Source organism: Ascaphus truei, chromosome 1 (genome assembly GCF_040206685.1).
Source record: "Ascaphus truei isolate aAscTru1 chromosome 1, aAscTru1.hap1, whole genome shotgun sequence".
NCBI lineage: Eukaryota > Metazoa > Chordata > Amphibia > Anura > Ascaphidae > Ascaphus > Ascaphus truei.
The window spans coordinates 547726907-547871085 of record NC_134483.1 but is presented as its reverse complement, the minus strand read 5'-3'; the positions used below and the strand labels follow the sequence as shown (position 1 = coordinate 547871085).

The 144179-nt window shown below is 43.2% G+C and overlaps 1 protein-coding gene across 1 annotated transcript; it reads left to right on the top strand.

Moving 5' to 3' along the window:
- Positions 1 to 24787: 24787 nt before the first annotated feature.
- Positions 24788 to 142413, top strand: LOC142465673 (vomeronasal type-2 receptor 26-like). The gene is made up of 6 exons (XM_075569889.1): positions 24788 to 25164; positions 34320 to 34611; positions 83396 to 84217; positions 112917 to 113144; positions 123851 to 123977; positions 141506 to 142413. Exons 1-6 carry the CDS (start codon positions 24788 to 24790, stop codon positions 142411 to 142413), a joined length of 2754 nt encoding a protein of 917 aa, XP_075426004.1.
- The last annotated feature ends 1766 nt before the right edge of the window (positions 142414 to 144179 follow it).

The following is a 144179-nucleotide window of genomic DNA, read 5'->3' as shown; positions in this document are numbered from 1 at the left end:
ATCCAGTGATATCAACTAGGTGATATCATGTGATATGGATGTCAAAAAATATGATGTGATCAATATGGAATCCATATATCAGAAGAAGCACTTACTTAGTGCAAATAGGCAGAGATAAAGGATGTGCCCAGACACCAGGTAGAGGCAGCTGTATTTATATGTGTAGAGATCATAGAGACACTTGCCACTTGAATGACACCATAATAAGCTATGTCCACAGATGGAAGTGGACACTTGAATCATACATATGAACTTAGGTAAGTACTTACATTAAAGGAATACATCCCTATTGTGTTGAAATTATTTTCTTAATGTATTCTTAATTAGGAATATGCATCGAAAGGGTAATTAGATTCACGAAAGCGGAGTCCACAGGTGGAAGAGGACACTTAACTCATACGGATGGACTAAAGTAGGTAGTCACGAAAAGGGGGTAACGATCGTATCTTGGGAGGTATATACCTATGTGATATAAGTAATGAATCTATATATATATAAGAGCATGTGTACTGTGATTGTAGAATCTGTGAGGTGTAAATAATGATGTGATGGGGAAGTGTAATCTAAATCTATGAGGTATTGTTTAAACACTACGTGACGTGTAGTGATAAAATGAAAAAATAAAATAATGTAAAGATGTGTAGGATTGTGCTATACTGTTGGTACCACACAAAAGGGTCAAAACAGAACCTCTAAATATTAAAGTTAACAATCTACCTTGATCCCGCTAACTCCCGACAGGAAATGTGTTAGTGTGAAATGTGAGATATAATGCTAAACAAGTGTGTGAGGGTGTAGGATTGTGCAAATCTAATTGGGAACACCCATAAGGTCAATACGGTACCTTTATAAGTGAATAGTGAATATCTTAATATAGATAAAAATAAATATACCTAAATCGACATATACCCTCTCTAGATATACCGATATAGTGTAGTGCAGTGAAGTAATGAGGGAATATATAAATAGGATGAAAAAAGGAACCCCTCATTCATCCCGTGGGGAGATTGAGTATTAAGCATATGAATCCACTGGCACTCACTTTGAAGGAGTTTCTGATCCCAGTCCCCTTTGTGTGGTCCCCATGGTATATGTTCAATACCTGTGAAGTTCAGGACTGAGGACCTACTTGATGAAGGCCTATAACCTGTCGAGCTACCGGTGTATCTGCTTCATTATGTATGGACCCTAGATGTTCCAAAACTCGAACTTTCAGTTGTCTATGAGTTTCTCCCACATATTGTTTACCGCATTTACATGAGATAAGATATATAACTCCAGTGGTTAAGCAATTAATGAAGCTTTTGATCATATAGTTCTTGATATTTTTGGAATCTGAGAAAGTTTTTGTTACTCGCATAGATGTGCAGGTTTTGCAGCGTCCACACATATAGCAGCCACATGGCTTTGGACCAAGCCATGTCTTGGTAAGTTTGGCTTGATAATGGCTATGTACCAGGCGATCTCTAAGATTTCTATGTCTCCAGCATACCATATTAGGTGTACAGTAAAGGTGATGTGGTGCTCAAGCATGAAATCCCATCAGGTTATAATGTGAGAGGAACACTTCTGGGACATAATACTATTCAAACCTAGAAAAGGGCTCCAGTTGCCCTGAAGGCAGGGGTAGATGCACAAAAACACCCCCCCTAACCTCATTGGGCTGGCCCCAGGTAAGTACTCAGTATTTTGTACTTGAGTATTTTGATCTGCGCATGCGCGAAAAAACGTGGCTTGCTTGAGGCGCATCTCGCGAGATTTGGTCCTCCATTGCCCTGCGGTGCGTGTCACTGAGCAGGTGTGTTTGGAGGCGGCTTTCTCGCAGTGTTAACAGGTATTTAGCCGCCCTTATGATGCTTACACAGCTATATATCATATGTTTAATTAGCATGAGGTTACCAATTAGTGATTTTGGCGCCAAATCGGCAGACTGTCCCAATATATAGTGTGTTGTATACCATGTTAATACACTTCTTGATAAAGTGCAATTTGTCTGCACGAAATGCGTAGAAGGTTGCAGCCTTCTGTTTTTATGTCCCTACTATAAAGAAATATTTTTGCCAGACCTGCCATCACCTTTTTTGCTGTGCGTTTCACCAACCTACATTGCATACCATATTAGGTGATTGTTTAAGGATCTGTGAAAAATCTAGATCTTGCATCAGTATATGCCAGTGTTTTTGTAGACTATGTCTAATGGCACCCCATTGGTCATTATAAGTACTAACGAACCTAATAGTACTGTCTGTAGAAGTCTGTGCTCGCAGGCCATGTGTCAGGAGTGTTGTTTTTAGTGCCTTATCATATGCTCTATTAATCACAGTTTTGTTATAGCCATGTTCATTGAATCTATTAGTCATATCCCCAGCCATATCCCTTATATATATATTCAGGTCAAGAAAATTGATTTTATCTTTATGTGCCTCATATGTCAATTTCAAATTATGGTGATTTTGATTTAGTTTCTGAATGAATTGATGTAATAATTCAGGGGTCCCATTCCATAGTAACAAAATATCATCTATGTATCTGGACCACATGTCATTGTCGTCCATGAACACCATGGCTTCCTCCTACCATCCTACTGTAAATACAGATTAGCATAGGTGGGAGCGCACGTGGTGCCCATGGCTGTTCCTTGGATTTGATGATAAACTTTTTGGTCAAAAAGAAAAAAATTCTTAGTGAGGACTAGTTCAAGAAGATGGAGAATGAATCGGTTATGTATATGGCAATTCTCATCACGTGCCCTTAGAAAATGTGCCACTGCCTTAATACCTGCCTGGTGTGGAATACTGGTATATACAGTAAGCTTTCGACGTCAATGCCTACTAGCAGAGTATCAGTATCAACTATAACGTCTTCAATTCTCAAAAGCACATCCTTCGTGTCTTTAAGATGCGAGGGAAAAGTGCAAACAAAGGGTCTTAGGAACCGATCCAGGTACAGTATTTATCCTCCTGTGGCCGCCACCGCGGGATTTTTAAAAACACGGCGCGCGGCTGTTTTTCGTCATTTTTCCCGCGTCACTGGCGCTTTCAATGATAAGCGCCATTAGCGCTTGTCTGATGATGTGGCCGCCGCGCAGGAAACTCCAAGAAAAACTGAGAAAATCCCCGCATTTTTCCGGGTAAGTAGGAGGATAGGATGGGCCGCAGCAGTAGACACGTGCGTTTGAGGTGATGTTATTAATACCTGAAACGATCGGTCTACCTGGCGGAGGAATCTTGTCCTTATGAATTTTCGGTAAATGGGCACTGAAGAAACTGCAGCCCTATTTGTATGGCAGGTCATTCACAATGATAACAGATCCCAATCCCCTCAGGTGGTTGCAGAGAATGTTTGGGGAGAATGGCAAGTTACTTTGCTGGAGCCTTGCTCTGCAGGAGTTTGACTTTACCATCCAGCACAAAAGGGTAGTGAGCATGGTAATGCCGATGGACTCTCCCGACAGGACACCCCCAGTGACTCCAAAGCCTCAAGGACATCCAGGCTTGCGGAGCCACCTGATGTGGTGACTGCCACAGAGCCCTCATCTTGAGGGGGGATGTGTGATGTTAGGGGGTAACCAGGCACTCAAATAAAGGTTAAGCCAGTTTTGGTTACCCCGTGTATAAGTGTTCAAGAGAGTTTGCTCTTGAGCAAAGTAACATTGTATGTTTCAACTGTACTTTGCGTAGTGAAAGTTTTTTTTGTGTTTTTCCCTTTCCCGGCATGCAATCAAGCATGGATTGCTGGGGTATGCGTTCAAGGGGGGTTTTGTGGGGGAACCATTAACAGAATGTGACTAGGAGGTTGGGGTCCGGAGTTGTTGGATCCCCCATAAATGTACCCAGGAATATTGCCTGTTTCTCGGATTCATGTAGGCACAATGTCCCGGCAATAGCTCCCCTTGAAAACGCAAGCACGACTCACCACTAGGGTACCCTGCTTCAGTATAGCTCATAAAGGTGAATGAGGCACAGGGTTAAAACATGTATTTCTGTAGCTGAGGGAATTCCTAGGTTAAGGGGGGTACCCCAGCTGGTGCCCAGGTATCCCAGAGCCAGTGTAGGGTTTGTGTGTGCCCCAACCGTATATAAGGTTGAGGTGGGACTCTGAGTGTCCAGTCTGACTCTAAGAGTCCACACTGAGTGTCACGGTGGACCAGTACTTCTGAACAATTTATATATTTTTATGATTCTCGATTGAGCACAACAAGGAGGGCAAAATAAATTGTCATTTATTTCCTTGATAGACAAACACACAACAACCTCAGAATACACTTGATAAAACACTTACTGGGTAAAGGGAACGAAATAAAATGTCCATAGAACGAAAGTTGAAGAGATAAAGTCTCTAGATCACATTCTGTTTGGCTAGGGTGCAGCTTGCCGACCCTACATGTCCGCCAAAAGAGAGAATTTAATGCTGGTTCGTTTGGATTCATTCTGGAATCTCCAGCGCTATCAAAATCCTGAAGCAGGGGAAGTTTCTTTGTTACGATGGTTTTAACCCCTTGTTTTCTGGAACCGCTGCCGCTGTACTTGGACAAAAGTCAGTTGTTTCTTTGGATAAGTCATGAATCACTTAGATGAAACTTAACATCTGATGGAACTTAAAATCTTGGATGAATCACCCAGGGATGAGGGTTACAGTCACCTTTATAGTTAGGTGCCCTTACAGGTTAAAATTAGCCTCATCCTATTGGCAAGGAATTATCTTCCTCCTATCAGATCCTGCAGGTAACGTGGGAGAGAGGTATCAGACCTCCCCTGGCAGCTTTAGACATGCACAGTGCACATTGGAATAGCATAGCTTAGAAAACAGAGGCCAGAATATCTGGAGCCAGTGAGTCTGGGTGGGGTAACATTTAGACCGGTAGGGCTTTGTCTAAAGGTGTGACTTCTGACAAGCCACATGGTTATCACATCTTTACTATCCCCGGCTTGCATACTAAGCAGGGTGAGTTAGATCCCTTGCTGGTCATATCTCTCCAGCCACTCTGTCACCTTCCCACAGGGGTCTCTGGAAATGCAGGGCTTCACAAAGCCAATAATTACCTCCTTTAAAATGCATTAGCATAGCACACGGACACACAAGCCAGGAGGGCTTACAGCTAGAAATTATATGAAAAACATAACATTGTATTGTATTGTATGTATTTATTTATATAGTGCCATTAATGTACATAGCGCTTCACAGTAGTAATACATGTGGTAATAAAATAAATAACAGATAATATAAATAACAGATCATGGGAATAAGTGCTTTAGACATAAAAGTAACATTAAGGAAGAGGAGTCCCTGCCCCCAGGAGCTTACAGTCTAATTGGTAGGTAGGGAGAACGTACAGAGACAGGAGGAGGGAGTTCTGGTAAGTGCGTCTTCAGGGGGCCAAGCTTTATGTATCATGTGTTCAGAATATCCACAGTGCTATTCATATGCTTCTTTAAGCAAGTGTGTCTTAAGGTGGGTCTTAAAGGTGGATAGAGAGGGTGCAAGTCGGGTATTGAGGAGAAGGGCATTCCAGAGGTGTGGGACAGTCAGTGAAAAAGGTTTAAGGCGGGAGAGGGCTTTAGATACAATGGGGGTAGAAAGAAGACATCCTTGAGAAGAACGCAAGAGTCTGGATGGTGCATAACGAGAATTAGGGCTGAGATGTAAGGAGGGGCAGAAGAGTGTAAAGCTTTAAAAGTGAGGAGAAGAATGGAGTGTGAGATGCGGGATTTGATCGGAAGCCAGGAGAGGGATTTCAGGAGGGGAGATTCTGAGACAGATCTAGGAAAGGGTAGAGTGATTCTGGCAGCAGCGTTTAGGATAGATTGTAGGGAGACAGGTAAGAGGCAGGAAGGCCGGACAGCAGGAGGTTATAGTAATCAAGACGGGAGAGAATAAGGGCCTGAGTCAAAGTTTTAGCAGTCGAGCAACAAAGGAAAGGGCGTATCTTTGTTATATTGCGGAGGGAAAAGCGTCAGGTTTTAGAAATGTTTTGAATGTGAGGGGTGAATGTGAGAGAGGAGTCGAGTTGACCCCTAGGCAGTGTGCTTCGGCTACTGGGTGAATGATCTTAGTTGCAACAGTAATGTGGAAGGAGATAGGATGAGATCCAGGATAGTGCTTTGTTCCGAATACCAAAAGTATGGAGAATGTGAAGGAGAAGAGGGTGGTCCACGGTGTCAAATGCTGCAGAGAGGTCGAGTAATATGAGCAGAGTGTAATGACCTTTGTCTTTGGCAGCATGGAGGTCGTCAGTTATTTTAGTGAGGGCTGTTTCCGTGGAGTGAGCAGTGCGGAAGCCAGATTGTAGAGGGTCTAGGAGAGAATAGGTGTTGAGAAAATGGAGGAAGCGAGAGAATACAAGACGTTCAAGGAGTTTAGAGGCAAAAGGCAGGAGGGAGACAGGTCGATAGTTAGATAGACAGGTAGGGTCAAGCTTGCTGTTTTTGAGTAATGGCATGACTGTTGCATGTTTGAAGGAGGATGGAAAGGTTCCAGAGCAGAGGGAGGAGTTAAAAATGTGTGTGAGCGTAGGGATTATAGTAGGAGCAAGAGGTTTTAGGAGATGGGAGTGAATGAGGTCAAGAGGGCAAGTGGTAGAGGGAGAAGAGGCGATCAACAGCGACACATCCTCCTCTGAGACAGTGGAAAAAGAGTCAAGGAAGGCAGGAGGAGAGTTAGGAAGAGGTATAGGATGGGAGGAAGAAACAGAGGGGATATAATGACGTAAGGATTCCACCTTTTCCTTAAAATAGTCAGCAAAGTCCTGAGCGGAGATGGAGGAAGGAAAGGCAGCTGAGGGTGGTTTGAGTAGAGTATAAAAGACAGAGAACAGTCGGCGTGGGTTAGACTTGTGCATGTTGATTAGTGAAGAAAAGTAGGCTTGTTTAGCTTGCGAAAGGGCAGAGTTGAGACAGGATAGCATAAATTTGTAGTTAAGGAAGTCTGCAAGAGTATGGGATTTCATCCAGAGGCATTCAGAGGAACGAGTGGAGGAACGCAGCATGCACGTGTGGCAATTTAGCCAGGGTCTAGGGTTAGAAGGGCGAGTGCGGCAGAAAGAAAGCGGGGCATGTAGATCAAGAGAGGAGGACAAGGCAGAGTTGTAGTTCCTGACCAGGTTGTCAGGGTCTGTTGCTGAGCTGAGAGAGGAGAATGAGGAGCGTAAAGTGGACTCAAAGTCAGGTAAGTGAATAGAGCGCAGGTTTCTGCAGAACCGGGGGGTAGATGGAGGTGGAGAAGGGGAGAAGCGAGATAGAGAGAATGAGATGAGGTGATGGTCAGAGAGAGGAAAAGGGGAAATTGAGAAATCGGAGAGAGAGAAGTTTTTAGTGAAAACCAAGTCTAAGTAGTGGCCATCCTTGTGGGTGCTGGCTGCAGTCCACTGTTGAAGGCCAAATGAAGAGGTTAGAGAAAGAAAGCGGGAAGCCCAAGGGAGAGAGGGGTCATCAATGTGGCAATTGAAGTCCCCAAAGAGAAGAATAGGGGAGTCTGAGGAGAGGAAGGAAGGGAGCCAGGATTCAAAGTGAGAGAGAAAGGCAGAAGGGGGATGAGTAGAGGTAGGTGGGTGATAGATGACCGCCACATGGACACGGAGAGGAGAGAAGATGTGGACAGTGTGAACCTCAAAGGAGGGAAAAGCAAGAGAGGGGGGAATAGGAAAGTTTCAGTAACGGCAGAGAGAGGAGAGCAGGAGCCCCATGCCTCCACCCCTGCCATCAGGGCGCGGATTGTGGGAGAAGGAAAGACCACCATAAGAGAGGGCAGCTTCCAGAGCAGAGTCAGACTGAGTGAACCAGGTCTCAGTTATAGCAAAGAGAAGTAGGGAGTGAGAGAGAAAGAAGTCATGCACAGAGAGGAACTTGTTAGAGAGGGGGCGAGTATTCCAAAGGGCACAGGAGAAAGGGAGTGAGGAGGGAGGGTGGCAGGGGATGGGTATGAGGTTGGAGCGGTTAACACCAGAAGGAGTAGAAGTTGCGTGTGGGAGGCGAGGACGAGAGCAAGTAGAAATAAGACAGGGACAAGGATTGGGAGAGATATCCCCAGAAGCAAGGAGGAGAATCATGGAAAGAAAGAGAATGTGTGTAGATGATTTGTAGGGGTGTGTTTTAGTGCAGGGTGTAAAGCTGTGTGGTGTCAGAGGATGCAGGTAAGAAAGGAGTTCATGTGAACTGAGAAGTGGGGAAGAAAGGAGAGCTGGAGATATATGAATAGAGTTACAGACATAAGGAGACTGGTGGAAGGAAGTGCATAATTTGAAAATAAGTGAGGTTACAGCAAATATAAAAAATAAAGGTGGCATCACAGCAATAGTTAAGTGTTGAGATGTGCAGTCTGGGATAGATGATATCCTCCTTTCCAATGTAGATCAAATGCAGGAATCAGAAGCAGTAGAGGTTGTCCACTTTTCCACTTCTTTTTGAACCTCCTTTTTAAACTTCATAACAACTACTTGAAACATTTCTACTTAGGAGCATGGCTGCAGGCAGCTAAGGCTGCTATTAGTTTACTTATATACTTTCACAAAGTCACCTAGCTGGCCTAACAAACTTAATTAGCACATGTGAGGGACGTTAAAGCAAATGGTTTTTCTAATGCACAAGTGTGAAAGCTGAATTAAATTAAGACAGCAGGGGAGGATATCAGGATAGACAGACAATTTGAAATATGGTTTTACCTAAAAAGATCTAAATACACAGCAGGGGAGGATATCAGGATAGACAGACAATTTGAAATATGGTTTTACCTAAATAGATCTAAATACACAGCAGGGGAGGATATCAGGATAGACAGACAATTTGAAATATGGTTTACCTGAGGAAAAAGAAGAGATGAGAAGAGATGAGATGAGTGATTCAATAGTCCCAACTTCCTTCCTTTTTAAACTTCATAACTACTACTTGAAACATTTCTACTTAAAAGTATTTCTGCTTAGGAGCATGGCTGAAGGCTGGAACATTAATTTCTAGTTGCCTAAATAGCATGCAAACATCGGGACATGCTTTTCCACGTGCATAAATAGCATACAAACATCGGGACAGGCTTTTCCACATGCACACTGGTTACGTTCCAAAAATTAGCCTGATCGGTTGTTCACACGCTAAGATACAGTTTCTGCCTTATAACTCATCTCTAATCCCTCACACACTTTGCCAGGTTTGTGAAAGCTGGCACCTATGGCTTCAGAAAAGTGAGAGGGCATTTGTGCACAAAATGCCATCTTGCCCACTTACTATTCAAAGACCCCTGCAGGCTCAGTGCCTCCAAGTCTAGGAAGGTGACAACTGGCCAGGCTGGTCAGCTAACCGTCTAGGATGCGGGTACTTTATTTAGTCATTTCGCCTGAATAGCTTTCACATCTCTGGCAGCTAGTGTCACTTTGATCCAAGGACCTGGGATTAGACTCACTGGCACCAAAACCCAGGTGGCCAGGAGCCCCCTCCCCTCTGTCCCTAGGATGAAAGACCCTGTCTGATTTAATGAATAAAGTGAAACATATTTTAAAACACTGCTACTTAATAAAATAGACTTTTATACATTCTGCTGCTAAAATGTGTTAGTTACAGTCCTTTGGTGTATGAAATAGAGTGTAAAACTAAACTGTTCCCCTTACACCAACCTTTATTTCTTACACACAGCAAACTAGACTTTTAAACATTTTAACTTTACTTTTAAAACGCTCACAGCTTTTTCTCTGAAAAGATTAACCCCCAAACCTTTATACTAGGTTTAGGGGGTCTGGGCAAACACTGGGCACCCCCCCTTATACTAGGGACCCTGTACCCATCTGCATGTTGCAGGGATGCATTAACCCCTTCACGCCCCGTTTTACCCTCTGGTCTGTGATGAAGCAGACAGATTAGCGGTAAGCCGCAACAACGCTTTTATGGTAGGGTTTTGACCGGAGCACTGCACTTTAATGTAGCCAGGTATCTAACCTGAATCCCGGGTACATTTTGGGCTCTCCAGTAACTTTGGAACCGCGCTAAATAGACGCAGTCTGAAAGACGTTTCTCCGTCAAACCTACCCTGAAACTCACAGCCTGGTCATCTCCACTTGCTAGCACTCCTGGAAAGGGTAAAACATAAAAAATTGCAATTGTTGCATATTTTATTACATAGTACAGTAATGCATGCACAATACACAGGCCCAAGAGCTGACTCTCTAGGACCCCAAAACACAGTTCAAGGGCAACCAAGCGGCTTAACCTTTATTATAAAGCCTTGTTACCCCCTCGCCGTCACAACTGTAATGTATTGTGTTTGTATATTCGGAACCAATGTCCACACAGGCTGCTTAGCTAACCCTTAGGTGCTGGTAAGTCTGCTGGTCATCAGAGTTCAAAGAACCAGAGGATGCCCAGAGGTGTGAAAAGCATTTGGTTAGCAGGGAAGGGCTGAGTACCCAGGTCTGGAGAACATTGACAGTCATCTAGGATGCCACTTGTTCTTCCAGACCTGGAGGAGCCTGTCCCAGCGGGTGGCATTGAGATTGCCAGGGAGTGAGGTGCCAGACTTGTGCATGTCTCTTGGCTATTTTGAATTTCCCGCTGACCCGGCTTTCCTCACCAGCCTGGCTCGGAATGGTTGCTGGGAATTTTCCCATGCAATGATTGGCTGCTGAGTTTGTTGAATGAAACTCAGAATACTTTAATGAACCTGTGAGCCATTCAGATTCATGTCTTCCAGATGTAAGAGAGCGGGCGGGATTTTCAAAGTTGCTCTTGCGCGAATAGTAGACTAACCGGCTTCGATTTGAAGCCAGAAAAACCTACCTGCCTGAGACTAAGTCCCAACTTTTGCACCCAAGTTCTGAAAATCTAACATAGCAGACGTGGCTGGGTTCTGGTGCCGATTCAGTTCCAGATGATAGGCAGTAACTCGCGCTCAAGAAAGTCCAAGTTCTCAGATGAGTGAGTCTTTTCATCTGTATTTTGTGTTTGTGTGTAAGCGAATTTGTGCGAATGAACTGCAATGTATTTCATTACCTTGTTTTGCTCATTGGATGATCCCAGTAAAAATGTGTACAATAACCTGGTCTCCCGTGACACATACATTTATTTTAAGGCTCTATGTAACTTGCCCGGGCTACCAGTTAAGATGCCAGCAAGTCTATATAGGGTCCGTAGTTCAAAGGGGAGAGGGTGGCCCGAGGTGTGAAAACGCTTGTTGAGTGAGAAAAGGCGAATGGCCAGGTCCAGACTACAAAGGGACACCCTTTTGTCAGTGCCAGACCTGGGGGAGCCGGCCACGCAGGTGGCAATGTGTTAGCCAGAGATGATGCAGCCATATAGTCTGATCACCTGAGCTAAAATCATATATCCAGCTCACCCGGCTTTTTGAGTCTCTGTGGCATGCCTACTCCCCTGACACTAGCCAAGAGTCGAGTCCCTCTTTCTATTGGCTGATGGGAGGGGATTCCCGTTCTCTGATTGGCTGCTCCTTCGCCCCTCCATTCTGGGGATAGCGCAGCAGAGTGTATGTAAGGTGCTGATCAGGCGAGGGAGCCAGTCCATCCAAGCCAACAAAGCCAGCTACGGCGGGCTTTTCAAAGATGCTCTGCTCAAAATAACAGAGCGACTGGCTTCGTTTGGAAGCCTGAAAAGTTAGCCTCGCAGAGACTAAGGGCCTCATGCAGTAAGCGTTGATAAGGTATTTTTCGGCATTTTATAGCCAAAATTGGGTTTGAGATTCAGTAAGTGCCGATAAGTGCTTGATTTCGGCAGGTTTCGGAGCCGATAATTTGGTTATGGCCAGTCGGCTGCCGATAAGCCTGTTTTCGCCACTGATCGCCACTTTTTTAAATCGGCTGGATTCAAGAAAAAAAATCAGCTTATCGGGGCTGATCGGCACTACGAAATTGAGATGTTATGGCCAATTTCTCCCGCCAACTAAAGTTGGCAGTTTGGAGGGGAGAACGATCGCTAAGGCTGCCGGAACGGCACTTAGAAAAAAAAAATCTTCTGTACATCAATGGAGCCTATGGAGCGGGGACGTATAACAGTATAGTACTGTTTACGTTTCATTGCTCACAATACAAACGTCATTTGCATTACAGTGTGGGGGGCATTCCCTGCATTGTGTCACAGCTGACGTGTATTATTTGCATAACATTGTACTTTTACATGTTTTCAGCATTTGCGGGTCACATTACTCATCATGTGATGATGTGTCAAGGGAAAATACTATACTCAACTCTTAAAGGAGAACCTCACATCATATCACACATTTTACTGAACTGAGCGACAATTATTTACATGATGTTACACATGTCACACATGTCACACATACACCGTATATTCATGTTCCTTTACATTACACAATGCTTGTAATGTGTCACGCATCTTTAAACGTTCATGTACATCTTTATTCTCATGTTTACATCTAGTTTTGGGTCCTCCCTATTTTCATGACGTCACTTATTGGACGCTCAATCACATTGCATGTTTACATTGTAACCGTAGCATTACAAGCACTTCAACCTAACTTATACACACATGTACAGTAATTCATCATTGGGACACCTTGTAAACTCATTCTATAGCAACTATCCTCATTACAGAAATGCATGCATATGCACACGACTATTCATTGTTGTCAACATGTGACAATAACATGGCTAATTACACATGTTACAGCAAACTTGTCCCACGTCAATCTCAGCCTTTTTGTCTAATTACATGACTGACTGTTGCGTTCACAAGTGTTACATGCATTGCACATTACACTATTTATTTTCAACCAATCTTTGTACAAAGCTTCACGTGACATCATTGGCAAATATCATCATTCCCTGCAGAATACACACAACAAATACTTCTAAGAACAACTGCACACAGCTTGCCACAGAAGTACTTTATTATGTTAATGTAACACCTTGCATTTTACTATGTCACCTGACATCATCACATACCTATTTAAAGGACGCCCATTACCTGCTCATTCACAGCTACTCATTTCAAAATGTTGCGATTGTTTAGGAGACGGAGGAACATTCTTTTCTATGACATGCTTGCTGATCAAGAGAATGATATAGGGCAAGGGAGGGACAGACCGAGGGACAGTGACAGGGACAGTCACGCGGATACGACAGGGACAGGGAGAGGGACAGGCCGAGGGACAGGAGATCAGAGGAGAAGACAGAGGAGACAAGTTGTGCCTCGTCCGCGTGTGTACAGGGAGAGAACCCTGTTAGATGGGATGAGTGAGGAGGAGATTGTAAGTCGCTATCGTTTGAGTTCAGCAGCAATCTTATCTCTTTATGAGGAGATAAGGGGAGATTTAGATTTTTTCACAGCCAGAGGTCGTGCAGTCCCTGGGCTTGTTAAAATGCTGTGCTCATTACATTATCTTGCTTCCGCGTCATACCAGACAACTGTGGGCATAGTGGGCGGGGTCTCGCAATCTACATTCTCACAGGCCTTTACCCAGTTTCTCTATGCACTCAATAGACGCGCTAGGAATTATATTCATTTTCCTACAGAGGCAACAGAGTGGCTGGAAGTCAGGACTGGCTTTTATAATATAGCAGGGATACCATGTGTGCTGGGTGCAATCGATTGCACACATGTTGCTTTGATTGCACCTAGTCAGAGTGAGCATGTGTACCGCAATCGTAAGCACTACCATTCACTCAATGTACAGGTGGTATGTGATGCCACGATGAGGATAATGCATGTGGTACCCAAATTCCCTGGTTCCAGTCACGATTCCTCTATCCTGAGGAACTCTTCAGTCTTCCATGCGTTCGAAGAGGGACATTTTGAACATGGTTGGCTGCTGGGTGAGTACAGATTTACATGTTCTAACACAAAACACATTTTTATTTAGGAATGTTGGCATTGTACAATTTGATCACTAATGTCAGCTTATGTGTGCTCCATTCATTATAGGTGACTCAGGATACGGAATTAGGCCGTGGCTCTTGACTCCGGTGCTAACCCTCAAACTGAAGCAGAGGAGAGGTACAATGCAGCCCATATATCTACAAGATCTGTTATAGAGAGGACATTTGGCCTACTCAAGACCAGATTTAGGTGTCTGTACAGAACTGGTGGGGCTCTTCTATACAAGCCTCAAAAAGTGTCTGATATTATCCTTGCCTGTTGCATTTTGCACAATGTTGCACTCAGGCACAATGTACAATCAGACCTAGCTGAGCCTTTGGTAGACGAGCATCCCACCCATGTAGCTGCTGAAAATGAACAAACAGCCAGTGGTGGCTAGACACGCCAGAATCTCATCAATTCATTTTTTTCTTGTAAGTAAAAACAGATATGTTCCAAGTTCTACTTTTATAGTTAAATTATGTTATCTTAACAATAATGTTTTTTTATATAACCTTCTGTTAGGACACAGATGAATATGGGTTGCACACCTTTCTTTTCTCTGCTGTGTGCACAAAGGGATGTGGCACCGGTATGTTATTGTTGCACAGGTTATATAATCCCTCTTCAATTGTACTTTAGTTGTGTGTATGTGAATACAACTGGGGTAACAAAGCACTAATATTTTAGCATTGTGTTGTTCCTTATGCTAAGACAATACACATATTATGCCCATACTCATTCATGCTTCTAGTATGCTTACATACAATGTTATTGGTGCAGTGTAACATGTACATCCATATGATGTGTACACCAGGCTGATTTACATTTTGAATGTGATTAAATATACATGGTGTTGCACATTTAACACCAAATACACACTTTGCTGTGTTGTTTACGGTACTGAAGATGGCATGTCAATGTTTGCAATTTATATATTGTTCCTTTGCATTATAGGTATATCTCCAGTATGACTGATCATGGTATGTATATTTGCTGACATCTCTCATAAGATGTGCCTACCTCAATCTTCCTATAATTATTTGAAGTAAAAACACAACATATTGGTTTAAACACAAATGTAACATACATGTACTTTCTGTATCATGTATATGCATTTAGCTACTCTTGAGGTTTCATGTGCATTGTATTAGAAAATGATTACTCACATTTCATCACATTTTATGTATGTTTCCTTATAAATTCCATTAATGTAATATAGAGGTGTTTGGAGAAAAGGGGATAACTGTACTTATTTGTCTACTTACGGGAGCTCATTCATCACGGATGAAATTGACTGATCATAACACTCCATGCATGAATGCCTGTAATCACAACAATGCGTACTACATCTTATATTTAGCAATGTAGGTGTTTATTAATGCTAGGAATTAATAGTCAACATTCATTTAAATTTGTGACATGTGTATGTATAAGTCACACGTGTGTGTATGTGTCCTACATGTACCAAGTGTAAAACTGTTAACAGAAAACACAATTTTGTCGCAAATGTTACTGTCATTTAGCATTTCTAATTTCCCAATATGACAATGTTGGTAATATTTTTGGAATGTCAATCACGTCACTTCATCATTATCATGATGATAATTATCAAGTATTCTCACAATTGTAACGTCAATCACGTGCACATTAGCATAGACACACTTTTTAAGACAACTGTTTGTGTCTGTATCAATTTGTGTAGGATCCATGTATAACACCGACAAATGATAACACCAGCTTTATTATGGTAGCTTATATGATCATATTGACTATACTATTTATTTTTAGAACGTTTAATAAACATAGTAAACTATAGTTAGTTAGGTTAATGAAATATACACAGAAACGTACTTCATTACATGATGTTGATGTAATATTCAGAACATCATGCATTGTAGGGGACCACAACATCTGGGCAATAACATTATTTGCTACAGTCCCAAACCATTTTATCAACATACCCATGTAACAAGAGATTTTTAACAATAAATGGCTAGTTGGTTGTAAGTGTCCTTTACATTGGGAGAAGGAGTGGCTCAGTGAGTAAAGACACACACTGGCACTGAGAGTTTGAAGCAGGGGAGTCTGGTTCAATTCCCGGTGTCGGCTCCTTGTGACCTTGGGCAAGTCACTTTATCTCCCTGTGCCTCAGGCGGCCAAAAATAAATTGTAAGTTCCACGGGCCAGGGACCTCAGCCTGAAAAATGTGTCTGTAAAGCGCTGCGTACAGCTAGCAGCGCTATACATGAACATGCTCATATTATAATTATTATTATTATTGTTACATAGTTTCGACAGTCATACGTTCCATTACACAATAGAATACACAAATGTGTTAGCAGAGTGGGAATGGTTGTTATATATAAAACACACCATGCCATAAAATGCTAGTAGTAATTAAAGAACACTCAATAAAAATTCATGAGGCACTCTTTTGCAACATCATTATGTTAATTAAGTGCTTATGCAATATAGGCATAAAGGTATCACATTTTTAATTGTTTGTTAATAAGCGCTGCAAGCAATATAAAATTAGTTCCATATGTAGTATAGTAGTCGGTGGCTCCTCCTCACAATCATCTCATATAAAGTTAGACTCTTCTGAAATCATACATTGATCCGATTGTATCTTCCCCGACATCTCTGAAATACAGCAAACACATGATGGTCAAAGATGGCACCTTACTATATATGTATCCGTGACAACGCGTTACACAGCTCTATATGATTGTGTACATACACACGTCACTCACTTATATGTTAGAAGTACAAGTGTACATCAGTGTGTAATGTTTCTTTAAATTTGTAGCAGGCATAACAATGTATATGAAGTGAACGTTGGCTGAATACTAAAATGTGCGCGCACATCTTAGTGTGCGCACGCACTTCACGCTTGGGTCGACTAACTGTTAGCGCATGCGCAAAACAATGCGTACGTTGTGCGTTCAATACATGTTGAAAATACCAGTAAACATAAAATCTTTATTTCAACTACAATGAAGACGAAACTACATTCGTTATGAACGAGTACATCTGTATTCTTTTTAAACAGACGTGTTTCCACAGAAAGCACGGCCGATAACAAAATGCGCAAATGCAATACGTGTGACGTCATGTTAAGCCAGCGTGAAACGCACGCTAACACTCCTACCACTCAATTAACATTCGGCTAACGCCCAGTGTATGCCCCCACTGTATGACACACTGCAGTTACCGTTACTATAACAAAACAAGACAGCCAATAGGCTTTGAGGTGCGCACGTCGCTTGGGGGCGGGACTTACATCCGTAATCCTTTTTAAGGACGCCTTGGCCCATGACAAGGGTCCCACGTCATACGTGGTGGACCCGGTTTTTTATTTTGTAGATGTTGTATGATAACCAAACAGGTATGTGTTAGAGTTATGGTAAAATGTTGCTAATATGTTTAAAGGGATAGGAAAGTACGTATATTTATTCCGTCAGCAATGTGTACTACTCTTTCAGGTTCTACTATATTGTATTAGGAAACAATTTGTTTGTGATCGCTACATGTTATGCTGTGTGCAATGTTACGCTGTATCCACGCATTGAAAGTGAAAATGGTGGTTACAAAAAAAAAAAAAATGTAAACGCAGAGTCAACGCATAACGATTGTTATATTTACCATTCTTCTAGAATTAACTCTTCGTCTGCCTGCAACTGTTCGCTCCAGAAATGCAAGGCATTTTCATCCACGCTTGACCCAAACGCTAAATCCAGTATGACACACATCTCCTCCATGAAGCGCTCATAGGAATCGCCACTGCTTTCTTCAAACAATTGGTCCGGAGGTAGGTTCATTTCTTCGGGTACCCATTCCAATGCATTTTCAGCTGAAAGGCTTGGTACATAATCATAGTAGTTATGTTGTTGTACAATGTGGGTTTCAGGAATGGAGGGTGCAGATATTGCAGCAGGTATCGATTCACACGGAACAGTAGTAGCGGATCCATTGCTATTGGCATTAGGAATAAATATGCCATTAAGCACAATATGTGTGCCCTCTTTCACGGTGAAATGTTTATCCTTGGCAATCTTCCAGAAACCATACCTGTCTTCTAGCTTATCCTGCACACGTTAAAAACAGTCATTAGTTGATAAAGTGAATCTTACTGAGGAATTAAAATTGCGCACATGCCCACGTTCTTGGTAATAAGGATATTTGGCTCTAATCAAATCATAGATTTGACGTGTGTTAGCTTTGTGTCCGCAAGTGGACAAAATCGCTTCTGCTATCATGAATTTATACCCTTTTTGCGGATTCATAGTCGTTACGAATTCTTCATCCATTGCAGATTAACAGGACAAATGTGTGCAGGTCTCTGTTCTTTGCTCTTAAGAATGAAAGTGGTCAATGCATAACAATTTGCTGTGTTTCGTTTTCAAGGTCATAAAAAGTATCAACTCTTACTCCTTTTTTTGAAGCTCCAATTGGATATGTTGAATTAATTGGTTGAACGTTTGTGGTTTCTGATAGCCGTTTGTCTGACAAACATGTATCTTTTTTATCTCGTTTCTCATAACATTCCGAGACTTTTAATTAAGTAACATTGTGGTTTCTTGAAAAAAAAAATAGAGCACTGTGTGAAAATAGTGCTTACAAAGCCATATCATGAAATACACAGACACCTGCAAAAGGAAATGTTTTTTTTCCACATACATTTCTGTGTGTATTTGAAAGTCTGGTTAACTCCCTGTCTGCATCAGTAGAAGTACGTCTGTATATATATCTATAAATATATCTCTCTCATAAATATAAATATATATATATATATATATATATATATATATATATATATATATATATATATATATATATATATATATATATATATATGCAGGAGTACACACAACATATTGATGGCAGTAAGTAGGCCTTGTATGCAACCTTTTCAAATGGTGTTAAACATGAGTGAATTAAGTAATAAACATTTGTTTTAGGCCAATACTGTTATAGGCTCACAGTTAGTATAGTTCTCAAACATTAGGCCTGTATTCTTAAAATAGTGTGTTTTCACAAGGAAGCATGAAGTGTATGTTTTTGGTAAATACATATATACCAGTTTAGATAGTACTATATATACATACACACACACACACACACACACACACACACACACACACACACACACACACACACACACAGTGTGTGTGTGTGTGTGTGTGTGTGCATATATCCATACATACTACATATATATTAGTATAAATTCAGAGATGTTCTTGAAACAAGAACACATAAAGGATTAAAGGACAACATTACAATGGCCATCAAAGGTAAGTAATATTTAACACAAAATCCTACTGTACACGTACAATAAAGATGTTTGCAGTTAAATAGGTGTTTTTAAAATTGCATGTGAATAATATGCACATGCAATGATTACATCAAGTAACACACCCAAATGCAATGTTTTGCTGCAAAGTCAATGGCAGCTTCTCTAAACTTAGCAACTGGCTCCTGGTGGACCATTACTGAATACACGATTCATACATCAATATTAATAACACTATTAATTAATTAGGACTGGTAAAATTTCCAGAAGTTCACGTGTACAAGAACATACTTGAAAGTTTGGAAACAACACAGTCTTCAGCATACATACAATATTAATTAGATAATCTGAAGTCAACAAAACAAGGCCAAAGACATATTTAGTGAATTAGAACATTTATTTTTTTTGTTCCTTTTGAGAGCGTGTAACAGGCCTGCTTGTTGTCTCTTGTATTTTCCTTTTTCGTTTTGAAACAACTTTAGCCACAACAGAGCCACTTTGAGTGGCCTCTGGCACTTCACGGGCAGGGCTTGTGGCCAGTGACTCACCTACAAGGCTTTTGGGCAGTGACTGTTCACCTACAGGGCTTTTGGGCAGTGACTGTTCACCTACAGGGCTTTTGGGCAGTGACTGTTCACCTACAGGGCTTTTGGGCAGTGACTGTTCACCTACAGGGCTTTTGGGCAGTGACTGTTCACCTACAGGGCTTTTGGGCAGTGACTGTTCACCTACAGGGCTTTTGGGCAGTGACTGTTCACAGACAGGGCTTGTGCCCACTGACACATGTGAGCAAGTTGGTAGACACTGCACAAGTGATGGTTGGTCTGTTTCATGTGTGTCTTTTTTTGTTTGTGTCCAAAAACTGGTCAGTAGTAACTGCTTGTGCTGTTTTGTTTTTGTCGCCTCCTTTGTAGGTGTCAGCTGCTGATTTTGTACAGATGGCAGCGGAAGGATGTCGTCAGGAACCTGCACAGCAATGTCTGCTACTTGACTGGTAACATTCGGACCTGGGGAATGAAGATCAGATGCATGTGGTGAAAACTGACCAGCATGTAAAGATCCTGCCTGTGAGGTGTTGAAGTTGAATTGTGGTACATTAGTCATTCTCAAGTAATTTGCTTGGGTTTGCTGAACAACTAATGCTTCGAATGAGGTGTTGATTTTTTGCAACTGTTTAGGCACTTCAATGAAGACTCTGTGGAGATGTGCCAATTGTGATACTGTTTCTTCCTGCAGTGCAATCATCCTTTCCAGCACTGTCATCAGGTCAGAATGGTGACGATTTTCTGCTTCCACAATTTTTCCCTCAGATGCTACAATTGCATCGTATGTGGTAGTTGCTGGACGATTTGGCGGTAAAACAGTTTCAATTGGAGCCTCTTCATGGTCACTTGCTTGTATTTCTGTGTCTATGGCGGCATCATCATCATCATCATCATAATCCTCATCATCATGTTCTACAAATAAATGTACACATTATTAAATGGCATGTTAATCTCTGCTGTGTTACTATGTAATTCTACTGTGTCATAAGTAACACCTAACATGTTTCCATATGTTTTATAACCTCACATTAAAAACTACCTTGACTTACGAATAATGTTTGGACTCAGTATGAAATATGAATGAATGAAAACTTGCTCTAAACTCAGAACTCCTACATGATAGTTCACATCACTAACACAATACATGTTGCCTTACACTTCATTTTCACTGACACTAAGTAATCCTATTTAAAGAAGATGTGCAAAACAAATAATGAACATGACAACATAACATATAGAAGTGCACATATTATATGGCCACCAACTGATACACTCACCTTCTAGGTGTGTTGAGCTGCATGACCCAGGTGAAGACACTTGTTCCATCTCAGGTGACACATGTCCTCCAGGGGCAACTATATATAACAATAACATTAGTTTTACATTTACATGTGTAAATATTGAACAAACACTTATTGTATGTTCTGTATTTATGATTACCTAACAGCATCAGTTCCTTAACCGAAAATGTGTGTGAAAGTGAACATAAATAGTTGTAATAACAATGTACATGCCTGTGTACTTAGAACTTTTGAGTTCCCTAACATACAACATACTATGTTTCTGCAGTAATGCGTGAGGATAAATAGATTAAATTTGTACATAAAAATCATATGTTGTGTAGTCATATCAGTATCATAATGTACATAACTATCATGAGATGACCATTCACAATGGTTATCATGAAGGTGGTCATATTGCAAAAAGTTTTGTTTTTGGTACAGGATATGTGTGGTACATTAATAGAAGATGTGGCACACCTGAATGTGGCTGTCACTCAACAAGACAACACATGCAGTGTGTGATAATGTGTCGTTGATAGTAGTTCAACTATAGATATGAGTGAACTAATGTGTGACGTACGGTTTGATAACTAATGAGTTGTTGGGGCATTTAGTAGCTAGAGTTAAGCTTTCAAATGAGTGTGATTAACTTCAGTTGTGCTAGTCATGTTGTAAGAACGGTATTCCCTTCCCCAAAAAGCCTAATCAGCCACACCTTTCAATTACTTCAAACAGGTGAAAATGGTGTGAACTAAGTTGACCCTAAAATGAGCCTGTAATTTGTGTGTGTGCTGAACCCCACCCCCTCTGTTGAAGTGTATGCTGTGATGAGATATTAATTGCAGCTGCTTTAACACAATGGTAGAGGAGCTAAATAGTCGTCTGCAGTGTTTAAGTTATGAACACAATGACATAACATATGCTACGTGTGCCTCATTATGCTGTCTGTATATGACATAAAGCAAAAATGGACCTTTTCATAAACAACTATAGATGTGTTAGTGCAAGTGATGTTTGTAGGCCGTTGCATGCAATATATTTGATGCATGTTTAAAATAGGCAGTAATGTCGTGTTTGTAGGAGTAAAATAAATAAAATACACAATAATATTATACATATTTATGTTCTGTACCTGTAGCTACTAATAATTTCTCATTATCATGTGTTACACATGTGTGCTACCCTGTTGTTCCCCATCTTCGCCCACCATAAATTGCTTCCAATGCAGCAAAGCATTGTGGGAATTCACATGCAAATGATCATGCAATGCAACGTGGTATATTAGTTACTGCTTTTAGTAGGACTACAACAGATATGTCTAATTTGACACACACACACACACATATATATATATATATGTGTGTGTGTGTATATATATATATATGAGACAGAGAGAAACAGACATATACATATATAGAGGTAGGTATGTTTATATTGGGAAGACACTATAAAAAGCTGCGTAAATATGCAAAATAACTTTAAACAACGACACGCCTAGTACAGTAATATTTCTCACTTGGTGGAAATTGTGAGGGATAAATTCCAATATCACGGTCACTAGCCAATCCCTCCACGACGACGGGAAGTAATTTTCCCCGAAGCAGCTCCTCCAATGGAGTTAATATCAGACGTTGTGGTGTGGGCCCACCTCCAGTGCCAGTAGCATGCACGCGTTGGTCTTGTATTTTCCTTTTTAATTTTGACCTAATATCGTCAAATCTCTTGTGACAATTCCGCTTGTCCCTGATATGATTCCCACACGCATTGACACCAATGACTATTGTGTCCCACATTTCTTTTGTGCTTGATGCACTTGTCCGCCCTTGAAAAACATATAAAATATATGAGGTTAATTAATAATAATACAAGCACCAGTTTCCTACACTGCTAGCTGTTCCAAGAGATAGCAAACATGCTGTTTTAGGTGTAATATGTGAAGCACATGAGCATTCACTACTAAACCTATACATGTAAGCAAGCTTGCATTCATATTTTATGCAGTTATGGCAAATTGACCGCCTGTGTTTAGTTGTCCTTGTAACGCATGATAAAAAGCTGTGTTTCCACACTAATTAACATAGAAAGATATTCTGAACCCATATTTGCATATGAACAAAACTCAGATGACCTAGGATCACATGTATTTGAATAATAAATGTAAAGGTACACTTACCTAGTAAATGTCCATAGATACTGTCATAGTGCTCCAGAATCCCAGTGACAAGAGCTGTATTTTCCTGGTCATTGAAGCGAGTATTACGTGGCTTCTCCACACGTTTCTTCCGAGCAGGTTTAGGGTCAGAGCTTGGCTGGTGCTGACTGGACTCTCCTTCTTTCAATGGAAGAGCCTCCAAAAGCTGGCCACCAGCAAACACGCCACCACCAGACACCCCATCAGCAACTGCGCCACCAGCAGCACTCCCAGCACCAGCACTCCCACTCCTAGCACCAGCACTCCCACTCCTAGCACCAGCACTCCCACTCCTAGCACCAGCACTCACACTCCTAGCACCAGCACTCCCACTCCCAGCAACAGCACTCCCACTCCCAGCAACAGCACTCCCACTCCCAGCAACAGCACTCCCACTCCCAGCAACAGCACTTACACTCCCAGCAACACCAATCGCAGCACCAGCACTCCCACTCCCTGCAACACCACTCGCACTCTCAGCAACATCACTCCCCTGAACAGTACGTTCACTCCGACGCGTACTCGCACGAGTAGCACTCCCACTCCCACCAGCATCACTCTTCCCACGCTTTGCGGGCATACTTACAGCACTCACAAAAAACAGACAACAAATGTACAGCCAATCACACGAAACACTTCCACATATAAAACAAGACAAAGATGAAAACAAAACAACAAAGGACAAAGCTTTCCCAATACACAACAAGTCTCTCAGTAAATATGCAAATCTTCAATCACCAAGCTCTGTGCGTCTCTCTCTCTCTCACTCCCAACAACACAGAGAATGATTAGCAGTACACGTTGCCTTTAAATATGGCGCGCTATCCAATACATGCTTGTTTCGCCTGATTCAGCAAGATTTGTGATTGGGCAACCTAACAGCACCCCGCCACGCACGCCGATACACCTGTGTGTGATCGGCTAATCATCGTGAGAGTGGGCGGATTTGTTTTCGCCTTGATTTTGAATGTATTCGGCACTTACTGCATACGGAGAGGAAAAATCGCCAATAACATGACTAATCGGTAAGCTTGCCGATTTCACATAATCGTCGCTTACTGCATGAGGCCCTAAGTCCCGTCTTTTGCGCCCAAGTTCTCAAAATCGGATTGGTCACGATTAGGAATTGAAGCCCAAAAGAGGAGGGAGAACCGGGGGTATATCCCGGTCAGGGTAAGCTCCTCCAAGCGGGCGCCCTGCACCTAGGAAAGCCTAGATTCCCCCCCTCCCCCCAGACGCCCAGTAAGTGTATTTGTAACTGTTCATTGTGTATCTCTTCTTGTTGTGCGTGGGTTCACCAAAATAAACGCAATTTGTTTTTACTATCTTGTTCTGCCTAATGAATGATCCAGGTAATCTATAAATGGTTTAAAAAGTACCTGGTCTTCCGTGACAATGGTAACCTATAAAACAAGATTTTCTTAAGTTCAAATTATAGACAAGGTTAAATTCTGTAATTGTTTGGGTGCCTGATAGGACTGAAAATTAAAGCTTTTACTTCATGTACTCAGAACCAATGACTGTGTTTATCTGTTGGTTGGAGCTAATGATTGACACACTGTACATGTAACATATTTTAAGAGTAGGCGTCCCAAACCACAGATGGAAATAACTTCAGTAGGACGCTGTGAAACGTATTCCCCTGAGCTATATAAGAAGAGCATAAGATGATTCTGTTCCCTTACACTGTCATACAGATGCAGCAGGCTTCATTGTCATGTGTGCTGCTCTATGCCATTGAGTCCTATGCAGTTATATTCTGCATTATAATGGGATATGTTGTGTTATCTCGGAAAACAAAGCCACCCACTGTATCTCATTTGTTTCCAGTACTGTTCTGTGTGACAGTCCTGTTTGTGGCTCCTTGCAGATCTGTGATTCAGCGTTCCAAACCTGCACCTGATCTCCAAATGAGACAATTTGTGGAAGAATATAAATATGTTAAAGAAGGAGAAATCATCATCGGAGGAGTGTTCACGGTGAATTATGAGTTGTACGAGTTTACACCACACAATGGTCTTGTCCCCAGAATGATGTGTGTGGGGTAAGTCCCTTCTCTTACAAATACTAGAGATCAAAAGGAAAAAGATGGCTGTAACATTAGGAAGAAAATGATCACACTACAGTATGTCTGCCCTTGTTTATCCTCCAAATCCCTTCTCAGCAGGAGTGTGTGAGGAGTGTAGGTAGATGCATTATTAAAGGTTATCTCTCTTTACTTGCTAGCACAGGAATATCTATAGTTTAAGCTATTTGGCCCATATTACTTAGTGGTGCTATGCCATAAAACCCTTCTGGTGATACCTTATGGCCCATTCACGTGAATGAGATATACAGTGTCTTCTGCTGCAGGAAGGTGTCTAATGACAAGGTGTCACCTAATCAAAATGTATCTTGGAGAGGGTTTAGGGACTGGGGCAGGCTGGAGGAAACTGTGTGATGTGGCAGCTCTCTGATTTTCTGCCTTTAATGCACCTTAAATGATAGAGATTTTATTTTGTGTTTTTGTTGAAGCTGCAATCACACAGTATTATTGTAGGTACAGAGGCAGCAATCCTTACTGAATACATAATTCTCATGTTTATATATCGTATATGTGAAACCACTAATGGTGCAATATTATGAGATACTGAAGGAAGAATGCACATCTACAGGAAAACATGACTGATCTGTGAATATGTTGATATGCGATTCACTTCATTTTTTACATTGATAAAAATTTTGCCAATTTCACCAGATTTTACCCAGAATAGTGGTTTATTTTCAAAGCTTGTCATTTTTTGCTAAATTTTTAACAAAAATTCCCACCCAGCAAATGACACCTGATTCACAGACTTCAGCAACATATGTGCACATCTCTTGTAAAGATAATAGGTAATTAGTAAGAAATGACTTCACTGCCGCCCTGTGATTCACTTTACACATTTATCTTGGTCTCACTATGTTTGTGAAATACTATTTCTAGTTAAACTGATTCTGAATAACGTTTGTTTTATTCTTGGAAGAGTATGAGGAAATGGGAAAAATAGATAGTATATTCGATTTGAATTGTGAATATTTACCTTATTTTATTTCTGCCCTAAATATGACTGTAGAGGCTCTGGATGTACAAACTGTTGTTGGACCTCAGACAAAGGGAGCAGCCAGAAGTAATAAAACCTTCCCAAGTTTAAGCTCACTGTGTTTACAAAGTAACTTACACAAAATTATTCAGGTTTTTATTTATAAAAGGGAGGTGGGTGGATGGATGGACTGCCGCTCCAAAAAGGAAAAATGATGGAAACTCACCAGCGTTGAAAAAATAAAATCCATTTATTAAGCTACATAAAAAAGGACAAAACAGAACAAAACTCCTCCTCCTACGCGGTTTATCGTCCACTGCGGCGCTTTCTCAAGGAGTATGCAGTTGGGGAAGGAAGGTACAATGTTTACCTCCACCAAGAACATATAGACAACTGGTGTCAATTAGTAATCATGACATAAAAGAACAAACAAAAAAACGCACAATGTAAGAACAGTGACTCAAAAAACAAAACACAACAAAGCACAAAGACTAGACAGGAGATCAATAATAAGAATACATTAAACAGAAATTAACCAAAGAAAATACTGTACTGTATGTAGTGAAACAAAATATAAATAAAAAATACAAATATATATAATTCCTATATAAATAAGAAATGGGTTATGAAATTTGATTTTAAAAAGGCATCAATCAGTTGGATATAATATAACCCTAAACATGTCACTAACATTAATATATGTGATATTTCTGATATACTGTATGATACAAATTGATATATTTTTTTCACATACAAAACGTTTTTGTTATATACACTTTTATGAAATGAGATAATTAGTCGGTTTTTCATGGGTCATGCTTAATCTTTATTAATTATATATAGGTTCTCAGGTTACCTACCGTAAGGGAGATATCTACCCCGCTTACTGCCTTGTTACTCTTATATGTACTACAATCAATTATACTCTAGGTTGTATTTTAAACACCTCGTAAGATATATTTTAATTAGGGTTGTTACTGTATGTCTTTTTGGTGCGGTTTTTGTGTTTTCATATAATTTTTTATGTATAAGGAAATTGAATTTTTTAGAGGGCAATCTAGTTCAGGGGTATAGAGTATGTTTTTGGGGGTTTTCTGAGAAGTTACTTGGTGATATATATATATATATATATATATATATATATATATATATATATGTTCTTCAGTATTAGGTGATACCTTTTTTTTGGGCTAATAATTTATGTCATAGGACAAGTTTTCGAGAGTTATCCTCTCATCTTCAGGTCAGCAATACTGATATACAAAGGTTTCAATGGCAAAAACAGTGTAGAGAGAGGGGGAAAAAAACAGCAGATATTTACTGTAGATAAGGTAGGGTGTTAAATGTGTTTGAAGCCAGGGAACGGTGTCAAAGAAAGGTGGGGAGGGGTAGGGATACAGGGGGGAAACCTTTATATATCAGATTTGCTGACCTGAAGAAGAGAGGATAACTCTCGAAAGCTTGTCCTATGACATAAATTGTTAGTCCAATTTTAAAAGGTATCACCTAATACTGAAGAACTCATTTATTCTGCACTATCGCAACTGGACTAACACGGCTATTTTCTGCTTTATATATATATATATATATATATATATATATATATATATATATATATATATGTAGCGGTCATGTAAAATGGCTACAGTCATCTCTCCTGCTGACAGTAAGGCCTGGTAAGTTGTGGGCATGCCAGAAGTAATTATGGAGGTTTGCCCTCACACCCTGGTGAGGTGCCCTATGTATGGATGGGAGTGGTCACAGGCTCTGACTCCATGGTTAGTGATGTCAGGGGTGTGTCAGCCTCCAGAGTATACATAAGGCACAGCACTGAGCCAAAGTGTGTGTGTGTGTTACTGGAGGAGGAGTAAGAGTATGAGCAGTTAAGAGTTATGTTATAGTAGCTGAATAAGAAGACTGTGTCCAGGGACCTGGCACACAGTAAAGACATCCCGGCTGGGATAGGGAATCCCTATTTAAGGCGAACTATACCTTTTAAAGGGAAGTGCGGTGACAATGAAGGGCTAATACACCCCATTGTGGAGGGCAGCACGGCCCACCGTACAATAAAGATGCTCTTAATTACAAACCCTCTCGTGTACATGTGTGAAGTGATTGTACAGAGAGGAGCACCACAGAGGAGTTCCTCGCCAGGATCATCCCCAAGTGACCGAAGGGACCCTGATGAGGTGGAGGCGCTGCACTGGAAATAGTTAGGACTCAGCACACTACCTCAGCGGCCTGTCTGGACGGGTCCTCCCCATACACCATCACGCGGGAGACTCAGGAGTACTGTAGCCAACAGGTGCACCACCAGACACTACCACACTGTAATGGGGACTGGTTAGACCACAGGGGCCAATATGAGATTGGGGGGGTCAGACCGGTTCACAAAAACCGTTACATTTGGAGGCGAGCTGCTGAGATCAGATCTGTCAACAGGACAGGCTCTAGCTAGGCACACTGGGAAACAGGGAGAGTGTCTGCTGCCACTCTGTGCTGCGTTGGGACGGACCTAGGGGTGGTCAGGGGCTGACAGGGTATTGTCAGTTCGCAGGGACGACCTAGGGGCCTGAAAGGAGTGAGGGGTTTGGAGCCGGGCTATAGCTGACCGAGTCACCTTGAGGTAGTTCTAGTTGGTAGGATGCCAAAAGGGATAGCCTGTTAACGTGGTCAGGAATCCTGGAGAGGGTCTGCGCTAGGCTGACCAAGAGAGGTAGACGCCCAAAGTACTGCATGGCAGAGCCAGAGTACTCTAGCCCATTCCAGACACTTACCATAGGGAGCACAGACTGGGAGGAAGGAGTTACAGCAGACACTGAGAGAGTGAGCCTAGCCTGAGGTAGTGCAACATGAGTCCAGCCTAGATCAGGTGGTGCATCTGAGCAAATCTTTATTGTACTGGTGTGGTGGCTGCCCCGCAGAGCGGAGCCCCATATACGATAACTGGTACGAGAGCGTGACAACCCAAGGAATGGAGGATCCGCGTGGTGCGGAGAGCCCAAAATGGCGACCAGAGGCTGATGGGGAAGGCACCCGTGGCGTGAGCCCCACTGAAGAGCAAACTGTCGCTGAGCTGTCTCTAACTAATCTGCTCTGGAGTGGAGCGAAGGTGGTGGCTGCCCCATTTTTGTCCTGTCTGGGACACCGAGGTGCCCCCTTGAGGAGTGTGAGGACATTGTGATAAATGGGGTGGAGCACCGTGAGGATGGATGTCAGTGGACGTGCAACCAAATGAATGCTACCTTATCAAGAAAACAAACTGACATTTCGGACTCAAAAGCTATCCAAAATGGCGGCTCCCGCTTGCTAGGGAGACCGCGTGGGCCAGTCGCAGAGAACTTGGCTGATTCAGGACTTGCAAAAAGCTGGCCGGGAATGGCGCGAACAGCAGAGCCCCGCCCTGATGGGGGGCATGGCACGAAAGCTATGGCGGCGCCTTCATGGACAGTGACTCACTCGGCCCCTGTGCTGAGTCAACCGCTTAGTCTATGGGGCCCTCCCCTGATTTCCACCAGGGGGAGTGACTTTCAACTATGGCCTGTGGGAATGCACCCACTGGGCCCAGGGACTGATATCCAGACGGCGACACTACAAGAAGTAGTTCCGGCCGCGGAGATGCAGTGCAAAAAGGATGGCTACCTTGCACAAAGGGCAGCTGCCAGGAGAAGGCGGGAACTAGCCGCGGGAAAAGAACCTCACCCTGACGGGGAAACTGGCGCGAAAACGCAGACCGCGCCCACCAGGACTGAGAAAGGCGTGGCCTTAATTAAGGGGCATGCTATTCCCCTGTGGGACCCACCCATTATTGCAACCCCTGGGGGCAGGTTCCAGCTATGTCAGCGGAGGGAGGAGCCGAAGCAGGAAGTGGCTGGCCCAGCAACTTCTACCCGTCAGTTGCGAGGAACCACTGACCTGGAGAGACCCATACAGAAAGTGGACCCTATTAAAAGGATGGCCTGCTCCTCCACTGTGGGCACTATGGTCTCCACCCAGACCTACTCGGTACCCGGCGGGCTACTGGTAATCAGGGTGGCCAACACCGAGACGGTGGTCGGGCTCTGCCTTCAATGCGGGCTGCCCGGAGGCACTGTTAATACAGCGGCACGTTGCCCACACTGCGGGACATTATATTTGTGGCCGACGTTCATCCCGATCCAACCTGCTGACCCCCCGGGGGATACGGCTAGGCGCTCTGCCGAGTCCCCTGGTGCACTGTGGATCAGTCGTGCAAGTCCCGGAGAAAGGGGACTGGAGTCGATTAAATCGGCTTGGTCAGCAGCAACCGAGACGGTCGGGTCACCCCCCGACCGAACTGGAAAGAGACTATCGCCCCGATCGGTGACCCCTAAGTCGGGGAAGGGAGACTACTCGGATGAGGATCTCCGCGAGCTAGCGGAGGTGAAATCAAGGCCCAGGAAAGAACCGGGGAGGACGACACCCCGTGGCATGAGTAGCAGCCTGGAAAGCCGGGCGTCCCCTGCAGATCGGCGAGCCGAGAGACGGAGTCCCCCCGCCCCAGGATATGGCGGCGACGGGCGAGAGACGCCTACACCTCTGCGGAATGGTAAGAGAAGGCCACTTACTTACCTTGCTCCGGTAGACGGTGTAGCGGAAACAAGGCCGTGCCAGGCCCAAGACGCACGTGCGGAGAAGACACCACTTCCGGTGGAGACGACAGCGGAGCTTCCGGATGTCGTCATAGAGGAAGAGATCCCGCATGGGGGTCCAACTCAAGATGGCGGCACTTCCGGTTCCGGAGAGGACATCACTTCCGGTGGCGACGGCGGAACAGACGGGAAGGAAGCAGCGATGCTTCGGCGATCGGGTGAAGGTCCCGATCACCTAAAGGGCCCAAGAACTGGATGGGCGAACCGCAGACTGAGGAGGGTGAGCTATCCTCATTGGATCAATCCATGGACAGCCGGGAACGGGTCGTAGCCCCGTTGCGCCCCCTCGCTTGCCCTTACGCCCAACCCCACGCCCTAGGTAAAATCCCTGCCCCCATCACCTGTTCCCCGGGGTCCCCGCCTAGCCTAGAACTTGTGAACGTACCTTTGGGGGAGGAGGAGAGACGGACTGGGGAAAGACAGCGCAGTTGCGCTACAGAGGGCATTTCTCGGGGTGGGGGAGAATTGGGTAAGGCCGCGGTAGGCCGGTGGTTGCCTCCTGCGACCAACAAACCAGAGAAAAAGGCCCTGGGATCATCACGGTGGTCCGTACCACGGTCGGCACGGACATCGGGGGTATTCTCTGGGGGGGGTGCGGATGAAAGCGATTCAGGGGATTCGCACCGGTTTAAAGAACACCGTTGGTGGGCCCCACTCTTTGAAGGCTATGTAGCCTGGATGGACCGTACGCGGTTTCTCATCCGTAGGGAGGAGGTAGTAGATTTTTGGTGGGCCGAAGGAGAATTCACCCCTGAGCAACGAGATAGGGAATTGCAGGACCGGTGGATTAAGATAGAACACAGGGAGATAGAGCCCATGGGTCCTGACACACTATCAGACCCTGTGGATCCTGACAAACCCCTGTTATGGGTGCTACCTGGGAGGGCAGGTAGGGCTGATCTGACCAGGATCAGTAGAGCGGAACGGGCAATAATGGCTAGATATAAGTCTTCCCACGGGTTGGAGTACCCTTATGTCCCTGAACCCCTCATGGAGGAGATAGAAGAAAACAGAGAAAGGTGGCTTAGGGAAACCATTGAAATGTATCTGGTCAGTAAGGGGAGTGAAGTTACCGGAAGGAAGGCAGAGGACAGGATAGATCACCTGATGCGAGTGTGGAGTATAGGGAGGAACATACATAAACACAAGGTGACCTATAGGCCCGAGAGGGGACTGCCTAGACATTATCATGTCACGGTCCTGGACATGGGTGGTAGAGAGGTTAGAAAACCTGAACCGAGCCACTACTATTAGGGGGTACTGAGACATTACGCGGGCTCGTGGCTGCTGGTCGTGGCGGGCTTGGCGAGATGTCACTGTAGTCATTTTTTGTTGTATTGTGCAAATCTGTGTGATGTTAACAATTATGTTTTGTGTTACAGTGCTTCATGGAGGAAGGTATGCAAATTTAGGTCCCAGCGAGGACGATGGGATTCACCAGGGGGACAAAATGTAGCGGTCATGTAAAATGGCTACAGTCATCTCTCCTGCTGACAGTAAGGCCTGGTAAGTTGTGGGCATGCCAGCAGTAATTATGGAGGTTTGCCCTCACACCCTGGTGAGGTGCCCTATGTATGGATGGGAGTGGTCACAGGCTCTGACTCCATGGTTAGTGATGTCAGGGGTGTGTCAGCCTCCAGAGTATACATAAGGCACAGCACTGAGCCAAAGTGTGTGTGTGTGTTACTGGAGGAGGAGTAAGAGTAGGAGCAGTTAAGAGTTATGTTATAGTAGCTGAATAAGAAGACTGTGTCCAGGGACCTGGCACAGAGTAAAGACATCCCGGCTGGGATAGGGAATCCCTATTTAAGGCGAACTATACCTTTTAAAGGGAAGTGCAGTGACAATGAAGGGCTAATACACCCCATTGTGGAGGGCAGCACGGCCCACCGTACAATAAAGATGCTCTTAATTACAAACCCTCTCGTGTACATGTGTGAAGTGATTGTACAGAGAGGAGCACCACAGAGGAGTTCCTCGCCAGGATCATCCCCAAGTGACCGAAGGGACCCTGATGAGGTGGAGGCACTGCACTGGAAATAGGTAGGACTCAGCACACTACCTCAGCGGCCTGTCTGGACGGGTCCTCCCCATACACCATCATGCGGGAGACTCAGGAGTCCTGTAGCCAACAGGTGCACCACCAGACACTACCACACTGTAATGGGGACTGGTTAGACCATAGGGGCCAATATGAGATTGGGGGGGTCAGACCGGTTCACAAAAACCGTTACATATATATATATATATATATATATATATATATATATATATATATTTATAGAATCCAATGCACAGCCGGCACACCATATGCAAGTAAATAAGTTTGGTGCTTATCCCATAAAGCAATAACAGACCATACGATACCGGTTGCAACACAAAAACCGACGTTTCGGTCCCCCAGTGGCATCACCTTGAGAAAGGTCCCACTGGGGGACCGAAACGTCGGTTTTTGTGTCTTCTATCAAATATAAAAAATTCATGATTTACTTACCTGCGTGCTGTCCCTTGATGTCGTGTTGCAACCGGTATCGTATGGTCTATATATATATATAAATATAATGCCTGTATATAAAGGACTCTTAGTCTTATTGCCGGTATACACCTGAAAAAAGAGTGTTCTTCCTACGAAATATTGTGTATATTGTTTCTGCACTTATTTGTAAATAATACAAGCAAACTTTGCTTTTTTAAGTGACAAATACCCTGGTAGGGAAGTGGTTATTCTGTTACTATATGAATGGAGGGTCTGAGAGTAACATATAAAGTTAAATAAATTGCAGCAGATACTGTTCTGTATATCCTAAAGTTAGAGGAAAAGTTCTCAGTGCCAGATCCTGGAATCACAGCAACAGGGAGCAGAACTAAATAACAATGCCCCTATTCTATATATAGTCCTGTATAAGATAAATTCCACCTCTTTGAAACAATACACTTCTCTGGTTTACCTGTATTGTTGTGCCTTAAACAGAAGAAAGGAAAGCAGGACCCCCGGAACAGAAATCTGTTTTATTCAGAAAATTACAAATATTATATTAAAAATTATCTATACAATATTTATAAAAGCATCTTTAAAAAACCTAACCAATGTTAAAGAGATTATAGGAAACACCACTAAACCCCAATTGTAGAGAAATTGTTTAATATTTATAACATTTCTGTTTGCATGTGCTATATAAATATAAAACACTGAGAAATGACATTGGACTATTTAAAATTCTACAGGAAATTTAACAAAAGTATTTTATTATTATAATTACTTTTATTTTATTGGTTTACTTGTATTTATTTATAACATGTTTTTCTTCCTTAAGCATTTTAGTTAAACTCTTCATGCATTCTGTATGTTTCTATGTCTGGTAAATCCTTTGTTATTCTTTATATGATTATTACAAAATGAACAGGTTACACATCCAAGAACCAAGACGCTATTTTAACCAATCAATCCATTCATTTTTATCCCACAGGACTGTCCCCCAGCATTACAAACAATTTCAGGCGTTTATTTTTGCCATTGAGGAGATTAACAAGAATCCAGACCTTCTGCCCAATGTTACTCTGGGTTACCATGTATATGATTCATGTGCAAGTGACCTGAAAGCTGTGCAAAGTGTGATACAGATATTATCCGGACCCCGCAGGACAGTTCCCAATTACTCCTGCTTGGAACATGAAAGGCTGGCAGGTTTTATTGGAGATTTCACTTCAGTCACAACTGTGCCTATAGCACAAATGCTGGGAGTATATGGGTATACACAGGTGAGTGCTGGTAGTCATATTTATCCCTGAAATAGTAAAAAGTAAGATACATAGTGGTTTGTGATACCTTTAATGGACATATATATATATACAAACACACAAACACACATATAATAGTGGTTTATATATATAGCAACAGAAATATAGTATACTCCTGACGAAGTCTGTTGAGTAACTGATGAAACACATACAGTGCGTCATTGCGTTGGAAGCTGCGCTACTGGAGAACTCCTGAAATGTGATCAGCTGTTTCCTGCCTGTTCTTTTTTGGAACATTGCACCATTTGATTGAGATCAGAGGTTCCATTTTGCCGGTTCATTTCCTCCTTCAGTGCTCAAAGTATGGTGGCTCATAGCCACCGTCGTGATGGGAAATACACCCTCAGAACACCACGGAGGTGCTCTCTCTGACATATGCGGGCCTTGACGCCGGCCGGTAAGGTACTCCCTTTAGCATTTGCATATATCCTGGCTCTCACTGCTCACAGATTCGAGGCATCCAGCTGACAGGCGCGCTACAAGCGTTTTCAACTGATCAGCATTACATCTGGGCTTATCATCATGAGAGTGTGCCATCCATCTACTTACTGGAACTACTTTTACATTGCTTCTATTTGGAGTTTCAAGTTCTTCACCTATTTTACCGAAGGAGGATTTACATGGCATATTAATATACGGTACTCATTACAGACTGATCTTACCTCAGGATTAGCCCCTTACTTGCTGCTGCTGCAGCATCCTCCGGTATTCCTTATTATTCCTTTTGTATTTATTGTTTATTCATTTAGGATTGTCATTTCCACCTTCAGTTCTGTTTTATCATTTACTGATTCTTTATTAAATTGTTACTATATTATATATGTAGCCCTCTTTTAAAAAAAAAATATTTTGGGGGTGTGGGGATCAAAAGATTATGATGACCTGTTGAAAATATTTATTTGAACTACAGGTAATCCATCATACACCGCTTCCCCCCCCCCTGCACACACACAAGGCCAAAGGATTTCAAATTGTTATCGACACATCTCCCAAACCATTCATTTTCAAATGGTTGGCACTGTGGCTTTAATCTTCCTGAGCCTGTTCTCATATTTCTGCGCCTGCATGTAATTCTCTTTGGGACCTTGTTGACGATTAATGCGCATGCGTGTTTAACTTCCCATTAAATTAGAAGTTCAAGTCTGAAAAAATATATTTTTTTTTTTGTTTCTTGACATGGGCTTGCATAACAATTCTTGATCTTCTGAGAATTAATCAGTACTGTAGCTTTTTAATTCTACACTAGTCATGCACATACTTTTTGAGGTGGGTGGCATACTGTGATTTTTATTTGGGGGTGTGGGGATCAAAACATTATGATGACCTGTTGAAAATATTTATTTGAACTACAGGTAATCCATTTGACAGCGCTCTCTCCCTCCCCCTCGCACACACACAAGGCCAAAGGATTTCAACTTCTTTTCGACACCTCCCCCAAACCATTCATTTTGAGAATGACTCATCCATTAACTCATCCACTCATCCATGAATCACTCATCCTGTGATGCATGTGCACGTGTGATAATCCTTTCTTGAATTGAATATGTTAATCTGATTAGCCCTTATTGCAAATTGACTAGTGTTGGCAGAGCCTTTCATTAAGGGGATGAGTTTAACCGCTGGCCATAAGATTTCTCTGAACCACTAATCCCGCACACACTGCAACTGCAGCACCAACTGTAGCCCACCCCCAACCACTTCACACACAAAGCCAATGTGCCCAAAGCAATTAACCGGTGATAAGCCCTTCATGGAGAATACAGTACCCCACACATTAAAATTGAGTTTCAAGTTCAAAATAAAATAAACCCGTTTTTAAGGATTGATTTATGTTTTTGTTTTTTATACTGTAAGTTATATTGACAAATTTGATCCTTGGATCAAAGTAAGACCCTCCAAAAATGAACCTTTTCCTCTGTTTTGCACCATGATTTCAAATGAAATATTCTATGAATAAATAGGTGAGCAGAATTGAACACAAAATCGTTTCTAGTATACTGTAATTTACCAATATTTGCCATTCTTTCTTTTTCTGGGGTGTTTAAATGATTCTCAGAAAAATTACAGGTACATTTTTCTTATTTTATCAGGATAATGATTGAAAAATGAAACATGCAAAGAATCATGAATAATACAAAATGTAGTTTTTTTCTTCGTCGTTATGGCCGCATTGCATCTGTAGTTCATTGAGAGAGGGGGGGGGGAGTTGTGTAAATTATGACTGTTGATACACTATACACACAGTTCACTAATTTTACACATGATACCTCCCCTCCCCCCACCCTTTCTTTTTTAGTGCAGCTCTCTGAAAAGAAAAAATGAGTGCAGTTAAGTGCATATAATGGCATTGTGTACAGTGTCACTACTCCAGTACTATGCAGTTACTACTGTCAAACTACTATATACTGGAACTCTATACTACATTATAGTGTAACAACTGTATGACTACTGGACAGTACTTTGTACCAAGATTTGTAGTGTAGCTCTCTCTGAAAAGGAAAGAAAAAATGAGTGCAGTTAAGTGCATATACTGTAAAGAATCTGTGCCATACTTACCAGTATCATATTTGGTGTGTCTGTACTTACCATACAACAGAACTGTACTGTACCTTACTACCTTCCTGATGCATGCCTATTATGCTCTTTCACAATGGGCAACACAGTCGCAATATGATCGATATATTTATTACATATTTCAACGGTGAGTACATTATTCCAAAAAACTTAGTATGCCATTCGCCAACTCATCCTTTTTTGAGGGTTTCACCACCTTTTGGATATGATCCTTCATCTGATGCCATACCATTTCGATAGGATTGAAGTCTGGCGATCTGTCATTGGAGGGGGAAAAGAAGGAGAATTAGTTAAAGAGATACACAGTAAACAGATTAAAAAAATGAGACACGGTTACCGTACTTACTCCGCTGGCGACTTCATCCTGTTGATACCGCAGGCAAGAATATGCACACTAGACGCGGTGTGTTTGGGATCGTTGTCCTTGTAGAAACGGTGACTATCTGGGAATTCACGTGTGATGTATTCCACAATCTCAGGCACTATCTTCTCTTGATAAAAAACTTTATTCATGATTACTGTAACAAGCAAAGAAAAGTGCTCAAAATACTGCACACAACAGTAGTACAGTACAGTGCATAAAGCTACAGCATGTGACTTTGTGCATTATTTTACCATCAAAAATTACGATGCATCCTGGTCCACGCCTAGAGAAGGCACCCCACACATGCAGAAAAAAAGTGATCTGTGCGCAGCTAAAACATAGTCCCACATACAGTGCTGGACAGTAAACCCAATGAAGAGTGATATAATAACACAATAAGGATTGATTGGACCTTGTGAAGGAAGTCACTATATTGTGTCTGCAGCCTTTTTGAAGGGGTGGCTCGACACCCCAGCTACTAGAGAAACGACACAAAAACAAGGCGCACAACGGACATAGTGAAGTAAAGTAAAAAATTATGCATTTAGTTATATTAATAGCGTGTTTTTGTATAGCGCTGCTAGTTTTACGTAGCGCCTTACAGAGACATTTTGCAGGCACAGGTCCCTGCCCCGCAGAGCTTACAATCTATGTTTTTGGTGCCTGAGACACAGGGAGATAAAGTGACTTGCCCAAGGTCACAAGGACCCGACACCAGGAATTGAACCAGATTCCCCTGCTTCAAACTCTCAGTGCCAGTCAGTGTCTTTACTCACTGAGCCACTTCCTCGCCCTTAAAAGGTTAAAGGTTCTGCGTACATCAATAATGAATAAAACAGGCAATGGGTTAGTGGGGTTACCACACAGTGAGATGGCCAGAATGTCAGCTCTTCAGCGGAGGCTGTTCAAACCACAGGATTACAGCACTCATCAGCCAGGAAGGAAACCTCAGTGGAGTCTTGGGTCACGCTTCACTCGTCTCAGGGTAACCAGATGGTACAGACCGGTGAAATGTCCCATTGCGGAGTACCGGTACCTCCGTGAGTCCCACAGGTCAGGCTCGGAACACCGGCAGTTCCGTGGTGCACCTGCCGATGATGTCACAAGATTCCCCTCTGTTCCGGAGCATAAAGGAACGTCCAGGGCGGCGTCAAACACATACGGCAGTATGCAGTAGTGCGGGGGACAGGGAGGCAAAACCAAGTGTAAGCTTGGCTAAATAAAATACCAAGGTTTGCGTCAGGTAAAGGAGCAAAAGATCTTCCAACGCGTTTCATAACTGAAATTTACTTCTTCGGAGAATGCAGAAAACCCACACTTTTACCTCCTGTACTGTCCAGTACTAACCTTTCGCGTCCATATTTCCATCCAATTCTGCATCTCATCTTCTTAATGCAGCTCTCAGAAGCAGTTATATTGTTATTTTTCTGCAGAGCGTCTTTGACCCTTGTGGCACTCCCCTCATCATTCTCTTCACTTATTTGGTCAACCAGAAGAGTTGTCTCCCTACAATGTAAAGGAAAAACAACAATAAGTTACAGTAGGCCACAAGTATTGTACATCATTTATGCTCAGGCCTACAGTATGGCTAAATATATATAATACTGTATACTGTAGTTATATAAATAAACATATATATATATATATATATCACTGGCTGATACTGAAAACAAGGAGGATTTGTCACATCAACCAGTAGCAAGACATTACAAAGAGAAGAGGCATGGCTCGCCACCTTGCGTTGTATGCCAATTGCCCAGGCACGGACTTCAGGGAGAGGAGGGAATCGCAACAGGACACTACTACAGCTTGAAGCCAGACTCATCTACAGTTTGGGCACATTGAGCCCACGGGGTCTAAATGAGGACTTCAGATTAAGCTGTTTCCTGTAATCTCCGCACCTGGCCCATTGAGCTGCCTGCTGATACTAGGATTCATCTTTAACAGCAAAACCAGCGCATACTGCCTTGGGGTGTCAGCCAGTTAGCCGCATTTCCTCCATCATGTCAGGCACCTTAGGTCCCTTGCAGTCAAGATCCACCTGTGGCAATGTTTGCTGAAAGCGAGACACACACAATGTATCACTAGTTTCTCCATGTGACAGTGTCTGCATTATGTGTTTATGTTGGTATTTAAGGTGTCGCTCCCTGAAAGGATACATAGTCATCAATGCATCAATGCATTATCATTTCTTACAATACGCATATGCGTTCTATGGCTGAGTGCTTTCAGCATTTATATACTGTCTTTTTTGTTTGTGCAAATTATTATGCTTTGATGCACGATTTCACTTTTTATGTATGCTGGTGCATTACAGTGTGTCAGATACCTCAGGTCCCTTTTAGTCAAGAGCCACCTGTAGCAATGTTTGCTGAGAGTGTGACACAGCATGTATTCTAATTTATTACCAGTTTCTCTATTTGACATTGTCTGCATTATGTATTTGTGTTGGTTTTTAAGGTGTCGCTTCCTGACATGATGCATAGAGTCATCATTGCATTATCATTTCTTACACTATGCATTAGGCGTTATATGGCTGAGTGCTTTCAGCATTTATATATTGTCCTAGATTCCAGTCAGCCACGTCATCCACACGTGTGTATATATGTTTTAATCCCTCACATTTTTTTGCACATTTACGGTGAGCACATCAGATGTTTCACATGTTTCGCTTAACTTGCAGTTACAATGTGTATTTTGCACGTCCCTGAAATAGTTAATCCATCCAGGTATCAGCTCCAGATCAGTTTAGCCCATGCGCACTCTCTCCGGTTATCCAAGATATCGCTGGGTCTGGCAGACTTATGTAGTCTCTCAGCAGTAACATTATGCAATTCCTGAGCCTTTATGCGCATGCCTAAACACATATCAGGTAAACAAATATAGAGTTAATATATTCAAAATGGATGCTCTTTACCTGCTGATACTGTGGATGCATGTCACATAGGCAGGTGAGGCTAATTAACTGTGATTGGTTTTGTTGAATTGCACTGGGGTTTGGGGTATATATATGTATTGTGCACTGCATTCAATTGCACCACCTTGAGAAAGGTCCCACTGGGGGACCGAAACGTCGGTTTTTGTGTCTTCTATCAAATATAGAACATTTTTGATTTACTTACCTGCGTGCTGTCCCTTGATGTCGTGTTGCAACCGGTATCGTATGGTCTATATATATATATATATATATATATATATATATATATATAAATATATATTATTATTTATATCGCTGTATATTTATATAACTATATTACTGTATATATATATACAGTAATATAGTTATATAAATATTCAGCGATAACAATTATAATAGATAGCTGGATATATAATAAAGTTTAAAATATACAGCAATATAAATAATAATACATATATATTTGCAGTAATATTTGAACTATAGACAGCATTTGTAGTTGTGGTAATGCCTTGGGAGAGAAGTAGTAGTTTCCGTTGTACCGCTGTTTGAAACACATTGATCGTATGGCCAGTGAAAAACATAGGATGAAACACAGATTTGTTTCTAAGACCTGATGATTGGCTACCTAGAAAGGTTTGTGGATCATATCCTGTATCAGGTTGATCTTGTAATAACTCAATCAAGTCCTGTATGTGACAATTGTCACGAAACGTTAAATGTGTGCCGATGTCAAAGATTGGACTTAGTTGGCCATCATTAGATATTGTAGTATTCGCATTAGGTATCTTGGATGTTGTCTGAGACCCGTCAAGATTAGGCATGGACATTGAACTGTTCTTATGTTTTGAAGAATCTTTTGAGGGTTAATTTCCTGGTGAACCGGTAAAGGTCCACAGTAGTTGAAAATAAGTCAAAGTTACTATCGGGTGCAAATGTGAGTCCCAAATTTAGCACACTCATTTCAGATTGGGACAATGTGTATTTGGAAATATTAAGAATGTTAGTGTCTTCTAATTTCAGTACCTCATCTTTTTTGCAGGGGCCACCCACCAGCTTATGCCTGGATCTTCTTCGCCTCCGATGTCGTTTTTTGACTGTGGGTGTGAAGAAATATTCATGGCATACGTCTGTGCTCTTGCTGGTAGAAGAATTTCTTCATTGGATGATGCCCCAGAGTCAGTACCTGAAAAAAACACACTGGGAGGAACATGTTCAGAATCCGATGCATCGGACTCAGTGTTTTTCCCTGAATGTGTATCTGATTTAGAAATTTTCCTGAGTATGGATTTGGGTTTAGGATTTGTTTTCTTATTGCCATTGTAATTTGTATTCTGTGAATTTTTCTTAGAATTGGTTTTGTTATTGTATGGTTTCTGCCAGAGATAAATTTGCTTCTTCGGACAGTTTGTCCATATCTTTGAACCTATCAATATGTAAGAAGAAAAAAAACACTTTATTTGCTAGGCTTCAGAACTGAGAGGAACCTTTCCTCTGCCAAGAAAGCTGAAGGCCTTGTGACTGGATACACATCTGCACCGTTTACAGCAGACTTCCCGGGGAAGCTTTCACGAACTGCCACTTGTTATCTCTGATTTTTGATTAACTTACAGGCCCAGGAATACGAAAGAAATGAAATGTAACGCAAGCCAGGTTTCTGTGAGGACTCTGGGATCGCGGCACCCGCGCCCTGGTGCCTCCTCACCTTCATTAACCCCCGCTGCCGTGGCGCGCGCCCCTCGCTGGCGTCACTTACCTCCGGCGGCTCTGGGGGTTCCACGCCGTCCTCTGCGTTCTCGAGCGCTCCTGCGGGACCTTCCCTCTCTCATGCGGCTGCTACCGCTTACGAGCGCGCGCCCGTCTCTGTTACAGAGCACGCGCAGGACTCTTTTAATTTATTCACTGCTCCTGCAGTGAGGCTCCGCCCCCAACACATACACAAGGATCAATCAGGCATAAATACCACTCACCTGTATCCTCCTTTGGACAGCCTATCCAGGACAGCTCCATGCACTCCTCCAGGCCTGCCTCCTCTTCCTATTGGTCAGCCACGCTTTATATTGCCTGTCCTGTCATTCAGTCATTGCTCGACATAGTTTCCACTAGGATCACTATTCTGGCATTCTCTCTCATTCACTCAGGTTACGACTTGGCTTGGCGGACGTCTTTCTCTGGCTCCCGACCCCTTGCTTGGACAAACGACCTTCCGGAATTCTCCTATCCCTGACCTTTGCTAAAACGGCAACGACGACGGCACTTCTACACCGGTACCGGCAAGTATTGCTAGCTAAACGTCACCTGGCCTGGCAACGCCAAAATCACCACACTCCGGACACGCTCCTTTTGCTGCGGGTGCGTGTCCATATACGTTCCTCACCTCAGTAGAAGGGACGGGTCTGGTCTGCGGGCAGTACCGGCGTAACATTATGTCGAGCCCACAAGACGCAGACCAGACTGATGTGGACTCTATGATGACAGCCATGTACCAACAGATTCAGGCCTTAACGGATCAAGTGACTCTCCTCTCCCAACAGGTACAGGACCGTACTCTACAGGCACCACCTGCGGCTGCGCCGCCGGCGCAGTCTGACTTAACTTTCACTTCATCCTCAGTTCCGAAGATTCTGGTTCCGAGGCCTTACGCAGGGGACCCCCACGCCTGTCGTGGTTTTCTCAACCAGTGTGAGATCCAGTTCGAGATGGCTCCGCAGTTGTATACCACTGGCCGGAAAAAGGTAGCCTACGTATATAGTCTTCTCACAGGTAACGCATTGGCGTGGGCCTCCCCGATCTGGGAATTACGCCCTGATATTACCCGAGATTACGCGGCCTTCAGATGAGAATTCCGACAGGTCTTCGACACCCCTGCATGACAAGAGACTGCTTCTGATTCCCTGCTGGAGCTTACACAGGGACGTCGGCCTGTGTCTCAATACGCCTTGGAATTCAGAACCATAGCAGCTGAGACTCATTGGGGTCAGGAGGCTTTAGTCTCCGTCTTCTGGAGAGGTCTATCGGATTCCCTGAAGGATGAACTTGCTTCTCACCCCAGGCCAGGACTACTGTAGGACCTCATCTCCCTGGCCAATCGTATGGATCAGTGTCTCCAGGTACGCCGCGCTCAGCGTCAGCATTCCCGGTCTACGCCTCTCCGTGCTTCCTTTTCCAGGTTCTCTGCTACCCCGAGACCCGTGTTCTCTCCGCTGCCGGCGCTGGAGGCTCCAGAGCCGATGCAACTCGGGGTCCAGCAACCTCGGACACCATTACTTCAACTTCGCTCTACTGGAGAGTCGTGCCATCATTGCGGATCTTCTGAACAGCGTACACGTAACAATCCACCATTTCCGGGAAACGACTAAACCCAGTGAGTACGAAGGGGCGCTCGCTGGGTGCTAAATCTCCTTGTCCCCCTCTCGAAAGGGAACTTCCCAAAAGACTGACCATTCCCGTCTCCCTTTCAGGCCCGACTTTCCGCATCTCCACGGCAGCATTTATCGATTCCGGCGCAGGAGGAAACTTCATGGATCAGACCTTTTCTGAACAAAATCAGATTCCACTTTCCAAAAAGAACTCTCCCGTTGCCTTGGTTGGGATCGATAATCAGCCTCTCACTCCGGCTTATATCTCCTTGGAGACCGGACCTATCACCCTTTCTACTCATTCGCACAAAGAGACTCTGGGCTTTGACGTTATTCACGCCCCAGGAACACCGATTACGCTCGGCTTACCCTGGTTACAGAAGCATAATCCACTTATCGATTGGGTTTCTTCTAATCCTATTAACTGGAGGCCAAGGTCAGAGGAATCTTCCGTGTCTACCGAGCGATCATCATTCCTATTAGGTAACGCATCCAGTTCTCTGAGAGAGTTACCTTCTCCGTACGCAGAATTTTTGGACGTTTTTAGCAAGACACAGTCTGAGCTCCTACACCCTCATCGCTCCTACGATTGTCCAATTGACCTGGTACCTGGTTATACCTTGCCTAAGGCCAAATCTTACCCTCTCTCGTTGCCCGAGACGGAAGCTATGGACGAATATATTCGTGAGAATCTCAAACGGGGCTTTATACGTCATTCCAATTCTCCTGCGGGGGCCGGATTCTTCTTTGTCAAAAAGAAGGATGGTACTCACAGACCATGCATTGATTACCGGGGTCTGAACCATATTACGGTGAAGAATCGTTACCCACTCCCACTCATCTCCGAACTCTTTGACAGACTTCAGGGGGCCAACCTCTTCACTAAACTGGACCTTCGTGGGGCATACAACCTCATCCGCATCCGTGAGGGCGATGAATGGAAGACTGCCTTCAACACCCGTAGTGGACACTACGAATATCTTGTGATGCCCTTCGGATTGTGCAACGCACCAGCAGTTTTTCAGGACTTCATCAATGACATTTTTCGGGACGTCCTCAATCGCTTTGTCATTGTTTACCTGGATGATATCCTCATTTTTTCTCAAAACTTACAGGATCATATCATTCACACGAAGTTTGTACTTTCACGCCTCCGAGAGAACCGGTTGTTTGCTAAAATGGAGAAATGCAGTTTTCATCAGTCCACCACTGCCTTTCTCGGATACATCATCTCCAACAGAGGTTTGGCCATGGACCCAGAGAAACTGAAAGCCGTCGTGGATTGGCCGCAACCCAATTCCCTCAAATCTATTCAACGGTTTTTAGGTTTTTCTAACTATTACCGGAAGTTTATCCATAACTTTTCTACCATTGTCGCTCCTATCACAGCACTAACCCAAAAAGGTGCAGATCCTTCAGCTTGGTCTCCTGAGGCACTAACGGCATTCGAAACACTGAAACAAGCTTTTGTCTCTGCTCCCATCCTTCGACACCCAAACACTAATTTTCCATTCACCCTAGAGGTTGACGCTTCGGATTGTGGGGCTGGTGCGGTTCTGTCTCAGAAATTTTCTCCCCAGGATAAACTTCATCCTTGCGGGTTTTTCTCCAAAAGATTTTCATTGGCAGAGAGGAATTATGACGTGGGCAATAGGGAACTTTTGGCCGTCAAAATGGCTCTTCAAGAATGGAGACATCTTCTGGAGGGGTCAAAAGAGCCATTCACCATTCTTACGGACCATAAAAACTTATTGTACATTGAGAATGCCCGTCGCTTAGGTCCTCGCCAAGCTCGCTGGGCGTTATTTTTCTCTAGATTCAATTTTGTTCTCTCATACATTCCCGGCACTAAGAACGTCAAGGCGGATGCTCTCTCCCGGCAATACTCTTCTGAAGAGAGATCAGAGAAATCCACTGAGTCCATCCTCCCTAAACAAAGAATCTTAGCAGCCGTGGCATTCAAGAATCTTGAGAAGATCATCAAGTCTCAAGAGAACCTCCCGTCCGGTCTTGTGGTTCCTAAAGACTCTTTGTATGTGGAACCCAAATTTATTCCTGAAATACTGGACTGGGGACACGCCGTCCGTTCGGCAGGGCATCCTGGATTCAAGAAAACCTTGGATCTCATCCGTCGTACCTTTTGGTGGCCCAATATGGTTAAAACCATTCTGGAATTTACACGGGCCTGTCCGGTATGTGCGCGTAACAAGATTCCTCGTCAGAAACCTCAGGGTCTTCTCTTACCTTTACCTATTCCGGAGCGTCCCTGGTCCCACATTTCGATGGATTTTATTGTGGAGTTGCCTAGGTCGAATGGCATGAATACCATTCTTGTGGTAGTGGATCGATTTTCCAAGATGGCACACTTTATCCCTCTGAAAGGATTACCCTCCTCACCCGCCCTTGCGGATATTTTTTCCAAAGAGATTTTCCGGATCCATGGGATTCCCACATCCATAGTGTCCGATCGGGGTTCCCAGTTCGTCTCCAAGTTCTGGAGAAATTTCACCAAGAGACTAGGTATCTCGTCTTCCTTTTCTTCTGGATATCACCCTCAATCCAACGGACAGACCGAGAGGGTTAATCAATCCCTCGAGAAATACTTAAGGTGCTTCGTCTCTAATTCTCAGGATGACTGGGCAGAATTACTTACCTGGGCTGAGTACGCATTCAATTCTTCCAGGAATGAGTCCACTCACGAGACCCCCTTCTTTATCAACTACGGATTCTATCCGGCTCGCCTACCTATTACCAAAGAGTCCTCTGGGGTACCAGCCGTGGACGAACATATTGCTCTCCTACAAGACTCTTGGTCCAGAATACAATCTGCATTACAAAAAGCATCCTTGACATCTAAAAATCAGGCTGATCGTCACCGTCGTCCGGCACCCGAATACAAACCCGGGGACAAGGTTTGGCTTTCATCCAAGAACATCCGTCTCAAAACGCCTTCCCTCAAATTGGCTCCTACTGTAGGTTCCTGGGTCCCTTTTCCATTTTGGAGCAGGTTAATCCGGTTTCTTTTCGACTCCAACTTCCTCAAAGCATGAGAATCCCGAATGTCTTTCACACCTCACTTCTCAAACCTTTTATCTCCAGTAGCCTCTTTCCGGACCACACTTCTAAACCAGATCCTGTGATGGTACAGGGTAACGAAGAGTATGAAATACAGGCTCTACTGGATTCCCGTCTTTCAAGAGGTAAAGTCCACTTCTTGGTCCACTGGAGAGGTTTTGGACCCGAAGAGAGGTCATGGGTACCCCTGAAAGATATTCATGCTCCAGGACTCCTCAAACGCTTTCGAAAGAAGTTTCCATCAAAACCATGGAAGGATCGTCCTGAGGCCGATCCTGAGGGGGGGGGGGGGGTACTGTGAGGACTCTGGGATCGCGGCACCCGCGCCCTGGTGCCTCCTCACCTTCATTAACCCCCGCTGCCATGGCGCGCGCCCCTCGCTGGCGTCACTTACCTCCGGCGGCTCTGGGGGTTCCCCGCCGTCCTCTGCGTTCTCGAGCGCTCCTGCGGGACCTTCCCTCTCTCATGCGGCTGCTACCGCTTACGAGCGCGCGCCCGTCTCTGTTACAGAGCACGCGCAGGACTCTTTTAATTTATTCACTGCTCCTGCAGTGAGGCTCCGCCCCCAACACATACACAAGGATCAATCAGGCATAAATACCACTCACCTGTATCCTCCTTTGGACAGCCTATCCAGGACAGCTCCATGCACTCCTCCAGGCCTGCCTCCTCTTCCTATTGGTCAGCCACGCTTTATATTGCCTGTCCTGTCATTCAGTCATTGCTCGACATAGTTTCCACTAGGATCACTATTCTGGCATTCTCTCTCATTCACTCAGGTTACGACTTGGCTTGGCGGACGTCTTTCTCTGGCTCCCGACCCCTTGCTTGGACAAACGACCTTCCGGAATTCTCCTATCCCTGACCTTTGCTAAAACGGCAACGACGACGGCACTTCTACACCGGTACCGGCAAGTATTGCTAGCTAAACGTCACCTGGCCTGGCAACGCCAAAATCACCACACTCCGGACACGCTCCTTTTGCTGCGGGTGCGTGTCCATATACGTTCCTCACCTCAGTAGAAGGGACGGGTCTGGTCTGCGGGCAGTACCGGCGTAACAGTTTCAAATATTTTGTCTCAATTTATTACTCATAGGGTAATGACTTTTATACCAGAAAAAGAAGATACTGATTAGAGGCGTAACATAGGTGTAACATAGGCGTAACATAGGCGTAGCATAGACGTAACATAGGCGTAACATGGGTGTGTTTTGGGTGTAGCTTTGATTAGAGGCGTGATTTAGGGGCAGGACATATTAGTGGCCTTGAATCTCTAGCAACTAAGTTATACTATTTTGCCTCTTTCAGAGAACCAGTCTTTTGTATATTTGCTTAAAAGAGCAGGAAACTGACAATACAAAATGTATCTTAGAAATATCCTGAGCAGGGAGAAAGGAAATGTAATTTGGCAGAAACTCAGTGCATTAGGAGTTATATTTCAGCAAAAGACTGACTACAGAATCTTAACTAGTTATGAACAGACAACATGGATGCTTAACACAAGTGCAGATTCTGGCCTGTCCTACTGGTCCTAACAATTCCCTCCTTTTTGTTCTCTTTAAAGAACAAATACCCTTACTTGGTACTCCTCTCTATGACTTAGAGCCTTGTAGTGACCAATAAAGACATAAATATATATATAATAATAAATATTTCTATAGATTAGAAAAATGGCTTACGTCTCAATATGTCACATAATTTAAAGGTCAGCTATTTGTGAGAATTGATGGGGGCTAATTTCTGCTAAGAGCGACTGCACAAACATTCTTCTTGCACGCATCTTTTATTCTGCATTTACTCAGAATGGCAAAACGGACCAAGATGGCTGCTATGGTCAAAATGGCTGACTTGTGATCCTTTCCTTGTGGTTGAGTAACGGCCCTTGGTGACCTCCCACCTTCCTCATATCCAGTCTTCTCAGTCCCCCCATATTCTTAATAGACAGTCTATTTAAAGAACAGAACCGTTAACCATTTCATAGTCCTGCTGGTCCAAGATGTCCAGGTTCTGCATAACTTCATTCCTTTTCTTTCCGGCCATTATATCAGCCCAGTTGATTTCTTCTTTGGTCTCTTCCTCTGGGGGACTGGCGACATCATCACCGCAGAGAGGGATAGCGTCGGTGGGGGTTGCAACGCACTTCTGGATCAGAGTTTTGCAGTACTTAACACATAGAGAGCAATGAGTAGAACAGACACACATACAAAAACATTCGCTAGCTTCGCTCAAAGCAAATCAATCCAACTACCAAGTCCCAATGGTCCCTGAATCCTGGATAAATACACAACATTGCGCTTTAACTAGGGCGCATACATGCCCCTCCCTTTGAGGCTAAAATATAGTCTAGAGCTATTCTATTCTGCAGAGCCATTAATTTAAACTAAACCTATTCTTGGTTAAGTGAGTAAATGTCTGTGGTTGTATGATTGAGGATATCCCTGTAAACCTGTCATACAGTAATCCAACTCCTACATTTGGGAATAAATTCCCAGAAATTTATTCTTCCTATAGACTACTTTTCAGCACTTGTTTATTGGGTGTCTCTCTTCTGTTTCCATCTTTACCTGTGAGCAATTAACATAACTGTTTGTTTGACTGATAAAACATTCTCCCATCGGGATATCATTCTGCGGGGAGATTCTATTAACCTATAAATCCAAACAAAATAAACAGAGTTAAACAAATAATACCTTATACTATTTTGTCATCCTTATGGGACGCCACTTACACAAACATAATGGAGCATACATTGTAACTGAAAAATAATAAAAACCTGTAAAAATAAAAAGTTCAAAGTTCGTGTGTTGAGGCCTGGACTTTTTTGCCTATAACCTTTCTCCCATGATGATTAGTGGTCAGAGAGTATTGTGTCCACCAAAACACTAATTTGCAGGTGCTATGTCTTTGTCTTTATTAGCTGTTTGTGCCGAGGCTGGCACTATTTTGATGTGCGTGATGTGTATCCATGATGATAAGCAAATTTTTACTGCAATGCTGGTGATGAGTAGTATTTAAATGGCCTTTTCATCTGGGATGAAGAGCATGTTTGCGTAGAAAATGCTTGACCATTAACCCGTCTCACGTAGGTGCACTTTCAGCTTTAACCTGTGCCCAGAGAGACTCAAAAATATATATTAGTTGCATGCAATACTTATTAATTGTTTTATTACCAATAACATGGTCCTTAATTCGTTACTTTGAACTACTGATGGTCATAACTCATCCCATAAGTGTCTCATAGGGAGATAATTTATACCTAGAAATTAATTCTTGTATTAATATGGTTACTACTATTATTAGCATCCGCATATAAACAGAGATATCCCCTATTAACGCTCTTCAAATTTTAAACTAAGCAACCAATGTGGACTTGACTTTGCTTCAATCCAAGTTCCTAAAACTTGGTACCCCAGCCTGTGCCAAACCAATTGCTTCAATAATCAACTCTATCCTGTCTGCAGGCCATATCCCTAAGACCTGGAAAACTGCCAGAGTTGTCCCAATCATCAAAAATGGGGACAAAAACACTGTCTCAAACTACAGAACAATCTCTCTTGTCCCAATACACACTTACTCTCATTCATACCTAACTGCCATCTGCCATTTTCTCTGATTCAAATGGTGTCAACCTTTTAGTCATTTAATACAAACTAATCTTAAAATTCACCCCACAAATCAAGCATCCCAACAGCCTGCACTCATGGCTATTGTCCCACACCCACAGTCACTCCTGGCTTTTACCTCAAACACTCCACTGTAACTATTCTGCTAAAAATGTGAAGTGCCCTGTATATAATGTATACCCTGTTCACTTATGCAACTGCACTTGCAATTATATATCCCCTGTCTTTTAACTCTATGTCCAGGACATACCCAAAAACGAATAAATGGTTACAATATTATAAATTTAGCAGATATGATAAATCCCTCAACATAGGGACGGCTTGCTACCTGCTTTGCTGTGACATCTGCAAAGGTATTATTATTTTTTACCAGGGGTCTGTCAGCCCTGTTAGTATGGCAGCAACCTTTATTACTGCAAGAGCCCTTGGAGTTAACATTGCTTCAAATAAATTCTGAACTTGCTGTGCATTGTATTATTTACAACATATCAAGTTCTGGAGCCTCTATAGGGATCTCAGAGAGTCCTTCAATAACCTATGTATCTCCCCTCTTTTGTTCATATACTATCTATATAATTATGTGAACAAAAATACAAAAATAGTTATGAAAACAGGTTGCTTGATATATAGCAAAATTAAACTGGTAAATAGATTTGTATGTGTAGCGACTATAAAAATATTTACTGCTTGTGTTAAAAGAAAAATCCTGCAGTAGGTCTTTTAACAACTGTAGCATTAACAATAGGGAACCTGTAAATATAATAAAAATCCTGAAATCCTGAACAAGAGATTTCTTTTTTAAAATAGACAAATAATTTTGAACTCTTTGCAAAGTGCTGAGCACATGGCCTGCATTAACGTTTAGGGACACTCTGAATAAAAAAAATTATAATTTTGAAAGCGCTTTTTTTTTTCTTTCTGGGCAAAAAGCCAGTTGTTCCAGGCTTTTCGCCAGAAACCTCAAAGTATAGATAGCAGATAATGAGTTTCGCTGTTTTATTAATCCCTCGCGCAGGGGATTGGAACATTAGTTTAATGTTAAATATGAAGCTTTCCACGCTGTCCTAAAACTGCATTTTGTATGGCCTTTCAAAAATTAAATAACGGGAATATTTCAAATGACATATAAATACCAAATCTATGCCAACAAGAGTATGCAATATCCCCTGAATGCCTCATTCCCCTGAATGCCTTCTGAAAGAAATCTCATATTCCTGCAAACTTCCATCAATACAATTTTATGCTATCCTGTTTCAACTCTGCCCTCTCTTAAACTAAAACAAAATCTCTTCAAACATGTTATACCATGACTAAAAAAAAAACAGCAAGCTTGACCCTACCTGTCTTGTATGGCTTCTACTCTGCTTATTTAACGGACACAATTCTCACTAAAATAACTGATGACCTCCATGCTGCTAAAGACAGATATCATTACACTCTGCTCATATTACTCAACCTCTCTGCAGCATTTGCCATCACGAACACCCTCCTTTGAAGCGCTATGAACATTAATGGCGTTATATACATATATAATACAATATACTAATTCAAAAAGTGCTTGTGAGCTTTTACCAGCATTTTTAAACTAAAACATTCCCAAACATATCTTAATCCTGTAGAAATAAAATTGAAATGTGTTATCTTACTGGTTACACACAATACAGGACACACAACACAAAAACGTCTCTCATACACAGCCAGCCAACTTCACATAAAAAAACAGATGAGAAAACAGTTCTACATTACCTTGTTCTCATAAATAAAACTGCTTAAGCACAGAGCTAGTTAATTTTAATGTGAATGCTTCACATTCTTTAAACTCTAAGGCAGAGGCTGTGCCCCTCCTTTCGTTAAGATAGAAATACAGCAAACAAAAATAATTTGTCCGGTTTAAAAAGTATCCGCCTGGCCAGGACGAATAAACCTTTCAAACTATAACAGGGACAGAGCTAAATATACTCCCTTTTTGTTGTGAGGTATTTCTCTTCTATATTCGGTGTACACCTTTTTAAAACCTTTTAAAATTTAGATTTCATCATGAGCAACTAATATTCATATTTTTTTTTTTTTTGTAATTATCTGCAAATTCATGGATGGCGACCTATACACACATGATAATCAGCATGACCCACAGTATCTTTCACTCAAGAAATCATTTAGGAAAAAATTCATCAGGGTTACAAACAAACTCTATTACATAAGGTAGCGTGTTTTTTTTTTTTTTTTTTATACAGAGACTTGCACTCTGAGCCCCCACGGGCGAAACAGCACTTCCCTGCTTCTGACTGGTAGTGGCACACTCTCTGCCAATGACCAAAACCACCACAATTAAAACAGACACCATTATTCTGAGCTATTCTTCCTGATTGATTTCTGGGACCAGCATAAACCATTAGTAGCTTATAGAAAAACAGCTACATTATGACAAATAATTGCAGATAAATAATAATACAATACTTATACTGAGACAATATACAATTGTCATACAGCTAGATCAGAGATAACAGTTCAGTCGTGCACAAAATTTAATGGACTCTAACCAAAAATTTTGTCAAGGGACTCTAACCCAATCCACAGTCACAATTCAGAAATTATCTGGACTCTAACCAGCATAATTTAGGTACTGAATTCCCAGAGGGGGAGTGAAAAAATGTAAAAATCACATATACTCACTTGCCGCCTTAGTGAATTCCACTTCTGGAAGCCAAGGGTCTCATTCTGGATCGGGTGACACTGGTAATATAATACGAATAAAATGTATATCTTGTACCTATCCCAGTGAGACCCAATCCCACTTCTAGACACCAAAACTGAAGGAAAAACCTCATTCTTGGCTAGGCTTCAGATCTGAGAGGAACCTTTCCTCTGCCAAGAAAGCTGAAGGCCTTGTGACTGGATACACATCTGCACCGTTTGCAGCAGACTTCCCGGGGAAGCTTTCACGCACTGCCACTTGTTATCTCTGATTTTTGATGAACTTACAGGCCCGGGAATACAAAAGAAATGAAACAAAACACAAGCCAGGTTTCAAATCTTTTGTCTGAATTTATTACTCATAGGGTAATGACATTTATATCAGAAAAAGAAGATACGGATTAGAGGCATAATATAGGCGTAACATAGGCGTAACATAGGCGTAGCATAGTCGTAACCTGGGTGTGTCTTGGGTGTAGCTTTGATTAGAGACGTGATTTAGGGGCAGGACATATTAGTTGCATGATTTTGGGACGTGTTTCTCCCAATACAAGCAATGTCTGAATACGTAGCTTATTCATTGTCTGTTATCAAAAGAGAACTTGATTCTCTAGCAACTAAGTTATACTATTTTGCCTCTTTCAGAGAACCAGTCTTTTGCATATTTGACTAAAAGAGCAGGAAACTGACAATACAAAAAGTATCTTAGCAATATCCTGAGCAGGGAGAAAGGAAATGTAATTTGGCAGAAACTGAGTGCATTAGGAATTATATTTCAGCAAAAGGCTGACTATAGAATCTTAACTAGTTATGAACAGACAACATGGATGCTTAACACAAGTGCAGATTCTGGCCTGTACTACTGGTCCTAACAATGTACAAAGGCTTGCAGTTGGCATTGAAGATCTGTAACATTTTTGTGTGCGACAGTTTTCTCTCTGGATTTGTGCGGAATAATTAATTCTATTAATTTAAAGGAACATTGGTCCAAAATTTGGTTCCACTGTTTCTCAAATTCTTGCGTTTCAAATCCAAATGATGGGGCTTTTGTCATGCGGAGACCTCTGGGTATTCTTTTATTCATCTGATAATTCTCCAATGTAACAATGTCCCACCATAATCTTAAGTCAAGTGATATAAATTTTTCTAAACGAAAAAATTGCGCTTTGAGATCTTGTGTATCTTCACACAGAATATTACAGTCCTTGTCAAACAAAGATTCAGCCTTTTTAGTACTAGCTGCCAAATTAAAACAATTAAAGGCAAAATGAGAATTTAACTCTGGTAAAGGCACTGTAGGCATATCCATGTTGGCAAGACAAAAAAATTAAAAAAAAGTAGGTGAAAATGTATTGTAGAGTCCAGCAATCATAAGAGGAACAAAAAAGTCATATTGTATAAAATTTTCCTGTTCCTAATATGTACCTAGATAAATGGGATAAATATTATTGCTGCCCAGATGCTAGGATGTTTAAATGATTAACCTTTTGGAGGAGGGGTTAACATATGTTTGAGTGGGTATATAAAGACCCCTAGAGCAGGTCACAAACACTCCTGATGAAGACGTCATTCTAGTGCGTCGAAACGCGTTGAGTGTGACCCTGAGACTGAGTGAGAGAGAACACGGAGCCTGTGACGTCATCTCCAACCGGCCGGGATTCCGGAAGTGACGTGACGGCTGTTCGAGACACAGTCGGGTGGCGTGCAGCAGTGCAGCAGTAGCAGTGACCGGATGATCGGATGATTACCCACTCCCTATGCTGTTAATCCTTTTGGATTCTGTAAGCCTCCAATTCATTCATTTATGGATAAAAGTGTTTTGTTTATCCCTGTGTTTGTCTCTGCTTAAGGTCTTAACTCCTCTTGGTGTTTATACCATTCTTGGGTGGTTATATGTGTTATAGCCTTCCCAAATAGATTTCTAAGTTTCTTAGAAACCACTTTATTGTGCCTAACATTATCACACTATGTAGATTTTGTTTCTATTTTAAGGTACAACCGCTCCCCTGGTTTTTCCTGTTCATACTGTTTCCTGGACCCTGAAACAGTCCATCTAAGGGTTTGAGTGAATTATTGTACCCATATTTGCACTTGTTTTATTTTAATTTTAATATCACATTGCATTTTTGTATATCACATTTATACACTTTATTTATTTATAGTATTAGAGCGCCATCTACTGTTTGTTTGCTATATGCAAACAAAGATTCAGCCTTTTTAGTACTAGCTGCCAAATTAAAACAATTAAAGGCAAAATGAGAATGCAACTCTGGTAAAGGCACTGTAGGCATATCCATGTTGGTAAGGAAAAAAAAATATATAGGTGAAAATGTATTGTAAAGTCCAGCAATCATAAGAGGAACAAAAATGTCAAGGAAAGTATCACATCAAAAAAATAAAATCCAGGGTTAAATTTACCTGCTGGAACACTGGTGAGTCTGTGGAGATGATAAATGCATGAATCAGGGAATGATCCGAGTGCAGGCGGTATGAAGATGCAGATATCCAAGGAGACCGTCTGTCCACTCTAGGATGACTCCCACGTGGACAGTTCCTTTGTTTACGGAGGAACTGTTCGACTATGGAACATTTTGATCATTGGTTTCTATGACCTCATTAAAAGATTTGTGGATAGAGGCTATGACTTACGATCTGTACAATGGGCCTATACAAAACCAGAAATAAACCAAGAGATGATCTCATTAATACTGACCTTTCAAGTTTCAGTTATGGGAAACAGAATGATTACTCTACATCTAAGGATAATAATAAATGTGAACCTCCATATTTTATTACCAAATATAGCCGGCAGGCTAATAATATTAAGTCAATAATTAGAATGCACTGGACCATTCTAAAAACTGATGTACTTCTATAGGAGATGGTCTCTATGGACCCTAAATTTGTTTTTCAAAAAGCATATGCATTGGGTAGCTTGGTTTCACCTAGCATGATTTCAGATAAGAATGAGCATAAAAATAAGTTATTTCCAGACCTAAAGGGGTATTTTAGATGCGGGAAATGTAAAATATGTCAATATGTTCAAAAAAGTAAAAGTTTCACTAATACAGAACTTACTAAAGAATATAAAATTCTGTTATTCGTGACATGTAATACAGATCATGTCATTTACATGATTACTTGCGGATGCAATAAACGGTACGTGGGCTTAACTACACGCTAATTTAAAATGAGAATGTTGGAACATATTAGACATATAATAAACCTCGATATCACTCATCCCGTGTCTAACCACTTCAAGGAATGCCAATCTGGAAGTCTTAAAATTTTCAAATGTATTATTTTAGAGCATGTTAGACTTCATAAACGTGGTGGCGATAGATCCAGGACTCTTTACCAACGGGAAGCGTTCTGGATCTTCACCATTGATACATTAATACCCAAGGGTATCAATACAGAATTGGACCTGAAGATATTTCTGTGCTCCACACAAGTTATAAATGGACATTGTTGTTTTTTCATTTTATTAATTTTATTCCTTTACAGCTGTCTTCTTTTCTCTCCTTCTTTTTCTTTCTTTTTTGTGTCATCTTTCTTCTTTTGTTCTTCTTCCTTGTCCATTTCTCTTGTTTCCTTCCACATTCTCTCCTTCCCACCCCTACCTTTCCCCCTCTTTCCCCTTCTTTTTCTCCTTCTCCTCTCTTCTTTCCCCCCCTTCCCCCTCACCCTTTTTTCTTTCCTTTTCTTTTCTTTTCTCCTCTTTTATACTTTACTAGCTGAGAGACCCGGTGTTGCCCGGGAGTCACACTGTCACCCCCCCCCACACACACTGCCCCCCCCCACACACAATGTCCCCCCTCCCCCACACACTGCCCCCCCCCCCCACACACACACTGCCCCCCCTCCCCCACACGCACACACTGTCCCCCCCTCCCCCACACACACACTGTCCCCCCCTCCCCCACACACACACTGTCCCTCCCTTCCCCACACCACACTGTCCCCCCCTCCCCCACACACACACTGTCCCTCCCCCCCACACACACACGGTGCCCCACACACACTGTCGCCCCCTCTCCCCATGCACACACAAAGCCCCCTCACCCCTGCCAGGACTCACAGCACCACTCCTCTCTCCCACACTTCTCCGATTGTCGCGTGCCTGGCCCTTCTCTGCTCTCCCTACTCCCGTCCGGGGAGCACTGCGCACGCTCCCCCTCTCTGAACCTGTGAGCGCGAGCCGCCGGGAAACGTGCAGCAGGGAAGGTGCAGGGCCTGTCCGTGTGACGGGGGAGAGTGACGGCCACCGGGAGAGGGGAAGGTGCGGGGCCTGTCCGGGGGGGGAAGGTGAGCTGCGGTTCGGGTGACGGGGGAGAGTAAAGGCCACCGGGAGGGGGGAAGTTGAGCTGCAAGGGGGCCTGAAGCAGTGGTGTGAGTGTGTGAGGCCAATGAGAGGTGTGCGGGGGAGGGCCAAGGGGGCCTGAAGCAGTGGTGTGAGTGTGTGAGGCCAATGAGAGGTATGCGGGGGCGGGCAGGCCAAGGGACCAATGAGATTGCCATAGGGACAGGGAACACACCAGGGAAACATACATATATACAATGCTTTCAGAAATATATAGTAAGATATAAATTCTTAATTGTTATTATGTTATTTAGATGTTATTACATCAATTAACTAAATGACGATATATGAACTTTATACTGTACTACACAATAGATTAATTTGCTGCTTTGTTTTTGTATGTATCAAATGATTTTCTAAACTATTTTTCCACATATGCATTCATTTGTGGCTATTTGACACATTATATGTTTATATTATGTTATTCTGTGGAATATTGTGTTGGTATTGACAAAGGTACCATGAGAAATTTATTATGATATATGCATTGATTTTTGCTGTTATGTGATATATTCTTTGTGATTATTTGTGATTATCCTGTGTGTTGAAATTTGCATAAATGTTTTCTAATCAGGTGCAATACATTAGCCAACAATTAGAAAGGAGTAATAAATAACACCCTCCCTTAATGTCTTGTTACACTTCTTGAGAAAGCGCGAACTCGCCCGAAACGCGTGGGAGGAGGTCCTTTTGTTTTGTTCTTTAGTATCTGTTTTATGTAGATTTAATAAATTGCTTTTATTTTTACCTGGTAAGTCTGTCATCTAACGGAGCAGCGCTGATATCGATCATCTTTACTCTTATTAAACATTGCACTGAATTCAGTCATGCAATATCTTCATTGAAATGAAAGGGGATTGAACATATTAAAACATCTAAGGCAGGTATAGACAAGGATGTCTTATTATTACAGCGTGAATCCTTCTGGATTCACACTTTAGACACAGTTTATCCCAATGGATTAAATGATTTTCTATCCTTGGGATGCTTTCTTGAGGAAAGATAAATGTTTTTCTTTATAATTATTTGTAGGTTGCTGCCACTGTGTGCTGAAATGAATTAAAAAACTGTAAGGTCACAATACCTCTGGGATTAGGAAATTACTTAAAGATATTTAAATATCCTTTTTGACAAAATAAAAGACAAACCATTTTTAACTTTATTCATCTTTATTTGTATTCACTTGACACGGTAGGGTTAATATTCTGCAATATGTCCATAATTGGTGGTGCTGATATACCCTTTTTTCTCCTCTATCATATTGTTTTATGATCAAGATATTATCATTGGCTGCTGGAAACATGAAGAACGAGGATTTAGACACACCGAGGGACCAAACAAGGATATGATGGCCATCATAAGAGGAATATAGATGCCACTGAGGAACACTACGCATGCGCAGTGACTGAAACGCAGTCCGCGTCATCATGCACTCTGTGGAGAAGCAAACAGCAGGAAATCAGCATTTGGATGGACTGGCATGCGCAGAGACTGAAACACACCGTGCTGTGTGCTTTTCACTGCATAGGACACAGACGGATGAGATCATCATGCAGGGGCGCAACAAGACGGACCGCGCATGCACAGATACTGAAACGCATCGCAATACGATTGCACTCCACTACACAGAACCCAGACGGATGATGTTATCGGACATGGATGCAGCCTTAAGGATATGGATGCCAAAGATCTGCAGAGGCAGCCATGAGGCAGCTGAAAGAGGTTATATAAATATATCAACAGTATGGACATTGGAGGAATGGATATGTTTTGCACATGTTTTCAATATATGCTAATTGGACAGATTGCATGATGGGGATTTGGGCGCTATTTAATGGCTGTTAAGGGATTGTGTGTTATGCCACTATGTCACTTGATAAAGACCCGTGAGGTCGAAACGTTGTGTTGGCTCAATAAAGGAGTATAGATTTTCAAATCTGTTGTGCCCTGTGTTCCTTCTACTAGGTAAAAAACAATGACATTAATAGGAACAGCAATAGAAAGATATGTATACCAACCTGCGGAATAACCTCTCAGTACTTGGGTTTAGGGGCACCAGTGTCCCTGTGTCCAGAACCCAATGGCCTTTCCCACCTTCAAGTGTGTGACAGCACTGCCCACATGTATGTTGGTGTGTTTATGCGGATACCTTCCCGAGCGCTCCAGCCCCTGGGTGTCGCTGAACAACTGTTAATGGGCAGTATGCTCCAACGACGCCATCCGCCTCCACGTGGGTTGGTCTCCAGCAGGAGCATCCCACCATATATAGTCTCTGAACGTAGGTGGTCTGATCCCAGACCCCAAGTTACGAGTCACCGCGTGGCATAGACACTGTATTCCAGATACTGCACAACACAAGGAAAAGGGTCCCTTACTATTGGCTTCCCCATACAGCTACAGGTGCCTACTGTGAGCCGGGGACTAACTGGGGCCTGCAGAGGAAAGCTGGCCTAGTCCCAGGGCTACTGGCACCTGTAACCCTACCTTCCTCTCCTGTACCCTGTTCCCAACTGCCCTCACTGTCCTAACTGTTATCACTGTTCTAACTGTTATAAATGCAGCAGCCCAATTGACTGCCTGGCAACATGTGGTCTGCAGCCCCTGAGGCCCGCTCACCAGCTCACAATCTCCCTGCAGCAACCACACAGGTGTCCTCCTCATGCAGCCTGGAAGTAAGAGGGAGACCTGGATACAGCAGTGTGATAATATGCAGTAGCAAAAGAACACAGCTAAGCAGTGTGATAATATGTAGAAGCAAAAGAACACAGAATAACAGTGTGATAATATGTAGTAGGTAAGGAACATAGAATCACAGTTTGATAATATGTAGATGCCATTGATCGCAGAATAACAGTGTGATAATATGTAGTAACAAAAGAACACAGAATAGTAGTGTGATAATATGTAGTAACAAAAGAACACAGAATAGCAGTGTGATAATATGTAGTAACAAAAGAACACAGAATAGCAGTGTGATAATATGTAGTAACAAAAGAACACAGAATAGCAGTGTGATAATATGTAGTAGCAAAACAATTCAGAATAGCAGTGTGATAATACAGCTGTAGCGGCCGTTATTCAAACAAATCACAGCACAGATTTCATGTGCTCTGCTTTATCCATGCAGCACTAACACGGCCAATCGCCCCAGGCACCCCGCGCTTATCGCGTTTGCTTTGCTGAATTTCATGGATTCTGTTTCTTTGGGTGTGTCACGCTTGTGCTCTCCTCACAAGCGCAGGGAAAGGGAAGGACCCATAAGCGAGGTGGGGAGGCCGCAGGGGATACGAAGGGAGTGAGTTGCCGCGCAGCTTGGGATCGGCGCACGTAGTCATTTGACCGCGCCGCACACATGAGAATGCGCGACACGTCCGGAGGTGCGGTGCCTACTCAGAGACACGAGTGATCCAGCTGCATGTGCGCGCATGCTCTGACAGCAGAGCGGGAGTGCGCGCGTTCTCAGGCACCAACGCGGGTGTTGCGGGAAGCCAACGCTTCAGCACGGGAGTCTGGAAACGGACCGCTGCGTAAGACTAGCAGCCGGCCTCAGGTAACAGGGAGCTGACGTCAACAAGGATAGTACTCCACTTCAGCACAGGAAACAGGAACAGAACGCTGCGTGACACTAGCAGCCGGCCTCAGGAAACAGGGAGCTGAAGTCAACAAGGAGAGTACTCCACTTCAGCACAGGAGACAGGAAATGGAAACATGGAACATGGGCATGGAGTCAAGAGCACAAGGTAACATCCAGAGAAGGATTGCTTCTTGGAGAACGTCCAGACTTCTTAAAGGCATAGTGACAGAAACAGCAAGGTGCAGCAAAACTAAACATAACATAAGGGTTCTTAGTCTAATTCATTGGCCAAGGAATTATAAGCCTGCTACCAGATCAAGGTGAACCCTACTTAGCAGGTACCTACACTACCAGATGGTAAACTAACCTCAGTAGTATAAGAGTGACTTTCCCAGTCCTCCGGAATCCACAGGAGAAGTAAAGGTCCCAAGGAGGTCCAGGCAGGAACAGTATGCGATGAGTACCAGCAGGCACCAGGGCTGGTAGCAGAAGACTAATAGCAGAGAGAAAGTAAAAGAGAGGCTTACTTCCTGTCAGGAGGAAGAGGGCAGGGTATGCCAGAAAGCAAGATGGCCTTGCTTGCTTCAGAATCCTTAAAGACACAGAATCTTGACTCGCAGCTAGAGGGCGGCGATCAGAAGTAAACAGGTAAGGAAGGGACACGCCGCAGGGGGCGTGTTCCGCGCATCGTTACAGTGCCCCCCTCTTAAGGATCGAACTCCGAGCGATCCAAGAGACTTAGGGGCAGCGATGCATAGGAAGGTAGGCTCCAGCTAGAGGGTATCACCCGCCACACAGAGAATCAACAGGGAATGTTGACTCGCAGCTAGAGGGCGGCGCATGCCATACAGGGAGACATCAGGGAAACTAGGCAAGAGGGCAGCGCCCGCCACACAGAGAATCAACAGGGAATGTTGACTCGCAGCTAGAGGGCGGCGCATGCCATACAGGGAGATATCAGGGAAACTAGGCAAGAGGGCAGCACCCGCCACACAGAGAATCAACAGGGAATCTTGATTCGCAGCTAGAGGGCGGCGCATGCCATACAGGGAGACATCAGGGAAACTAGGCAAGAGGGCAGCGCCCGCCACACAGAGAATCAACAGGGAATCTTGACTCGCAGCTAGAGGGTGGCTCATGCCATACAGGGAGACATCAGGGAAACTAGGCATGAGGGCAGCGCCCGCCACACAGAGAATCAACAGGGAATCTTGACTCGCAGCTAGAGGGCGGCGCATGCCATACAGGGAGACATCAGGGAAACTAGGCAAGAGGGCAGCGCCCGCCACACAGAGAATCAACAGGGAATGTTGACTCGCAGCTAGAGGGCGGCGCATGCCATACAGGGAGATATCAGGGAAACTAGGCAAGAGGGCAGCGCCCGCCACACAGAGAATCAACAGGGAATCTTGATTCGCAGCTAGAGGGCGGCGCATACCATACAGGGAGACATCAGGGAAACTAGGCAAGAGGGCAGCGCCCGCCACACAGAGAATCAACAGGGAATCTTGACTCGCAGCTAGAGGGTGGCGCATGCCATACAGGGAGACATCAGGGAAACTAGGCATGAGGGCAGCGCCCGCCACACAGAGAATCAACAGGGAATCTTGACTCGCAGCTAGAGGGTGGCGCAAGCCATACAGAGAGACATCAGAGAAACTAGGCATGGGTAGAGAATACGCCACAAGGGGGCGTGAAGTGGACTCGCAGCTGGAGGGCGGCGCACGCCGTCACGTGTACGCACCACACGTGAGAGAATGCGTGACGCGACCGGGGGTGGCCGGGCTCCGTGGTACGATTAGTGAACCGCGGGTGCGTGCATGCTCTATAAGGAGAGTGGGAACTGAGATACGGCCGGTAAGGAGGGAGCATGCCGCAGGGGGCGTGTTCTCCGATTCCTTACAGGGTGCAATGTGCTACTGTGTCAATTTAAGGTGTTTAAAAACAGAACTCTGAAATGCCATTTTCTGCACTCGCCGCACTCGCGTCTTAAGGCGGCACGGTTGGAAGACATCCCACGTCATGACTGGTATTCCTATGTACACAACGCATGATTTGTTTTAATAATAGAAAAAAAGGAAAGTAGAAGCGCACTGCAAAATTAAGGGCTGGAGGCAAAAAATTTGAAAAAATAAAAATGCTTTAATAAAGATGCATAATAGCCTTCATCTTTATTAAAGCATTTTTATTTTTTTAACTTTTTTGCCTCCAGCCCTTAATTTTGCAGTGCGCTATCACTTTCCTTTTTTTCTATTGTTACCCTCTGGATCGACGCACGCCATTCCTGGGATTGTTTGGAGACCTTCAAGGAGTTCATATGTGAGTTCGCTCATTTTCCTAGCCCCTTCATAAGAATATTTATTGTGTTTGTGACGATTTTGTCGTGCTCCAGCCTATAGACCTAGGGGCTTCTGACCTGGTTTATGGGGTTAGTTTACCTACAGTGGCGACCAACTTTATTCTAACTCGGCTAGCTCCGCGAATTTAAGTTTATCCCGGTTATGTGCGGTTTTGTGTCGTTTTCGCCCGGAGTGTATTGCGTTATTTTCACGCCCGTGATTGAAGCATTTTATTCCCGCTGTCTGCAATTCTGCAATGCCGTGTAAAAACGCATGGGGGCGTTTGCGAGCTATTGTCTTTGAAGTCTAATACCTTTGCGGTTCAACCTACGTTCAGTACACAGTCTGTGCGCGCGCAGTAATAGTAAAATTGCATATTTAATTTATTTTAAAGTACAGTACTGTACATGCTCGGAACCTGTTGGGGTGAAGTGAGGGGGTTCCTAACATCTGGGGGCAAAATTAATTTTATTTCTAGGTGCCCTAGAACAGAAGTTCCCACGCCAATTGGCCGTGAACTTGACCGTGGCCCTAAGTAGTTCCCACGCCAATTGCGCGAATATAATTTAAAATAATACGTTCTGAGGCGCATGCGAGACGGCAAAGAGAATGGATGCGTGATTCCAGTGCTCTATGCCCCGCTCATAGAATAACGAAATAAAACAAGCTTTATTTCACACAAAAACGCTGGAAAACAACTACTAACACTCACTCAATTATTTAGGATGTCAAAACGGCAGGCCAAAACCCCGAAATCAAAGGGGCTCCCACAATATTTTGGCAGTACTAGAAACAGCGCGACTGAAGCTACAATGGCGCCGAATTCAAACCAGGGCTCCGACTCAGAGCGGGAAGGAGAGAGGGAGGACAGCGAAAACCCTGAGTACCAGCCAGTTCGGCTTTGCGATTTTAATCGCCTATATACTGACCTTAAAACATTATTACAGGCAGAAATCAAAGAGCTGGGGAGGGAGCTCGGTAGCCTGGGGGAGCGCACCGGACGGGTGGAGACCCAACTTGATATAACTACCACAGCTGCTAAACGGAATGCCAAAAAAACGGCGGCGATGCAAATTCAAATCAATGATCTCAAGGAAAAGCAAGAAGACGCCGAATACCGTGAGCGGCGCAACAATGTCAGGATCCGGGGGGTCCCCGAGGAGGCAGGGGATTGTGAGGAGTTCGTCCTGAGATGGCTGGGAGAACTGTTACCGGACACCCCCAAGGAGAGACTAGAGATGGATCGCTGCCATAGAGCCCTAAGATCAAGGCCTATACAATCTGAGCAACCGCGCGACATCACAGCGCGTTTACATTATTACAAGACCAGGGAGGCCATCCTCCACAAGACTCCCGCTACCCCGGCGGTAGAGTTTGAAGGAGCAAGATTGCTTATATTTCAGGACCTATCCCCCTTGACATTGCTGCGACGCAGGGCCCTTCTCCCAATAACAAAAATATTAAGGGATTACAGTGTCCGATACCGTTGGACTTTTCCATTTGGGCTTTCAGTCAGCAAAAATGGCAGATCCTTCTACATGAGGGAGATCGGAGAAGGAGAGGCTTTCCTCCAGATGCTGGGTCTTAAGGGGGCCCCGCCAGCCCCTGAGGAGGCAGAGGAGATACCGGGTCCCAGCTGGGCAACAGCGGGACAAACTCCCCGGTCACCACACAATAAAAGTTGAGGTCCAGCAAGGAAAAGACCCTTTAAATAAACTACAATGTTTGGTTATAAAGTTTCCCGGTTATCAGTTGAAAGTTATCTGTTTTACTGCTACAGCCTCGCGTCAGCTTATACTACATTAGGCTGAGGTGGAAACATGCCCAGAGGAGAGGAACTTAATCGACGATACAAGGCTCACATCAAGATTCCCACCGGTGAGAAAACCCTCGCTTGCTCACCTGTAAAAGACGTTTCACTTACCTGAGCGATGGCAGCAGGAGGCCCAAAGGTGGCGGCATACACGAGGTGGGAAGGGAAACCAGTCTGGAACGCAGGAGCAGGAAATCGCCATCAGCCGATCAGAGAGCGCGAACACATCCGCCCAGGACGAACGACGCTCCCAAAATGGCGGCGGCCGGATGTCCGGGCGCCAGTAGCGGAATTGAGCAGGCGGCCATCTTGGAGGGGGCAGAGTGGATTCCCGGACGTCACGAGAGGGCGACACGCGTCATGCGAGAGGCCCAGAATGGCGGGAACTTTAAAAGTTCCAGGAACAGCAATAGACGGAGCGACCGTAGCGGCATGCGAAGCAGCGCCAGAGGGACGAGGGCCCATTGGCAACGCCTAAAGAGGAAAATTAGGCGTAGAGGCCCAGGGGCGAGGGAGAAGGGAATACAGAAAAGAAGATAAGATAAGGAGCTAGGGAATAGCGGCAGTGACCAGGGCAGATGAAGGGTGAGGCAGGTGAAGATTAAAAGAAGGAGGGCACAGTCCGGGTGGCAATGAGAGTATGGAAGGGGTAACAGGGCAAGAGTGGCTATGTAAGTGGAAGGCGTAAGGGAAGTGTTAGTGGTAGGAATGTGACAGAAGGAATAAGCATGGAGAGAAGCAGTGGTTAGGAGGAAAAGGGTGAAGGGGGAAGTGAGAGAGGAAGGTAAGAGTAAGTGATATAATAAGGATGAAGAAGGTACAGAAAGTGATTAGAGAGCAGCAGTAAGTAGAAGATGGGTAAGTAGGTTACAGGGATAATTAGAAGAGAGATGGATGCAGGCAGTAGGATAGAGACATAGGAGGTTTTGACAGAGAGAGGAGACGAAAGCGACATTTGGAGGGAAACACGATATACGGAAGAGAGAGCCCTAGGAGAGGGGTGTGATAAAGAGGCCACCCAGCCGGATACGTAGATAAGAGATAGGGACGCAAGAGGTAGCACATTATACCTGGGTTAGCGTTAAACCTAGGAGTTACAAGGCATAAAGGTTATGTTTCAGTTTTTAGATTAGGAGCGGGGCGGGAGCTGAGGGATCTCGGCCTGCTCTGCGGTCCACATGGGCCAGGGGCTGGGAGAGGGTAGACCCAGCAAAGTCCTTTGGGAGGGAGGGGGATCAAGGGTTGAGGTAACAACGGAGAGCGACCCGTGGCAGATACCTAGTCCCCAAAGGCATTGGACTTGGAGCCAAGTTGGCGGGGCCACAGCTCTGAGGACATTAATTGTGTGTTGTTATATATGTGTCTCCCCCCATGTTTCCCTGTTGTTTCCTCCCAGTCCACAGGACTCACCACCCATGGAACATCAAGAGCACAACGGTTCGGAGACTGCTTTACATCGGATAAGGTTATCGGCGGAGCATAGAACACCGTCGCCCCCTGCTGCAGGTTCAACCCATTTTCCAGATGAGTAAAGAACTGACCCTTATTTCACACAATGTTAAGGGATTTAATAACCCAATAAAACGTAGACTCGCATTCCGGGACTATATCCACAAAAAAGCAGATATAGGGGCCTATGCAGAGAGCAGCAAATTTTAAAATTGGCGAATTTATTAAAAAGTAGCTTTTTTGGAGAGTTTTATTCTCCATATGCAGAAAAGTGCGAATTCTGCTATGTTTAACATGGATGTGTGTGGCGAGTTTAAATTGGCGAGATGCGCGCTTCAGAAACGTGTAAAAACAAATTTGCGCCTTTTTTTCCCATTGCAATGGCCGCGAGCGGCAGCTTCTTGCCAATTTTTTCTGGCGAGGCAAAAAGGAGACAATCGCGCCATTTTATTGGCGTGAACAGCCGCTAGATGCCGTTCGCGCCTCTCTGCATTAGGATATTTTTAAAACTGGCGAGATTGAGGTTCTCGCCAGCCGCGAGGCGAGTTTTACAAATAGAAAAGAAAAATTGGCGCGTTGTTCGGAACTCGCCATTTTCTGCTGCTTTCTGCGCGATTTTCTCCAAAAAATGGCGAATTTCGAAATAGCGCTGCTCTCTGCATAGGCCCCATAGTGTTTGTCCAGGAAACACACTTTTCCAAATCTAATCATCCTAAATACCTGGACAAACACTTTAGGACAGTTTTTATGTCCTCTGCGGCAATTAAGAAAAGGGGAGTGGCTATACTAGTCCACCGCAAATTGCCCTTCCAAGTCATTAAGTCATATATTGATACGGACGGGCGATATGTCATAGTCACAGGCACAATTAATAATCAAGAGGTCACCTTAAGTTCAATATATGCCCCCTGTGAACAGATGCCCACAATTCTTTACGACATTCTTTGATAAGCTACACCAGGTGGCAAAAGGCTGTATAATACTAGCAGGGGACATGAACCGCACCCTATACCCAGACTTGGACAGATGCACGGGGACTAATCTACCACAGAAACACGACGTACTAAACATACTTCAAGGGCTACGAGACTGCCAACTGATCGATATATGGAGGGAACAGCATCCCACTGAGAGAGCATACACTTTCTACTCACACCCCCACAACAGATAGAGTAGGATAGATTACTTCCTGGTCTCTAACAAGGCGGTTTCCATGGTCTCCCATTCTGGGATCCATGATATTTCATGGTCGGACCACGCACCAATTGAGCTGCGGTGTGCTCTGCGGTTAATGGACAGACCGGGGGCGAACTGGAAATTAAATGAGCTGTGTTGAAAAACCCAATATCGGAGCGGTGGCGATAGGAGATAAAATCAAGGAATATTTTGAGATTAACACGGGGAGTGTGTCTTCCCATTCCACACTCTGGGAGGCCCATAAGGCGACCACGAGGGGACTCCTAATGAATCTAGCAGCACAAACAAAAAGAGCTAAGGAGTCTCAGATAAAAGATTTGCGTGAGAGACTGGCACACCTCTCCGCACTTCATATATCCAACAAACAGAGTGCTACCCTGAAGGAACTCTCTGATATCAAAACTAAACTCAATTTGTTGCTAAACTCCAGAGCCGAGAGGGAGTTGGCCTGGTCTAAGCGTAAGTTTTACGACAAAGCCAACAAGCCAGATATTTTACTTGCCAATAAATTGCGTAACAAACTCCCTAATTATAGTATCTCCTCAATCCGCACTAAGGGGAGGACCTTACCTCCGATACTAGACGAATTGTTGAGGAATTCAAAAAATTTTATGAAGTTCTCTATGATGGAGATAAGGTCAGCCACACACAGAAGATAGGAGAGAAAACCCAGAAATTCCTAAGAGATGCACGTCTTCCCAAATTGGGCAGAGCAGAGAAGGAGGCATTGCAGGGAGACTTTACGTTCGAAGAATTATCAGAGGTTATAAAAGCCCTTAAACCAGCCAAAGCTCCAGGACCAGATGGTTTTTCAAATTTATATTACAAAAAATTTCTTAAAATACTAGCGCCACAGCTTCTAAAATTATTTAATGAAATTCTAGCGGGAGGCTCCTTTCCATCCCAGATGCTCAAGGCCTCAATCTCCCTGATCCACAAGCCAGGCAAGGACCCGGTAGACTGCAAGAGCTACCGGCCCATATCCCTGATCAATTCTGATGTGAAAATATTCTCTAAATTACTAGCTAACAGGGTGGGCACTGTCCTGCCCCGGCTAATCCACCCGGATCAAGTGGGATTTATCGGAGGAAGGCAAGCGGCAGACAACACGAGACGGATCATAGATTTGATTGATCTGGCCAATAAAAAAAACATCCCGTCTATGTTGTTGAGTCTGGATGCTGAAAAGGCCTTCGATAGGATCGATTGGACCTATCTGAGGGCAGTACTAGGAGCATTTGGGTTCGAGGGACGCCTCCTAGAAGCCATCTTAGCCCTGTATTAAGGCCCCACAGCTAGGGTGCGCCATCAGGGCTTCCCTTCGGAGCAGTTTACTATTTGTAGCGGGACGCGACAGGGATGCCCCCTGTCCTCGCTGCTGTGCGCCTTATGTATAGAACCCCTGGCGGCTCATATTCGTCTAAGCCCAGATATAGCAGGGATAGATGTAGGGGACCAGTCCCATAAAGTGGCATTATACGCTGACGACGTCATCCTGACTCTGTCAAGACCGCTTACTTCCCTGCCCAATGTCTTTGAGATTCTGGGAGCGTTTAGCCAAATTTCAGGGTTCAAAATTAATCAGACGAAGTCTGAAGCCCTAAATATTAGTCTCCCACGTCCAGTGGAAAAATTAATTGAACTAAACTTTAATTTTAAATGGCAAGCCTCCTCAATCAAATATTTAGGTATCCAAATTACTAAAACCTATGGCTCCTTATACAAAGCCAATTATCTCAAACTATTCCGAACTCTAAGGGAGGGTGTGGGCGGGGTTTGGAATTTCTTGGTTCGGAAGAATTCATAGCATTAAGATGAATCTTTTGCCAAGGGTGCTTTACCTGTTCCAGGCCCTGCCGATACCTCTGGTGCGGGCAGACATCCTCGCCTTACAGTCAAGGATCATGAAATTCATATGGCATAATAAGAACCCACGAATTGCAAAGGGCATTCTACTCAGACCTACGACTAGAGGGGGACTAGAGGTACCTTGCTTGATAGCATATTATAAAGCAGCACGATTGGGTCAGATTGTCCAGTGGCACCTAGATCTGTCCCTGTGGAGATGGGTGGTGCTGGAGAAAACCTGCTGTGCACCAATAGAGTTGCATAATTTAATTTGGCTACCAAAACGATGTGATAACACGGTAGGGTTGCTGCTTTGGACCATGGTAAACTTTCTGGCGGTGTGGAGGAGTTCCAAATTTAAACATAATCTAACGACAAAACACTCCTTAATAACCCCGCTATTCGATAATCCGGATTTCGCCCTGGGGATGGCCGGATACCGGCACTTTAAAATTGGGACACAGTCGGGATATACGCAGCTAGTAGATCTGGAGGGGCCTACATATATTAAAACATTTGAACACATCAAATCAGAAAAGGGCCTTCCAAATACCGAATTATTCCGCTACCTCCAGATCAGAGCATTCTACAATAAATTTCCAATTAGGCCTGCTAGGACTAATTTTGAGCAGCTGTGTTCTAGAGCCACGGACACAAGGGAACTTACCTCTAGATTTTATCGGGAAGTGATCTGCCCAAGTGGACCTGACACTGACAGACTGAACTACATAACTAAATGGGAGACGGATTTAGGGGAGACTTTAGAGGACGAAGACTGGGAGTGGATCCTACAGGCTGCAGCCAAAAGCTCCATCTGCTCAAAGTTAAAAGAGAACGCATATAAGGTCATGATGCGCTGGTATCACACCCCACTACGTTTGTCCAAATTTGTCAGCGGATATTCCCCGCTCTGCCCAAAACAGTGCGGGGAAATAGCGGACTTAGTTCACATGCTGTGGTCCTGCCCTAGGGTACTCCCTTTTTGGGGGAGCATTAGAACATGGGCACAAAGAATCCTCGACTTAGAGGTCCCCCTGGACCCGTGGCTGTTCTTGTTGGGCAGGCGGGCCCAGGGGCTGCCGAAATCGGCACACAAATTGGTGGCACACTTGGCTACCGCCACCAGGTGCGATATCGCAGCAGTGTGGAAACAGCAAGATTTACCAGTAATCCCCAAAATTCGAAACAGAATGTGGCATGTTTGCCAGATGGAACAGTTGACAAGCTGGGTCAACGATTCTGGCTGAAATTTCCTAAAAGTATGGGATCCATGGATTACACAATCAGACATCCCCGGGATAGATGCCAGCACAAATTTGCAATAATAAATACAAGTGCGTTCTCTGGTGACTGAGCGGAACATACTATAACATAGATACGCGACAGGTAGGAGCCCCCGCCCAGTAAAAACGGATCCACGATGAGAAGTCGTCAGGCTCCACTAAGAGAGAATAGCACATACCGAATGAAGGTTCACCGACACCGGAGCGCACGGTGGAAGTCCACCCCCCCCCTTCTTTCCCTGGTGTTATCACCCTCTGTTGTCTTGTCTTCGGTCCGGTTAGTCTTGTTTGTATAGTCCTATGAGTATATGTTGTTAGTCCCACGCTGATTATGAGTGATTTTACCCCTGATGGTGAAAGGGGAAAACCTCGTGGGTTTCGAATCGTTTAACTATGGGATGTGGTATAATGTACATGTTGTGAAACCCAATAAAAAACTTTGAAGTTTAAAAAAATAATATGTTCTGTGGGTCTGAGCGGGTTGAAATTCGCCTGGTCCTCATGCGGAAGGACCCTTGCCATAGTGGCAAAATATCAGCCTTCCACGACCCCCGGAACCGGAGATACCAAAAGACAGTTTAAAAGCACATTACCAAAGTGGATTTTTGTCTGCCATGCAAGTCAATAGCAGAAACCTGAACTTTAACATTACCCTGACTCCGTTCGGTTGCCACGAGAGGGTCGCAATTTACCATGCAATCCTGCCGCAACTAGAACTACATGGTGACCGAATCTGAGACCTCTAGGTTGAACAGAACCGGAGTTGTGGGTTCCAGGTTTCTGCTCATTCTGACTTAGCCGGTTCAAAGCTTTCTCCGCCATTACACTCAATGGTAGGACTCTCCTCGCCGGCGTTACCCTTTCTCGTCGCCATTACTGCTCGGACCCTGTTGGGGTGAAGTGAGGGGGTTCCTAACATCTAGGGGCAAAATGAATTTTATTTCTAGGTGCCCTTCAACAGAAGTTCCCACACTAATTGGCCGTGAACTTGACCGAGGCCCTAAGTAGTTCCCACGCCAATTGCGCGCTCATTGCTCTTTTTTTGCAATGTTGCCGATCTTGCGGCTTTGCGGTCAGGCAGTAAAAAAACAGTGCAGCAAGCCTCTACAGTACATTTGTTACACTGTCAAAGGAGCAAATGGAAAAAATGTGAGGCAATTCAACATGTTCTTTTATTGGTGGAGTCAGTACAAAAACATTTACAGGTATTTACAAATACTGTACAATGTTGAAACATTTTAAGTGCACATCAACAGGTGTATAGTTTACTGCTACAGTACAGTACATGTGTGAAAACATTTGTCAGTCAGTATGGTTTACAGTCACATATTTTAAATACAATACAGTACATTCTTTAATATCTTTAAAATAAAAATATATAAATATAATTTAAAATAATCCGTTCTGTGGGTCTGAGCGGGTTGAGATTGCACCAGTACAGTCCTTGAGGGCAGCAAACAGGGCAGGTTTTCAGGGCAACCTTGAAAATCGTGCCTGTTTGCGGCCCTCAGGGACTGGAGTCGTGCATGTCCTGTGTAAGAAAACTCCCAACAACGCGTTGCTCATTTTCTGCAGTTACTGTTGTCATTGTGTTTTTAATCCCTCCCTAGCCAAGCATCAATCGGCTGAGTCACCCTATCCTACCAACCCCCTCTCTCCACTGGGTCGTTAATCTTCTGCATATTGCCATTGTGTTCTTAATACGCCCATAGCCGAGCTACAAAGACTCAGTACGCCTGCGTCTAATCACACCATCCCCCTCCCCCAACCCTTAGAGGCCTGTTTTGTTAACGGTAACGCTTTGGAAAATCCCCTCTCGAATTTGAAATGTAAATCTGATGTGCACAGCACTGTGAGAATTGAGAGTAAACTGATATTTCATCAAGGAAAAAAAATGCAAAGATAAAAATAATCATGAATAATACATACAGTATTGTACAGTACTGCAGTCTTTATTAAATTCTTCTGGCAGATTGAAATCGGAGAAACATATACAAAACATTCTTATTCATTGGTGCACTGTATGGGTGGTTGTCAATGATTATGATTCAGAGGAAAGTGAATAAATATTTATTTTATTTTATAAGGAACCAAAAAATACAAATATAAAAATAATCAGGAATAATACATTATGCAGTCTTTATTAAGTTCTTTTGGCAGCTTGAAATTGGATAACCATTTGGAAAACATTTGTAAAACATGGGGAACCATGAGTAATGCACATTTATAAGAATATTATTTAATACTATATACAGTACTGTAATGTACTGTATAATATATATACTATATACTGTATAGTAATATTATTTTTTCCGTCTTTATCTTTTCCTCATTCTGTCTGCAGTACAGTTGTTCATTGAGAGAGGAGAGGTTTTGTGTACATCATTACTGCTGTTTATATACTGTACATTTGACTGTACAAGCAGATTTGACTGGACAAAACACCCCCACCTCCCCCTAGGCCACCCTTTTTCCTGGAACGACAAGAAAACAAAAAAATTAGTGCAGTTACTGTACTGTACTGTACTGTATGTGCGTACTGTACTGTATTATGGCAGAACTACTGTAGGTGGCTGGTGCAGCTTTCTCTGGAAAGAAAAAATGGAGCAGTTAGTAGGCAGTTACTGTAGTACTGTCAAACTAGTCTACTGTATACTGTAACTACTGTATACTCTGACTACTGTTAAATTCTATGTACTGTACTGTAACCTGATGGCTGGTGCTGCTCTCTCTGTAAAGAAAAGACTAACTACTGTAGTGTATACTCTTACTATCTGGAAAGAAAAATTCTGTGCCATACTTACCTGTATCATACTGTACTTACAGCACAGTACTACTTTCCTGATGTTTGCCCATTACGCACGATGACAATGGGCAACACAGTGGCAATATGGTCTATATATTTATTGCAGCGTTCCACGGTGAGTACATCGTTCCAAAAACTCAGTATGCCTTTCAACAACTCGTCCTTTATGGAGTGTTTCGCCACTTTCCGGATATGGTCCTTCAGCTGATGCCAGACCATTTCGATCGGATTGAAGTCTGGCGATCTGTCATTGGAAAGAAAGGACAATTGGTTTAAGAGCTAAAAACAGTGGGGAACAAAAATGGGACACGGTCAACTGCACTTACTCCGCTGGCGTCTTCACCCAGTTGATGCCGCGCTCAAGGATATGCGCTGTTGACGCAGTGTGCTTGGGATCGTTGTCCTGGTTGAAGCGGTGACCATTGGGGAACTCGCGTGTGATGTATTGTACTATCTCGGGCACAATGTTGCCTTGGAAGAAAGCTTTATTCATGATTCCTATAGCAAGAAAAGAAAAGTGCTCAAAAAAATGCACAATAGTACAGTACAGTGCATACGGTAAGGCAACACTAGTCAAGTACAGTGCATTAGGCGACATTATATTTGATACATTTTACCTTCAAAGATGACAATGCATCCCGGTCCACACCTAGAGATGGCACCCCACACATGCAGCTTCACAGGGTGTTTTGGCCGCGGCTTCAAAGATATGCGGCCTTTTTTGTAGAACGCAAATCTTGCAAATCTCTCCAGCGACACAGTAGACTCATCAGTGAAGATGCAATCCTGGAAAGTCTCCCCACTGTCGATCCATGCCTGGGCCTGGACCACTCTTTTGATTTTGTTTGCGTCCCGTATCATAAGTACGCTCTGTAATGACAAGGAATATTTTTTTTTAGCGGCACAGTGCAGTACAGTTTGCAAACAACACTTTTACCTCCTGTACTGTCCAGTACTAACCTCACACATCCATATTTCCATCCAATGCTGCGTCTCATCTTCTTTATGCTGCTCTTGGATACAGTCAGATTGTGCTTTTCCTGCAGAGTGTATTTAACCCTTAATGCACTCCTCTCATCATTCTCCTCACTTATTTTGTCCACCAGAAGAGTTGTCTCCCTACAATGTAAAGAAAATATATTGTTTTATTAATATGCAGCAATATAAAATGTATATAAATATAATGTTGTAATATACAGTAAATATAAATATACAAAAATGTATACTGTTGTACTATAAATATAAATATACAAAATTAATATACTGTTGTAATATACATATAAATATACATCCTATATATACCGTTGTAAGATAAATTGAAATATACAAAAAATGTATACTGCTGTACTATAAATATAAATAGACAAAATATATATACTGTTGTACTATAAATATAAATATACAAAATAAATATACTGTTGTAATATAAATATAAATATACATCCTATATATACCGTTGTAAGATAAATTGAAATATACAAAAAATGTATACTGCTGTACTATAAATATAAATAGACAAACTATGTTGTAATATAAATAAACAGAAATAACAACAGTATTACAGTAGATACAGAACTGTACTGTAGATGTACTGTACTGTATGAACAGTACAGAACGTACAGTACAGTTTTCTATATTTTTTTTTGTTAAGTTTTATAAATATACTTACGCGTTTGTTACCCTTGGTGCCCTTTCCGGTCTCTGGTTTTCCGTATGCATGATAGCTCACGGTGTTTGATGGCACAACGAGGCCAGAAGTAGCAAACCAGAATTGGATAGCAGCAATTCGGTGTCTGCTCGTGTACATCTCCTTAATTCGCATGCTGAGATCCTTTGAAATCTTTTTAATAAGCATTGCTGCGAGTAGAAAGAAATACAAACACAAGAATGTATATTCGATGTTTAGTCGATGTGTATTCTATGTGCAGTCAATACACAAAATGGATGGTGTATTTATACAGTACGGTAATGACTCACATTAGAGTATGCCCACTTTCAACACCTGTACCTGGTCGCCATGCATAAAATGTCACACACTTTGCATAGCCCACCACTACATGATCTTTATCTGAACTTGCCCTTGTCCAGATAGTGCATTGTGCCACCTGCTTCCATGGAGCAACCCCGGTTCTATGGACGCAAGAACCCACTCACCTCTGCCGTGCCTGTCATGCTGAAAAAGCGAAAGGCGGTTGCCGTTTCCACGCCAAGGGCAAAGCGACAGGTTAAGGCCAATAAAGGAAACCTTCTGCTGGCCCCAAAGGTTATGGGTTTTCTTAGACGTCAGCCTCATTATGTGAAGAAGATATACGGCGATGTACTCTCGACACAAAACGATTGGCAGCCAACCCATCGAATCCGCAGACCACTTCCTCCCACATGCTTCGACGACTCTGCTGTAGATGTCCCGGAAAACTTCAGCCCGTCTTCTCCACCTCCATCTTCTCCGGTTCCATCTGACGACGCTGCCGCCTCTGAAATCCACGGGTCACTGTCTCCTTTGCTCTTGGACGACTCTGCTTCTCGCCCGGAAATCCAAAGGTCACTTTCTCCATCCCTCTTCGACGACGCTGCCGCTTCTCCTCTACCGGGTATCCACACGTCACCTCCTCCACTCTCCCTCGATGCCGCTTCTGTCCATGGAACCCCCATCTCATCCTCCGTTGCAACCATCCCCCCAGATGTCCAGACGCCATGCACAAGAAGCAGCTCGTTAGACCGGATGCTGAATGGGATAAGTGTGAATCTCCTCGGGAATTCTATTGTGCTGGCAAAGATAGATCTGCTTCTGGAGACAATGCTAAATGTGGAGCAACGGATGCTACAAATGGAACATCGGATGGATCGACGGATGGAGAAGATAGAGGCTGACATTGCGGGCATACATTATTTGCTCAGTGCTAATGCCCCTGTTTCCCCAACGCCGGAGCAGGGGGATGACATGGATGTGATGAATGGGACCTTCGACCCCCTTCCATCACCAAGCGCACCCCCTCCACCAGAAGCTGTAGTGTACATGTATGCCGTTGAGGAGGACATGACAACCCCGTCAAGACCACGCCAGGAGACAACACGGTGACCACGACCGGAGGAAAGCTTCCTCCCAGACAACCTACCATCGCCCGTCGCCTCAAGCACACCCATTCCCAAAAGACCTACACCCGCTAGCATCTAAACGGTGCCTGACATCACCCTGTGCGATCTGCCACCGAAGCTTAGGGAGAATTATAGGGTGAAGAGTGCTGGTGTACCCCACAAGTATGCCTTGATCATTTTTAAGCACCATGTTCCCTACTCGTTGTACTGCGAGTGGGTGTTCAAAGTGAACTACGATGGGAATCGCGTAAAAAAGGCGCTTCCTGTCAATTTAAGGAAAAACATTGTGGAAGAAATGCGGCGCTTTTATCCGGTTACAGATCCTGTAATAAAAGGCGTTAGAGACTGCATTAATGGCGTTTTGCGCCATGCAAGGAATCGGCCATGGATGGAGAATGTGGAGGACTTTCAGTGAGACCATACTGTTGTGCTGAACTGTATTGTACTGTACATGTTTTGCCCTACAGTACCCCCTGTACTTAAAAAAGGAGATGTTGTTGTGTGTTTTTTTGACACAGGACATGCACAACTCCAGTCCCCGAGGGCCGCAAACAGGCACGGTTTTCAAGGTTGCCCTGAAAACCTGCCCTGTTTGCTGCCCTCTAGGACTGAACTAGTGCAGGTCTGACTGACAGTGTTGTGCACCATCCCACTGTACTGTACTGTATACAGTACTGTGTTTCTTTAATAAAGGAGATGTTACTTAAAATACTTCAACATTATATTTGTAAATAAATGTTTTTGAACTGACTGCACCAATAAAAGAACATGTTGATTTGTCTTACTGTACTGTACATTGTTTCCATTTGCTCCTTTGATAGTACTGTATAACAAAATACAGTGTTTCTAGAATGTCGAGGCTTGCTGCACTGTTTTTTTACAGCCTGATCGCACAATTGGCGTGGGAACTAGGGCAATTGGCGTGGGAACTAGGTCAATTGGGGTGGGGACTTCTGTTCTAGGGCACCTAGAGATAAAATTAATTTTGCCCCTAGATGTTAGGAACCCCTTAACTTCACCCCAACAGGGTCCGAGCAGTAATGGCGGCGAGAAAGGGTCACGCCGGCGAGGAGGGTCCTACCATTGAGCGTAATGGCGGAGAAAGCTTTGAACCAGCTTTGTCAGAATAAGCAGAAACCTGGAACCCACAACTCCGGTTCTGTTCAATTTAGAGGTCACAGATTCGGTCACCATGTAGTCCTAGTTGCGGCAGGATTGCATGGCAAATTGCGACCCTCTCGTGGCAACAGAACGGAGTCAGGGTAATGTTAAAGTTCAGGTTTCTGTCATTGACTTGCATGGCAGAAAAAAAGCCACTTTGGTAATGTGCTTTTAAACTGTCTTTTGGTATCTCCGGTTACGGGGGTCGTGGAAGGCTGATATTTTGCCACTATGGCAAGGGTCCTTCCGCATGAGGACCAGGCAAATTTCAACCCGCTCAGACCCACAGAATGGATTATTTTAAATTATATTCGCGCAATTGGCGTGGGAACTACTTAGGGCCTCGGTCAAGTTCACGGCCAATTGGCGTGGGAACTTCTGTTCTAGGGCACCTAGAAATAAAATTCATTTTGCCCATAGATGTTAGGCACTGTATACCACTGTACAGTATACTGTAGAAGACACATAATGAAACGATACTGAACATGTAGAATCAATTCATAGTTTTATTTATTCGGGTTTATTACACACTATACTGAACGGCCGGAAAACATCAGCATACAGTACAATATTAGCCATCGAAATCCCCCCATTAGCCATTTTCTTTTCTGAGGAAAAACAAAAAGAAAAGTTTTAATGTACAGTAATGGTGAGCCCCCTAAAGAAGTACCCAGCCAGCCCCACCAAAATAATACGGCAACAATACAGTACTCACCATAGAATTCCCCATTCAGCTGGTGCCGGCGCCGGTCCACTGCCAGTCCAGCCTTCTTGATCATCCACGTCGATAGTTTGCTGGGGGACTAGTCCACCTGTAGTCAGCTGGTGAGGCTAGAAATTGCTTAGGTACATGCAAGCTTCATCAAAACTGCACGAGAAATTCGACTCAGGCTCAGGGTTGTCACTGACGGTGGGACCATCATTGGAAGCCGGTGCTGGTGCTGGTGCATTGCTTGGCAGCGACTGTCGCTTCTTAGTTGGTTATAACACGACCCTTCGCCTTTTGCCGCCTCCATGATCATAGATACGGGAAAAATCCGGTGATACACACTAATACCCTCCAACAAATTGGGGCTCAATACGATAAAAACATGGATCGCTACATATTCTTTTTCTTATTGCACGCTTCCACTTTTTCTTATTGCACGTATGAGGAGTTGGTGAAAATTTGTAAAAGTCATAGTTTTCGATAAAATACTGATAAATTTGAGCAACTGTTGCCATCTTATCATCTGTTGCATTAATCGCGGCACATATCAAATACGCGTAACTTCTGTCAGGTTTTTGGAAAGCGGGCTGCACTTGATCACTCATGGCGGGTGGGTCTCTGGAGAATACTGTAACTGAAACTGATCTTTGTCTTTCTTTAATATGAAAAGCCTAAATTGATACATTTTTGCAACCTCTTGCTTCAGTCTCAAGGCCAAGGCCAAGTTACAATAGCACACTGTGGTACAGTATCTTTTTTAAACGAAACACCTGCAAGCCGACACATTACTGATTCGGCGCATTACAATTCATGAATATCTGCCATCTGGCGGACACGCGAAGCATTGCAGCCTATTAAAATCCGAACCATTATCAATAAACGCATCAGCCGGGCATGACCCATGGCTGGGAACGCAAGATGAACGCGGCACGCGCCAGGTGAACAGCGTCACATTCCAGGAACATGCCAGGTAAAAACCGGTGATTTGTTAGAATAAAAGCTGCCGCAGCAGTATACTGCACCGACACACTTTATTCGAGCAAATACCCAGTATGTACCTGGCAGATACCTGGAATGCGCCGCTCCTCACCTCTAACAAGCCCCGTTGCGTTTGCCTTCCCAGCCTGGGTTCATGCCTGGCTGACAGGCGGCTGATCTGTTAAATGATAATGATTAGGATTTAATAGGCTGCAATGCTTCGCGTGTCTACCAGATGGCATAAATTCATGAATTGTAATGCAGTATAAATATATATACTGTGCAGTATTGCAGCCAGCGGGAATAAAATGCTTCAATCCCTGCCTGGAAAATAACCCAATGCACTCGGGCAGAAAACAGTCACAAACCTCAATACACCCGGGTATACCCGAAGTCCTGGGACTAGCCGAGCTCGAATAAAGTGTGTCGCCAGTGTATGTGGGCTTACTTCCGTATCCCTGGGTTTAAGTTGTTCCCCATTTATAATATTAGGTCTATTTTATTAGGCTTTATTGAGAGCTATGATTTCCTCATATACATAATATTTGGGGGTTATGGTCATTTATATATCTTGATCATCAGCTATATTGCTGCCATCGTTTTGGGTTTTGGAAGCACCCATATGGAGATTTACTTCTCTTTTTTTGCTGTTTGTTTTAATAATGCCCGCTGCCGCTGTATGTAGTAACAAAAGAACACAGAATAGCAGTGTGATAATATTTAGTAGCAAATTAACACAGAATAGAATTGTGATAATATGTAGTAATGTAATGGTGAGTGGGTACCCAGGCCAATAATAAAGGTGTTATGCCTAGCTGGGTGCCCCTGAACCATGTTGGGAATTGTAGCAAAAGATCACAGAATAGTAGTGTGATAATATGTAGTAGCAAAAGAACATAGAATAGCAGTGTGATAATATGTAGTAGCAAACGAACACAGAATAGCAGTGTGATAATATGTAGTAGCAAAAGAACACAGAATAGAAGTGTGATAATATGTACAGCACCGACAAAGTTTATTGCAGCAAATGCCGCCGGTTCACTGGGATTTACTCCGGCTGGTGCTGAGGAAAGTCAGCACATCAGCCGCATCCAGCCGCGTCCCCTCCGTTCCCCCCCCCTCCAATCCGCGCGCAATTTAAACATCTTCCCGACCCTCTAGCTGCGCCTGCTGTGCCCCTCTGCTTCCCCGCTCCCCCGCTTACCTCACTTCAAACCTTCAGGGGAGTCGGGGAAGCCGGGGAAGCCGGGGAAGCCGGGGAAGCCGGGGAAGCCGGGCGCTCGCTTGACTGTGACGTCACCGACGTCACGCGAACGAGCCGCTTCCCAACGCTTCTCCACGCTGCCGCCACGCATCCTGCTGAGCGGCATTTGCTCGAATAAACTTTGTCGCTACTGTAGTAGCAAACGAACACAGAATAGCAGTGTCATAATATGTAGTAGCAAAAGAACACAGAATAGCAGTGTGATAATATGTAGTAGCAAAAGAACACAGAATAGCAGTGTGATAATATGTAGTAGCAAACGAACACAGAATAGCAGTGTCATAATATAAAGTAGCAAAAGAACACAGAATAGCAGTGTGATAATATGTAGTAGCAAACGAACACAGAATAGCAGTGTGATAATATGTAGTAGCAAAAGAACACAGAATAGAAGTGTGATAATATGTAGTAGCAAACGAACACAGAATAGCAGTGTCATAATATAAAGTAGCAAAAGAACACAGAATAGCAGTGTGATAATATGTAGTAGCAAAAGAACACAGAATAGCAGTGTGATAATATGTAGTAGCAAAAGAACACAGAATAGCAGTGTGATAATATGTAGTAGCAAATGAACACAGAATAACAGTGTGATAATATGTAGTTGCAAAAGAACACAGAATAGCAGTGTGATAATATGTAGTAGCAAAAGAACACAGAATAGCAGTGTGATAATATGTAGTAACAAAAGAACACAGAATAGCAGTGTGATAATATGTAGTAGCAAACGAACACAGAATAGCAGTGTGATAATATGTAGTAGCAAAAGAACACAGAATAGAAGTGTGATAATATGTACAGCACCGACAAAGTTTATTGCAGCAAATGCCGCCGGTTCACTGGGATTTACTCCGGCTGGTGCTGAGGAAAGTCAGCACATCAGCCGCATCCAGCCGCGTCCCCTCCGTTCCCCCCCCCTCCAATCCGCGCGCAATTTAAACATCTTCCCGACCCTCTAGCTGCGCCTGCTGTGCCCCTCTGCTTCCCCGCTCCCCCGCTTACCTCACTTCAAACCTTCAGGGGAGTCGGGGAAGCCGGGGAAGCCGGGGAAGCCGGGGAAGCCGGGCGCTCGCTTGACTGTGACGTCACCGACGTCACGCGAACGAGCCGCTTCCCAACGCTTCTCCACGCTGCCGCCACGCATCCTGCCGAGCGGCATTTGCTCGAATAAACTTTGTCGCTACTGTAGTAGCAAACGAACACAGAATAGCAGTGTCATAATATGTAGTAGCAAAAGAACACAGAATAGCAGTGTGATAATATGTAGTAGCAAAAGAACACAGAATAGCAGTGTCATAATATAAAGTAGCAAAAGAACACAGAATAGCAGTGTGATAATATGTAGTAGCAAACGAACACAGAATAGCAGTGTGATAATATGTAGTAGCAAAAGAACACAGAATAGAAGTGTGATAATATGTAGTAGCAAACGAACACAGAATAGCAGTGTCATAATATAAAGTAGCAAAAGAACACAGAATAGCAGTGTGATAATATGTAGTAGCAAAAGAACACAGAATAGCAGTGTGATAATATGTAGTAGCAAAAGAACACAGAATAGCAGTGTGATAATATGTAGAAGCAAATGAACACAGAATAACAGTGTGATAATATGTAGTTGCAAAAGAACACAGAATAGCAGTGTGATAATATGTAGTAGCAAAAGAACACAGAATAGCAGTGTGATAATATGTAGTAACAAAAGAACACAGAATAGCAGTGTGATAATATGTAGTAGCAAATGAACACAGAATAACAGTGTGATAATATGTAGTAGCAAATGAACACAGAATAGCAGTGTGATAATATGTAGTAGCAAATGAACACAGAATAACAGTGTGATAATATATAGTAGCAAATGAACACCTAACTGTAATGTTTTTGTGGCTGGCAAAAAAATCTGTGGTTGTACCATTGTACTACAGTATGTGCAAGCACAGGACTTACCACTGGAATTATTTGTTATAACTAATGACACAATGGCATGAAGAACCTTTAAAGATGTTTTATGAAAAAGATGCCTTGTTAACATGTTTCACAATCATTTTTGGTCTGTTCGTTTGCAACAGTTCTGAAAAGTCTGGGAAACCTTTCCTGTATTAGTGATGTTATTCCATTGACTAAGAGTGAAAAATGTCATGTAGGAAATACAGTGTATCACACTGTGTAGTGCCTTTGGGGGATTTAACATTTTGCACTTTGTTTCACTTAGCATTGTGACATTTTGTGTCAGTGCTTAATATTTCTGTCTATCTTTGCAGATAAGCTATGGTGCCACAGATCCTGTACTAAGTAACAGAGTTGTGTATCCACACTTTTTCCGGACACTTCCAAATGACCATGTTCATTTTTCCGCTATGTCAAAGTTGCTGAAATACTTTGGATGGACCTGGGTTGGAATTATTACAACAAATGATGACACGGGAGAGACTGAAAGTCAAGTTTTGACAAAATATCTCACCAGTCTTGGAATTTGTGTTGCTTTCAAAATTAAGATAAATCGTAATACAGATACAAGTCAAGAAGAAATTAAAAGAAGAAACAGTGAGATTATTCATAACTCCTCTGCCCGAGTTATTATACTTTGTGGGACAGTTTCGATGGCTTTTACTATTGTGTTACAAAAATTAGATGATGTTCTCAGTGACAAGACTTTAATTCTTCCTCCTACATGGGCCTTTAACAAGTTCTACCTAGATATTTGCAGTAAAGCATTTAATGGGAGTTTGGCTTTTGAAGTTCTTGAATTAAGTGTTCCAAAAATGCAGACATTCCTAAAGAATATCCATCCTTCAGAGCACCCAGAAGACATGTTACTTGAAGATATTTGGATGTTATCCTTATTCTGTTTGTCAGATAATCCAGGAAAGAATAAGTTGTATACAAGGTTTTACAATATCTTTCTTCACAACTGCACTAAGAAGCAAAGTATTGCAGGTCTTCTTGATGTATGGTCTGCTGGAGGAACAACCCAAATGTACTTTGCAGTATATGCCATGGCTCATGCTCTGAACAGTATGCATTTGTCTCTTAGTAGACAAACTCCTGAAAGGAACATAAAAAGCTATAATTATAGATATCAGGTAAATATAATGCAGAGAATATGTGGAATAACACATATGGAAAAATAACATGAGCTTCACTGTTTATTGCTATGACCACGGACTATAGGACATTAGACATTAAACATATTGATGTAACCTGCCCCATTATTTGTATTACTATTATCATATGTTATTTTTATGTAGCTAACATATTCCGCAGAGCAGTACAATGTGGGAGGGATTACAATAACATTGTGAAAGAGTTACGTGTATGCTAAGACAAACTGAGACAATAGAAATGAGGTCCTGTCACGCCTGTATGCCCGCAGACCTGGCAGGACCCCAGTACTGAGGTGGGAACGGTATTTCACCACACACCCACAGCAGTGTGAGCAAGCCCGGAGTGTGGTATAGCGTTGCTGGGCCTGTTGAAAGAGTCGTTAATGATACTTGCAACGTCTGTTGGTGTAAGCGTAAGAATGGTCGTGTCTGTGTGCCAATATCCAGAGAGCAGGGTTAGTCCAGGACAATGTAGAAAATAGCTGAAGCGCTCAAATGCAGGTGTATTGAACAAAAATAAGCCAAACCACTAAACCAGGGTACTAATAATTAACATAGTACTTATTGTGAAATAGTATGGGTACTATCCTCCTGAAGACAGGTGGTAGATGGTACAAGCCCACTCTCATCGGCAGGTTCCCCTGAAAATAAGCAATACTCACATCCTGGTAGTAGGTAGGCAGCCAGGCTGTGCAGCTACAAATATGCAATACAGGAAAAAGGAGACCAAAAGTGCACCAGCACAAACGGAGCAGGAAGGACCCAAAACAGAAAATAATTAAAAGGGCACTTTAATGTGACAAAAGACCCATCCAATGCATTTCGAACGTCACAGCGTTCTTTTTCAAGGATAAAACACAATGTAATAAAAATCCATTATATACCCTCTTACCTGTGGGCTGTTTCGCGCCAAAAATCGGAACCTGATGACGCTACGCGCGTCATCACGCATGCGCAGAGCGACTCAGTGCCGATCTAAGGGCAAAAGGAAGTCCCACAGACAGTGTGGCCATCTTGGATAAGGGCAAGTCATAGGAAATCACTGCCCCACTAATATTAACATCCCTACAAGACATATATACAGTGCTACTCACTGGGCATGCGCATTGCGACGGAATAAACATAAACAAAGCTAAAATACAAATGCTAAGGAATACAAATAATAGAAACGGGAAAAAGCATAAGAAAAATTGAAAAAAACATATTAAATTACAACTTATACTGACACATAAGGGAAGAATAAGAATATAGAAAGCATATAAACATAATTTGGAAAATAATATGTGACAACCAAATAACTTAAAAACATACATGTTAAAACATAAATACTGCATAACACAGATTGTAAATTTAAATCCTAGGAACCAGGGAAATACAACAAATATCATATATAAAGCACATTGTATAGAGTATTATCAACACAATACATCAAAGAACCGAGTTTATAATAAACTTTATAAGATTTTAATTATAAGGTTTTATTTATAAAACTTATAAGCCTCAAAGGGCTAAATTTGATCAAACCTTATTAGCTGAAATCTTATCAGCTGACCGTGATTGACCTAAAGTACAATCGATTGTTTAAAAATTGTCAAACATTACAAGAAATGGGTTAACTGCCAGTCAATATTCAGACCCATAGGGAAGCGTGTTTGGAGAATAAAAATCCAATACGCCTCCCTACGGTTCAGAAGGTTGACATGATCACCTCCTCTAGATTTACAATTAACTGATTCAATTCCCAGGAAGGAAAATTTGCTTGTTCCTCCCTGACCACATTCCGTGAAATGTTTAGAAACAGGATGATTGCTGTCTTTCAATCTTATGAGCCTCAAGTGCTCTAACATCCTGACCTTAAGGGCCCTAGTCGTTCTCCCCACATACCTCTTGCCACAACCCCATGTTATGAGATAAACCACAAATTGACTTTTACAATTTATAAAACCGTTGATCTTATATTCCTTATTCTTTAATTTATTCACGCCATGTGGTTGTGGCAAGGCATACTGTAGAAAACTTTTTGCCGGCTTCATGTGTTTGCATACACTACAAGAGCCACATTTGAAGGAACCCCTGGTGATAAAAGGTCTTGTAGACCCAGAAGTATTAAGTTCACTTGGTGAGACATAAGATCCAATTGTTCTCGCTCTACGGTATACAAAAGTAGGAACAGGTTCAACATATTTTCTAAGTACAGGGTCCATGGATAGGACATTCCAATGTTTTGAGATTATGGAGTTAATCTTTCCACTTTGTTTATTAAACTGTGAAATAAAAAGAGGACATTTATTTTTTGACTTTACCAATCCATGTGTACCCTGTTTATTAACAATTGTCTCATTAGTATTGAAAAGGCAAGAATCCCCAATTGAATGTGCGGGCAACAATGATGCCCTCTCTGTTTGTACTGCATTATTGAAAGCAATTGCTATATGGGATTTAGGGTATCCCCTTTCCAAAAACCTCTTCGTAAGTTCCTCAGACTCAGAAAGGAAACCACTGAATGTGGAACAGTTCCTTCTCAGTCTGAGGAACTGTCCCTTGGGTATAGCTTTTATGATATGAGATGGATGGCAGCTGTCCGCCCTAAGAAATGTATTTCTAGCGTTTAACTTCCTATATACATCCATTTGGATTTTTTTGTCTATATCCACAAATAATTGTAGATCCAGAAATTCAATGTGATGAAAATGAAAATTTAGTGTAAATTTTAAGTTGTAAATATTGTCATTAAGATAAGATACAAAGCGTGAAGTGTAGTGACATCCCCTCTCCAAATAATAATTAAGTCATCCACAAACCTTTTATAAAAAACAATATTGTGACGAAAAGAATTGGTGCTTGAATATATAAAGAGTGCTTCCCACCACCCCATAAATAAGTTTGCAAAAGAAGGAGCAAAACTTGTGCCCATAGCTGTGCCAATTAATTGCAAATAAAACTTATTATTAAATGTGAAGAAATTGTGCGTCCAAAATGAATGGCGTCCAAAATAAAAGCCGACTGAAAAATTGAAATTTCTGGTATCTCAATGAATTGGCGGACAGCTGCCATCCCATGATCATGTTGTATAACTGAATACAGAGAGGTAACATCAAGTGTTACCCACAAGTAATGATTGCACCAATTGACATTTTTCAATCAAGTACTTACTTCTTCAATAATTGTGATGATACGCAAAGAAAAAAACAAGCTTTACGTGTGTTTGACAACATGGTGGATTTGGATACCACTGATATCTCTGATCTCAAAATCCATTTTCAAAAATTGGAAAGGTTATTGATACATAAAAACCGCTTGTGGTGGGACATTATAAGCCTGGAGAACTATGCTAAATGTAAAAGGATCCCAAGAGGGTTAAGGGTGAAGAAGGCCCCCTCTTTTGGCTTTCCAGATGTGGATTTTGAAAATAGATGGGTGGCAGCCTTAAATGACTGCTCCTTTCGCTTTATGGAGTTAACAGTGACACAGAAAATGAAGGAGAAAGATCAGCTTGATATTCAAATCACAGAATTGCAGAAAAATCTATATAGTTTCAAAGGTTTAAAGGGCTTCAAGGAATTTGATCTTATTCTCTCCAAAACGGTAAAAGATGTGGAATGTGGTATCATGTCTAAGAAATAAAGTAAATATGATAGGGACAGATATGACTATGAAAAGAACCAAGTTTACCATTGGCAGAGGATAAATTCCATTCAAGATAGATCAAATAAGAAAGATAAATCATTTATTCAGTTCAAGTCTACTCCCAATAAGTCTATTTTTTTTTTCCACAAAAAGGTTTTTATTATTAGGCTACAGTACATTGCATACATTGTCTACCAACCCGTTGTCGTTCTTTAATGTACCAAAACCCAATTTTTCTCTTTTCCAACTTCCTCCGTTCCGACAGAGACATACTGGGTAAACCAACTCATGTACCTAACAAACCATACAGACACAGAAAGGAGGGTGGGGGAGGGGGGGGGGAGAGCTCAGTGTCTTCTGTGTGTTCACCATCTCAACTCTGGCCTACCCTCTGAGGAGCAGCTTGTATCTGCGGAAGTTCTATTAATGTCTTCCCTACCTGTCCCCCTTTTACGCGCTGTCTGTACTGGCTCTTCATAGGAGAATGCATTTAGTTATATTATGGCATGATGGTGGTGGCATTCACCCCCGGAATATCCGAGTGGTTTAGCCACTTGGTCCAGATTTTAAGGAAATTTGTGCCGGTGTCGTTGACCAGACTTGTCAACTGTTCCATCCGGCAAATATACCAGATTCTATTCCGAATTTTTGTAATTGTGGGTAAGTCTGGGAGCTTCCACAAAGCTGCGAGTTCACACCGCATGGCTGTTGCAAAATGTGCAATCAGTTTTTGTGCCGGTCTGCCTAACCCCCGAGTGCGCCTGCCCAGCAGGAACAACCAAGGGTCCAGGGGGACCGACTGTCCGAGAATACTCGTTAGCCAATCTTGGATTTCCTCACATAAAGGAGCCACTTTGGGGCAATCCCACAGCATGTGAAGCAAGTCTGCCTGTTCCCCACATTGTTTTGGGCACAATGGGGGGTAATCTTTGACAAACTTTGCTAATCGTGTTGGGGTGAGATACCACCTCATTAGGACTTTATATGCATTCTCCTTCAAGGTGGTGCATATAGAGCTTTTCGCTGCTGCCAGTACTATTGTGGACCAGTCTTTGTCTTCTAATGTCTCCCCTAAGTCCGTTTCCCATTTGATTCTATAGTTAAGTTTAGTGTCAACGTCTTGTCTAGGGCAGATCACCTCTCTGTATATCCAAGAAGTGAGTCCCGTGGTGTCCGTGCCTCTGGAACACAGCTGCTCAAAATTTGTGCGTTTGGGGCGTTTGGGAATTTTTGTATAAAATGCTCGCACCTGGAGGTATCTAAAAAATTCAGAATTGGGCATCTCTGTTTCTGATCGGATTTGTTCGAATGTTTTGATAGCTTGGTTTCCCTTCAGGTGTAGTAGCCTAGTAATGCCTTTTGCTTTCCAGACCGCGAGGTTCTTGCGTAACATACCCGGAGCGAAATCAGGGTTCCCCGTAATCGGGGTCATAAGTGTGTGCTGGGTTGTCAGGGCACACTTGCGTTTGGTGTTCTCCCAAGTAGCCAACGAGCAATGCACTGCGGCCAGCGGCTCACTCAAGGACTGATATATCTTTTTGGGTAGCCAAATTAGATCTTGTATCTCTACGGGGTCACAGCATGCCGCTTCTAACTCCACCCATCTTCGCAGGCTAGGATGCATGTGCCACTGAATAATTTGGGTTAATTGTGCCGCTTTGAAGTACGATATCAAGCAAGGTACCCCTAAACCTCCTCTAACTGTTGGCCTAGTGAGAATGCTATTTTTTATACGTGGTTTTTTATTACCCCAGACGAATTTCACCATAGAGGACTGTAAACGGAGGATGTCATCTCTGATCACTTGTATCGGTCTGAAACAGATACAAGATTCGGGGGAGGAGATTCATCTTAAGGCACTGGATCCTGCCGATCCATGAGATTGTGTGGCCTGACCAGATCCGTAGATCCTCCTTCAGAGTCCTAATTAGTCTGGGGTAGTTGGCTTTATAGAGGGCCTTGTATTCTTTGATTATATAGATACCTAAATATTTGATGGAGGAGGCTTGCCATTTGAAATTAAAATTCAGGTCAATTAATTTTTCTGTGACCTTTGGCAGGTTGATGTTTAAGGCTTCTGACTTTGTCTGATTGATTTTGAAACCCGAAATCTTATTAAATTCGTCTAGCAAGCTGAAAACATTTGGCAGGGAGGTAAGGGGTTTGGATAACATTAATATAATGTCATCTGCATACAGGGCCACTTTGTGTGACTGATCATTAATCTGTATACCTGTTATATCGGGGGAGTTGCGGATGTGTGCCACTAGGGGTTCTATACATAATGCAAAAATAAGTGGGGACAGGGGGCATCCCTGTCTGGTGCCGCTCTTTATTGGGAAATCTTCCGACGGGAAACCCTGGTGTCTGACCTTCGCCTTCGGTTCCCTGTAGAGAGCCAGAATAGCGCCCAACATTCTCCCCCCTATGCCAAACACTCGCAGTGTCTCTGTAAGATAGGGCCAATCAATGCGGTCGAAGGCCTTTTCAGCGTCCAAACTCAATGCCATAGATGGGATGTGTTTTCTATGTGCCAAATCGATTAGGTCTATTATCCGTCTGGTATTGTCTGTAGCTTGCCTTCCGCATATAAACCCTACTTGATCGGGGTGGACCAGCTTCTGCATGACTGAATTCAGACGGTTCGCTAATAATTTGGAGAAAATTTTGGTGTCTGAATTAATGAGAGATATTGGCCGGTAGCTTTTGCAATCTGCTGGGTCCTTTCCTGGTTTGGGGATCACTGTTATAGACGCTTGGAGCATTTGGCTAGGAATAGGGGCACCATCTAAAAATGAGTTAAATAATCGGACCAGGTGAGGTACTAATGTTTTTCTGAATTTTTTATAGTACAGATTAGAGAAACCATCCGGGCCTGGGGCTTTGGAGGGCTTTAGTGCTTTTATTACCTCTGATATCTCCTCACCTGAAAAGTCCTTCTGTAATGCTTCCCTTTCCAATCTGCTCAGGCTGGGTAGTTTTGCCTCATTTAGAAATGTCTTCAGCTGCCTATGAGTGCTCTCACAATGGGAGACCTTCGCCCCGTCATACAGGGTCTCATAGTAATTTTTAAATTCCTCTACAATTTGTTTGGGATCAGAAGTAAGGTCACCGTTCTTGGTTCGAATGGCTTGAATATGGAAATTACGGTTACTATTTTTGAGTTTATTGGCAAGTGGGGTATCTGGCTTGTTCGCTTTCTCATAGAATTGTCGCCTAGACCAGGTCAACTCCTTTTCCGCTCGGGAGGACATCAATAAATTTAATTTTGTTTTAGTATCGCGCCAGGCCTGTAGGGTCTGCGCTTTTTTGTTAATTTTGTGTAGGGCAGAAAGGGCTGATAACTCGGATTGGAGAATCTTAATTTTATTTTCCCTTGCTTTTTTCCGCCTACTTGCTATCCCTATGAGCTCTCCACGAAGAGTCGCCTTATGGGCCTCCCATAGGGTGGATTGAGATGTCACACAACCGACATTCTCCTCAAAATAGACCCTGATTTTATCCCTTATTTCCGTTTCAATTTCAGGGATTTTTAGCAGAAATTCATTAAGCTTCCATGTCGCTCCTGGTCTGTCTAGTCTGAAGTCTGTGCACCGCAGCTCAATTGGTGCGTGATCTGACCATGAAATATCATGGATGCCCATATGGGAGATCTGCGAAACCATTCTGTTGGACACAAAGAGGTAGTCTATCCTGCTGTATCTGTCGTGTGGGTGCGAATAGAACGTGTACTCCTTCTCTCCCGGGTGCTGTTCCCGCCAGATATCTACTAACCTATTTGTCCTGAGACCCTGGTTCCAACTTGCTTTGCTTTGTGTGTGCTTCGGTACCCTGGGTGTGCACCTGTCGGCCTTAGGGTCTAATGTAAGGTTGAAATCACCACCCAGTATTATCCCGCCTTGTGCCACTCTATGTAGGGTTGTAAAGAATTTTGTAAAGAAGGTATCGGCTCCCTCGTTGGGAGCGTATACATTGGCTATTGTGAGGGGTTGTCCTCCCACCTCACCTACTATTATTAGGAAGCACCCATTTTTATCCTTTTTTGTTAGAATTATGTTAAATGCAAGGCGATTGTGTAATAAGGTTGCTACCCCTCTTTTATTTACATTGGCTGATGCAGAAAGCCATGTTCTATATCTGTTATCCAGAAACTTGGGGGAGCTGGTCCTCGAGAAGTGGGTCTCTTGGAGTAGTATTATATCGGGGTCCTGTTATCGGTAGTCTGTGAATGCTAGTTTTCTTTTCAGGGGGCTATTAAAACCTTTTATATTGTGTGATAAGATAGTAAAATCCTTACCCATTGATGTTTTCAATATGAAATGCTGCGTTACCTTTTTCTATTTGGGTCACGATTTTCTTCAGAGTGTGATTCTGTGAACTGCTTTGTACACTGCTCATCTGTACAGGGGAGAAACATTGGGGTCACACATTGGGAACATGGGGGAGACAACAAATAAACTTTGGTAACTTTCGGCGACCTCAGGGGACCAAGTCCCCCTGGACGCCTGAACTGCCCCATGTGGGGTTCCGGTTCGGGTGGGCCCACCTCTGACCATGTCAGGTTGAGCTTGACCCATTTTCACCGGCCCACCGGGGTCTTTCATGGATCCCTTGGGGTCTAACCCCCAAGTATCCATGAGGAGACTCATGGCGACGGCAAGAGGGCAACCACCCCCCCCCACCGCTTTAAATCATTGTTTATGGCAAACCATTGTAGCCAGTGTGATCGTCCAGCATCTCCAGGACCGTGGGCAGATTTGTTTTGTGTGTACCCTATCTATGTGGGGAACTCTTCCCATTTCTCTGCTCTTGCCCGCCGTGTAATCCCTGTGCGTCCTTTTACCCTTATGAGCCTTGGGGTATTCTACTCCCTTCTCTTTATTCCTGCTATTGTAGGGATTCTTCCCTCTTGGCCCCTATCTCTGGTGCGTGTGACTAGTTGGTCCTTCGCCCCTTTTGACTGCTTTCGCAGCTGGTGCCCTCTGTGTAATATTACCAGGACCTCTCCGGTCTTTCTTGGGTACTCTCCCTCTCCCTACCTCCTTTCGTGTTCACTAACTTTGTGTCCGGGCTATGTGTGGGTCATATGCCCCTGCGTTCTGCCCAGGATAGGTGTTTCTCCGGGTCCTGTTGCGGTTCCAGCGCTTCCGCGTGACGTAGATGTTCTTTTCCCCATCGGGCGCCTCTACCAAGATGGCCGCGCGGCCAAATCCGGTGACGTCCTTCCGGTCTGTGCTCTTTAGCAGCCGGATGTCGGCGGAGGTGGACGTCTTCCCACGCTGGGCTCTTCTTCTTCCGGTCGTGCAGTTTTCATCCCGCCACGAGTCGCGATGCCTCCATCTTCCCTGGGTGCGTACCACGCGCCGCTTCCGGGTTGCGGGGCAGCCAGTGTCACCGGGATTGCAGATAAGTCTCTTATTTTGCAGGTGTGGGCTGAAACCGTGGGATAGATTATGCATGTCCCTCATTAGATAGGTGGTGTTGTGGCAATTTGTAGTCATATTCTGCTGCTCAGCACTGCCAGATGCTAGCGGTCCTGTTAGTCCAAACTGTACGCCATAACTTGTAGGCAACCAAAACAGAAAAATGTACATTTTATTTGGGAAGAACATGCTTTGTTCACTCCTTCTCCGACTCGGTGGTGGCTCGGGTCTGCCGGGATGTGCCGGCCTGTTGCCACTCATTGTCCGGTTCTACCTCTTTCCGGGGGCTCCTGGCTTCTCCGGTCGTCACCCCCAGTCTGCGCAGGAATTCATCCCCCTCCTCCAGATTTTTCATTGAGGTGGCCCTTCCGTTCTTGATGACTAGTAGTCCAAACGGAAAGGTCCACCGATAGCGGATAGCTCTGTCTCTGAGGAGGCGGGTGATGGGTTGTAACTTCAGGCGTCTGGCCAGGGTCAGGGGGGACAGATCCTGAAAGAGCTGTATGGAGATACCCTCAAATTTGCAGGCTTCTTCCCCACGGGCTTTTGTGAAAATTGCCTGCCTGGTGCGGTAGTAATGCAACCGGGCAATCACATCCCTCGGTTGTGCATTCGCCAGCGGCTTGCTCCTTAGGGCCCTATGGCACCTATCTAGCATTAGTTCTGCAGCCGGGGTGTCAAGGAGCAGATTCGCCATCCATCTTGAAGGAATTCTTCAATCTCCGTTATGTCTTCAGGTATGCCGCGGATACGAATGTTACTCCGGCGGTCCCGGTTCTCGGCATCCTCCTGGCGCTCGGCCAATTCTGTGATTTGGTTTTGCAGGTGGGAGGAACGCTTTTCAGATTTTTTAATTGTTGAGGAGACCGCCATCATTTTGTCCTCCAGGGCCCCAGTTCTTTCTCCCAGGCCCTGTACCTCTTTCCGGAGTTCTTGAATTTCGGCTCTAAATAACGACTTCATGTCGTTATATAGCCGGTCGAAATCACAGCGCCGTACGGGCCGCTGTTCTGGCATCTCCTCCCGGTCCTCCTCGCGTTCCGACCCGATCCTGGCACTGAACCGGGCGCCATTTCTGCCCTCCCGTCTCTGGATGTGGATCTGCTTAAATATCTCCGGAGATCCCCTGTGTTCTTCTTTTTTGTGGATGGCGGGGCCATCGCTGTGTGTTCCGACGTCGGAGGCAGTTAATTGTAGATGCGATCTGTAAGTTTGATTCGCCTTATTTTGAATAGTGCTTTGGCGGGGGTAGGAGCTACTAGATTAGGCAGCTATTCCCCTCACCATCGCGCATGCGCCTCCAATAAGTCTATTTTAAAGTCTAAGAATGGATTATCAGAGTGGCGAATCTGATGTTTCAGATGCAGAGACTGCCTCTACCTCTCATTCTATATCTTTTGACAATACATTTGAAAATGATGATCATCGTGGTCGTGGAGCTCCCTCTAGAGGGCGGGGGAGGGGTGGTCGTACCTTTTGGGGCCAGCCACCTAGGTCTGGTTCTGGTCCGGACCAGTTCCAAGATACTTTTTCTTACCAAACTGTCAATCATCAGAAACAGCGACAACAACAAAAATATTTCCCTTTATTTCAAAAGGACACAAGAGAATCAGAAGAGGGAAGAGGGGGGGGGGGGTGGAGGAGGAGGGGGCTACAGGTCCGCCTCCAAAAGGAAGAAGTTTTGAATGACGTATCAAATGTTATAAATATATCAGGAACTGCTCTCTCCCCTATAGAGTTATCACTACTAGATAAAGGTCTAAAATGTTCACCTTCAATGAACTTTAATTTGTTTGAAACCACTATTGATGTGAATAAGTTTGTTCGGAAATTATCCTTGAAAAAGTTTTTTGACAATTTTATTCCAAATGTTTCTGGGTCGACCGGAGATGGGGACTTGGATGGAGGGCCACCACTCGCTATCGAGAGTGATGTCCCCTTAGCTGACTCTGTTCCTCCGGTATCTATTGCTCTACATACATTTAATGATTTCTGTACCCTGCAAGATATGAATGATCTTTTGTCTGAACAGACTTCTGATGATATTAGTATTCCTACTTTCTCAGAATGGAATTCGGGCCTAAAAAAGAGCTCTATCTTCTACCCCACTCATGTTAAAGGGTCAATTTCTAACTATGTTTGAAAATGTGGTCGTTAGGGACCTTCGTCTTCTAGCTAAGGGATTTTCCCTCTCACGTATAGATCATGACAATTTGATTCAAAGTAAACGTTTAGCTTTAAAATCTTTGAAAAATAATCATGCTTTGGTCATTAAGAGTGCGGACAAGGGGAGTGAGGTGGTGGTGCAGGGTAGAGACGGTTACATCAGGGAGGCTTTACGCCATCTGGATGATGGCCGGTCCTATCGTGTACTACCCGCCGATCCCACTCCTCACTTCTTGGATGCCCTTACAGAGCTGGTTGACTCAGGTGTTATTATGGAAGTTTTATCCAAGAAAGAGGTTATATATATTATACCATCACATCCCATTATTCATATCTTCCACCATCTCCCAAAGATCCATAAGACATTGTTCGACCCTCCAGGTCGTCCAATTGTCTCTAGCATTGGATCTTTTGGAGATGGTCTGTCAAGATATGTGAATGGTTTTCTTCAGCCATTTGTTAGGAAGTTGCCCTCATTTATACGGGACTCTTGTGATCTTCTTGATCAGATCAAAAATGTCAATTGGTGCAATCATTACTTGTGGGTAACACTTGATGTTACCTCTCTGTATTCAGTTATACAACATGATCATGGGATGGCAGCTGACCGCCAATTCATTGAGATACCAGAAATTTCAATTTTTCAGTCGGCTTTTATTTTGGACGCCATTCATTTTTTAATCACGCACAATTTCTTCACATTTAATAATAAGTTTTATTTGCAATTAATTGGCACAGCTATGGGCACAAGTTTTGCTCCTTCTTTTGCAAACTTATTTATGGGGTGGTGGGAAGCACTCTTTATATATACAAGCACCAATTCTTTTCGTCACAATATTGTTTTTTATAAAAGGTTTGTGGATGACTTAATTATTATTTGGAGAGGGGATGTCACTACACTTCACGCTTTGTATCTTATCTTAATGACAATATTTACAACTTAAAATTTACACTAAATTTTCATTTTTATCACATTGAATTTCTGGATCTACAATTATTTGTTGATATAGACAAAAAAATCCAAACGGATGTATATCGGAAGTTAAACGCTAGAAATACATTTCTTAGGGCAGACAGCTGCCATCCATCTCATATTATAAAAGCTATACCCAAGGGACAGTTCCTCAGACTGAGAAGGAACTGTTCCACATTCAGTGGTTTCCTTTCTCAGTCTGAGGAACTTACGAAGAGGTTTTTGGAAAGGGGATACCCTAAATCCCATATAGCAATTGCTTTCAATAATGCAGTACAAACAGAGAGGGCATCATTGTTGCCCGCACATTCAATTGGGGATTCTCGCCTTGTCAATACTAATGAGACAATTGTTAATAAACAGGGTACACATGGATTGGTAAAGTCAAAAAATAAATGTCCTCTTTTTATTTCACAGTTTAATAAACAAAGTGGAAAGATTAACTCCATAATCTCAAAACATTGGAATGTCCTATCCATGGACCCTGTACTTAGAAAATATGTTGAACCTGTTCCTACTTTTGTATACCGTAGAGCGAGAACAATTGGATCTTATGTCTCACCAAGTGAACTTAATACTTCTGGGTCTACAAGACCTTTTATCACCAGGGGTTCCTTCAAATGTAGCTCTTGCAGTGTATGCAAACACATGAAGCCGGCAAAAAGTTTTCTACAGTATGCCTTGCCACAACCACATGGCGTGAATAAATTAAAGAATAAGGAATATAAGATCAACAGTTTTATAAATTGTAAAAGTCAATTTGTGGTTTATCTCAAAACATGTGGTTTTGGCAAGAGGTATGTGGGGAGAACGACTAGGGCCCTTAAGGTCAGGATGTTAGAGCACTTGAGGCTCATAAGATTGAAAGACAGCAATCATCCTGTTTCTAAACATTTCACGGAATGTGGTCAGGGAGGAACAAGCAATTTTTCCTTCCTGGGAATTGAATCAGTTAATTGTAAATCTAGAGGAGGTGATCATGTCAACCTTCTGAACCGTAGGGAGGCGTATTGAATTTTTATTCTCCAAACACGCTTCCCTATGGGTCTGAATATTGACTGGCAGTTAACCCATTTCTTGTAATGTTTGACAATTTTTAAACAATCGATTGTACTTTAGGTCAATCACGGTCAGCTGATAAGATTTCAGCTAATAAGGTTTGATCAAATTTAGCCCTTTGAAGCGTATAAGTTTTATAAATAATATCTTATAATTAAAATCTTATAAAGTTTATTATAAACTCGGTTCTTTGATGTATTGTGTTGATAATACTCTATACAATGTGCTTTATATATGATATTTGTTGTATTTCCCTGGTTCCTAGAATTTAGATTTATAATATGTGTTATGCAGTATTTATGTTTTAACATGTATGTTTTTAAGTTATTTGGTTGTCACATATTATTTTTCAAATTATGTTTATATGCTTTCTATATTCTTATTCTTCCCTTATGTGTCAGTATAAGTTGTAATTTAATATGTTTTTTTCAATTTTTCTTATGCTTTTTCCCTTTTCTATTATTTGTATTCCTTAGCATTTGTATTTTAGCTTTGTTTATGTTTATTCCGTCGCAATGCGCATGCCCAGTGAGTAGCACTGTATATATGTCTTGTAGGGATGTTTAGTATTAGTGGGGCAGTGATTTCCTATGACTTGCCCTTATCGAAGATGGCCACACTGTCTGTGGGACTTCCTTTTGCCCTTAGATCAGCACTGAGTCGCTCTGCGCATGCGCGATGACGCGCGTAGCGTCATGACGTCATCAGGTTCCGATTTTTGGCGCAAAACGGACCACAGGTAAGAGGGTATATAATGGATGTTATTACATTGTGTTTTATCCTTGAAGAAGAATGCTGTGACGTTTGAAATGCGTTGGATGGGTCTTTTGTCACATTAAAGTGCCCTTTTAATTATTTTCTGTTTTGGGTCCTTCCTGCTCCGTTTGTGCTGGTGCGCTTTTGGTCTCCTTTTTCCTTAGTCCAGGACAAGCAGGGGTCAAAGCCAGGGAAATCCAAAGTAAACACAGGAAAAGGATACAGCAGGGACACAGAGGGAGCACAGCATAGGTCAGCACACACAGGATACAGGAACTATGCAGAGCGACAATAGAGAGGACAGACAGGGATTATAAAGGAAGACACACCAATAGGAGAGAGGGGAGGAGCAGCGAGAGAAATGGGAGACAACAGAGATAGGTCAGGGAGAGAAGAGGAGGAGACAGAAGGGGCAGACTGGGGAATGGCCTGCAGGGACTGGGAGGAGGAGTCAGGAACGTGACAGGCCCAAGAAGATGAGCATGTGCGTGCGCCCTCTGTAAGATGGAGGTGCGCGCACACAGGCTGTGACAGGGAGATGGCCTTCAGGGACCGGGAGGAGGAATCAGGAGGACAACAGACCCCAGAAGAGGAGCATGTGCGCGCGCCCCCTGCGAGCTGAGGGACCGTGCATACAGGCTGTGTCACCAAGCGCGCGGAGCGCCGCGGGCACACCGGTGGAGGGAGGCAGAGGACCAGACAGGGAAGCCAGGGAAGGTGAGGTACTGGCCGCAGGCATAGCGAGTGTCTGGGAGTGGGGAGCGCCGCCGCAGGGGCTCGGGGACCGCCCGGGCGCACGAGACCTGCGGGGCATGCGCTGAGGCAGTGGGGTAGTGAGCGAGGTAGACGGAGCAGGACAGGAGTGGTAAAGAGTAGAGGGATTGGAAGGAGATGGGACAGAGAGGGAGGCAGAAGGGGAAGGAACCCCCTGAATCGTCACAGTATCCCCCCTTGAAGATCGATCTCCGAGCGATCCAACCAAGGCTTGAACGGGAACTTTTGGTGGAATTGAAGGAGTAGTCTTGGGGCATGGATGTGACGTGCTGGTACCCATTAATGTTCTTCTGGGCCATAGCCCTTCCAGTGGACCAGGAACTAAAGTTTGTTTTTGGACCAGCGGGAATCGATGAGTGATTCGACTTCATACTCCTGTTGTTCTAGGGTGGAGACTGGATTGGGTTTCCGAGAGGGGACAGGAAAATGAGGACTTGAAACAAAAGGTTTAAGAAGGGAAACGTGAAACACAGAAGGAATCCTCATGGTGGGAGGCAGATCAAGACGGAAAGCTACCGGATTCATTTTCTCCAATATTTTGAAATTTATTTATAAAAATGTTTTACCAGGAAGTAATACATTGAGAGATACCTCTCATTTTCAAGTATGTCCTGGGCACAGAGCTATAAAAAATACATGGTTACGATAAAAGAACAGGGTTATACAGGGAATTCACAGACATTTCATGGACAGATAAAGTTGGAAAATTGGGTACAGGGGATAAAAGGCTTAAGTGTTTCAGATAGAAATAGAGCAGCTTTAACATCACTTTAACATCAACTAACATAAGCGAACGGCAGCAAACGGCTCACGCCCTTTGGCTGCGCAAAGGCTGTGCGTCTTTGGAGCAACGCAGATGTACTCGGGGTGGGTGAGGTTGAATCTGGTGCGTCTGTGAACAAAAAGATTTTTCTTTGTCCCCTTGGCTTATTAACATTCCAGTGGGTGGGGTTGCCGATTCAACAAAGAACAAGCACATGTTAACCCTTAGTACGCTGGTCTTGTGCAGAGGGGAGCAGTTCTTGGGGGGGCCCTCATCAGGCTGTGTGCCTTTGGAGCAACGCAGATGTACCCTGGGTTGGTGAGGTTGAATCTGGTGCGTCTGTGAACAAAAAGATGGGCCTAGGAATCTTGGAGATAGTTTAAGTGATGGTGTTTTAAGCCTGATATTTTTTGAGGATAACCACACCCTGTCACAAGGTTTGAAAGAAGGCCCAGGTTGACGATGACGATCCGCCTTGGTCTTTTGTTTGGCAACCGCAGATTGTAAAGTCTTGAGGATCTTTTTCCGAGATTCTTGTAGATTTGAAACATGAGAGTCGGCCACAGGAATACCCGAAGGGGAAAGCGAGAGAGGAAGGCTACTGGGGTGGAAACCGAAGTTAATTAAAAAGGGGGACTTCTGAGTAGACTTGTTTTTGAGAGAGTTTATAGCAAATTCAGCCCATGGCAAAAGGTCCACCAAGTTGTCCTGTGAGTCGGATATGAAGCATCTTAGATATTGTTCAAGAGTTTGATTCATCCTTTCTGTTTGACCATTGGTTTGAGGATGGTATCCTGAGGAGAACAAGAGAGAGATACTGAGTCTTTGGGAAAATGCCTGCCAGAATTTTGGGATGAACTGTGATCCACGGTCCGAGACAATAGAAATGGGAACGCCATGTACAGTAACCTGAAAATTTCTTTGGAGAAGACATCAGCCAAGGTGGGAGAGTTAGGGAGACCCTTGAGGGGAATAAAGTGTGCTTGTTTAGAGAACCTGTCTACTACGACCAGAATGGTGTTCATTCCTTTGGAATTGGGCAGTTCAACAATGAAATCCATTGATATATGTTTCCAGGGTTGTTCCGGAATGGGGAGAGGCAAGAGAAGTCCAGAAGGTTTGTGATGGAGTGTCATACTCTGGGCAGGCGGTGGTGAAGTCGAAAATATCTTGGTTCATCTTTGGCCACCAAAACGTCCGTTTATTGAGATCTGCTTTCCTTTTGAAGCCTGGATGACCGACTGCTCTAGAAGAATGACCCCAAAGTAAAACTTTATGGCGAAAGCGTGGAGCTGCATATAGGCATCCTTCTGGTACCTTGAACCTGCTGGGAATGTGAGCTTGGGCTTTGTTGATTTCGTCCAACACATCGAAGTTGTTAGCGGAAATTATACATTTGGCAGGAAGAATAGGCTCAGTGGTTTCATTAGCTTCGTTTCCAGTGGCGAACTGACGAGAGAGAGTGTCCGCTTTGACATTTTTGGTACCAGGAATATATGAGATGGTGTAGTTAAAGCGGGAAAAGAAGAGTGACCAGTGAGCTTGGCGGGATCCCAGGCGACGAGCTCCCTCGATACTGCTGCGGCCAAGTTTATTCGAGCATTTGCCCGTTCTCGGCCGCAGCAGTAAACTGGCGCGCGCCGGAGGGTGCCGGGCGCGCGCCGAAGCAGCGGAAGAGCGCCCTCCGATCGGGGCGCTCTCCCTCCCGCTGCCGGGTCCGCCGGGTCCCCCGGAACCCCCTGCCACCGTCCCCCACATCGCGGGACACCAGGGCTCCCTCGGGGAGCCCTGGACGCGCGTGCAGGGGGCGCAGGCTCCCGATGACGCATAACCGCGCGTCGGTGACTCGCGGCACGCCGAGGGGCGGCCACTAGCAAGCCGGGAAATCTCCCGGCTTGCGGAACTGGCCGCAGTGCAATAAACTGTGTCGGTAGTGTATATAACAAATTTTTGTGGTCAGTGAGAATAGCAACTGGTTCTTTGGAACCCTCCAAAAGGTGCCTCCATTCTTGGAGAGCCAGATTTATGGCCAAAAGTTCACGATTACCAACATCATTATTCCTTTCGGCAGATGAAAATGTCCGTGAAAAAAAACCACAGGGGTGAAGTTTCTCTTGCGGAGATGTCCTCTGGGAAAGAACTGCGCCTGCTCCTACATCCGAGGCGCCGACCTCCAAAGTGAAGGGGAGGGAGGTGTCCAGATGACGAAGGATGGGTGCAGAAACCAAAGCCTTCTTGAGAACCTCAAAATGGGAAGAGCAATAGAAGACACATTTTTGATGAATTTCCTGTAATAGTTGGCAAAGCTGAGAAAACGCTGCACAGTCTTGAGTGAATTAGGCAGCAGCCAATCGAGAACAGCTTTCAGTTTTTTCTGGATCCATGGAGAAGCCTTGGCTGGAGATGATATAGCCTAAGAAGGCAGTAGAGGTCTGGTGGAACAAACACTTCTCCATCTTGGCATATAGGCGATTAGAACAGAGTCTAGAAAGCACTAGTTTGGTATGTTGAATGTGTTCCTCCAGATTTTTAGAAAAAATAAGAATGTCGTCTAGGTAGACTATGACAAAAGTTCCCAATACATCGCAGAAGATGTCGTTCATGAACTCTTGAAAAACGGCAGGAGCGTTACATAAACTAAAGGGCATAACAAGATATTCATAATGTCCTGAACGTGTGTTAAATGCTGTTTTCCCCTCGTCCCCATCCCTTATGCGAATGAGATTATAGGCACCTCTTAAATTGAGCTTAGAGAAGATAGAGGCCCCCTGGAGACGATTGAACAGTTCTGAGATAAGCGGAAGAGGATACCGGTACTTCACCGTGATCTTATTGAGTCCGCGGAAGTCAATGCACGGCCTAAGTGATCCATCCTTCTTCTTCACAAAGAAGAAGCCAGCCCCGGCAGGGGAGGTAGAGTTGTGGATGAATCCTTTCTCCAAATTTTCCTGAATGTAGGACGTCATGGCCTCGGTCTCCGGGACAGAGAGTGGATGTGACTTAGAGTTCGGCAGGATGGTCCCAGGAATGAAATCGATAGGACAATCGTACGGACGATGGGGAGGAAGAACCTCCGCTTGTACCTTGTTGAACACATCCAGGTACTCATGATACACGGTAGGCAGGGTCAATAGTTTAGAAGAAACGGAATCCAGGCCGGCAAGCACTGCAACAGGAGATTCCGCAGGAACGTCATCTGCGGACGAAGGCCACTGGAGAGGCAGAGTCCCGGTCCAGTCAATGCGCGGATTGTGGAGTTGAAGCCAAGGCAATCCTAAAATAATTTGCACTGTAGGAGATTGAAAAATATCGAAGATGATTGCCTCCTTATGACCATCCGCCAAGGTCAATGTAAGTGGAATAGACTCCCAAATGATAAACGCCGGATGGAGTGGTTGGCCGTCGATAGCCTCGAGGCCAATGGGGCCTTCCTTCTGACCATGGGAATTTGACTCCCCAACGCGAACTTCTGGTCCAGGAAGTTAAAACCAGATCCCGAGTCGAGGAAAGCTTCAACCTGCAGGAAAAGGTTCGGACCCTCCAACGTAGCAGGAAACAGAAACTTCTTTGGGAGAGCTTCGGAAGGAGAGGGGCAAGGATAGCCACTCAACCTTTACTGGGTGTGCCTGTTTCCCGGCCTCAGGGGACAATTCAGGAGACGATGTTCCGGAGAAGCACAGTAGAAGCAAAGTCTATTTAGGTGACGCCACGCTCTTTCCGTTGCCCGAAGTTGCTGACTGCCGACCTGCATCGGCTCCGGAGACTCCAGTGCCAGGAGCGGTTTTGTAGGTGACCTGTGAGAAACAACAGAAGAAGGAGAGCGAGAACAGTGCATTTCATGCCGCCGCTCCTGAGTACGCTGATCCATGCATATGCTCAGGGTAATCAACTCCTCCACGGAGGAAGGCCGGGCATGAGTCGCTAGGTCGTCTTTCATTGTATCCGTGAGTCCATGACAATACGCGACAGCGAGTGCCTCATCATTCCATTGGACTTCAGCGGCCAGCGTGCAGAACTTGATGTGGTATTTGGCAGCGAATCTTCGGGCCTGTGACATGTGAAAAAGAGAGAAGGCGGCTGTCTCACGCCGTGCAGGGGTATCAAATACTAGATGAAACTTGCATCTGAAGAGAGAGTAATCTTGTGTTACTTCACTTTTGCGCTCCCACAGGGGGGAAGCCCAGTCGAGAGCGTCTCTGGTGAGCAAGGCGTAGACATATGCTACTTTAGCACAGCCAGTGAGAAACAGGGAGGGGGACATCTCAAACTGCACCTCACATTGGTTTAAGAAACCATGGCAGGTAAGGGGGTCCCCATCGTAGCGATTCGGAGAAGGAATCCGGGGCCCAGAATTGGCGTAGGTGGTGGTCACTGGTGGCGTGCGAACCATGGGGGTCTCCTGAGGGGAGAACTTGGCCAATTGCTGGGAGACAGTAGATAGTTGTGAGCTAACGAATTGCAAAGCTTCTAAGGACATTTTTATGGCGTTTGTTGGGCTCTGTTTACTGTCTCGCCTGTATGCCCGCAGACCTGGAAAGAGCCCAGTATTGAGGTGGGAAAGGTATTACACCACACACCTACAGCAGTGGGAGCAAGCCCGGAGTGTGGTATAGCGTTGCTAAGCCTGTAGAAAGAGTGGTTAGCAATACTTGCAATGTCTTTGGGAGTATGCGTAGGGATAGTCGTGTCCGTGTGCCAATGTCCAAGGGGTCCAGAGTGTAGAGTCATCGGGGTGCAAAGCCAGGTCCAAGGGTTCCAAAGAGCAGCGTGGTCGAGAGTGTAGCAAGGTTCAAAGGGGTACAGGGAGCAGAGTAGTCCAGAACAAGCAGGGGTCAAATTCCACACGCTGATTGGCTGAAATACCTTGTGACACAGTGGCCATCTTGGATTTACCGACGTCATGTTAAAGGTAAATGAAGCACAGCCATTCTAATTGGCTGGCATCATTCCCTTTAAGTGACGTCATGTAAAAAAAATTATTAAAGTCGGAACATGGGTTTAACAGCCAATCAGGTGGCTGGTAACCATTGTGAGGGTAAATGTGACGTCACAAGCCATATTTAAGGCCGTGACGCCTCATTTGAGCCCAAGAAGCCGACGAGACAGCATCGGCTGGGATTTAACATGGGGTTTTATGGATTGACAGATGAAGAAAGAAGATAAAGAAGAACAAGAAATGGTTACAGATGAAGATAGAAGACGGTGAGTAAAGAAAGAAAAAAGAAGATTGGGGTACCTGAGCAGGATCCTGATGGCGGATGGCATCGGATGCTGTTGGAGGCCTTCAAGGTAGGTGAGCTTCTTGTTACCCCGGAAGTCGGAGGGCCACCGCTTCTAATGGTAAGTAAGATATTCAATGTTTGTAAATGTCTCTTTTAACAGGTGTATTCTTCGGATGTGATTTTTTATTTTCTGTGTCATGCACATTGACTGACAATATATTAATCGGTACCTCTTTAGGGTACAGATTAATACATTATTATGCCAATATTTGGGGGGCATTTCTTGTTATTGCAGTTATTGATGTGGATGTGATTGTTTGCTTATGGTTAATGTAAGAAAAGTTTTGCGATTGGTGTTCGCTTATACTTAATGTTATATTATGTTAGCTAATGTGTTTTATGGATACTTCAGAGATAGTTTTAATGTATTTATTTGTCTTTTAATGGTTACATTAATTAATGTAGGATTAATTCATTGTTTACATTGGTTAGTGTTACTATTCATTTTGAGTTGCTTTAGGGATTAATTGGTTTGATTGGGTAATGGTTTAATTAATTCATTGTTGATGTTGTAATTGCTTCTATTGATTGGATTAGCTGGCTACTGATTTTATTAAGTGAAGTGTGTTTTATGGGAGTATAGTTAGGTTTTATTACTGTGTGTCTTGTATATTACTGTATTTTTATTAGGGTGCCAATTGAGTGCTATAGAGGCTTATCATGCCCATATTATTATTATATGGGTATGATGTACCACTATACTACTCAATGAGTATAGGGTGGGTATAGTCAGTCTGGGGTGGGTGCTTAGGCCTCCCGGGTCAGGATGGGTTAACCCCTTAATAACTATAGCGGTTAGGAACCGCTAAGGTGATTAAGGGGTTAGGGACCATTAGAATGTATTTATTTTCTATATATGCTTTCTGGCAACGGAGGACAGAGGGACCTGCTTTTTTGGTAAGTATAACTGTATTTATTTATGTATGCTAATGCAGTGTTAAATAATGGGCAAATAATCTATCATCCCTATCTGGATAATAGTTATTTTGCCCATTACTGTACTGTATGGGTTTGGGCGGAGGGTGGGGGGCATGTATTGATCTGTTTTTAAATATTTATTTAAATATCAATTTCTTTAATAGTGTAGAGGTGCAGGGGGTCTCCGGAGCTGAACCACATTAGTTTTATGTCCGGGGACCCCCTGCTTCCCGAGATACAGGCTCCATTATGGGGTGCCGGTATCCCTCTGCATTGAAATGTCCCGCGTCACGTGACCGGGACATTTCCTTGCATAGGAGATACCGGCACCCCATAAAGGTGCCTGTATCTCGGGAAGCAGGGGGTCCCCGGACATAAAAACAACGTGGTTCAGCTCCGGAGACCCCCTGCAACTCTACACTATTAAAGAAATGGATATTTAAAAAAATACTTTTCGGGCGACATTTCCGCTGGGAGAGGCGGCTCTCTCAAAGCAGCTCTCTCTGCAGCAGAAATGAATCGCTGGTTTAGGCCTTTTCAGAGGGTTGATGCTCTCGCTGGCAGCAACTCACCAGTTGTGGGCATTTTGCTATCACTGGTCTTCGAGCCTTTCTGAATACCGTGATAGCAACGCCCAAAAAAAAACCATTTTAAATTCCCTGGCGAATTTTTTTATGAATGTTCTCTGAATAAGGCCCTATGTCTCATACTACCTAACACTCATACAATACATACATGTTACAAAACATGGCTACGCATCCTACTGTATGTTATTTCAACAATGTACCCAAACCTTATATATATGTTGAAAATACTAAAAATTGGCCATGGGATATTCAAATCTCCCAAAAAAGTCTCCAAACCATTAATTCACAGATTCCAAGTAGCCTGTAATTGAACCAAAACAGACAGGTGAGGTACTGCCCAATTACTTGTGGTAACACCTACTCCTACTTCAAACCTATATTAAGTCCCACATTTTCCTAATTGTTGGTAACACTTCATTTACCCAAAAAGGAACCCAGCTCAAAATCAATATTAAGCCCATTTGGGGAAAGGGTCTTGAGTTCATAAATCCAAAAGGCCTCTCGTCTATTGATTTGTTTGATATTATCTCCACCTCGCCAATTGGGTGTACACAATTCAATAGGTTGACAAACAAGGCCTTTTGTATTTTTATCATGATGCGTCAAGAAATGGTGGGACACACTATGTGTCCTTAAACCCTTCTTAATGTTATAGACGTGTTCATATATACGTCTTTGAAAGGTTCGACCTGTGCGTCCCACAAATTGCAGGCCACAGGGGCACTGCAACATATAAATTACAAACTCAGACTTGCATGTAATGTGTGACATAATACTATAGACCTTGGCAGTAACATTAGATTTAAATTCTGTACTGCAAGTACTATACTTGCAGGCTATGCATTTTCTACACGGTCTAAACCCATTGTGAACCTGAATGCTTTTCACTTTTCTTTCTCCTTGATTTAAATGACAGCTGGGTGCCAATTTATTCCTGAAGTTGCTTGCTTTTTTAAAAACAATAGATGGTTGTGGCGTTAATATCTGTGATAGAGTTGCATCCTGCAACAATATTGGCCAATGTTTGTCAAAGATGTTTCTAATTTTAGGGGCCATGGCGTTATACTGTGTGATAAAGGAAATATTGTTTTCCTGGCCACCCCCTTTATCTTTATACTCTAGGAGTTTACTCCTGTCCATTTTTTGAACAAGAGATATGGTATTCTCAAGTTCATCCTCTGGGTAATGCCGTTCAATAAATTTGTTTTTCAGTTCATCCGCCTGTTTTGCAAAGGATTCCAAATTGGAACAATTGCGCCTCAGACAGATGAACTGTCCTTTCGGAATATTCCAAATCCATTGTGGATTATGATGACTGTTGGCCATAACGTAATTATTGGCCTGTAAAGGCTTGAAAAATGTTTGGGTGTGAATATGGTCATTAACAATATTAATAATCAGATCCAAAAATTTTATAGCAATTTTTTCATATTGGCATATATTTTTTTGGTTATCATTAAAGTACAAAATAAATTCATCCAATAAATCCAGACTACCGTCCCAAATGAAAATAACGTCATCGATGTAGCACCGCCAGAGCACGAGGTTTGCACCAAATCGGATCGTGGGAACCAATACCACACTCTGATTGGCTGAAATTCCATGTGACGCTGACCATCTTGGATTTAGTGACGTCATCTTAAAGGCAAATGAAGCACAGTCATTTTGATTGGCTGGCATCACTCCCTTTAAGTGACGTCATGTAAAAAAAAAATAATTAAAGTCGGAACATGGTTTTAACAGCCAATCAGGTGGCTGTTAACCATTTTGAGGCTAAATGTGACATCACAAGCCCTATTTAAGGCCGTGACGCCTCATTTGAGCCCAAAAAGACGACGAGACAACAACGGTTGGGATTTACCATGGGGTTTTTTGGATTAAAAGATCAAGATAGAAGATAAAGAAGATCAAGAAATGGTGACAGATGAAGATAGAAGAAGGTGATTAAAGAAAGAAAAAAGAAGATTTGGGTACCTGATCTGGATCTTCATGGCAGATGGCATCGGATGCTGTTGGAGGCCTCCAAGGTACATGTGAGCTTCCTGTTACCCTGGGAGTCGGAGGGCCACCGCTTCTAATGGTAAGTAATATATTGAATGTTTGCAAATGTCTCTTTTTACAGGTTTCTTCATTGGATGTGTTTTTTGATTTTTTGGGGGAGGCACATTGACTGATAATATATTAATCTGTACTACTTTAGGGTACAGATTAATACATTACTATAACAATATTTGGGGGGCATTTCTGGCTTGGTATTGCTGTTGGTTTTTTTAATTTCAGTTTCTTATGTGGATGTCATTGTTTTTTTTTTTTCCTGGTTAATGGTAATACAATGTTTGCGATTGGTGTTCGTTAATACACTGGCGACACACTTTATCGCAGTGCGGCCAGATCCGCAAGCCGGGAGATTTCCCGGCTTGCTAGTGGCCGCCCCTCGGCATGCCGCGCGTCATAGACGCGCGGTCACGCGTCATCGGGAGCCTGCGCCCCCTGCACGCGTGTCCAAGGGCTCCCCGAGGGAGCCCTGGTGTCCCGCGATCGCGGGACAGCGGCAGGGGGTTCCGGGGGACCCGGCGGACCCGGCAGCGGTAGGGAGAGCGCCCCGATCGGAGGGCGCTCTTCCGCTGCTTCGGCGCGCGCCCGTCACACTCGGGCGTGCGCCAGGCTACTGCTGCGGCACAGAACGGGCAAATGCTCGAATAAACTGTGCCGCAGCAGTAGTTCATGAATGTTGTAGTAATTAATTGGTTTGATTGGTTAGTGTTACTATTAATTTTGAGTTGGTTTAGTAACAATGTGGTTGAATTGGTTACTTTATAAAATAATTCAGAGTTGTTTTAGGAATGAATTATTTTGATTGGTTAATGGTTTAATTAATTCACTGTTGATGTTGATATTGCTTGTATTGATTGGATTAGCTGGCTACTGTTTTTATTTAGTGAAGTGTGTTTTTTTGGAGTTTAGTTATGTTTTATTATTGTGTGTCTTGTGTATTAATGTATTGTAAATAGGGTGCCCATTGAGTGCTATAGAGGCTTATCATGCCCATATTATTATTATATGGGTATGATGTACAACTATACTACTCAATGGGTACAGGGTGGGTATAGTCAGTCAAGGGTGGGTGCTTAGGCCACCAGGGTTTGTATCGGGTCAGGGTGGGTTAACCTCTTAATGACTATAGCGCTAAGGTTAATGAAGGTTAATGAAGGGGTTAAGTCCCCCCGCAACCTCCCTGCAAGGCCTAAACAGCCTAAACAGCCACTAAAGGCCAAATTCCCCCTTCACCCACCCTCGCTAGCCACAGTAAGCCTGGCATGGGTGTTGAACTCCTTCATTGCCTTAGCGGTTAGCCGCTAAGATAATGAAGTTGCTGTAAATGCATTTTTCCTGCATCGGATGCATGCCGGGGGGCTCCGGTGCTGGTATTAATGGCTATCAGCTCCGGAGACCCCTGGCATCAATCCGAGACAGGAAAAGGGCCTGATTATTTCTAAGTCCCGACACATCGCAGCTCATCGAGGCATCTCCCCACCAATTTTCCTACATTTTGAGGTGAATTGGATTTGGGGAGAAGATCGCCTTTTAGGGCTGTGATAGGCGGCGATAGCCGACTCGCGGGTACTAGAATCGCGCGAGTTTTTTATCCTTCCGAAAATGGTCGATAAGCGGCTGATTGCCGCTCAATTGGCGATTTTCTTTTGATCATAAGATTTTGAGTCGATACAGGCCGTTATCGAGCAGTTATCAAGGCTTACTGAATACGAGTAGCCATTTTGGTCGATAAGTGCTCGATAAGGCCCTTATCGAGGCTTTCTGAATGAGACCCTAAATGTTTATGTAACTGTGACGGGAGGGATAACCAGGCTATATAATAAAGGCCAAGCCCGTTTGGTTACCCCTGCTCCGTGTATAAGGGTCCAAGATTGTACTTTATGTAATAAAACCCTTTTCTGTTTTTTTTTCTTTCCGGGCATGCAGTCAAGTTGGCCCCTATTCATGCCAGGACGTATGTACTTGAGTGTAACACCGGTACTCCGCCTGTCCTAACACCTTGGCATCTCTGAGACTTTCAAGTCCGGGACCCGAGAAGACACAGTGGCACCAAGCCTTGTGACGATCTGGTCTCTCGGAACCACAAATCTGGAAATCGCACAGTTCATTTACAGTACCTATTAAATAAAACTGTTTAATAAAATACACTTTACACTGTCTTTGCTAAAAATGTCTAAGTCTTTCTTTGGTGCCAGGTTTAGAATAAGAATGTATATTATCTATTTTTACTAGCCATATCCCTGCCACACTGCAAAAAACAGATTTTACACTTTTACACAAAATAAACCTTGCAGCTTTATCATATACCTGGAGCACCCCCTGAACCCCAATACCAGGTTCAGGGGGACTTAGACATGAACTGGGCATCACCCCTTATGTTAGGGACCCCTGGGGATACCTTGATCCCCTATGAACATTTTACCTTTCTTGTCTGTGCTGAAGCAGAGACTCCTGGATGTGAGCTGCAAGAACATTTTCAGGGTAGGATTTTGACCTGAGCATCGTGCTTCAATGTATCTGAGAATATCACCTGATTCTCAGCTACATTTTTGGGGTATCCCGTAACATGGGGACCCCGTGACATAGACACAATCTGTAAAGACTTTCTCCACCAAACCCACCCTGAAACTGATAGCCTCGCAATCTCTGCTTGCTAGCTCTCCTGGAAAGGCAAAAGCATACAAATTCTTTATTGTCGCATATTTTCATACAATGCATAGCAGCACATACACGCTAAGCCAGGTCCAAGAGCGGACACTCTAGGACTCCCCAACGTGACTCTGGGGCAACCAAGTGGGCTTGACCTTTTTTTGCAAACCTGGTTACCCCCACACAATCACACAAGGTGACCCACAAACAGTATATGGTTTGTGGGTGCCCAACCATACATAAGGTTGGGGGGACTCTGAGTACAAACTGAGTCAAAGGGAAAGTGTGTGGGGAAATAAGGCAGACAGAAATAAAGAGACAACATGTTTTCCTTTTCTGTTCCCAGTACCCAAAAGACTCCAAACTTTGGGAGTCTAAGTCTTAGGTGGGGGTTTGGGGTGAAAAGCAAGACATTGTGATTGCAGGAGGTCTGGGGACAAAGTTACCGGTGGCCCTATACTTCTCCCTGACTTACTCGCGCTATTTTCGGGTACCCTGGGTGAGTTGCACTGGGGCCATACAGTGTCTCCCTGACTCCTAGTTTTCAAAACCCAAGATCCTCACATAAAGTCCCACATAGCTGAAGGGGTTCCCCGATACTCAGTGTTTATTAAAATGTATTTCAGTGTGTTTTACATTCTGAACCGATGTCCAAACAGGCAGCCCGTGCAAACCCATAGGCGCCGGTATGTCTGCTGGACATCAGAGTTCAAAGCAGCCGGAGGATGCCCAGAGGTGTGAATGGCATTTGGTCAGCGGAGAAAGACGGCTTCAATTTCAAGCCTGGGAAGCCTGCCTGCCTGCCATAGATTAAGGATACAGGGGTGGTTTCGGCGCAACTGCCGAATCGAGTCAAAGAGGCTCCCGGATGTTCTTCAATAAACTTTATTCTTACAAAAACACACAAGGGCTTACACCGCAATCTCCCCCTCTACGCGTTTCACCCTTACAGATAGGGCTTCGTCTCGGAGTGGGGAGAAGCGGTAGCTGCCTGATTAAATACAGGAAAAGCCCGCGAAAACGGTTATTAACCCTTATTCTTTTTAAAACTTAGACTTCAGTAGATTTTGCAATGTATAAACATACTTTTTATCAAAGAAAAACAATGCATTCCTACCACTCCCATGTAAATTAAAAGATATAGTGAATTTCTTCCAGAGTCATATCTTAAACAAGAAGTAATCAGCCAAGCTGAGGCATTAAGAACACATATTATAACACAGACTCAATATAAAATATCATAAAAAAGCATAGAACAGGAAAATAACAAACCTAACTGGGTCTAGGACGTTGCGAAGAGAAAACATGTTGTTTTATATGAATCCCCACGGATTGAAATTGGAACAATCCATCGACGGATTTTACACAGCGCAACCAATTTTTAAAGGAAAAGTCGGGGAATTCCGGAAAGTGAATTTTGACAGTTTTCACCCACCCCTACCTGGGATGAACTGTCCCTTTCAGGATAAGAACCCCTGTACTGTATAAACACACTGTACATTTCTTGCTTCTCAAATTTACTCCCTAAATACAGAACAGGCAGAAGGTTTATTTCTTTAATGAATTAACAAACAATGTATTTTATAAGTATCCAACAATTCTGTACAAAAGAAATGATGCATATAAATATATTTTCTATTTTAAAGTTGCAGCATTATGTGGAAAAAGTTCCTTATAAGGATGCATTGAACTCAGATATGTTTTTTGATGAAAAGGGAGAATTGGTCATCAGCTATATGATCAGTAACTGGATTTTAATACACAATAAGAGAAAGAGTTTTGACATTGTTGGCGATTTCAAACACTGGCTTCCAGATGCTCAGCAGTTTCGTATTAACACAAGTACGATATTATGGAAGAATAACATCAACCAGGTGAGAAGCAATTTTAGATACAGTATTAAATCAAATTAGAAGAATTTTACAATGATTGCTTGACATGAGAAAGGGAGTAGAAACCTCAAAAGCTTGTCCTATTAAAAGAAAAGTACTTATTTATGTATTATTATGTATTATATATAATGGAAGAAGAGATCAGTGTATCTCGAAAGCTCGCACAAATAAAAGCATTTCGTTAGCCACAGAACGGTATCATCTATTTATTTTTTGATTATATATATATATATATATATATATATATATATAATTTATTATTATTTGCTTTTATATATAAAAGCACGCCCCTGAGGAAGGTCCTATACAGGACCGAAACGTTGGATTTATATGTGCCTGCTTTTTTTCAAATACACTTTTGCAATATACCTTGAGTGCTGTTTTTTGTCTCCTTGGTGGGACACCTGGTTTCCTGTTATTTTTGTTGAACAAGCACCTATTTCTTTGGAGCCTTTGAAGTGCCTGCTGTTATATGTATGTATATATATATATATATATATATATATATATATATATATATATATATATATATATATATATATATATATATATACTGTATATATATAGTGACAACCACATCACGTTGAGGTCCCGTTTATCCCAGCTAAGGCCGGAAACACAGCACTTCTATTTAAATAGGGTTTATTTATAGGGTTTTAAGTAACATATTCGCAGGCCCACCATCCCTTTAAGAAAACCAAACCAAAATAAAAAGCATAAATAAAAACCTCTCCTTGTAAGGGAGATAACTGACTTCTTCAGGCCCTTACTATCAGGATCGCCAGTTAAGCCGGTTGTCAGCCCAAAACATGCCCTGGCATAGGCAATAGAGTAACAGCAAAGTCTTTGCATATACTGCTCCGACAAAGTTTATTAGAGCAAAAACCGCACGGCAGGATGCGTGGCCGAAGCGTGGAGAAGCGTTGAGAAGCGGCTCGTTCACGTGACGTCGGTGACGTCACGTGCGCGCCCGGCTTCCCCGGCTTCCCCGGCTTCCCCGACTCCCCTGAAGGTTTGAAGTGAGGTAAGCGGGGGAGCGGGGAAGCAGAGGGGCACAGCAGGAGCAGCTAGGGGGTCGGGAAGGTGTATAAATTGCGCGCGGATTGGAGGGGGGGGGAACGGAGGGGACGCGGCTGGATGCGGCTGGCGCGCTGACTATTCTCAGCACCAGCTGGAGTAAGTCCCGGTCAACCGGCGGCTTTTGCTCGAATTAACTTTGTCGCCACTGTAATAGAAAGGGTTTTGCTTATCTTAGTCCATCTGGCGATGTTCCTGCTTCAGCACGGCTCTCTCAGCAGTGTCTCTCGCTCTCTGCAAGCTTCTTTACACCGCTTCAGCATGGCTCTCTCAGCAGCATCTCTCACTCTCTGCCAGCTTCTTTACACTGCTTCAGCAAGGCTCTCTCAGCAGTGTCTCTCACTCTCTGCCAGCTTCTTTAACCAGCTACTGGTAGCTGTGGAGCCCCTTCTGGCTCCCTCCTTCTCTGATGGCAAACGGTCAGTCTCTCTCACTGGCTTTGGCTTTCTGGTTCTGGCTCCTCATCTCAAGCTTCCAGAATCTTTTGAACCTGCAATCTTTCAGGAATCCTGATTAATTAGGCTGCATGTGCAGGCAGGTTAACTGGTTGAGTGCTGGAAGGTACACATATCCTCCACTCCAGCCTGCTGAGTCAGTAACTTTGTATATATATATTGTGACAGAGTCACTGACTTAGTAGGCTGGAACAGTGAATAGAGAGACGCTGCAGCCAGTACACAGAGCATTAATCTCCTCAGAGAGAGAAAGCACAGCTGAAGACTGATTAAACAGGGGCTGAACTCATCAGTGAAACAAGTGCTTTAAAAAGCAGGTAGTTGCTCACACAAGGTGAGCTTGTTTTTCCCAGGAGGCTGGAGAGACTTCTCCCGGCTAGGAAGCCCTAGCTGTTGCTCTGGTCCCCCAGTCCTGTGAGCAGCTTTGCTGCTGGGACCAGCTTGGACCCCAACCCAGGATAAAGATAAAGATTACTGCGAGCTGGACACAGCCTTCTCCCCGGAACCGGTGTTCCTGTTTGCTATTGGAGCTGCATTACAGATAAGACTTTATTATGATACTTATTTGTTATACTTTGTAGAGCACATGTTTTCGGCATAACCAGATTACCTGGCTGCCCTGTTAGTAAGGGCTCAAGAAGTGAGTTAGTTTCCCTAATGGGAATAGGCTTTATTTTCTTGAAAGTAGTTTCTTAAAGGGACAGTGCACCCGTACTTTATTTTGGTTGTGGCTAATAAACCACTACAGTTTAAAGTTTCTCATCGTGTCTAGCGTCTTACTGACCCCGCCGCGAAGCCATCCTGCCACAATATATATATATTATATATATGAAAAAGAATAGGCAGACATGCACACTAAGGGACATTGACTCGTTTATTAATATTAATATATCCCAATACATGTACAAATAAGGGGAAACCAATATATCAAAAATGGCAAATAAAGGGTTAAAAAAGGGTTTAAAAGGGTTAAAAACCAGGGTTAACCAAAATAGGGCGGAGAGGAGAACAGGAGAATATCACATCCACACTAGATAATCAAAGAAAGGATCCGGAACCGATCAATGAACATACCAAAAAGGCAAGGAGATACGAAGAGCCCTGCACACCCTCCGCCTGCAAACTCCACGGGAACAGTCTCACATGACCTTTACGCGTTTCGCACATCGTGCTTTGTCAGCAGGTCACGTGATGACGCTGTCCCTGGAGTTAAATAGCATACCGCAGCCAATGAATGCCTAAATGAATGGCAATTGAAAACACTGGACTGCAATCATACATTCCGATCTCCCGGCTGCCAAATGACTAGCCAAGGCCACGAAATCAATTAGAAGTTTAACCCAATCAGGCTAACTGTGTCCTGTATGATGAATTAATGCAATTTTTACAAAAACCACAACTGAACATTTTAAACAATTTGAAACATCATAAATTAATTTAAAAACACATGACATTCAACACACTCTGAAAATCAAGAATGCACACTAAAACCAAATAAAAATACTGATATTGATATTGATATTGAAAACCGTCATTTTATAAATTAATCAAGTTTAGAAACGTTCAAAAAAACAATAATGTTGACTCATTTAAATAAAAAGATAATAATATAAACTCTTATATATTAAAAAGGGATGAATCACCATAAGATGTAATAAACAACAAGTATTCTATACTTTAAGGAAGGGAGCCAATTCTATATAGTCATTTAATCCCTGAGGATGTCTGGATTGCATTGTGTACAGATAGATCCGGAAATAATTGGACACTGTTACTAGTTTTGTTGTTTCGGCTGTGTACCAAAATAAATTCAAGTTACAGTTAAATAATGAATATGGGCTTAAAGTGCAGTCTATCAGCATTAATGTGAGGGTATTCACATCCAAATTGGAGGAAGGGTTTAGAAATTACATCTCTTTAATATGTAGCTCCCTCTTTTTCAAGGGACCAAAAGTAATTGGACAATTGACTCAAAAGCTTTTTCATGGACAGGTGTGGGCTATTTCTTTCTTATTTCATCATCAATTAAGCAGGTAAAAGGTCTGGAGTTGATTCCAGGTGTAGGATTTGCATTTGGAAGCTGTTGCTGTGAACCCACAACATGCGGTCAAAGGAGCTCTCAATGCAAGTGAAACAGGGCATCCTTAGGCTACAAAAATATAGAAAATCCATTAGAGTGATAGCAGGAACATTAGGAGTGGCCAAATCAACAGTTTGGTACATTCTGAGAAAAAAAGAACGCAGTGGTGAGCTTTTCAACACAAAAAGTCCTGGACGTCCATGGAAGACAACAGTGGTGGATGATCGTAGGATCCTTTCCATGGTAAAGAAAAACCCCTTCACAACATCCAGCCAAGTGAAGAACACTCTCCAGGAGGTAGGCATATCATTATCCAAGTCTACCATAAAGAGAAGACTTCACGAGAGAAAATACAGAGGGTTCACCACAAGGTGCAAACCATTCATAAGCCTCAAGAATAGAAAGGCCAGATTAGACTTTGCCAAACAATATCTAAAAAAGCCAGCCCATTTCTGGAACAGCATTCTTTGGACAGATGAAACTAAGATCAACCTGTACCAGAATGATGGGAAGAAAAAAGCATGGAGAAGGCTTGGAATGGCTCATGATCTGAAGCATACCACATCATCTGTAAAACAGTGGAGGCAGTGTGATGGCATGGGCATGCATGGCTTACAATGGCAGTGGGTCACTAGTGTTTATTTATGATGTGACAGAAGACAGAAGCAGCGGGATGAATTCTAAAGTGTATAGGGATATATTGTCTGCTCAGATTCAGCCAAATCAGCTAAGTTGATTGGACGGCGCTTCACTTTACAGATGGACAATGACCCAAAACATACTGCGAAAGCAACCCAGGAGTTTTTAAGGCAAAGAAGTGGAATATTCTGCAATTGCCGAGTCAATCACCTGATCTCAACCCGATCGAGCATGCATTTCACTTGCTGAAGACAAAACTTAAGGCAAAAAGACCCACGAACAAACAACAACTGAAGACAGCTGCAGTAAATGCCTGGCAAAGCATCACAAAGGAGGAAACCCAGCGTTTGGTGATGTCCATGCGTTCCAGACTTCAAGCAGTCATTGCCTGCTAAGGATTCTCGACAAAGTATTAAAAATGAACATTTTATTTATGATTGTGTTAATTTGTCCAATTACATTTGAGCCCCTGAAATAAGGGGACTGTGTATGAAAATGGTTGCAATTCCTAAACGTTTCATACGATTTTTTTGTTCAACCCCTTGAATTAAAGCTGAAAGTCTGCACTTCTATTGGATTTCAGTTGTTTCATTTCAAATCCATTGTGGTGGCGTACAGAGCCAAAATTATGAAAATTGTGTCAGTGTCCAATTATTTACGGACCTAACTGTATATCCAGGATTGTTCCTTTCTATTTAAACGAAGTTCCATGTTGCCTAAACTTTTGTCTACAGTGATAACTTCAATACTCATAAAGGATATTCCACTAGGGTCACACTGATGACAATCTTTAAAATGTTTTAAAAAGTGGGTTAAGGGCATATTTTTATCAATTAATTTTTGCACATTTTTTATATTTCTCATACAGTATGTTCCCTAACCCGAATTTCATACTTCTTTTGGTTTTGCCAATGTATTGAAACCCACATTTACATTGAAGCAAATAAACCACATGGGTGGTGGAACAATTAATAAATTGGTTAATTTTAAAACTTCGCTTTGAAGCAAAAGAAACTACCTCTTTTTAGTTTAACATGTTGGGACACACTTTGCATTTACTACACTTGTAGTTGCCCTTTAGTCCCAGACATAGGACCCTCATGACTAGAATCAGAACGCAATTGACTGGGAGCTATTAATCTTTTTAAATGTTGCGCTTTTTTATAGACAATTTTTGGTTTGGATAAGATATGTGCACCCAACACTGGATCCAAAGACAGAACCTTCCAGTGTTTACAAATAGCTTGCTGTATAGCCTTATGTTGATCATTAAATTGTGTAATAAACACTGGAGAATTCCCACTCTTTGTTTGGCTGACACATGTGACCTCATCTAATGTAGATGTAGTTTCTGCCACAACATGTGTTGTCTGAATGTCCACTCCCTTTTTAAAGTCATGTCTCTTGGGCTTTTTATTTTTGTTTTTTTAGTAGATTTTTTCTTTTGGCAAGGTTGACTTTATCCATGGCACAATCTAAAAGATCTTTGTCATAATCTTTCTGCAAAAACCTTTTTAAGAATAACGCCTGAGTTTGAAATTACCCCTCATGAGTACAATTCCTTTTCAATCGAGCAAATTGGTTGAAAAGTATATTTTCAATCCAGGATTTAAAATGGCAACTGGAGGGATAGATGTATGAATTCACATTAGTTTCCTTGAAATAGGTCTTAGTACAAATTTGTTCAAATTCAATAAAAATTTCAAGGTCAAGGTAATGTACTATTGAATCACTATTTTCTCCACTAAATTGTAAATTAAATGTGTTAACATTCAATTGAGCAATATAATCAAGGAGGGAAATGTCATCACCATCCCAGATGATGATAATATCATCTATATATCTCCTCCACAGAATTAACTGTGGAGGAGGTACCTCAGCCACAGTGAGTTTCTCCCACCACCCCATATACACATTTGCAAATGATTGGACAAACATGGCGGTACCAAGTATTTGCAAATTATATTCAGATTCAAAAAGATAAAGATAACCCTTTACTTGCCATTTTTGTCATATTGGTTTCCCCTTATTTTTACATATATTGGGATATATTAATATTAAAAAACAAGTCAATGTCCCTTATTGCGCCTGTCTTCCTATTCTTTTTCTGTCTGTGAGCTCCCTTCCAGGAGCTCACGTTTATAGGGGGTGTGGGGAGTCCCTCAGACTGACGGCAGCAAGAGGGACCATATCTACAGACAGCGTTAGCGCGGAGTGACTTTTCTGTTAATATATATATATATATATATATATATAAGCAATACGATACCGTTTGGAAACGAAATCAGCAGGCAGCACTCCAGAATTGAACAAACAAGTGTATTGAAAAAATAAACACAAAACCAACGTTTCGGTCCACGAATGGGACCTTTGTCAAGGTGGTGCAGTTACAGGACAGAAGTGTCACTGCAGCAATGTGAATAGGGACCACAGTTCAGCTCTATGGCTTCTGCCACACACATACATGTGGAGCCTACACACACCACTTTTGGCTTGGGAGCCACTGTGTGAACTTTAATCCCCCTGCAGTGGCTTCCACTATATTTCTCCTATTGAGCTACTAAGTACATCTTGTACTGAGTGCTCACATTGAGGTTACCCAAGGTCAGCACTGCATCTGACATCACGCTGTGCAATCAACTTGATTTGCAGCACCTGTTATTTGTGAGTATTCTAGGGGTATATATATGTGTTCACTTCTGTCCTGTAACTGCACCACCTTGACAAACGTCCCATTCGTGGACCGAAACGTTTTTTTTTTTTTTTTTTTCAATACACTTGTTTGTTCAATTCTGGAGTGCTGCCTGCTGATTTCGTTTCCAAACGGTATCGTATTGCTTATTCTCTTATTCTTCATTATAGGATCTGCACCCACACCAGTGACTATTATTACGGAGTGCTTTTTGTTCTTTTTCTATGTTATATATATATATATATATATATATATATATATATATATATACAGTGGTCGACAAATCACCAAAAAATCTACTTGCCCAACAAAAAAATCTACTCACCACCTAGTACCAAACGTGTGATGCCTGGGCCAATAGTAGCTTGCCACGATGTTAAATCCACTCGCCCGGGGCGTGCAAATGTATAGGTTTGTCGAACACTATATATATATATATATATATATATATATATATATATATATATATATATATATATATTTACAAAGATGTAGCGCTAAGGTGGAATAATTGTATTTAGTGGTGTAAGATATTAAATTATTAAACTTAAATAGTGAAATAATTGTATATTAAACTATACTATAAATAGAAACAAACCATAACGTGACAAGTGACATATAATAAAAAAAAACAAATAAATCCAAAATTTTTTCCACTTGGTGAATATCTACAGAGGTGAAAGTCCCAAAATAAACAGATCCAGGGAGCACTTTGCAGCTTCAGATGAAGTGGTACTGTATAGCCAACCACTATAATATCTAAGAAAACAAAACAAAGAGAAGCGCAGTCTCCATAGTATGTAACTGTATAACAAGTTGGTACATTTATTAAAACAAGCAGCCCCAAGGAATTGCATTTACAGGATTAAAAAACAAACATTCATTGGAGAGAAATATCTGTTGGGAGTCAACCATGGAAGTGGGGGAGTCCGGAATCAACAGGGTGCACCTTATCAGATGGTTGTCACATATAGCTCCTGCCACGATCTGGCGCCGATCTGCTGTGTCTGTCAGAGCCTCAGCATGCTCTGCTCCTGCTTCAATCAGTTACTGTACCAGCAGTAAGAAAATCAGCTGGCTAGATTGCTGAAACACCAGGGAACTCCACGTGCACACACCCTCACGTGATGATGTCACCGTCCCTACGTGTTTCGTCATGCTACGTGACTTCGTCAGGGGAGTGTTTGATTGGTCAATAGCAGCCAATTAAATAGTCTGAGATCCAAGTAGAGCTATTCTCACTACTGCACCGACACACTTTATTCGAGCAAATACCCAGTATGTACCTGGCAGATACCTGGAATGCGCCGCTCCTCACCTCTGACAAGCCCCGTTGCGTTTGCCTTCCCAGCCTGGGTTCATGCCTGGCTGACGGGCGGCTGATCTGTTAAATAATAATGATTAGGATTTAATAGGCTGCAATGCTTCGCGTGTCTACCAGATGGCATAAATTCATGAATTGTAATGCAGTATATATATATACTGTGCAGTATTGCAGCTAGCGGGAATAAAATGCTTCAATCCCTGCCTGGAAAATACCTCAATGCACTCGGGCAGAAAACAGTCACAAACCTCAATACACCCGGGTATACCCGAATTCGTGGGACTAGCCGAGCTCGAATAAAGTGTGTCGCCAGTGTATATGAATACTGATTAAATTTTTTTTCGTAATTTACATGCTGCATATGTGTTTGATATTTAAAAATTATCTCACTCAAATAAACCTTAATGAATAGTTAGATTGTTCACACCATATACAAAGAATACCCTAATTAATATATCAAAAATAACCATAAATAGCAATAAACATTGTTTGAATAATAATTATACTACAGATATTGAACCTAAAACCACTTAATGATACCAATCGTAAATTCATTTGCTATAGAACCAAAATTATAATAATTTAAAACCTTAACTAATAACTATATATTACTTATTACTAATGATAGAAAAACACAACTCCTTATATATGGTGGGAACAATACAACACCAATACTTGCAATGAATATAATAACATTTGCATAATACATTATAACAAAATATTAAACATAAGCAATCCTACATGGGATAAAAATAGTAATAATACAATATTAATAGAATATTTTAATAAATTGTGTTTGAAATGAATCATGAGAAAAATAAAAATTGGTTGTGAACTCTAGACTAATGCCCAGCAACTATATATATCCCAGGCACGGTGGAGACATCCCAGCAGGCTATATGGTGCTGGCATTGGGAATCCATTGCTGGTAGGCAAATTCCCCACTTGCTGGCGTCCTGACACCCCCCTCCTCTAACGCGTACAGCCAGACAAGACCCTAGCTCTGATTGGCTGATACAGCTATGATCCATTCTCTGATTGGTCACCAGCCCCTTCTCCGTGTTGAACATAGAACAGTGAGGTCTATGTAAGGGGACTGGCCGATCAGAGAACCAAACTTCTTGGAACTTGGGTCAGTGAGGCGCCGGCAGGCTTTTCAAAAGTGCTTTGCTCTGAATAGCAAAGCACTCAGCACATAATTTATGGAGAAGCTTGACAAGCTGAGACCAAGATATAAGCTAGTGGCAAAGTTCCAGCTTTTGCCTTGCTCGCGGTTAACAGTTATAGCCAGGTATCTTCCCGGAGGAAGGTACCAGGAAGTTTCTGGACAAGGAACAGATGGAGTATGCCTTCCGAGCAGGTGCCTGCACCTAGTTGAGGCTAGAGTCTCCCCCAAGGCCCCTAGTAAAGTGTATATTCTTCTGTGTTTTGTGTTTCATTGTGTGTCTGCTGGTCTCCCAAGAATAAACCTCATTTTATTCCACTACCTTGCTCTGCCTGGGGAATTGATCCCTGATGGTAAAGGTGTTATATGTACTGGTCTCCCATGACATAGCCCTTCAGTTTAATTCCTGTCCTGGGAGAGGAAAAATCCCACGGCACCCCAGGGCACTGTGGAAGACTGGCTGAGAACCACTGTCCTAGTTTCTGAGTTAATATTACAAACGTTACAGTCTTTACTGTTTTGTGCATTGGAGTTTGGGGAGCGCAGATTGTCACTAAATATAAAATATAAAAAACATTAAAAACACAAATTGTGCAGATAATTAAAAAATGGGGTTATAGTGCTAGAATGAATTTTTGAGGTGTGCGCTCACATTTCACAATATGAAATAAAGCAATTCCAAAACTCTGTTTGGTGCCTCAGTGTGGGTAGTATCAGATCCTGTAATGGTGGTCTGGTCAAACGATCATCAGTGTCATGTAGTTCTCAGGAGATAAAGATGGAAGATACCATAGTTCGATCTGTATATTCATCAATTTATTGCATCAAATATTGAAATCACACTTACATACAAGCGTGACAAACCCGCATGTAGAATTAAAGTTGTGATAAGTATCTCTGATCACTGCGGCTCGATGCTGTCCCTCAAGAATCGTGCTCTGTGATCCGGCGTCTCTCCGGCTTGTGACGCCTCCAGTCTTCCGGTTACGTCACTTCCGGTAGTAGGAATGCAGTGTAATTCAAAGATGGTGGGCACAGGACATTGGTAAGATGAGCATGAAAAGGCAGCAATTGTAACTCAACACGTTTCGTACGGCTTCGTCAGGTGTTATCTGCTCTGTGAGAGGGAAAATCCTATGGCATGCCGGGGTACTGCAGAAACACTGGCGGAGAAACACTGTCCTAGGTTCTTAGTTAATATCAAAAACGTTACCGCCTGTGTTATTTTGTGTCAAGTCTTTTTCTTTTTTTTTTAGATTCCAAGATCTCAATGCTCAGACAACTGTCTTCCTGGGACCCGAAAAGCCCTTAGAAGAGGAGAACAACAAGCCTGCTGTTATGACTGTGTCCCATGTTCAGAGGGAGAGATTTCTAACACATCTGGTACACATGTTTTATTACAGAATATTAGGAAAGTGCAAACAGAATGATATAAATAATGTGGAGAATGTGCCAGGTTCAGTGTTTGGATTCCCGTGGCTTCCCGGGCAGGGATAATTCTTTGCGGGGGTCCCATTCAGCAGAACAGAACCCCCTCAGGCAGCCAAAGCTTTAACTGTCCTCAGAGCCGCTGTGTTTTGCTTTTCTTCCCGTGGCTCCAGGGACAGTAATTCTGGCTACACCTTTAGGGCTTTAAACTGTGTACACACTGGGCAGTAGGAGATAAGGAGAATAGCCATCTATTAATACTTGTATATAGTAACGCAGCAACTCTGTAGCTCATTGGCAACTTGAAGTCTTCAATGTGTCTCTTCCTGCAATATTGTAAATATCACACAGAAAGATTGTTTATTTTTCATCCTACTCTATTTGGACATTTACAGTGGCAACAGCCTTTATTCTAACTCGGCTAGCTCCGCGAATTTCAGATTATCCCGGTTATGTGCGGTTTTGTGTCGTTTTCGCCCGGAGTGTATTGCGTTATTTTCGCGCCCGTGATTTAAGCATTTTATTCCCGCTGTCTGCAATTCTGCAATGCCGTGTAAAAACTCATGGGGGCGTTTGCGAGCTGTTGTCTTTGAAGTCTAATACCTTCGCAGTTCAAACTACGTCAGTACACAGTCTGTGCGTACGCGCGCAGTAATAGTAAAATTGCATATTTATTTTATTTAAAGTACTGTACATGCATTTGCGTCCTGTGCAGCTGTACAGTACTGTACTGTATGTCTCATTTGGAAATTGTTGAAATGCATAGGCGTGTACAGTACTGTAGCAGTGTAAAGGGAACCCTCGGTACTGACATTGTTTGAGTAGCCCTTTTGGCAATATTGTATCTCCTTTCACATGTCAGTGCTACACACTGTATCAAACATTTGGAAAACCTTACACAGTATCATTCCATATACAGCATCGACACACTTTATTCGAGCAAATGCACAGTTTGTACCTGGCAGATACCTGGAATGCGCCGCTCCTCACCTCTGACAAGCCCCGTTGCGTTTGCCTTCCCAGCCACGGTTCATGCCTGGCTAACGGGGGCCTGTTCTGTTAAATGATAATGATCAGGATTTAATAGGCTGCAATGCTTCGCGTGTCCACCAGATGGCATAAATTCATGAATTGTAATGCAGTATATATATATACAGTACTGTATATACACAGTATATATATATATATATATATATATATATATATATATATATATATATATATATATATATATATATATATATATATATATATATACTGTATAACAACAACCCCTATAAGCCCTAACATACAGTACTGTACACATACAGTACTGTATATGCACATACATAAATGATACTACTGTATGGGCGGCGGGGGCGAGATGTGTTTGCAGCAGAGAGAGATCCGCTGCTCTCTCTCTGCGCAAACATCGGCACATTAAAAATTATTTTAAATACATTTTTATTGATAGTGTAGATGTGCAGGGGGTCTCCGGAGCTGAACCGCGTTGGTTTCAGGTCTGGGGAACCCCTGCTCCCCGAGATACAGCCCCCTTTATGAGGTGCCGGTATCCCTCTGCTTGGTTTAAAGGTCCCGATCATGTGATCGCGGCCTGTAAACCAAGCAGAGCAGAGGGATACCGGCACCCCCTAAAGGGGCCTGTATCTCGGGGAGCAGGTGGTCCCCAGACCTGAAACCAGTGCGGTTCTGCTCTGGAGACCCTCTGCACATGTACAGTATCAATAAAACACATACAGTATACAGTATAAATAAACACTCGTTCTTTACCTTAGCGGCTATGCGCTATGGTAAAGAAGCAGCATTTCTGTATTTTAATAATATTGTACAGTGAGCAGGGGGTTCCCTGAGCCAGAAATTAATGCCCTTGGTGTGAGTTTAGGACTTGCAGCAGCAGCACAATTAATAAATAAATCTAAATAAATAAATAAATAAATGAATATAAATAAATACATTTAAAATACATTTTTATTGATAGTGTAGATGTGCAGAGGGTCTCCAGAGCAGAACCGCACTGGTTTCAGGTCTGGGGACCCCCTGCTCCCCGAGATACAGCCCCCTTTATGAGGTGCCGGTATCCCTCTGCTTGGTTTAAAGGTCCCGTCTCAAGACGAAACGCGTAGAGATTGCTGTGGAGCCCACTGTCCAGGTTATATATTTTATTTGCACTCATCTACATTATTGCACTCCTGCTGCTTTGCTAGCATTTTGCTACCAGCCATTCAGACATTCAAGTTCCTGTTTACACTGTGAACTCTCCCCGGCTGAAACCTCGCTGACATCATCAAGTTCACGCGAGACTCTATTCAGTGTATGCTCTGTGTAGCACCAGAGAGAGGGGAAGGCGGCGTCCCTCGTGGCTTTCGGTCCCTGCCAGGACCTAGAGGGGCTATTGTGGCAAGACACACCGCGGACATCACACCGAAGTCCTCCTCCTTGGGTTCCTGCATCTGAACGGGCTGAGTTGTACTCAAAAACGCATTTTTTTCAGCTTTGTTTGTGAGTGTGCATTTTTATCCCTTACTCCATAAATTTATTGTTATACAATTTTATGCTATGAGTGCGCCTGTTTTTTCTGTGTTTTTGTAGATATTCTAAGGAAGTGGTGTTCCCTTCATTCGGGCTGCAGAGACTCTTTTGGATAGCAATTGGAACATTTTGGGATTTGTATATCTTTTACATATATTTTTCTGGACATTTTCTTTTTTGATATTTTATTATGTATTTTATTGGTTCATTTTTTTAAATATTTTTTAATATATCTACTGTGCTTAGCATAGGTTTTTTACTTTTATTTGTAATAACATTTTCCATTTCACTTTTATTTATATTTTTACTCTATAGAGATTTTATATAGTGATAGGTTGGCGCTAATATATTTCTTCTTTTGTTATATATATATATATATATATATATATATATATATATATATATATATATATATATATATATATATATAGATATATATAGATATATACAGTATACAGTATATATACACACAGATGATGAACCAATATACAAATACATGTAGAATGGTTATCAAAATCATATAGTCCTACAAATAACGCTTCTCTATATAGACAATAATAATAATCCATTTAATAATCCTAACTGATTTTACAATATAAAACATAACATTCCAATCCACACAGTACATTGCATTTACATTGTATAAATGATGCATAAAATCTATGCACCATATACTGTACATTCTGCAAATGAATGTTAACAATATAATTGCAAGCTACTCTACCAGTAAATACAAACACTTCCAAACAAGTCAACTATTTTAACCAATCAAGTAAACAAAAATCAATATATACTGTAAGTACCAACCAGAAAACACAATTTAAAACCAAAGCTAACCCTTACAATACCAAGGATTACATTTATCTAATTGTAAAAAACCTTATACATTATACACAGCATTGCAATGTACATGAACAATACAGTACATTCCCTGTATCTCCCTGCCTTCAGTGTAATCTGTTTAAAGCCCCCTGCCCCCTAATGTTTCTGTTAAACAGATTACACTGAAGGCAGAGAGATGTAAAGGCCTAAAGGCCTAAAGCCCCCTCCCCCCTAATGTTTCTGTTAAACAGATTACACTGAAAGGAGAGAGATGTAAAGGCCTAAAGCCCCCTCCCCCCTAATGTTTCTGTTAAACAGATTACACTGAAGGGAGAGAGATTTTACAGAAACACACATTAGGGGGGAGGGGGCTTTAAACAGATTACACTGAAGGCAGAGAGATGTTTCTGTTACCAGTAAATCTCCCTCCCTGCTGTCAGTGCAGTGTATGTAAATGTGGGGAGGGGGGGGGCAATGTGCATACTGTGAGGTCTAACCACCCTCACCCCCTACCCACATACCATTACCCCCCCTCCCATCCTGGCCATGGCCCCTCCGCTTCTGCAAAACAGACACAAAAATTAAAACATACAAAGTAATGTCCCCTAACCCCTTAATCACCATAGCGGTTATTAACCGCTACAGTCATGAAGGGGTTAACCCACCCTCACCCACCACTCGGGATGCCTACATACCCTCCCACACTAACCCCCCCCCCGTGAGGCCTAACCACCCAGTCAGTACCCACAAGGGAGACCTACCCACATACCATTGGGGAAACACCCCACCCCCAGTACCCACAATAAAAACAGTTCAATGACCCACAATAAACAGCATTATATTTATTAAATACATTACCCACCCCCTTTGCCCCCCCATAAATACAAGATTTATCCTTTTACATACAGGGTTCATAACGCAGCCCCACGCTAGTCCCTGGTGGGCTGGCAGGGTACCTGGACAGACCTACAGTTTACCAGCAGCCCTTTTAACACAGGTTCTGGAGGCCTGCTGGTGGATCCTGCCAGCACCATGGCACCCAGGTGGACTCCTTGGGTCACCGTGGGCCACAATTGGGTCTCCACGGTAGGCCCAAGGATGTCTGGGAGCCCCGGTCAAACCCACAGGTGTCTGCGGGGCCTCGGGTGGTTCCCTCGGGGGTCTGGGGAACTCACGGGTGCTCACTACGGGTCCGCGGTGCCCCCACAGAAGTGGGACCACACATCATCATCCCCACACCTACGGGTCGGCGGTGCCCCCACAGAAGTGGGACCACACATCATCATCCCCGCACCTACGGGTCGGCGGTGCCCCCACAGAAGTGGGACCACACATCATCATCCCCGCATGTGTCACCCATGGAACCAATAGCCTGATACCCTTGGGATACCCGAGGATACCCACAGGTGGTCTCCAGAGGCCCCACGCAAAACCACGGAATCAAACCCTGAATGTAAAAAAATAAACCTGGCCTATACATTCAATACATACACCCTCCCCCCCAACACCTACAGTACAATAATGTGCAAAATAACTATTATCCAGATATGGATAATAGATTAATTGCCCATTATTAAAAACATTAACTAGCATATACAAATAAATAAAGTACTACTGACCTCATCAATACGAAGTGTCCGATGCCAGCAAAAAAGACTTGTCTTGTCCACAACATACATAGAAATACAAAGCCAATACATTGCAATTACACTCAGATATCAATTAACCCCTTAAACACTTTATCAGATAATAACCGCAAAGGTGATTAAGGTGATTAAGGTGATTAAGGGGTTAAGCCACACAGGCCCGACACCCACACTTCACCCATGAATTTGTACTGTGGTTTCATCATGCAACTATATATATATATATATATATATATACTGTATATATATACAGAGAGACAGAGAGAAAGAGAGAGAGATATATACAGTATATATATATATATATATATATATATATATATATATATTTATATATATATATATATATATATATATATATACACACGTTATATACACACCCATGATAAACCAATATACAGTACAAATAAATGTAGAAGCATTTGTGTAAATGTAGCAGCAAAATTAATAAATAAATCTAAATAAATAAATAAATAAATGAATATAAATAAATACATTTAAAATACATTTGTATTGATAGTGTAGATGTGCAGAGGGTCTCCAGAGTAGAACATTTGCAGAATGTATATGGTGCATAGATTTTATGCATCATTTATACAATGTAAATGCAATGTACTGTGTGGATTGGAATGTTATGTTTTATATTGTAAAATCAGTTAGGATTATTAAATGGATTATTATTATTGTCTATATAGAGAAGCGTTATTTGTAGGACTGTATGATTTTGATAACCATTCTACATGTATTTGTATATTGGTTCATCATCTGTGTGTATATATACTGTATACTGTATATATATATATACAGTATATATATATATGTATACAGTATATATACACAGTATATACTGTATATGTATAGGGATTGTTATTATATATATATATATACTGTATATATATCCAGTATATATATACAGTATATATTTATTTCTCTTCATGTATTTATTTATTTATTTAGAATTATTTATTAATTGTGGGGCTGCTGTGCGTGAATTTTTTTTATTGGGGGTGATGGGGGTGTTTGGCCCTTGGTGTGAGTTTAGGACTTGCAGCAGCAGCACAATTAATAAATAAATCTAAATAAATACATGAAGAGAAATAAATACATTTAAAATACATTTTTATTGATAGAGTAGATGTGCAGAGGGTCTCCAGAGCAGAACCGCACTGGTTTCAGGTCTGGGGACCCCCTGCTCCCCGAGATACAGGCCCCTTTAGGGGGTGCCGGTATCCCTCTGCTCTGCTTGGTTTACAGGCCGCGATCACGTGGTCGGGCCCTTTAAACCAAGTAGAGGGATACCGGCACCCCCTAAAGGGGCTGTATCTCGGGGAGCAGGGGGTCCCCAGACCTGAAACCAACGCGGTTCAGCTCCGGAGACCCCCTGCACATCTACACTTTCAATAAAAATGTATTTCAAATGTATTTATTGTCATTTATTTATTTATTTATTTAGATTTATTTATTTATTTTTTGGCGGCTGCTGTGTGTGTGTATTTTTTTTATTGTGGGTAGCGGGGGTGGGTGAATGGGGTATTAGCCCCAATGGTGCTTGTTTAGGGCTTGCGGGGGGGGGGGTAGCGGGAGGGCTTAACCCCTTCATGACCGTAGCGGTATTAACTGCTACGGTCATGAAGGGGTTAAGTGCACCCGCAACACCCCCACAAGTCCTAAACTCACACCAAGGGCCAAATACCCCCCTCACCCATCCCTACTACGCACAATAAAGCAGGCACAGTGGGTTAACCCCTTCATTGCCTTAGCGGCTATCCGCTATGGTAATGAAGCAGCATTTCTGTATTTTTAATAATATTGAGCAGGAGCAGGGGGGGCCCTGAGCATTAATTTCTGGCTCAGGGAACCCCCTGCTCACTGTACAATATTATTAAAATACAGAAATGCTGCTTCTTTACCATAGCGCATAGCCGCTAAGGTAAAGAACGAGTGTTTATTTATACTGTATACTGTATGTGTTTTATTGATACTGTATATGTGCAGAGGGTCTCCAGAGCAGAACCGCACTGGTTTCAGGTCTGGGGACCCCCTGCTCCCCGAGATACAGGCCCCTTTAGGGGGTGCCGGTATCCCTCTGCTCTGCTTGGTTTACAGGCCGCAATCACGTGGTCGGGCCCTTTAAACCAAGCAGAGGGATACCGGCACCCAATAAAGGGGGCTGTATCTCGGGGAGCAGGGGGTCCCCAGACCTGAAACCAACGCGGTTCAGCTCCGGACCCCCTGCACATCTACACTATCAATAAAAATGTATTTCAAATTTATTTATTGTCATTTATTTATTTATTTAGATTTATTTATTTATTTTTTGGCGGCTGCTGTGTGTGTGTATTTTTTTTATTGTGGGTAGCGGGGGTGGGTGAATGGGGTATTAGCCCCAACGGTGCTTGTTTAGGGCTTGCGGGGGGGGTAGCGGGAGGGCTTAACCCCTTCAAGACCGTAGCGGTATTAACTGCTACGGTCGTGAAGGGGTTAAGTGCACCCGCAACCCCCCCGCAAGTCCTAAACTCACACCAAGGGCCAAATACCCCCCTCACCCATCCCCACTACGCACAATAAAGCAGGCACGGTGGGTTAACCCCTTCATTGCCTTAGCGGCTATCCGCTATGGTAATGAAGCAGCATTTCTGTATTTTTAATAATATTGAGCAGGAGCAGGGGGGGTCCCTGAGCATTAATTTCTGGCTCAGGGAACCCCCTGCTCACTGTACAATATTATTAAAATACAGAAATGCTGCTTCTTTACCATAGCGCATAGCCGCTAAGGTAAAGAACGAGTGTTTATTTATACTGTATACTGTATGTGTTTTATTGATACTGTACATGTGCAGAGGGTCTCCAGAGCAGAACCGCACTGGTTTCAGGTCTGGGGACCCCCTGCTCCCCGAGATACAGGCCCCTTTAGGGGGTGCCGGTATCCCTCTGCTCTGCTTGGTTTACAGGCCGCGATCACGTGGTCGGGCCCTTTAAACCAAGCAGAGGGATACCGGCACCCCCTAAAGGGGGCTGTATCTCGGGGAGCAGGGGGTCCCCAGACCTGAAACCAACGCGGTTCAGCTCCGGAGACCCCATGCACATCTACACTATCAATAAAAATGTATTTAAAATAATTTTTAATGTGCGGATGTTTGCGCAGAGAGAGAGCAGCGGATCTCTCTCTGCTGCAAACACATCTCGCCCCCGCTGCCCATACAGTAGTATCATTTATGTATGTGCATATACAGTACTGTATGTGTACAATACTGTATGTTAGGGCTTATAGGGGTTGTTGTTATACAGTATATATATATACAGTATATATACTGCATTACAATTCATTATAGGGGACGGCTTCAAAGAGAACAGCTCGCAAGTTCCCCCATGTGTATTTACACGGCATTGCAGTATTTCAGCCAGCCAGAATAAAATGCTTAAATCCCTGCCGGGAAAATAACGCAATGCACTCCGGCAGAAAACGATCAGAAACCTGAATACACCCGGGTATACCCGAATTCGCGGGACTAGCCGAGCGAGAATAAAGTGTGTCAGTACTGTACTGTACTTGCCTGCCCTGTTAGAGGGTATAGAGCTACAGTAGCCTAGAATTTATTTGGGATACATATTCCCTTTTTGTCTACCCTTCTACCCTTCCTCCACCTTATTTTTAATTCGCCGCTAACATAGGATTTGGGTTCCAGGTTTCTGCTCATTCTGACTTAGCCGCGCTGGTTTGAAACGTCTTTCTCCGCCATTACGGTCAAGGATAGGACCTTCCTCGCCGGTGTGACACTTTCTCGTCGCCATTACTGCTCGGACCCTGTTGGGGTCAAGTGAGAGGGTTCCTAACATCTGGGGACAGAATTTTATTTCTAGGTGTCCTAGAACAGAAGTTCCCACGCCAATTGCCCTAGTTCCAACGCCAATTGACCTATTTCCCACGCCAATTGCACGATCATTGCTCTTTTTTGACAATGTTGCCGATCTTGCGGCTTTGTGGTCTGGCAGTAAAAAAACAGTGCAGTAAGCCTCGACATTTGTTACACTGTCAAAGGAGCAAATGGAAAAAATGTGAGACAAATCAACATGTCCTTTTATTGGTGGAGTCAGTACAAAAACATTTATTTACAAATACTGTACAATGTTGAAACATTTAAAGTGCACAGCAATTCAAACCATCAACAGGTGCATGGTTTACTGCTACAGTACAGTACATGTGTGAAAACATTTGTCAGTCAGTATGGTTTACAGTCACATGTTTTAAATACAATACAGTACATTCTTTAATATATTTAAAATATAAATATATAATAATAATTTAAAATAATCCATTCTGTGGGTCTGAGCGGGTTTAGATTGCACCAGTACAGTCCTAGAGGGCATCAAACAGGGCAGGTTTTCAGGGCAACCTTGAAAACCGTGCCTGTTTGCGGCACTCAGGGACTGGAGTCGTGCATGTCCTGTGTAAAAAAACACACAACAACGCGTTGCTCATTTTCTGCAGTTACTGTTGTCATTGTGTTTTTAATCCCTCCCTAGCCAAGCGTCAATCGGCTGATTCACCCTATCCTACCAACCCCCTCTCTCCACTGGGTCGTTAATCTTTTGCATATTGCCATTGTGTTCTTAATCCGCCCATAGCCGAGCTACAAAGACTCAGTGCGCCTGCGTCTAATCACACCACCCCCCCCCCAACCCTTAGAGGCCTGTTTTGTTAACGGTAACGCTTTGGAAAACCCCTCTTGAATTTGAAATGTAAATCTGATGTGCACAGCACTGTGAGAATTGAGAGTAAACTGATATTTCATCAGGGTGTGAAAACATTTGTCAGTCAGTATGGTTTACAGTCACATGTTTTAAATACAATACAGTACATTCTTTAATATCTTTAATATATAAATATAATTTAAAATAATCCGTTCTGTGGGTCTGAGTGGGTTGAAATTCGCCTGGTCCTCAGGCGGAAGGACCCTTGCCATAGTGGCTAAATATCAGCCTTCCACGACCCCCGGAACCGGAGATGCCAAAATACAGTTTAAAAGCACATTAACAAAGTGGCATTTTTTCTGCCATGCAAGTCAATGGCAGAAACCTAAACTTTAACATTACCCTGACTCCGTTCTGTTGCCATGAGAGGGTCGCAATTTGCCATGCAATCCTGCTGCAACTAGGACTACATGGTGACCGAATCTGAGCCCTCTAGGTTGCACAGAACAGGAGTTGTGGGTTCCAGGTTTCTGCTCATTCTGACTTAGCCGTTTCAAAGCTTTCTCCGCCATTACACTCAATGATAGGACCCTCCTCACCGGCGTGACCCTTTCTCGCCGCCATTACTGGTCAGACCCTGTTGGGGTGAAGTGAGGGGGTTCCTAACATCTAGGGGCAAAATGAATTTTATTTCTAGGTGCCCTAGAACAGAAGTTCCCACGCCAATTGCCCTAGTTCCCACGCCAATTGCCCTAGTTCCCACGCCAATTGCGCGATCATTGCTCTTTTTTTACAATGTTGCCGATCTTGCGGCTTTGTGGTCTGGCAGTAAAAAAATAGTGCAGTAAGCCTCGACATTTGTTACACTGTCAAAGGAGCAAATGGAAAAAATGTGATACAAATGTCCTTTTATTGGTGGAGTCAGTACAAAAACATTTATTTACAAATACTGTACAATGTTGAAACATTTAAAGTGCACAGCAATTCAAACCATCAACAGGTGCATGGTTTACTTCTACAGTACAGTACATGTGTGAAAACATTTGTAAGTCAGTATGGTTTACAGTCACATGTTTTAAATACAATACAGTACATTCTTTAATATCTTTAAAATATAAATATATAAAAATAATTTAAAATAATCCATTCTGTGGGTCTGAGCGGGTTTAGATTGCACCAGTACAGTCCTAGAGGGCATCAAACAGGGCAGGTGTTCAGGGCAACCTTGAAAACCGTGCCTGTTTGCGGCACTCAGGGACTGGAGTCGTGCATGTCCTGTGTAAAAAAACACACAACAACGCGTTGCTCCTTTTCTGCAGTTACTGTTGTCATTGTGTTTTTAATCCCTCCCTAGCCAAGCGTCAATCGGCTGATTCACCCTATCCTACCAACCCCCTCTCTCCACTGGGTCGTTAATCTTTTGCATATTGCCATTGTGTTCTTAATCCGCCCATAGCCGAGCTACAAAGACTCAGTGCGCCTGCGTCTAATCACACCATCCCCCCCCCAACCCTTAGAGGCCTGTTTTGTTAACAGTAACGCTTTTGAAAACCCCTCTCGAATTTGAAATGTAAATCTGATGTGCACAGCACTGTGAGAATTGAGAGTAAACTGATATTTCATCAGGGTGTGAAAACATTTGTCAGTCAGTATGGTTTACAGTCACATGTTTTAAATACAATACAGTACATTCTTTAATATCTTTAAAATATAAATATATAAATATAATTTAAAATAATCCGTTCTGTGGGTCTGAGCGGGTTGAAATTCGCCTGGTCCTCAGGCGGAAGGACCCTTGCCATAGTGGCTAAATATCAGCCTTCCACGACCCCCGGAACCGGAGATACCAAAATACAGTTTAAAAGCACATTAACAAAGTGGCAATGTCAATGGCAGAAACCTAAATTTTAACATTACCCTGACTCCGTTCTGTTGCCATGAGAGGGTCGCAATTTGCCATGCAATCCTGCTGCAACTAGGACTACATGGTGACCGAATCTGAGCCCTCTAGGTTGCACAGAACAGGAGTTGTGGGTTCCAGGTTTCTGCTCATTCTGACTTAGCCGTTTCAAAGCTTTCTCCGCCATTACGCTCAATGATAGGACCCTCCTCACCGGCGTGACCCTTTCTCGTCGCCATTACTGGTCAGACCCTGTTGGGGTGAAGTGAGGGGGTTCCTAACATCTAGGGGCAAAATGAATTTTATTTCTAGGTGCCCTAGAACAGAAGTTCCCATGCCAATTGCCCTAGTTCCCACGCCAATTGCCCTAGTTCCCACGCCAATTGCGCGATCATTGCTCTTTTTTTACAATGTTGCCGATCTTGCTGCTTTGTGGTCAGGCAGTAAAAAAACAGTGCAGTAAGCCTCGACATTTGTTACACTGTCAAAGGAGCAAATGGAAACACTGTGAGACAAATCAACATGTCCTTTTATTGGTGGAGTCAGTACAAAAACACTGTGAGAATTGAGAGTAAACTGATATTTCATCAGGGAAAAAAAAATACAAAGATAAAAATAATCATGAATAATACATACTGCAGCCTTTATTAAATTCTTCTGGCAGATTGAAATCGGAGAAACTTTTACAAAACATTTGTAAAACATGGAGATACATGAAAAATGGACGTTTATACTGTATGAATATTAATTAATAATATATATATATAGCCTGGAGCTCCCATGGCTCCTGGAGACCCCCCTACCCTGGAGCAGCTCGAGCGCGGGTGCCGAACGACCCGACGGCTGCTTCCAAGGGTGGGGGATGGAGCACGGAGCAGCGCGGCTTCCCCTGGTGGCGGCCGGTTGCCGGGGACGCGATCGGGCCGTTGCTAAGGCCGCGATCGCGTCTCTAAGGTCCCGGCGGCCGAACAGGCAGGGCGCCGCCATTGAAGACAGCGTTGCGCATGCGCAGGGACGCGTAGGCGCAGGGAGAGCCCCAGAGACAGGGATAGCTTGCGCAAGCGCAGGGCAGGGTAGGAAAAGCCCGCGAACCCCTAGCCTACCAGGGAAGGCTCTGAGCTTGGACTACATATCCCATGAGCCTCTGTATGCCCCATGTGACACCAGGGAGCCAATAGGGCTTAGGAAGCCTGAGGAAAAGGGATACATTTGGCGGGCTTACAGGCAGAAGACGTTAGCTGGCAGTCAGAGGAGTCAGGGAAGTGAGAGACCGGAGCAGCCCAAGGAAGAAGGTAGGGTACAGGAGTTCAGGTCTCGCTGTACTAGGCCAGCACCCCCTGGGACTGAGGTAGCTTAGACTCTGAGAGAGAGAGAGTGTTGCCAGGGACTGCACTAGTGAGAGGGACCCTGTCACTCAAGTCAGTTAGTAGTGGGATAAATGCTGAGGGAGGCCCAAGATAGGGACGCTGCCCTTAGTTTAGAGTGCTGCCTTGTCAGAGTCACAGCGGTCAGTGCTGTGAGGTCTGGCAGGCAGGCAGGCACCTAGTTGACAGCACGTTGGCTGTCAGCGTTAGTGAGGCTAAAGGGACGTGGGTAGTTAGGGGAGTGGGACAGATCCTTGACCCCTTTAGGCCCATAGGAGTTTCCCAAGCCACCACAGGTTGCTGCACTATAGGGACGGCCTATAGTGTAGCACGTGCCCCTTAGGAAGGTAGGGACACAGTGAAGGTTGCTGTTCCGTGAAGCGGTTGGACCCACGTTGGGGTCCACAGAGACTGTTCCGGAGTGGGACCGCTCGAGCGGTCCACGTGCAAGGAGGATCAGAAGGAGGCATTACCCGACTGATCCTTTGCGAAGCCAGTTGCTGACCTGAGTACCGGAGTGCTCGGCAGGTATCTGAATCATAAGTGCACCACCGGGCCCTTAGCTTAACTGTGACTGCGCAGTCACCCATTGACTCTCTGCAAGAGTGCGGGACATTGGGTGGGGTTTCTCTGGACACTGGGTGGGTTCACTTGGTGTTGGGGAAGCGTCCTGCGTGACGCAGTAGGTGTCTCCTCTAGAGAGGGACACAGGTTATGTTATGCATGTGTATGGTATTACATGTTAGTAAAGTATTCGTTAGTTAAGATAATCACTGTGTATGTGTTCATTGAGATTGTCCTGCGAGGAACCACTCCCTCTCTGGTGGGAGCCATCGCAGGTGGAGGCGCTGCATCGTTATTGTAAGTATTATCCCTAGTGTAATTGCCCCAGGTTTCCCCGTGGCGGAAGCTCAGCCCTCCTGTGAGCCAACAGGTATGCACCACACCGAGTAACAATATATGTTCCTGCACCCACACAGTAGAATCTGCGATTGGGGGGGGGGATATACCCGTTACATATATATATATATATATATATATATATATATATATATATATATATATATATGCCCGACATCACCGTGTGCGATCTGCCACCGAAGCTCAGAACAAGAACAAAAGAACATGTTGATTTGTCTTACTGTACTGTACATTGTTTCCATTTGCTCCTTTGATAGTACTGTATAACAAAATACAGTTTTTCTAGAATGTCGAGGCTTGCTGCACTGTTTTTTTACTGCCAGACCGCAAAGCCGCAAGCTCGGCAACATTGTAAAAAAAGAGCAATGATCGCGCAATTGGCGTGGGAACTAGGGCAATTGGCATGGGAACTTCTGTTCTAGGGCACCTAGAAATAAAATTAATTTTGCCCCTAGATGTTAGGAACCCCCTCACTTCACCCCAACAGGGTCCGACCAGTAATGGCGATGTGAAAAGGTCACGCCAGCAAGGAGGGTCCTATCATTGAGCGTAATGGCGGAGAAAGCTTTGAAACGGCTAAGTCAGAATGAGCAGAAACCTGGAACCCACAACTCAGGTTCTGTGCAACCTAGAGGGCTCAGATTCGGTCACCATGTAGTCCTAGTTGCGGAAGGATTGCATGGCAAATTGCGACCCTCTCGTGGCAACAGAGCGGAGTCAGGGTAATGTTAAAGTTTAGGTTTCTGCCATTGACTTGCATGGCAGAAAAAAAGCCACTTTGTTAATGTGCTTTTAAACTGTATTTTGGTATCTCCAGTTCCGGGTGTCGTGGAAGGTTGATATTTTGCCACTATGGCAAGGGTCCTTCCGCATGAGGACCAGGCAAATTTCAACCCGCTCAGACCCACAGAATGGATTATTTTAAATTATATTCGCACAATTGGCGTGGGAACTACTTAGGGCCTCGGTAAAGTTCACGGCCAATTGGCGTGGGAACTTCTGTTCTAGGGCACCTAGAAATAAAATTCATTTTGCCCATAGATGTTAGGCACTGTATACCACTGTACAGTATACTGTAGAAGACAAATAATGTAAACGATACTGTACATGTAGAATAAATGCATAGTTTTATTTTTTCGGGTTTATTACACATTGTACTGTACGGCCGGAAAACATCAGCATACAGTACACTATTTTCCATCGAAATCCCCCTATTAGCCATTTTCTTTTCTGAGGAAAAAGAAAAAGAAAAGTTTTAATGTACAGTAATGGTCAGCCCCCTAAAGAAGTACCCAGCCAGCCCCACCAATAATTATCTCCTGTTCATATGTGCATCCGCCTAGCGTTCCACCAATAGTTCAGTACAGTATGTGCAGTACAGTACTGTAGAAGCCGCTCAGCCAATGATATAGCTTACAGCAAAATCGCTTGACTTTGAATCGCACAGGATATTTATACTATATTGTCAAAATAAAAAAAACACAGAAAATAATACGGCAACAATACAGTACTCACCATTGAATTTCCCATTCAGCTGGCGCCGGCGCCAGTCCACTGCCAGTCCAGCTTTCTTGATCATCCATGTCGATAGTTTGCAGCGGGACTAGTCCACCTGTAGTCAGCTTGTGAGGCTGGAAATTGCTTAGGTACATGCAAGCTTCATCAAAACTGCACGAGAAATCCGGCTCAGCCTCAGGCTCAGGGTTGTCACTGACGGTGGGACCGTTATTGGAAGCCGGTGCTGGTGCTGGTGCATTGCTTGGCTGCGACTGTCGCTTCTTAGTTGGTTTTAACACGACCCTTCGCCTTTTGCCGCCTTCATGATCATAGATACCGGAAAAATCCGGTGATACACACCAATACCCTCCAACAAATTGTGGCTCAATACGATGAAAACAGGGATCGCTACATAACCTTTTCCTTACTGCACGCTTCCACGTATGAGTAGTTGGCGAAAATTTGTAAAAGTCATAGTTTTCGATAAAATACTGATACATTTGAGCAACTGTTGCCATTTTATCATCTGTTACATTAATCGCGGCACATATCAAATACGTGTAACTTCTGTCGGGTTTTTGGAAAGCGGGCTGCACTTGAACACTCATGGCGGGCGGGTCTCTGGAGATTACTGTAGCTGAAACTGGTCTTTGTCTTTCTTTAATATGAAAAGCCTAAATTGATACATTTTTGCAACCTCTTCCTTCAGTCTCAAGGCCAAGGCCAAGTTACAATGGCACACTGTGGTACAGTATCTTTTTTAAACGAAACACCTGCAAGCCGACACATTACTGATTCGGCGCATTACAATTCATGAATATCTGCCGTCTGGCGGACACGCGAAGCATTGCAGCCTATTAAAATCCGAACCATTATCAATAAACGCATCAACCGCGTATCAGCCGAGCATGACCCGTGGCTGGGAACGCAAGATGAACACGGCATGCGCCAGGTGAACAGCGTCGCATTCCAGGAACAAGCCAGGTAAAAACCAGTGATATGTTAGAATAAAAGCTGACGCAGCAGTATGTTGCAATAGCAACATTGGCGATGCGTAGGTGCAACTGTTCCTCTTTCTGACTAGGAACAAATTATTTCACTCTGACACGTGTGAGTATTTTTTCACATAAATGCACAGTCTGTCTGCTACTCAGTATAAAATATTGGCGTCAGTTTACCAAACTACACAAAAGAGGATTTACTGGCTGGATCAATAACTTTCCAACTGTGGAAACTAGATAATATGGTACAGAGGAATTTCCTGGTAAATTGTTAGTTATTTTGACAATTAGTATTACTTATAGGTTGGCTAATTATTCCTTAATTTTTTCTATATATGTCAATACAATAATTCTTATATTTTAAAGGCTAAGGAATGTGCAGCAGAAGAGGAGCCATTTTTCTTTCTGAGTTTTTGCAAATGATTTTAGTTGAGTAATGTTTTGTTTTATTCAATTCACTTGTAATACTTCAAAAAACAATTCCATATGCATTGCAGCTCATGGGCTCAAGAGATTGAGAACATACAACATGTAACATTCACCCTCCAGAGATGACTGGATCATTTGACCTGGAAAGTTGGAAAATACTGACCAGGAATAACTAGGGCTTTATTTGTATAAGTATTCTTCTGTGTTGGGGGATGAAGATCAACACATACAGAGCAGTTATCGTGTAATACATTAAAGTCACATTGGTTTTGTATGGTAATCTATATTTTATTTACATTGCCTGACATGGTGGCCCATGTTTACTAAGTTGTGCTAATCTATAAGACACCTTATGACTCTGTAAGATGCATTATGGCCTATTCAAGTGAATGAGCCAGAAGGCGCCTTTCAGCATCAGAAGGTGACCCATTGCAGGCCACTGCTTAGCAATACTGCATGTCCTTGTATATTTGCTGATACTTCTGCATTTCATTTCTAATTGAGATTCATGTACATGTAGCAGATGTTAATTATGGTTTTATGGTTATTATCCTGTTGTGTAGTGTATATATATATATATATATATATATATATATATATATATATATATATATATATATATATATATATATATTAGTTTCTAAAGCATATAAATTCATTCTTGCCATTTTTGTCATTTTTGCAGATAGTGAGAATTGCCTAAAATGCCCAGACATTGAATGGCCGAATGAGAAGAAGGATCGGTGTATTCCCAGACTGATTGAATTTCTATCTTACAAACAGGATATTATTGCCATAGTCTTTTCATCTGTCTCGGTTCTCCTGTGTCTTATAACTGCACTGATATTGGGAGTTTTTCTTTCTTTCCAGGACACTCCCATTGTCAAAGCTAATAGTCAGAGTCTCAGCTTCATTCTCCTTGTCTCCATCATGCTGAGCTTCCTCTGTGTGTTCTTGTTCCTTGGTCGTCCTGTGGATATAACCTGCATGCTGAGACAAACCTCTTTTGGAATTATCTTCTCCATAGCTGTCTCTTCTGTGCTGGCCAAGACTATCATGGTTTGCATTGCTTTTAAAGCCACCAAACCTGGAAATATATGGAGAAAATGGATGGGAGTCAAACTGTCCAGTTCAGTTATCTTTTTGTGCTCATCCATTCAAGTAACAATTTGCATTAGTTGGTTGTCTATTTCTCCCCCATTTCAAGAGCTCAACATGCACTCTGATCCTGGAAAGATCATCATTCAATGTAATGAAGGCTCAGACATTGCCTTTTACTTAGTTCTGGGTTTTATGGGGATTCTGGCAGGTGTGAGCTTTGTTATAGCTTTCTTTGCTAGGAATTTACCTGTCAGTTTTAATGAGGCCAAGTACATCACCTTCAGCATGCTGGTATTTTGCAGTGTTTGGGTGGCAATGATCCCAGCTTATCTGAGCACCAAAGGTAAAAATATGGTGTCTGTAGAGATTTTTGCCATATTGACTTCAAGCGCTGGACTTTTAGGCTGTATATTTCTTCCTAAATGCTACATCATTTTGTTTAGACCTGAGATGAACACAAAAACACATTTGCTTGGGAAGAGAAATGGTTAATCTTGTATAAAGATCTACAAACTTGAAAGTCATTAAAGTTTTCTGCACGTTAAATAAGTTATGGTGGGTAAATGTTTGTTATATAATTTGTTGTTGAAACCTATCACAGCTTCAAATTGCAAAGCCAATATAACCAACCTCGCACCGATGAGACGAAAAAGGTAAAAACAGATGAGGGAGAGAGAGAGACAGAATAATACATAAATGAGTGATGGATAAGCAGAAAGCGGGAGAGAGGATGTAAGAAGGTTGAGAGAGAAACAAAGATGAACTGTGAGGAAAGAATCACTGGAGAGAGGTGGAGAAAGAAAACAAAAGAAAGAATATGGGACAGAAAATTCAGTGTGAAGTGAAAAAGGAGGAGGTGGAGAGACGAAAAAGAGGTGAGAGAAGGAGGGAGGGAGAGCAGGTGGTGGTGTTAGTGAGAGGTGTATAGAGAGAGGGGAGAGAGGGAGAGAAGGTGGGAGGGAGAGCAAGTGGTGCAGTTAGTAAGAGGTGTATAGAGAGAGTAGAGAGAAGGAGGGAGAGCAGGTTGTGGTGTTAGTAAGTGGTGTATAGAGAGAGGGGAGAGAAGGAGAGAAGGAGGGCGAGCAGGTGATGGTATTAGTGAGAGGTGTATAGAGAGAGTGAGAAAATGAGGGAGGAAGAGTAGGTGGTGGTGTTAGTGAGAGGTGAATAGGGAGAGGGGAGAAGGTGGGAGGGAGAGAAGGTGGTGGTGTTAGTGAGAGGTGTATAGAGAAAGGGGAGAGGGAGAGGGAGAGAAGGAGGGAGGAAGAACAGGTGGTGGTGTTAGTGAGAGGTGCATAGAGAGAGGGGAGAGAGGGAGAGAAGGAGGGAGGAAGAGCAGGTGGTGGTGTTAGTGAGAGGATTTTGTGTGAAGAGAATTTCAGATGTACTCACAGGTATCTCTTCACATTCTGGATAAAGAAATGTTTTCATTTCTACAGTATATCATTCAAAAAATACTAAGGGCCTCATGCACTAAGCGACGAAAAGTCACTTTTCGCCCGTTTTGCGCCAAAAATGCCTACTACGATTCAGTGAGCCTCGAGAAGTTGGCGAAAAGCGAAACAAGCGCCATGTTTCTTGGCGGGTTTTTTTTCGGCAAAGGCGCGGCGAAAGTCCACTTTTCACCGCTACTAGCCATGTTTTTAAACTCGCTCAATTCTAGTAGCTCCGAGCAGCTTTGGGGAGTTGCTGGGGAGAGGCGGCGGTTGAGCGGCGGATCGGCACTTAGAAAAAGAAGCCATTGTGAAAATATATGTTTTAAGCATGGTGTCAATGAAGCTGAGACATATAACTTTGGATTATTGCTTCCGTGGTCTTCCCAAAGATATTATGTTGTACATTCAAGAGTTTAGCTTCTTGACATAATAGTGTCACCGCGTACGTTTATTATGTCTTAAGATATAAGACTTGTTCATGTTAGGATTATTTACGGAGTAACTCAATGTTTCTGTTATGGTGAGTCTAGGGATAGTCTCTTAAAGGATAAGATGAAACATGTTTCTCAACATAAACAATTAAATAATTCCTTCATTTATAATAGTTTATAATAATAACAATGATCATGTCGTAAATGTTGCTATTTATTTCATAATGTTTCAAATGTTAAAAGCATGATTCAAGTCACACATTATGCAGATTGGTCATGTTTACATTTTTAGTAGCCCCGCCCTCTCTCGATCACGGAACCAATTGTATAACCAATTGTGTACCCACTCAGTAACATTCCGGGAACACATTGGACACAATGCAGTGCAAGA

Coding starts and splice junctions, on each gene's coding strand:
- LOC142465673 (XM_075569889.1), top strand. CDS start 24,788: ATGATTCTGTTCCCTTACACTGTCATACAGATGCAGCAGGCTTCATTG. Junction 84,218..112,916: donor GCTATAATTATAGATATCAG/GTAAATATAATG, acceptor TCTATTTTAAAG/TTGCAGCATTATGTGGAAAA. Junction 123,978..141,505: donor AGAGATTTCTAACACATCTG/GTACACATGTTT, acceptor TCATTTTTGCAG/ATAGTGAGAATTGCCTAAAA.